The sequence below is a fragment of the Cetorhinus maximus genome, chromosome 13 (genome assembly GCF_964194155.1).
Source record: "Cetorhinus maximus chromosome 13, sCetMax3.hap1.1, whole genome shotgun sequence".
Taxonomy (NCBI): Eukaryota; Metazoa; Chordata; class Chondrichthyes; order Lamniformes; family Cetorhinidae; genus Cetorhinus; species Cetorhinus maximus.
This window is the reverse complement of record NC_135891.1, coordinates 37,665,496-37,786,048: the sequence shown is the minus strand read 5'-3', so window position 1 is coordinate 37,786,048 and position 120,553 is coordinate 37,665,496. Positions and strand designations below refer to the sequence as shown.

Below are 120,553 nucleotides of genomic sequence, written 5' to 3'. Positions count from 1 at the left end.
CTGGTCCCCAGCAGTCCTCCAACTGCTGGTGCCCTGGTCACTCTCTGCCTCCGCCTGTACCTCAAGCGAGTGTGAAGTGCCCTCACCGATGTGCACCGAAATATTAGCCATCGATGTAATGCCCACCAAGGTGCTGGTATCTGCATTGGTGCCTGCTTGGCTGAGAGGGAGTGACGCAGGTGCGTTTCCATAGTTGCTGTCCCCTGTGGTCAGTCGTGGGCCTTCAGGCTCCTCACCCCGATGGGCTGCTGGTGAGCCTGAAAAGAAGAACAAGGACATGTCATTAGTTGAAGTCATTAGACTGTTACTGTGCATGCCTGGCATCCGGATCAGGGGGCCCTCGTCTTTCCATTATCAATGGGGGTTCCATGTTCGAGGCTCACATCAATATAGAGACTACAGTGGAATGGCTGCTATTACAGACATTCTGACATCAGTGCACTGCACTCTTACCTCCCTTTGCATCCCAACCTCACCACGGCTGGTTGACTTAGGCGCATGGCGCCTCTCCAGCTCCAGGGCCTCCTGCTCATATTGAGTTAGGATGAACAGGTAGAGCGGTTCTCCGCCAGTCTGCAATCTCTCGGCATTGTTATGGGATGTCTTCTCCTGAAAGGACAAAGGAGCATTGATTAGTCCACCCTCTACCTGCATTGCCATTGAAGCCTGGCCAACCCCACCTGAGGAATACCTCACAGGGCTCAGCTGATTCCTGACCCTGGAGCCACAAGACACTCATTCCAAGCAGCCAGGACTCACCCCCTTGCCCAGATGCTGCCTCATTGTCATTTCCCACTCACAGTCTAAGACCTCTGTGATCCAAGGTTGGGTTGGGGGGTGTGGGGGGGTGGTGTTGGGGGGAGAGGGGGGATGGACAGCTCCTAACTGCTATGCTAAGTGACCCATGCCAACACGGTATTTACCCTTCCCGATTGCGGGAGATCATTGAAGCGCATACGGCACTGCACCCATATGCACCTCACCACATCATGGGAGCTCACCCTGGATGCCACCTCCTCCCAGGCATTTTTGGTGAGGTGGAGGGTTGGGGGGGGGCCTCCTCCTCCCGTCCCTGGGGACAAGGATCTCTCTCCGCCTCCAGGAGGCCAGCGAGACACTCATCAGGAAAACCCGTGGCCGACTGCCCCGCCGACCTGCCCTCCCGCCTGCCGTGTTCACCCGTAACGCGCTCCATGATGAGGTGTGTGTGCTTCACTGGCAGCCTTCCCATGACTGCCGCGGCTGCTTTTGAATCGGCCGCCGGGTCGCCATTGGACCCAGCGGACATTCAGCTCCTGCACCCGCCCGCCCCTTCTCCCTATTGCCGCTGTTGCGTCTTACACTGGGCAGGCCCTAATTGGCCTGCCCACGTAAAGTCGTGGTGCGGAGTCCATCGCGGGGGGCGGGTAGCTTCCCGACCGTCCCCGCCCGCTCCCGCCGAGCCTGGGCACCGACAGTAAAATTCTGGCCTATATGTTAGAACACTTTCTTTAAAGAGTGGGTTGTTGGGGTATAGAATGCTTTGGCACCGGGAATGATTGAGGGAGAAATCAGCAAACCTTTTAAGGAAAAAGTAGATAAACATATGAAGCAGAAGAAGATACTGGGCTGTGATAAATGAGTAGAGCAGGTGGATTAGTGTTTTTTTTAATAAAGGTATTCCTTTTTAACCAATCTTGGATTATAAAGAATCCTAAAATAAGTTGAAAAAAAGAACTTCACCATGAGTTTTACAACTAAGAACAGAAACCTCTATGGCTATTCATACCTAATGATAATGTCAGCAACAGCACTACACAACTTGCATTTAGAGCACAGCTAGACATGCCAGGAGTTAACATTCTGGTCAGAAGAGGCCATGTTTAGCATTTTTATTTAACTTTTCTGAGGATTCCTCGCATGTTGTGTGGAGGAACAGGGAATGAGATCCCTCTGGTGGAATGTTTACCTTTATCTCAGGGGTGTTTGAAAACAAAAGCAAGGAAGTGATGTTTCCTTTGCACAGAGCTTTGCCCAGATCTTATCCAGAGTACTACATTCAGCTTTGAGCACCAAACCTCAGTAAAGATATAAGCAAAATACTGCGCATGTTGGAAATCTGAAATAAAAACAGAAAATGCTGGAGAAACTCAGCAGGTCTGGTTGCATCAGTAGAGAGAGACACAGAGTTAATGTTTCGAGTTTGCATATGACTCTTCGTCAGGGCTAAAGAGAAGTAGAAATGTGATGGATTTTATACTGTTTAGGATGGGATAGAGCAGGTGGAGCAAGATACAACTTCAGACCATGAACTCTCTCCTCCATTGTTACCCCTTTTAAAAATCCAATTGTGTCTTTTTAATTTTAATTTGTTATTTATTTTGATTTATTTATTCATTTTTTAAATACTTTACCCCCAACCCCTCCCCCCCACCACACCCCACCCTCCCAACAGGGCCATCAGTCACTTGTTTCTATGTTGTGCTTTCGCAGTGCGTTGAACCTTGTTCTGCTATTAACACATTCTGCTCTTACCTTTATGCCACTATCAGCAACTTCTTTAGTCTTTACCACTACCTTTACACTCACTTTATCTTATGTCCATGACATCTTTGTCAATCTCTCCTTAGCTCCCACATATCCCTGACCTTCTTTCTTGCCCCACCTGCTCCCACCCCTCTTAAACAGTATAAAATCTATCACATTTCTACTTCTCTTTAACTCTGAAGAAGTCTTACGGCCTCGAAACGTTAACTCTGTTTCTCTCTCCACAGATGCTGTCAGGCCTGCTGAAATTTTCCTGCATTTTCTGTTTTTATCTCAGGAAAGAAGTATTGGCCTTGGAGGTGCTGCTGATTGATAATAAAAAGACTTGCATTTATATAGTGCCTTTTACAAATACATAAGGCCCCAAACACTTCACAGTCAATGAAGTACTTTTGAAGTGTGGTCACTATTGTAACATAAGAAATGCAGAAGCTAATTTGTACACAGCAAGCTCCCACAATGTAATAAAGACCAGATAACCTGTTTTAGTGATTTTAATGAGGGATAAATATTGCCCAGGATATTGGGGATTTCCAGCACTTTCTTGAAATAATGTTGTAGGATCTTTTACATCTACCCAAGAGAGAAGACAGGGCCTCCCTTTAAAGCCTCATCTGAAGGGTGGCACATCCCACTGTGCACCACTTCCTCGGCACTGCACCAGAGCATTAGCCTTGATTTTCATGGCTCAAGTCCAGCAATGGGATTTGAACTCACAGCTTCTCACTCATAAGCTGGAGTGCTACTCACTGAGTCACAGCTGACACATATAGGTGTATATTACTGTACACAGCCTTTAATTGGGTACTTTGGTGCATTACCCCAGTGGCTAAAGGTGAATTTTTATAATGAGGCATGTGCTAAAGTGGGTAACAACATAAAATGTAATAGGAGTCAAAAGTCAAGGTATACAAGGTATAGTCATCTTAAAATAGAGGTAATATTATCACACAGATCCTTACAACAAGAGTCAAGTGGCATTTTTAAAATCCAATTCCTATCCATGATGCAAGATAGCCCAAATTGAATTAATAGGCACGAGCACTGAGCTTTATTATTAATTAATAAAAGTAGGGATAAATTTTATCTAAAAAACAAAGTCTAATTAACATGATTTTGGCAGAATTAGCTCAACTGTTTTGACATTAGACAGAGCTAGTACTAAAGGTCTTGGATAGTCAGCATTACAGCTTGTGGTTAACAACACAAATCTGCTGATAAAGATGGTCTAATGATATTAATTCTCAGGCAGTGATAAAACATGTCACCTTTAGTCTGGATCAAAACATGAACTTTTAATATCTTAACAAGAATTTTTATGAACTCTGTAAAGACCGATAACTGGTAAAGAGAAACTTGAACCTCCAGTTTTTCGCTGAAAGAAGGACACACAAGTTTTCACGTTTTAAAATTTTAATACGGCAAATGCAAAAAGAACACTATTAACTAAACACTTTTTTGTTGTAGGCAACTCATACTTTAAAAAAGGAACAGAATTTGCCCATTTCTACATTTACTGGAAACCACAATTTTGTTATGTTACTCATTCTCTTAACTGGACACCCACTTCTCCTGAAACCAATACAAAGTATTTTGAGGTTGCCAAAGATTTTACTTCTATTCTTTCCCTTTTCCAATACTACCTTCCACCATAAGAATTTTCCTGTGGATTCTCCCACAAGCTCCAGCCAGGCGAATCCTCCAGCCTTGTTGTATCTCCTTGAGAGCTTGGTTTTAAAACTGAGCATGAGCTCCCACCCACATTCCATGTGGTGAATGATAGAATCAGCATTTTCTCTGCTCAAGGTGCAGGCCTGGCTAGGTTCTATCTTTTCCTTGCTCTGTACTTCCCAATTGGCTGCAGACCAACAGGGCTAAAAATGACAACTGCCTCCTCTCTGTAATATTTCTGGGTTTATATGGAAGCCTGTAACCTGATCTTAAAATGGCTTTCATCAAACCCTTCTCCATGGCAACAGGAAACATATTAGTCTCATATCCAAGTTGAAATGTTAATCAGCTATCTATCACCACTGCCTTTCATCTTAGAAAGAAAGGGACAGGTTTCAGGTTTACAGCCTGATATCAATAACAACCTTCTGGGTTTTAGGAGATTCAGGGTCTTCTTATTGTGGACTTAGAAACAGCTTTCATTGTTTCCAGGTATAAATATTTGGTACTTTCCTTTAAAAAAAAACAATCTGAGTCTTCCATTGATCTTTAACAATTAAACCACTCAGGTTTGTTGTTAGATAGACTCCAGCATAAGACATGTGACCCCTTTCATTTAATCTGCATTTAAAGATACAGTCCCAAACTAAGATAATCTTATAAACCAAAGGATATAGTTCTAAAAAACAATAATCTTACAAACCTCACACTTGTAACAGAATGATTGCTGAGAGGCAACTACATTTATATAACTGAAAGCCTGAGCCTCTGGATTACTAGTCAAGTGACATTACCACTATGCCATCAATCAACTGCTGTCTTGATGTCAAGGGCAATCACTCTCATCTCATCTCTTGAATTCTGTATTTAGAAGAGTGTTTCACTGATATATATTGTTCAAATAAACAAGTAGATGTTGTACTACTCATTGTTAAGATATCCATTTCTAATTTGTTTTGCTTATTGGTGGCTTTATCTATTATCAATGCAGTTCATAGTTGACATAATGGATGCCATAATGAATATATGACCCAAAAGCTCCAATGGTTTAGTAGGTCATAAACCTGGTGAGCTTGAGTCAGAATATAGGACTTAGGCCACTCCACTTTTAAATCCAGACCTAAATTGTGCTGGAAGTGAGGGAGAGTATAAGATAAATCCATCCTTATTTTCGAGGCTTCTAGTTGCATTTGGAATTAAGGCTTATTTACATAGGGAAACGCAAACTATTTTTCCCATTGAGATTCCCACTGCAAATTATTTATTTATCAGGCTTATAAAGAAGCACCACAGAAGATCCAAAGCCTCATAGAGATACTTTGATACCAGCATATAAGCTCCAGATCATTTTCAATTCATCTTTGGACCTATGTGTCAGGAGGCCTCTGTGTTCTGTAGAGTGCATGTAAATGTTTCAGGAGCTGCCATTTGCTTCCTTCCAGAAAACAAGTGCAACAACGGCTAATTATTAACTCCAATTGTGTAACTGATACAATGCTCCATTGTGTAAGGGAACTCTGTAATTTACAAACTCAAGCTGATATGAAACTTTGATAGTAATGGGAAAAAAGCCTGTACACATTATGCCCAATGAGCCAGTCATGAACTTGTGTGCTTCCAGTGATGAGCACTAATAAACTCCATTCGAAAGTTCATAAGATAAATGTAGTGAAGCCTTTCAGCAGGAACACTTTTCAACAATCATTGCTCAGGGTTCACCACCCACACCACCACCCCCCACCCACCCACCACCACGCCCCCCCGCCCAATGGCAGCTGGTGGAATTTAAATTCAGTTAGTAAATCTAAATATAAAGCTAGTCTCAGTAATAGTGACCATGACAACTATCATCGCTTGTTGTAAAAACCCACCTGGTTCACTAATGCCCTTGGAAGTCCTTAGCTGGTCTGCCTGACATGTGACTTTGAGCCCAGAGCAATATGGCCTAATAAGCTACTCAGCTCAAGGGCAATTGTGGATGGGCAATAAATGCTCGCTTTGCCATTGGAGTCAATAGGAATCAGGAGGAAAACCCTTCACCGTTTGGAGTCATATATAACACAAAGGAAGATGGTTGTGGTTGTTGGACGTCAATCATCTCAGCCCCAGGACATCACTGCAGGATTCTTCAAGATTGTGTCCTAGGCCCAACCATCTTCAGCTGCTTCATCAATGACCTTTCCCTCCATCATAAAGTCAGAAATGGAGTTGTTTGCTGACCATTGCATAGTGTTCAGTGCCCATTCGTGACCTCTCAGATACTGAAGCAGTCTGTGTCCATATGCAACGAGACCCAGACAGTATTCAGACTTGGGCTGATAAATGGCAAGTAAAGTATGCAAATGCAAGGCAATGACCATCTGCAACAAGGTAGAATCTAATCATCTCCCAATGACATTCAACTGTATTAATTTTGCTGAATTCCCCACCATCAACATCCTGGAGGTTACCATTGATCAGAAATTAACTGGACCAGCCATATAAAAACTGTGGCTACAAGAGCAGTTCAAAGGCTGGGAATCCTGTGGCAAGTAACTCAACTCCTGACTCTGCAAAACCTGTCCACAATTTACAAGGCTCAAGTCAGGCGTGTGATGGAATAATCTTTATTTGTCTGGATGAGTGCTCTGACAACACTCAGTAAGCTCAACACCATCCAGGACAAAGCAGCCTGCTTGATCGGCACCCCAACCACCACCTTAAAAAGTCACTGCCTCTGCCACTGACGCACTCTGGCACTGCAGCAACTTGTCACACCTCCTTCGGCTGCATCTCCCAAATATGCAACCTCAAGCGCCTAGAAGGACAAGTACAGCAGAAGCATGGGAACATCAGCAGCTGCCAGTTCCCTGCCAAGTCACACACCACCCTGACTTGGAACTATATTGCCGTTCACTATCACAGAATCACAGAATCACACAGTGCAGAAGAGGCCCTTCGGCCCATCAAGTCTGCACCGACACGTGATTATCATTGAGTTAAAATCTTGGAACTCCCTTCCTAACAGCACTGTGGGTGTACCTACACCAGATGGGCTGTTGCATTTCAAGAATGTGGCTGAACATCACCTTCTCAAAGTTTATTAAGGATGGCCACAAATGCAGGCCTTGTCAACAATGCTCACATTTCAGGAAAGATTTGAAAAAAAATTTACTTTTGTACCTATACTGTTTCCCCCTCTGCAATTTTCAACACAAGGCAGTTAAGAGTAAGCCTCTGCTCACATGACTTTCAACATAAGCAAAAAAAAATCAAAAACTGCAGATCTGGAAATCAGAAACAAAAACTGAAAATACTGGAAACAGCAAGTTGATGAAGGGTCCATCCCCACCCAAAATGTTAATTTTCCATTCTTTCCACAAATGCTGACAGGCCTGCTGAGTGCACTTCTACTTTTGTTTCTGGCCTCCATAGTTTAAGGTAAATAGGTTACCATATTAGTACAAACTGATTGAAGGAAGTTTCTGTGACTTTTGTTTATGTTAAAACTGCAATTTTTGCAACCAATTGAATTATTAAATCCATTTTTCCGAAGTTGAGTGTAAAGACCACCAATGCTATAAGTGTTAAAAGCCATCTTTTACATTTCCCACAATAATGATGAATCTCATCAGTTAACTATATTGGCCCTGACAGTGAGTGCTGAATTTTCGTTTGGGCTTGGCAAAACTTGAACTGCACACTTTCACGGCTTGCAAAATGCACACCCAGCCCATGTGTGACTTCACAAGGGATTTCCATCTTTTCGCACAGGGGCTGGGTTTGCAGTGTATTTTGCGGGCCGCGAAGGAGTACGTGAGGAGTGTAGATGTGGACGTGCGTGCCCGCCTGATCAATGTAAAATTCAGCCCTATGACTAAGCTGAGCCTATCTTAGGCTTCTCACATTCTGAAATCAGCCTATTCTTTATGAGAAGAATAAATAGCTTCATGGTAGGAAAATACAAGAAAGTATGTTAGGAAGGAGCCAAATAGCTTGTCACAAATAGCTCTAAACTTCATCCTTTTAATCTCTTGAGGGAAAGGGGGAAAATATTAGAATGAATATTTCCTAATTCACAAAGAAGGAAGGGCAGAAGGTTAAACTGTTATTCAATATTTTTCCAAAGAATTCAGGAAATGCCTACGCCTTGTATCATGGAATGCTGAAATTGTCCGAAGTCAAAATCAGTTGAAAGAAGACAATTGATGGGTATTAAGCAAAACTCCAGACCATCCATTCACTGCTCAAACTTCTTTTGAAAGCCTTTTACAAGCAACATACACCCTTTTTCTCAGAGTCCAGCAAAACAGTAACATTTTGATCATTTCTTCTTAACCTCATCCCTATATTCCAACTGCAAAACCAAATATTTATCCAGTTACTTTTCATACAAGTTAACCAACACAACATTGATTACTAATATCTGTGGTCTGTTCTTCATACAGTCCTACCACTATTTTTTTGGGGAGGAATCTTCTTATCTCCAGTCTCACTTGAGTTTTGTTGATTTTAACCCATGTCTTCCAGTCCTTTGCACACAGTATAAATCTGCTTATATAAGCACCATCTATGCACGTCAGCATTTTAAAATCCTGGATATTTTTAAATGTAATTTAATTTCTTTAATGAAAATATTTTCAACAATAAAAGCAGTAGCAAGTTACAACCACTTTCAGTGTAGAAAATGTTCCAAGGTACTTCATGGAGATATAAAGGAAAAATTGGAAAACAATGCTATTCTGTTATTGTTACAATAAGATTGATGTAAGAAAATAAGCTTTGCCATTTATTTATTTCAAACCTATTTACCTCATTAAATCCACATGAAATACAATGAACAGTGACCAAAAGCTTCATAAAGTATTTGGTTTTGGGAAAAGTCTTAAAGGAGGAGAGGAATGTTGAGAGGCATTCAAGGGCAGGCTGTCACCTAAGGTGTGGCTGAGGTTCCCGGTTGAACCAGAAGGCCAACGAATCACAGAGAATCAATTCTGAACTGGCAGACATTGATTCTGGAGGTGCAGCAGAGAAACATAGCGACCTCAGGTCTTAGCATGCACCAGCAAAACCAATGAACAAGCAGAAGCGTGAGAAAGAGTTGGAGTGAAACTCGTGGATCAGAACAGTGACTGCACCCACCGTACCCAATATTTCAAATATTTCGGCCCTTTCACATTAAAGGATATTGATGCCAAACATCATCTGTTTCTAACTTGAAAATCCCAACCATCATCCAAGAGTCTTTTAAGCTGCCACCAGAAGAGAGCTGAAATTCTCTCCAGTGTTTGAGGTAGCAGTTATGAAACAGGCCAAACCAATTAATTTCTCTTAGCTCTGAGAGTTTCTAGGAACACCTTGCCTCAGCTTAAGAAGATGTTTGAGAGGCACTGGAGTCATGGGAGGGATAACGTTTCCTTGTGCGGCCTAGAGGAGGACCCTTGCAAGCCCTTCTTTTTGGTCATGGGGTGTGGTCTTGCTGGCAAGGCCAGCATTTCTTTCCCAGGAGTAATTGCTCTGATCCATGAATTTCACTCCAACTGTTTCTCACTCCTCTGCTGGTTCATTGGTTTTGCTGGTGCACATTAAGACTTGAGGTCACTATATTCCTTTGCTGGACCTTCAGAATCAATGACTACTGGTTCAAAATTGATTCTTTGTGATCCCCATGTGTTAGTTGCCCTTGTCCTTCTAGATGGTAGAGTTCGCAGGTTTGGCAAGTGCTATTGAAAGAGCCTTGGTGAGTTGCTGCAGTGCATCTTTTAAACATTGGTACACACTGCTGCCACTGCAGATCAAGTGGGCTGCTTTGTCCTAGATGATACCAAGCTTCTTGAGTTCTGATAGAGCTGCAAGCATCCAGGCAAGTGGAGGGTATTCCATCACATTCCCGACTTGAGCCTTGTGGCCAGGTTTTGGGAAATCAGGAGGTGAGTTACTCATCACAGAATTCCCAGCCTCTGACTGCTCTTGTAGCCACAGTATTTATATGACTGCTCTATTTCAGTTTCTGGTCAATGGTAACCCCCAGGATGTTGCTAGTGAGGTATTTAGCAATGGTAACACCATTGAATGTCAAGGGAGATGGTCAGATACTGACCTTTGGAGATGGTCATTGCTTGGCAGTTATGTTACTGAATGTTACTTGCCACTTATCAACCGAAGCCTGAATGCTGTCCAGGTCTTGCTGCATGTGGGCAAGAACTGCTTCAGTATCTCTGAGGAGTTGTGAATGGCACTGGACGCTATGCAATCATCAGCGCATATCTCTACTTCTGACCTTATGGTGGAGGGAAGGTCAATGATAAAGCAGCTGATGATGGTTGGGCTTAGGGCACTATCCCGAGGAGCTGCTGAAGCCATCTCCTGGGACTGAGATAGTTAGCCTCCAACAACTACAAGCATCTTTCTTTAGGATAGGTATGACTCCAAGCTGTGAAGAGATTCCAATTGACTTCAATTTTGCGAGGGCTCCTTAATGTCACACTTGGTCAAATGCTGTCTTGATGTCAAAGGCAGTCACTCTCACCTCACTTTTAAAATGTAGCTCTTTTGTCCATATTTGGGTCAAGGTTGTATTGAGTCTGGAGCCAAGGGCCCCTGGTGAACTCAGGCTGAGCATCGGTGAGCAGGTTATTGCTGTGTAAGTGCTGATTGATAGCACTGTCAAGGACACCTTCCATCACTTTGTTGATGATGGAGAATAGACCGATTGGATCGTAATTGGCTAGATTGGATTTGTCTTGCATTTTGAAGACAGGACATAACTAGGAAAAATTCCACATTATCGTGTAGATGCCAGTGTTGTAGCCGTACTGGAACAGCTTGGCTGTAACCAGCACCTTCAGCCATTTAGAACCATAGAACTATAGAACACTACAGCACAGAAAACAGGCCATTTGGCCCTTCTAGTCTGTGCCGAAATATTATTCCGCTAGTCCCATTGACCTGCACCTAGTCCATAACCCTCCAGACCTCTCCCATCCATGTATCTAATTTATTCTTAAAACCTAAGAGTGAGCCCGCATTTACCACGTCAGATGGTAGCTCGTTCCACACTCTCACCACTCTCTGAGTGAAGAAGTTCCCCCTAATGTTCCCCCTAAACCTTTCCCCTTTCACCCTAAAGCCATGTCCTCTCGTGTTTATTTCTCCTAATCTAAGTGGAAAGAGCCTACTCGCATCTACTCTGTCTATACCCCTCACAATTTTGTAAACTTCTATCAAATCTCCCCTCATTCTTCTACGCTCCAAGGAATAAAGTCCTAACCTGTTTAATCTTTCCCTGTAACTCAACTCCTTAAGACCCGGCAACATCCTAGTAAATCTTCTCTGCACTCTCTCAATCTTACTGATATCCTTCCTATAGTTAGGTGACCAGAACTGCACACAATACTCCAAAGTTGGCCTCACCAATGTCTTATACAACCTCCTCATAACATCCCAACTCCTATACTCAATACTTTGATTTATGAAGGCCAGTATGCCAAAAGCTTTCTTTACAACCTTGTCTACCTGTGATGCCACTTTCTTGGCATCATGTGGAGTGACTCAAATTGGCTGAGGGCTGGCATCTGTGATGCTGTGGACACCAGGAGGAGGCCAAAACCGTTCAGCATTTCTGACTAAAGTGGGTGTAAAAGCTTCAGCCTTGTCTTTTGCACTGATGTATTGGGCTCCTCTAGCATTGAGGATGAGATGGTTTGTGGAGCCTCCTGCTCTTGTTAACTGTTTAACTGCCCACCAACATTCACAACTGGATGCGGATAGACTGTAAGGCTTTGATCTGATCTGTTAGTTGTGGAATCACTTAACTCTATTGCATGCTGCTCCTGCTCTTTGGCATGCATGTAGGCCTGTGTTGTAACTTCACCAGGTTGACACCACAATTTTAGGTATGCCTGGTGCTGCTGCTGATGGCTGTCAGTGCCTCGTGGGTGGATGCCAATTTAGACCTGCTAGGTCTGTTTGAATCTATCCCATTTAGCAGTGTGATGGTGTCACACAACATGATGGAGATTATCCTCAGTGTGAGGACGGGACTTTGTCTTCATTAGACTGTGCAGCGGTTACTTCTATTGATACTGCCATGGACAGATACATCTGTGACAGCTAGATTGGTGAGGGCAAGTCAAATGGGTTTTTCCCTTTTGAGGGTTCCCACACAAGGTTCAGTCTGGCACATATGTCATTCGGGACTTGGTCACCTTGGTTAGTAGAGGTGTTGCTGAGCCACTCTTGGATGTTGTACCCCAGCTAGAGTACATCCTGGTCCAAAATGAAACAAAAGAAATTAAAATTCAGCTTTTTGGGCTGTTCTATCCCCAGATCAGCTTGGCCTGATATGAAAAGTGCAATAACTTTCCCTTTTGGCCTCATGTTAAAATTGCACTCAGGCCCCAAAGAAGGCAGTAGAACCCAAACTGCATACTTAAAGAAAAACCCCATTGCTCTGCCGAAGGTGTTCTGCTAGTCTGCTTAGAAGATCAGGCTAAAACTACAGGTTGCAGAAAGGCAGCAGCCTGGAAGTGGGGAGGGGTGGGGGGAGCGGGAGGGTGGGGGGTGGTGGTGGGGGGCCCGTTGTGGTGGTCCGGTAGAGTTTAAATCACCCTTTCTGTTTCTCTCATTGCCAGGCGAGTGACTCAAGGGACAAAGGGTCGTCGGCAGATGGGGATAAGAGCAAGTAAATCCACATCTGGAATTTAGTTTCAGCTTCTAGTCCTGAATTTCTCCTGGAATTACTCAGGGGAGCTCCTGCAGCCCAAGGTGCTTAACTCTGGCAGCCAGAGATACGTTTCACAGAAATCCTTTCATTCCAACAGTAAACTAGCTTTGGTAGAACTTGTGTGAAACACTGCCGACATTTGTCAATGTCCTGTGGTCAGTGTGTCTGAAAGCAATGGAGGATTAGAACTAGAGTGACAGATGCTCCTGTTGGGTTTGCGGGCGGAGCCAAGGCGGGACTAAAGTCTACAAAAATGAACATAAGCGACAGGAAGTTGGGCTGTTGGTTGGTCAAAAAGAAAAGGGGAGCATACAACTAGATTTTGCGTCTCAGAAGCTATCAAATTCACTGGGGGAAAAAAATAGCCTCAACATGGCACACAACTCAACAAACAATGTACAGATATTCAACAAAGCCAGGGTAAGAAACGCGAGCAGGCAGTTAAGCTTTACCAGTGGCGACTGCTTTTCCATCGTAATCCCCTTTTATTGCAAAGCACTTTACCGTAACATAAAGCAAAATAATGGTTACTGAGACAAAGACGGGCTTGATTTTGTTTTGTCTGAAATGAATACTTGGTTTGGTTGTATCCTGAATTATTTTGATCTCCATGTTTGGTAAATTCAAAGCCGTTTGAAAGCGTTTTGATTATTGTCTGTCAGTTTACTGCTCGGTCACCCGCCTTTTAGCCGTTTGTTTCGTATTCAACAGGATAGGAGCAATTCCCTTTGTTTTAGGTTTATAGTCCTTTTCCAATATTTAGATATGTTAATAGAAAACGAAGACCTCGGTGTAGATGGGTGCAACAGGAAGCAATTTGGTCGTGTCCAGTCTGATTTCAGGAACTTTCACAGTGGGTGAACTTCCACATGCCAGAACACATTAGATTTCTGTTAGTTGCTGAATCGTTATTAAGGTACAATCCGTGCTGAAGGGTTGAGTAATAATGCATTAAAATTGCAAACGCTGGTCTTGAATTGGAAACCAGCATGATCAATTCTAACCATGAATCTCTTTCTACCTGCCCAGCAGAGGAGGTAACACTTGGGTGTTGTGCTCGTGGGTGGAGCTCCCCTTCCAGCAGTTAAAATTGAAATATATTATTAATAGGGATGCATTAATTCCAGGTTCACTTAGGAAGGATTGATGCGTGTAAATCCTTAAGCAATGTTCATGGGGGCGGGAACCTCCATACTTCCTTCCAGAGGTTGGGGTGACAGCTGATTCTGGAGTTTACAGTACTGAAACCGGTCTGCAAAACCACAGAATCCTGTCATTGTATTTTGTTTAATCCAGGCATATCCTGTTCCATGCGTCTATTTTAGCACAATTTTTAGACTCATTTTAGAATGATAATGTACAGGGTGAAATTTGTTTAAGCTGGATTTAGATCTGGATTTTGCGTGCAGCTGTTGCTTTTAGCAACCGAACACGTGAGCCAGAGAGAAGAGGAGCAGTGCCAATTTCATTTGGTTGCAGCAGGTAAGCACTCAGCACTATGGGCGATTGGGAGCTTGGCTAACTGGGACAGTTAATTTAAAAGCAGCCCGCATTTCATAAAGGAGGGCCATAACGGACTGGAAGCGTTAACTCTGTTTCTCTCTCCACAGATGCTGCCAGACCTGTTGAGTTTTACCAGCAATTTCTGCTTTTATTTTTGCATTTCATGTGTTCAAAGCACTTGCCAACTTTGGGGCAGTTTCATAGCATGGCCTTCAGCCTCCAGCTGCCAGGTCCAGTCACACAACCTATTACCCTTTCTTCAATAATTTTATAAAGGAAGAAAATACTTAAAAACTATTGGGACCTTTTTTTTAAATCCTGGGTTTTCCCTCCAGTATAGGATATTACTTTTATTCCTCGAGATTCTGGAACAATCTTAGAGAGTTGATTATGCTAGCTCAAATGGGAAGGTGCGGGCATCTGGAATTCACCCTCTAATTCACTTTACAACAATCAAATTGATAGAAAGATCTAGGAGTCAAAGTCAACGTTTAGGAGGGTTGAGGAAGGAACTCATAATTTTGAGCACTGGTTTTATTTATATAGGCCTGGTGAGCTGGGGGTGGGGTTGTTGGGGGGACGGATGTCATGGCAACTGGGTGTCATGATGCACCTCTCCAGGTTGAGGTCTTCCAATATTGAGCCATCCTGGACATGCTCAAGATAAGAGTGTGATTGGGGATAGGGGATTGCAGGGAATGGTGACAGCTGTCGCAGGGTAACAGATGCCTAGATTATTTTTGCAGGGCTCAGAGGAACAAATGCTCCACAAAGTAAATTGTGCCTTATCTTGATGGGCTTCGACTCCATCTTCTATAGAACTGGTCAAAGTGTACATAGTGCACACTTGGGCCAACTCTGACCTAAAAATGGCAGTGGAATCCTAGGATTTGTACATTAAACGGGGCCAATCATGTGACAATTTGGAAAACCAGCATTGGGCCCCTTTCAAGGTGTCGTCGGCCTCTTTATTGGTGTTAATTGGATTGCATGGCAACTGACTCCACCTTGAGGCTGTTGCCAACCTGTTAATGACATATGCTAGAAGTGAAAATTGACATCCTAATGTTGCAAGGTCTCTTAGATTCTCTGATGATGCATTGCAGATCAGGGGTGCATTGCAGGGTGAATCAGGTGTGAAAGGTGCTCTTTCCACTGGGGATCCATCGGGTCTCCTGACGAGTCCCTGCAACAGTGACAAGAGATTCAGAGGAGGTCAATTCTAGCAACATTGTTGTCAGGACCTAGTTGTAATATAGGAAGAAATCTAATGACCTAATGACCAGGGTTGTTAAGTTGGACTCCTAACTCTCATATCTGTTAGTTTCTGCTGAGTCCTACAGCACATATGTTCCCAGCACTCTCAAGTCTTCCTTACCCCACTTCCCTTCATTCTCCTGACCTAATGGAACCTCTTATAGCCTAGTGCCTGCTAAATTGGAGGCTTGTGTAAACGAGACACTGTGGAATTGGTAATGTAATACAATGGTCAAAATACATGTTTCTGTAAACTGTATGCATAGAAAGCAAGTTATTATTAGCCAGTTCACTGATCCAGATAATTGCAGAAAAATAGGAACAGTTAACTTTATTGTGTTAGGATTAAAGTACACTATCTTTGCACTTGTTATGCATTTGTAATTTGTTACAAATTATTTATGATCCGAAAATATTCTGAGCATCACTGTTCTCAGAAGTTATCACGCAATTTTAAAGGCCATGTGTAAACTTAACAAATGAGATTAGCAGAGAAGAACACTTTATTTTATGTATTAATGGTTTGAGATGCATAATAGTGACTGTGGTTATCCAGTTCCATATTTAGGCTAATTGTGTAGGAATCATATATGTAACAAAATTATCATTTTTTTTTGTTACAGGTGGAACTTCATCTTCATCTTGATGGGGCTATAAAACCTGAGACAATTTTATATTTTGGCAAGTAAGTTGTTTACCAGATTGTAAAATCAAAGCAACCTGTTCATATTTTTCACGTGGTGGATTTTTCTTTAATTCACTTGAGAAGGGGTTCTCAACTTTTTTGCTTTTGAGGCCTATCCCCCTCCATCTAAATAACCTTTGCACCACCTTTTGGTAATATGTCTACGTAGACACTTAAATTCTTTTGCTTTTCCGTGGATCCTAGTCTCTTTCTAAGAAAATATTCCAGTTTGCCTTGCTCGGATTCAAAGTGGAACACTTAACACTTACTCACACTGAACTCTGTTTGCCTTAGCTTTTATGACTTTGTTTATCTATCTACACCATTTTGTAACTTTCTCCTTCTATCTATGCATTTAATGTGACTCCTAACTCCTACAATCTTGGATGCACAGCATTCCATTCATCCAAGCTAGTATATATGGAGAAAAGTGAAGTCATCAATACAGATCCCTGGGGACCATCACTTGTCACAACATGCCAATCAGAATACTTTTGCTTTAACTCCAATCTCTGTGTTCTAATTCTCAACCAATTACTGGCCCACGTAATAAGGTTATCACTGGTCCTTGTTTTTCTTTTACCAATTATCTCTCTTTTACACAGCCTTATCAAATGCCTTCCAGAAAATCATGCAGACAATATCCATAGACAGTCCCCTATTCACCATGCCTCAATAAACTTTACCAAATTGGTCAAACATGACTGACCTTGCACAAATCCATGCTGATTTGCTTTGATCTGCTACTGTTTGACCGAGCGCTCAGTTGCTCTGTCTCTGATACACTCCAGTAACTTTCCCAGAATTGACAAATCTTTAGTTACATATGTCCTACCTTCCTTTCTTTTTGAATAGACATTTGCAATTTTCTAATCCAAGTATTTAGTTCCTGAATCTAGAGAGCTTCACAAAATTATGACCAATATGTCTGCAATTTCCTCACATTTCTATCAATGCCATAGAATGAAGATCATCAGGTCATAGAGATTTGCATATCAAGAGTCTCGTAATTTTCTCCATTATCATTTTTTTTACTCATTTTTTATTCATATTGAATCCACTAAGTTCCTTCCCTTAGTTTATGTCATTACTTCTGCTACACTACAATTTCCCTACCCTTTGTGCCACTCTGCCATTTCCACAGCCAACACAATGAACAGTTAATTATTATAGCTGTACTCCCACTTAAGTCAATGGTGATTTAAAAACTTTCTGAATGAACACTGCTTTAATTGTCACTGCCTCTTAGGCCATCGAAGAACTGCATTGGTGGACTTTCTAACTTAATTAACATGCTGATGTGTATAGCCAGGTTTTTTGACTTTCTGAGTTTTTAAATTGTATGCATTTGTATTACTCTAAATATGTAACTAAATGAAGGACAAACCACTACCTTGGGGAATCTGGAGATCACGTGATCCCTGCTGACAGGCAAAGTGTACAACATGCTATTATTCATTCTTTTTCATCTGTGTGTGAAATTATTGCATTCTTCCAACTTTAAACACTTATTCTTAAAAATAGTAACACCAACCTGGCTACAGGAGAAACTATGAATCTCTGTGTCAGCTAGATGTGCCTGTCATCAAGGATGGATGAAAGGTTTCGTTTTGCAGGGGAGTGGAAATCGCAGTTCTGCGTTGGCTTCCTTCTCCTTCCTCTGCCGTCGCCATTCCGCCTCGCTGCTGAGTCCCTGAGCTTCAGAGTGGCTTGCATCTTGATGGACCAGGTGATGCCATGCTGAGCAATCGGCAGCATTCTCCTCTCAGTCTGTGGTGTTAATGCCTCCATGCTTTAGAGCTACCTTGAGCGTATCCTTATACCCCTTCCTTTGGCTGCCTTTTGAGCGTTGGCCAACAGAGAGTTGTGAGAAGAGAACCTGTCAAGGGAGATGGTTTTCGGGCACTTGGACGCAATGGTCCATCCATAAGGGTTGGTTCCGCAGGAACAGGGCTTCAATGCTGGTAGATGCAATTTCAAGGAGGACGGTCACGTTAGTCCAGTGGTCCTCCCATTTCATCCCCAGGATTCGACACAAGCACCCCTGATGGAAGCTCTCAAGGATCTTAATGTGGCGTCAGTAGACAGTCCATGTTTCACTGCAGTAGAGGAGGGTGGTCAACACAACGGTCTTATAAACCAGAACCTTTGTTGACTTGTGAAGGTCCCTGTTGTCAAAGACACGTTGGCACAGCTTGAAGAAGGCAGCGTGGCACAGTTGACTTGGTGTTGGACTTCCTCATCGATGATAGTCCCTAGGGAGAGGTGGCTGTCGAGAAAAGGAAAGTGCTGCACATACTCCTGAGCCACCCCATCTACCTGGATGGCGCAGGGGATGCTCAACTGGCCTGGGGGAGGTTGGTGAAGGACTTTTGTCTTGGTGATGTTTAAGGGCAGGACGAGCCTCTTATACGAGGTGTTGAAGAGGTCAGGCATCCAATGCATGTCCTGGACAGAGTGAGCCATCTGCAGTCATCTGCAAACTGAAGGTCGTGGGTGTCCATGGTGGTGAATTTTGTTTTTGCCCAGAAGCGACCAAGGTTGAAGAACTTCCCATCCAGATGATACTGAATGCTGACACCAGGTGGTAGGTCATCTTGGATGATGATGTTCAGGTAAATGGTGAACAAGTTGGGGGTGATCACACAACCTTGCTTGACCCTGGTCCAGAAGTGAAAGGTGTCAGTTTCAGATCCTCCACTCAGGACAGTGGAGGCCATGTTGTCATGCAGGAGTTTCAGGATGGTGACAAACTTCAACGGGCAACCAAAGCGTTGGAGGACGATCCATAGAGCGTCACGATTTAAAGAAGATCCAGCTTCCTAATGACCAATTTGATGTTTGGGTAAAGATATTGTTTACACATGTAAATAGGTTGAACAATGGGGAGGCTGGTCCAAACCTGAATTAAGACATTGCAAGGGGCTGTAAGTGCCCCCAACAGTGACTGCTCCACGGCCAACTTTCCCGAAGAGATTGTACAACTTAATGAGTCGTCCGATTGTTCTGCAGTCCACTAAAACATTCATTAGTTTACAGTCTGTGCCCGAAGGGTGAAAAGCTCTGGAGCATTTGGTGGCACTTTCATGCCTCTGTGTTGCTTGAATGGGCAGAGAAGCTAGAGGCCCTACTCCAAGCATGTCAATGTGGCTGTACGTGAACTGTCTCAGCTGCGGAGGAATGGTCACTTTTTATAAAAGGTTTCCCTAATGCATGGTTGCTTCCCTCTCCCTGCACATGCTTGTGCACTACCATCAACTGCAGTGCAGCCCTTGCCTGCCCAACCTCGCCCAAACTGCAGGGCAGCCCTTGCCCCGGCACTGCACCATCAGCCAGGCAGGAAAAAGCAACTTGCCTCTGCCTCCTCCTGAATGCGTGGCTCCTCAACCTTGAAGTCCACAGGCGACCCTTGTGAGCGCTGCACAACGTTAGTGAGCACTCACCTCAGAGTTCCCCTCGAAGTGCAGCTCACCACATGCACACCTTATAAATGCCATTGTGAAACACGTTGGCATGCAATCACGCCAAAGTGCCTGGATGATCCAGCATGGGGGAATGATTCCGACGAGCAGGGCTTATAAAAATATGAAAATGTATTAAAGTGAAGTTTCCGACGTCTGGCAGCGGAAAAGGGGGCCCACCATTGATGGGTGGAGCGGTCAATTGTAAACTGGTCTCATGTTGTCGTGAAACTGATTTTTGGCCTTCCCGCCATATTGTCCGCCCACACATGCCCGATGCCAACAGGCACAGAAAATTCCACCCAATATCTAACAATTTGGTGGGAGGAGGAGGAAATAACACAGCAAAACTGGATGTGGCACTAAATGGGTGAAATGTTTTTTGATTGGTTAACTTTACGTGATTCGACTTTGTGTTGATAGTGGCTGAGGCTGATGCTATTTTAAATAGGGCGAAGGTCTGACAGGACAGGTTCTATATCAGGAAAATATCGCAACTTTGGAACTGCCAAATAGCATGTTTACCCTCCTTCAACTATCACTTTCACTTTCACTCTCTTTTCAGACAAAGGGTGTGCCACTTGAAGCAAGATTGTTAAACTCAGCTATTCTTCATGACATTTATTATATTGAAATGAATTTTTTCTTTCAGATGAAGGGAAAATGGGGGAGTGGAGGGCGGTCTTTAACAAAAAAATGGGTGGGTTTGGGTTGGACAGAGGGGTTGGGGTGAAAACCTCAAAAATGTGTTTCCTGATCAACTCAAATTGACAATTTCTGGCTTTAACTGAGGCCAGAAGATGGGCGAGTTGGAAATAATGTGGTTGTGAAGCCGTATTCAGGTTTAATTCCAAAGGCTTTCTAGATTCAGGAATTATGTGCTTGGATTAGAAAATTGCAAATGTCAATGAGGAAGGAAGGGAGAACAGAAGTAACTACAGGTTTATCAGTTGTGAGCAAGTTACTGGAATGTATCAGAGACAAGAGTGCATGAGTGCTTGGTCAAGCATTAGCTGATCAAAGTAAAAACAGAATTACCTGGAACAACTCAGCAGGTCTGGCAGCATTAGCGGAAAAGAAAAGAGTTGACGTTTCAAGTCCTCATGACCCATGATGCCGCCAGACCTGCTGAGTTTTTCCAGGTAATTCTGTTTTTGTTTTGGATTTCCAGTATCCGCATTAGTTTTTTGTTTTTATAGCTGATCAAAGTAAGTCAGCATGGATTTGTGAAAGGTCAGTCATGTTTGAGTCAGGTCGGGTCTCTTGTGCATCTGGAAACTCAGCAGCATTATACTGGCAAGGACTTGATGGACAGAGAAGCCTCCATAATCACCTCTCCCAACCCCAACCCATGGCCTCCACAGAAGTTAAATTGCACAGTATATGGGGAATGCCGAATTGTAGGTCCCTGAAAACCATCTGACAGAACTGCTCCTCATGGGCAAGATAAGTAAAAAGTCCCCCATATTTTTGTTTCAAGGCTTTAGGAAGTAATATTATCATGTTTTTAAAGATATATGTTTGAAAAGCTGTAAGTTCACTAGTCCGAACAGTCAATATGTTTACTTTGTAATCCGCATACAATTCCTGAAATTTCAGCTCAACCTCAGGTAATGTGGTCACGTTTTCAAACATGTTTCAACAGATACTAAGATAAAAAGTGCACATTTAGATCTCTGCAGTAAGTTGGGATTTGGATCAATGTTACTGACATTCACAAAGCTGCATTCATGTACCCTGCTAAGTTTGTGGACATACCTCATTTGAAAAATTAATATTTCTTAAAACATGCAAGTTGTAATGGACAGTATCATTGATTCAAGAAATGAATGATAGAGTAAAAACAAATTTGTACTTTAAGCAATACTAGTGATAGTTCTTAAAAGGAAAGTATCTCTATCAATATCCTTTTAAATATACTGACATTGGAGGCAGTTCAGAAAAGGCTCAGTGGGTTGATTCCGGGGATGAAGGGGTTGTCTTATGGGGAAGGGTTGAGCAGGTTGGGCCTGATTGGAGTTTAGAAGAATGAGAGGTGATCTTATTGAAACATTCATGTTTCTGAGGGGCTTGACAGAGGAGGTGCTGAGAGGATGTTTCCCCTTGTGGGGAAACATAGAACATGGGGACACAGTTTCATAATCTTTGGAATTCACTCCCCAGAGAGCAGTGGAGGCTGGGCCACTGAATAGATTCAAAACTGAGTTAGACAGATTTCTGATCTACAAGGGAGTTGAGGGTTTGGAGGGCAGGCAGGAAGGCGAAGCTGTGGCCAAGATCAGATTAGCCATGATCTTATTGATAGGCAGGGCAGATTCGAAAGGCTGAATGGCCTGCTTCTGTTCCTATTTCTTATGTTCTGAAAATCAAGTTGTCAGCAAGATTAACTTTTAGTATGCATACATGTTTTTCATTTTTTTAATTGAAATTATTTTTAGATCTGAAATCAGGCTAGAAAGCCCTAAAGCAAAATACTATGGATGCTGATAATCTGAAATAAAAGCAGAAATGCTGGAAACACTCAGCAGGCCAGGCAGTATCGTTGGAGAGAAAAACGGTTAACATTTCGGAGTGATGACTGGAATGGATATTAATAAGGGAGAAATGGTGTTCAATTGGAACTGAATGGGGCATTTTGCTACTAGATCTCCCAATTAGGTTCCCAGTTATACATTGTAAAATCCCAGTAAGCTCCTCTGGGGAGCTTGTATGTATGAAGATGGAATTTTGCAGCAATAATTTGACTTAAAAAAATCCACCTTTTCCCAACTGTATTGTGTTAGGAGGCAAAAAATAAGATAGACCATAAAGCTGCATAAGCAGAGCACAGGCCAGGAAAGTTAATGTACAACTTTAACTACATTAGAGTGACTAATTGCAAGGGCTGGAAAATCCAGTGGAATTGTGTCCACCGTAAACCTGCCTCTGCTGGAATTTTACCAGGGTGGGGTTGCGGGGTTGGGGGGGGAGGGGGGGGGTGAAGGGGGGGTGGTGAAGGGGGGCAGGAGGCGTGGGGGAAAGTGACGTGGAATGTTCCCTCCTGTTTGAGCACCCTGTACCTAATGGAGGCTTTTCCCTGTTCGCCCTCCCTTCCCCTTTCTTAGCTGGCAGAGGCTGGCCGCAGCAAAACTCCAAACTTCCCTTTGTGTCTGGCTCCATGGCTCCCCAGCGTAGATTGCCTGCAATCCCAGCAGTGGCCACTGTTCCCGATGGCGTTGCTGGGACTCGAGATCTGCCTGCTATCAGATTGGCTGGCAGCTCCCAGAGACGGGGCTTCCACCTCAATGGAGGCAGGTATCCTGCCCTGAGCCAATTAACCCTAGCTTGGAGAGCAGATGCCCAGACCAGGTCGACTCACTATCAAAAGCTTTAGTCAGATCTATGAACAGCATATTTAGATCCTGGTGTTGCTTTCTGCATTTTTTTAATAGTTGTCTTGCTTCAAGCATGATATTGGCTGTCCCACAGTTAGATATAAAACCACACTGTGATTCTGGGAGGACATTATCTACGAGGTTGTCTAGTAGACGGTTTAATAGGACCCTTATGAGGATTTGTTTCCTTTCAGGCATGCCTGACCAATACTCCAATGTCATCACCAGTAAACTGCATATTAAAACACAAAATGAGCCGAGTGTTTTTAAGTCAGAGTCCCATATTGGATAAATATCTGTTTGTTTTACTTTTGAGATCAATTGATCTCCAGAGATCCCAAATTGCTTCACGGCTATTTAAGTGTAGCCGTTGTTATAATGCTGGCAATGTTTATGCCCAATAGTAATGAGATAAATAACTGAATGATCTGTTTCACTTCTGATTGAAAGATAAATGTGGCATCTGAACACCTAAAGAACTCCCCTACTGTTCTTTGAATAGTCAGGCATTGGTTTAACATCTCACCTGTAAAATCTCACCTTGAACAAAGCAGCATTCTCTCAGTACTGCGTTAAAATGTGAGTCTGCATTACATGAAGTCCCTTTCAAATGACAAATCTGTCAATTTTGAAAAGTCATGTTTTGGATACCAGTTAATCCATCCGGTGCCACTTTCATTATACTAGTTGGAGTGATCTCATGGGTCGATCACAGTTAGGTTGGGATTTGTTTTCATGTGTGGTGCAGATCAGTTGGGTGGAGCAAACAGAGCTACCCAATGGCAATGGTACCTATAAAAGACAGGAACCATTTTCATGATTGGGCTTGTAGTTTCGACAGGTAACTCATTGATTTTCAGGAGGGGTTGTGGTGGGGCAGCAGATCAGTGGCTTCTTTGCATTGAGGGACGGGGATGTGGTGGGGGGGTGGGGTGGGGTGGCGGTGGAGTAACTGCTAAAATGGCCATAGACAAATGACATTCTCTGTATCTGTGACCATGGGGCACCTTCTTCCTTTTTTATCTCTTTACATCCATTGACATGATCGATCACTCCATTCTTTTTTGTGCAGCTCTGTAATTGTGACCTTATTTGTTTATATTCCTGCCTATTCTCATCTTAGCCAGAGTATCTCCAGAAGAGCTTCTCCTCCCAGCTGTGCAGCAATACCTCTGGAAACCCCCAAGGATTTGCTCTTGGCTTTCTCTTCTTTCTTATCTCAGACCCTGCCTCAGTCCATCAGCTGACACTCTTATCCATGTCTTTATCAGCTCCAGACCTGACTATTCAAATATTCTCCTGTCCTTCCATTTCTTGTAACTTCAACTTACCAAATCTCTGCTGTCTTTTTCTTATACTGCTCCAGGTCCTTACTCACCAGTCCTGCCCTTGCTGACCCACATTGGCTCCTGTACACCAAAGTCTCCTAATTTAAAATTCTTATTACCACCCCAGCACCCACCCCCAGAGCTCTGATGCTCTGACTCTGACTTCTTCTGCATCCCTCCCCCCCACTTTCAGCTCGCCTTTGACAGCTGCATCTTCAGCCTTTTGAGAACATAGGAGCAGGAGTAGGCCGTTTGGCCTGTCGAGCTTACTTCGCCATTCAATTAGATCATGGCTGATCATCTATCTCAATGCCACTTTCTCACACTATTCCCATATCCCTTGATGTCATTAGTATCCAGAAATCTAGCGATTTCTGTCTTGAACATACTCAATGACTGAGCCTCCACAGCCCCCACTGGTAGAGAATTCCAAAGATTCTACACTCTGAGTGAAGAAATTCCTCCTCATCCCAGTCTTAAATGGCCTGTCCCTTATTGTGAGGCTGTGTCTCCTGGTTCTCAACTCACCAGCTGGGAGAAACATCCTATCTACATCTACCCTGTCACACCTTGTAAGAATTTTATAAGTTTTAATGATATCATCTCTCATTCTTTGAAATTCTAGAGAATACAGGCCCAGTTTCCTCAATCTCCCCTCCTAAGACAATCCGGCCTTCCCAGAGATTAGTCTAGTGAATCTCCGTTGAACTCCCTCTATGGCATGTATATCCTTCCTTAGATAAGGAGACCAAAACTGTGCACAATACCCCAGTTGCGGTTTCAACAAGGCTCTATACCTATTGCAGCAAGACATCTTTACTTTTGTATCCCTGTACTCGAATCCACTTGTAAGAAAGGCCATCATACCATTTTCCTTCCTAATTGCTTGCTGCACCTGCATACTAGCTTTTAGCAACCCATGAACAAGGCTACCCATGTCCCTTTGGACATCAACACTTCCCAACCTCCACATTTAGGTTCTATATTCTGAGTTTCCTCACTTAACCACTTTGTCTGTCCACTTCCCCCTTCCTTCTTTGACCAAGCTTTTGCACATCCCTCCTAATATGCTATCCTTTGGCTCAGAGCCTACTTTAGTCTGATTACACTTCTGTGAAACGTTTTAGATAATTTTCTATGTTAAGCTACGCAAATTCAAATGTTTATTTTTGTATATTTTTGTAGAACGTGGTTTCAACTTTCACACTTTTTCCCAACTTTATTGATTAAATCTATGAAAATAGTACCATACAATTGTGATTGTGCCATGTTGCTGTGTGTAATGATGATAACCAGGATATTACATACGAACATATTACATACGAACATATGAACAAGGACCAGGAGTAGGCCATTCAGCCCCTCGAATTGGCTCCACCATTTAATAAGATCATGGCTGATCTGATAGTAACCCGAAATCTGCATTTTGCCTACTCCCAATAACCTATCACCCCCTTGCTTACCAAGAATCTATCCACCTCTGCCTTAAAAATATTGAAAGACTCTGCTTCCACTGCCTTTTCAGGTGGAGAGTTCCAAGGACTCCCGACCCTCTGAGAGAAAACATTTTACCTCATCTCCATTTTAAATGGGCGACGCCTTATTTTTAAAGAGTGACCCTAGTTCTTGATTCTCCCACAAGAGGAAATATCCTCTCCACATCCACCCTGTCAAGTCAAATATGTTTCAATCAAGTCGCCTCTTCCTCTTCTAAACTCCAGCGGGTACAAGACTAGCCTGTCTAACCTTTCCTCATAAGACAACCTGTCCATTCCAGATATTAGTCTGGTAAACCTTTTCTGAACTGCTTCCAATGCATTTACATCCTTCCTTCAATAAGGTGACTAATACTGTACACAGTACTCCAAATGCGGTCTCACCAGGCTCTGTATATCTGAAGCATAATCTCCCTACTTTTGTATTCAATTCCCCTTGCAATAAATGGTAATGTTCTATTAGCTTTCCTAATTACTTGCTGTACCTGCATACTAGCCTTTTGTGATTCATGCACTAAGACACCCAGGTCCCTCTGCATCTCAGAGCTCTGCAATCTCTCACCATTTTATTTTATTCTTTTATTCTTTCTGCCAAAAGAGACAATTTCACATTTTCCCACATTATACTTCATTTGTCAGATCTTTGCCCACTCACTTAACCTATCTATATCTTTTGTAGCCTCCATATGTCCTCTTCACAAAGTACTTTCCTACCTATCTTTGTATCATCAGCAAATTTGGCAACCATCCCATTCATCCCTTCATCCAAGTAATTTATATAATTGTAAACAGTTGAGGTCCCCGCACTTATCCCTGTGGCACACCACTCATTACATCTTGCCAACCTGAAAAATACCCATTTGTGCATGCTCTCTGCTTCTTGTTAGCCAGCCAATCTTCTATCCATGCCCATATGTTACCCCCTATACCATGAGTTTTTATTTTCTGCAATAACCTTTGACGTGGCACTTTATCAAATGCCTTCTGGAAATCTAAGTACAGCACATCTACTGGTTCCCCTTTATCTACAGCACGTTACTTCCTCAAAGAACTCCAATAAGTTGATTAAACATGATTTCCCTTTCACAAAGCCATGTTGACTCTGCCTGATTACCTTGAACTTATCCAAGTTCCCTGCTATAGCTTCTTTAATAATAGTTTCTAACAGATCCCCTATGACAGATGTTAAGCTAATTGGCCCATAGTTTCCCACTTTCTGTCACCTTCCCTTTTTGAATAATGGAGTTACATTTGCTATCTTCCAATCTAATGGGATCTTCCCCAAATCTAGGGAGTTTTGGAAAATTAAAACCAACGCATCAACTATCTCACTAGCCACTTCTTTTAAGACCCGGGGACAAAGTCCATCAGGACCCGGGCACTTGTCAGCCCACAGCTCTGATAATTTACTCAAGTCCACTTCTCTGGTGATTGTAATTTTCCTGACTTCCTCCCTTCCTTTTCCTGATTCATAGCTGTTTCTGGGATGTTACTTGTATCCTCTATAGTGAAGACTGATGCAAAATACCTGTGCAATTAATTTGCCATTTCTTTGTTTTCCATTATCAATTCTCCAGACTCACTTTCTATAGGACCAAAGCTCACTTTGTTAACTCGTTTCTTTTTGAAATATTTATAGAAACTTTTACTATCTTTTTATATTTCTGGCTAGCTTTCTCTCATACTTTAATTTTTCCCTCCTTATTAATCTTTTAGTCATCCTTTGCTGTCCCTTATATTCTGTCCAATCTTCTGGCCTTCCACCTGTCTTTGCACAATTATATACTTTTTCTTTAAGTTTGATGTTATCTTTAACCTTTCTAGTTAGCCACGGACGGTGTGTCCATCCCTTGGACTTTTTCTTACTCGGTGGAATGTATCTATTTTGTGTATTCTGAAATATCCCCCTTAAATGTCTGCCACTGCATCTCTATTGACCTATATCCCTTAACATAATTTGCCAATTCATTTTAGCCAGCTCTGCTTTCATGCCCTCATAATTACCCTTATTTAAGTTTAAAAACGTTGGGCGGGATTTTCCGCAACTACCTGCCGCCGGGATCTTCCGGTCCTGCTGCAAGTCAATGGGCTTCTGGCTGGGGCACTGTCCCACCCGCGGCGGGTCCCACCCGCGACGGGGCCGGAAATTCCCGGCCATAGTCTAAACATAGTTTAAAAACAGACCCGCTCCCCTCTCCCTTAAACTGAATGTAAGATTCAAGCATATTGCGGTCGCTGTTACCTAGGGGTGCCTTCAATATGAGATCATTAATTAATCCCATCTCGTTGTGCAATACCAGGTCTAGTATAATCTGCTCTCTGGTTGGCTCCAGAACACGCTGTTCTAAGAAACTATCCTGGAAACATTCTAAATAACTACTTATCTAGGCTACCTTGCCCAACTATATGTAGATTAAAATCTCCCACAATTATCATCGTGCCTTTCTGACAAGCTCCCTTTATTTCTTCCTTTATGCTCCATTCTACCATGTGGTTACTATTAGGGGGCCTGTATGCGACTCCCACAAGTGACTTCTTACCTTTACTACTTCTCACCTCTAGCCAAACAGTTTCCACATCATGGTTTCTTGAACTTAGGTGATCTCTCTATATTTTGCTAATACCATCAATAAAGAATAGAGCCAGTCTCATCTGTTGACTTATTATTAGATTTGTACCCTCTATCCCTTCCCTATAATGGTCTGTTTTTCATTTCCTGTAATAATACCTTTCTCTTTTGATTTGTCTCTACTCTTTGATTTACCTCATCTTCCCAAATTTGTACCCTTGCCCCACTACTTAGTTTAAACCCCTCTCTACTTCCCCAGTTTTGCAGCTCGCAAGAACACTGGCCTCAGCACAATTAGGTATAGACCGTCCAAATGGTACAGATCCCACTTTCCCCAGTATTGGAGCCAGTTCCCCATGAACTGGAACCTACTTCTCCCACACCTGTCTTTGAGCCACACATTGATCTCCCTAGTTTGATTTGTCCTATGCAAATTTGCACATGGCTCAGGTAATAATCCAGAGATCATGACCTTTGTCATAGAGTCATAGTTATAGAGGTCTACAGTACAGAAAAAGGCCCTTCAGCCCATCGAGTCTGCGCCGGTCAAAAAAGTACCTAACTATTCTAATCCTATTTTCCAGCACCAGGCCCATAGCCTTGTATGCCATGGCATCGCAAGTGCACATCCAAATACTTCTTAAATGTTATGAGGGTTTCTGCCTCTACCACCCTTTCAGGCAGTGAGTTCCAGATTCCCACCACCCTCTGGGTGAAAAAATTCTTCCTCACATCCCCTCTAAACCTCCTGCCCCTTACTTTAAATCTATACCCCCTGGTATTGAACCCTCCACCAAGGGGAAAAGTTCCTTCCTGTCTACCCTATCCATGCCCCTTATAATTTTATACACCTCAATCATGTCCCCCCTCAATCCCCTCTGCTCCAGGGAAAATAACCCCAGTCTGTCCAATCACTCCTCATAACTAAAACTCTCCAGCCCAGGCAACATCCTGGTAAATCTCCTCTGCACTCTCTCTAGTGCAATCACACCTTCTATAATGCAGATTTCAGAACTGCATGCAATTCTCTAGCTGTGGCCTAACCAGCGTTTTATACAGTTCCAGCATAATCTCCCTGCTCTTATATTCTATGCCTCGGCTAATAAAGGCAAGTATCCCATATGTCTTCTTAACCACCTTATCTACCTGTCCCACTACCCTAAGGGACCGGTGGACATGCACACCAAGGTCCCTCTGATCCTCGGTACTTCCCGGGGTCCTACCATTCATCGTGTGTTCCCGTGTCTTGTTTGTCCTGCCTAAGTGCATCACCTCACACTTATCCAGATTAAATTCCATTTGCCACTGATCAGCCCATCTGACCAGCCCATCTATATCCTCCTGTAATCTAAGGCTATCCTCCTCACTATTTACCACCTCACCAATTTTCATGTCAAACGCGAACTTACTGATCAACCTTCCTACATTCAAGTCTAAATCGTTTATATATACCACAAACAGCAAGGGACCCAACACCGACCCCTGTGGAACCCCACTGGACACAGGCATCCAGTCACAAAAACAACCCTTGACCATCGCCCTCTGCTCCCTGCCACTGAGCCAATTCTGGATCCAATTTGCAAAATTGCCTTAGATCCCATGGGCTCTTACCCTCGTTATCAGTCTCCCATGCAGGACCTTATCAAAAGCCTTGCTGAAGTCCAAGTAGACTACATCAAATGCATTGCCCTCCTCTACACACCTGGTCACTTCTTCGAAAAACTCAATCAAATTGGTCAGACATGACCTCCCCTTAACAAAACCATGCTGACTGTCCTTGATTAATCCCTGCCTCTCCAAGTGTAGATTAATTCTGTCCCTCAGAATTGTTTTCAATAGTTTCCCCATCACTGAGGTTAGACTGACTGGCCTGTAGTTCCCTGGTTTATCCCTTCCTCTCTTCTTGAGGCTCTGCTTCTTAGGTGCCAAGCTCCTCATACTGACTTTGCAGAACTTCCTCTTTTGTCCTGCCTATGTCATTGGTACCAACATGGACCACGACAACTGGATCCTCCCCCTCCCACTGCAAGTTCCTCTCCAACCCCGAGCAGATGTCTTGAACTCTGGCACCGGGCAGGCAACACAGCTGTCTGGACTCATGCTCTTTGCTGCAGAGAACAGTGTCAATCCCTCTGACTACATTGTCCCCTACTACCACTACATTCCTTGTAACTCCCCCGCTCGAATGGCTTCCTGGATCATGGTGCCCTGGCCAGTTAGTTCATCCACCCTGAAGCCCCCACTCATGCAAACAAGCTGAGAAAACCTCAAACCTGCTGGACAATTGCAAGGGCTGAACCTCCTGCCCTCTGGGCCCCCTTACCTGCCTCACTTGCAGTCACACCCTCCTGTCCCTGACCACTGACCAAATCAGAAGACTCCATCCTACGTGATGTGACCGTCTCCTGGAATGAAGTGTCCAGGTAACCTCCTCCCTCCCTGATATGCCGCAGTGCCTGCAGTTCAACCTCCAGCTCAATAGCTCAGAGCCGAAGTTTCTGCAGCCACAAACACTTAATGCAGATGTGTTTGCCTTGGATCACACTGGCATCCAGAAGCTCCCACATCCTGCTTTGGCAGCATATCACCTGCCCTATCATCAATATGTGTTAATTCATTGCTAATTAATTAATTATAATTGATAAAGTTTACACCTCCCAATAGGTTTTGGAACTGCCAGTAAACTGTACAATACTGACAAGAAAAATACAGTACTTACAGTACTGATAAAACCAATAATACCAGTTACTGGTTTACCTCCTCCTTCTGCGGCACCAAAGTGGAAATCAAATACTGGAGGCTGAAAAAGAATAGAAGAGAAAAAGCACCTCCTCTCCTTGCTTTACTGAACTCCCCACTCATTGCACTTTACTTCGTGCAGTAAACCTTACCTAAAGCACCTCTTTCCCTCTAAGCACCAAATTCCCACTTTGAACCAAATTCCCAAATATACTCACTTGGTCTCTGTCTCACTCTGAGTCTCCCCTCTCTGACCATACGCCTCTTACTGCTCTTCACTTTTCTTTTCTCTCCCTCCCACCCATCTATCCAAGAAAACAAACCTCTTGACGCTGAATTTTCTCTTTTTGTAAAGAGAAATTTCACTAGAGAGGAGAAGCCCCCTGGAAATTCCCATATTTAGAAATATTGTATAACTGGTTTATCAGTTGAAGCCCATATGTAATTTTTTTTCTTGATAATCTGCATCAAATAATATGCTTCACATTGATATATACCATTCTTAATGATTATGACCATAATGGAACTATCTGTGATCACTTGGGGAATTTATCTAAATTGAATATTTTTCCCAATTTTTAGAAAACGAGGTATCAGATTACCAGCTGACTCTGTGGAAGGGCTTATGAGCTACATTGGATATGAAGAACCCCGTAATCTGACTCAGTTTCTTGAACTGTTTAACTACTACATGCCAGCTATTGCGTAAGTAAAGTTGACATTTTACTGTTTCAGTTCTTCTTTTGAAACCAAGCTTTGCTTTTACTTTGACTATCCAAATCTATGAGGCAAATATTGGATTTGATCTGAGTAATGTGTTACATTATTTAGCAAAGAATACTGCAACTATAGCTTTCAGTTCCATATTACCATTAACACCGCAAAACATCACAAGTGCTTTTAACAGAGGAAACTGAAGACTAAAGCTCCGTTTTTATCTCCAGGCTGGCAAACAGTCCAGTTCTTCTCAATGAGCCTGTGATATTTTAACCTACAGGCCTCGTGTTTAGACCCTATAAGCCTCCTGTTCGAACCTGGCAGGTGGAAGTGGGGTAACAGCAGGCTGCCTTCAGTCACATAAGAACAGCTCCTTGCTCTTCACTAAGTAGTTAGGGGTCAGGAGAACATCACGGCAAGGGAAGGGTGTCGGAGGACTGGGCATGAGGAGCAAGATTTCTTTGTCACAAGAAAATTTAAAAGAAGTATGCATCTTTTCTGGGCCTCTTCATGCCCTGACCTCTCCTGCCACCAGGTTGGCCTGGTGTGAAAGCCAAGTTGGTTTCCCTGTGAAGGTCTTTGGTTAAAATTGCATTGGGACACCAATGATGGTATTGAAGCCTGATCTGCAAAATTTACTGGAAAGCCACACTGCTTTCCAGCTGGGATCCTTCTCACCTACTCAGGAGCAGATTCAAATCCCAATTCATGAGAAGGTAGTAGGTAAATTGTGTTGCAATTTTAGCTGTATGTCTGGTTGAGTAAACTGTGCTTGAATTTGAAAGGAGGGTTAAGGAGGTGATAAAATATTGGTTGTAGAGATAGGTATTTGAAAATTGGGAGAGAGGTGACAATGTGGAAGGCTTTGGAAAGAGGGTTCCAGGGCACAGATGAGATGAACAAAGGTTCATTGTTGAAAATAGAGCAAAAGATAGACATTAAGCTGGAATTGCAAGAGACACGGCTGCAGCATTTGCAACCATCTTCAGCCAGAAATCTGTGTGCATGATCCATCTCTGCCTCCTCCGGAGGCCCCCAGCATCACAGATGACACTCTTCAGCCAATTCAATTCACTCCATGTGATATTAAGAAATGGCTGAAGGCACTGGATACTGCAAAGGCTAAGGTCCCTAACAATATTATTGCAACAGTACTGAAAACTTGTGCCCCAGAACTGGCCGCACTCCTGGCCAAGCTGTTCCAGTACAGCTACAAGACTGGCATCTATCCGGTGGTATGGAAAATTGCCCAGGCATGTCCTGTCCACAAAAAGCAGAATAAATCCAACCCAGCCCCATTACTGGCCCAACAGTCTACTCTTGATTATTGGCCAAGTGATGGAAAGGTTCGTCAACAGTGCTATCAACCGGCACTTACTCAGCAATAACCTGCTCACTGATGCTCAGTTTGTGTTCTGCCAGGGCCACTCCGCTCCTGACCTCATTACAGCCTTGGTTCAAACATGAACAAAAGAGCTGAACTCTAGAGGTGGGGTGAGAGTGACTGCCCTTGACATCAACATTGCATTTGACTGAATGTGGCACCAAGCACCTAGCAAAACTGGAGTCAATGGTAACCGGGTGGTAGGGGAACACTCCATGGGTTGGGGTCATACTGAACGTAAAGGAAAATGGTTGTGATTGTTGGAGGTTGTGATTGTTGGAGGTCAATCACCTCAGTCCCAGGACATTGCTGCAGGAGTTCCTTAATGGTAGTGTCCTTGGCCCAACCATCTTCAGCTGTTAAATCAATCATAAGGTTAGAAGTGGGATGTCCACTGATGATTGCATAATGTCCAGCACCATTTCAGATGACTCAGATACGGAAGCAGTCCGTATCCATATGCAGCAAGACCTTGGGTTGATAAGTGGCAAGTCACATTTGTGCCACATAAGTGCCAGGCAATGACCACACCCAACAAGAGAGAGTCTAGCCATCTCCCCTTGACATTCAAAAGCATTACCATCGCTGAATCCCCCTCGATCAACATCCTGGGTATTACTGTCGACCAGAAACTGTACTGGGCCAGCTATACTGTGGCTACAAAAGCAGGTCAGAGGCTAGGAATACTGCAGTGAGTAACTCGCTTGCTGACTCCCCAAAGAATGTCCACCATCTGCAAGGCTCGAGTCAGGAGTGTGATGGAATACTTTCAACTTGTTTGGATGAGGGCAGTTCCAATAACACTCAAGAAGCTTGACACCAAGCAGGAGAAAGCAGCTTGCTTGATTGGCACTCCTTCCACAAACATTCACTCCCTCCGCCACCGACAAACGGTGGCAGCAGTGTGTACCATATACAAAATGCACAGCAGCAACTCACCTTCCAAACCCACAACTACTACCATCTAGAAGGACAAAGGCAGCAGATGTATGGGAATACCACCACCTGGAAGTTCCCCTCCAAGCAAAACACCACCTGACTTGAAAATATATTGCTGTTTCTTTACAGTTGCTGGGTCAAAAATCTTGGAATGGCTCCCTAACAGCACTGTGGGTGTACCTACACCACATTGACCGCAGCGGTTCAAGAAGGCAGCTTACCACCACCTTCTCAATGGCAATTATGTATGGGCAATAAATGCTGACCTAGCCAGCAATGCCCACATCCCATGAATGAATAAATAATAATACACTGCTGCCACTGTGCGTTGATGGCAGAGGGAGTGAATGCTAGTGTTTGGGGTGCCAGTCAAGCGGCTCCTTTATCCTGGATGGGGTCAAGTTTCTCAAGGGTTGTTGGAGCTGCACTCATCCAGGTAAGTGGAGAGTATTCCATCACACTCTTGACTTGTGCCTTGTAGATGATAGACAGGCTTTGGTGAGCCAGGAGGTGAGTTACTTGCTGCAAGATTCTGAGCTTCTGACCTGTTCTTGTAGCCACAGTATTTATATGGCTAGCCCAGTTCAGTTTCTGGTCAATGGTAACCCCCAGGATGTTGATAGTGGGAGATTCAGTGATGGTAATGCCATTGAGTGTCAAGGGGCAATGGTTAGATTCTCTCTTGTTGGAGATGGTCATTGCCCGGCACTTATGTGGCATGGATGTTCCTTGCCACTTGTCAGCCCTAGCCTGGATATTGTCCAGGTTTTGCTATGTTTGGACATGGACTGCTTCAGTAACTGAGGAGTCGCAAATGGTGCTGAACATTGTGCAATCATCAGCGAACATCCCCACTTCTGACCTTATAATGGAGGGTAGGTCATTGATGAAGCAGCTGAAGATATTTGGGCCTAGGACACTACCCTGAGGAACCCCTGCAGTGATGTCCTGGAACTGAGTTGATTGGCCTCCGACAACCACAACCATCTTCCTTTGTGCTAGGTATGACTCCAACCAGTGGAGGGTTTTCCCTCTATCCTCATTGAATCCAGTTTTGCTAGGACTCCTTGATTCTGCACTTGGTGAAATGCTGCCTTGATGTCAAGGGCAGTTATTCTTATCTCACCTCTGGAGTTCAGCTCTTTTGTCCATGTTTGAGCCAACTGTAATGAGGTCAGGAGCTGAATAGCCCTGGCGTAATCCAAACTGGGCATCAGTGAGCAGGTTATTGCTAAGCAAGTACTTCTGATAGCACTGTTGATGACCCCTTCCATTACTTTACTGATGATCGAGTCTAGACTGTTGGGGCAGTAATTGGCTGGGTTGGATTTGTCCTGCTTTTTGTGTACAGGACATACCTGGGCAATTTTGCACATTGCTGGATGGATGCCAGTGTTGTAGCTGTATTGGAACAGTTTGGCTAGGTTTGGCAAGCCCTGAAGCACAAGTCTTCAGTACTATTGCCAGAATATTGTCAGGGCCCATAGTCTTTGTAGTATCCAACACATTCAGCCATTTCTTGATACCACGTGGAATGAATCGAATTGGCTGAAGACTGGCATCTGTGATGCTGGGGACCTCCAGAGGAAGCCGGGATGGATCATCCAGTCAGCACTTCTGGTTGAAAATTCTTGCAAATGCTTCAGCCTTATCTTTTGCGCTGAGTGCTGGGCTCCTCCATCATTGAGGATGGGGATATTTGTAGAGCCTCCTCCTTCAGTTAGTTGTTTCATTGTCCACCACTATTCATAACTGGATGTGGCAGGACTGCAGAGCTTAGATCTGATCTGTTGGTTGTGGAATCGCTTAGCTCTGTGTTTCACTTGCTGCTCATGCTGTTTGGCACACAAGTAGTCCTGTGTTGTAGCTTCACCAAGTTGACACCTCATTTTTAGATATGTCGGATGCTGCTTCTGGCATGCTCTCCTGCACTCTTCATTGAACCAGGGTTGATCCCCTGGCTTGGTGGTAATGGTAGAGTGGGAGAAATGCCAGGCCATGAGGATACAAGTTGTGTTTGAGTACAATTTTGATGCTGCTGGTGGCCCACAGCTCAGTCTTGAGTTGCTAGATCTGTTCAATATCTATCCCATTTAGTACAGGTGGTAGTGCCACATAACATGATGGAGGGAATCCTCAATGTGAAGACAGGGCATCGCCTCCACAAGGACTGTGCAGTGGTAACTCATATTGCTACTGTCATGGGCAGATGCATCTGCGGCAGGCAGGTTGGTGAGGATGAGGTGTATCAGAAGATTGAACTTTTGCCAGTGAAGTGAATGAGGTTTTGCCCAGGTTATGAAGTGGATGATGGGGTTCTGCTTGAGATTGAGTTTATGTTGGGTAGAAGAAAGAGAAGTCAAGCCTGGACGAGATAGAGTTTCAATGGTTGGAATGCAGTCAGTATTTAGGCAGCTAATGATCCAGCAAAACAGTGCACAAGCATGGCAATACACCATGTGAGAAACGTGAAGCTTCAGTCAAGGTCTACTGGTGGTGGGTTCCCCTTGTGGCTTCGGGTACAAATTGCCTAACAAGGGTCGGAAAGGATTGCTTCTATTTTGCTGGTCTAAACAAGAAACTTATGCTTGTCAATGACTTGATATTGGGCAGCAGAGCCGAAGTCATGGAGAGAGGCGGGTGGCAGCACCTAGGTGAATAACAAGAGGGATGTTAGGATGAGATCTTGGAGCATCGCACAAGTTAATGTGTGGACTTGGGAGGAGAAGCCTGTGCAAAGATATGCTGCCTATGTTTGAATAGGTAGAACTGGAACTGTGATAGCTCCAGAGATGGGGAGGAAGAGAATGGGGTGGCTGACTATGTTTAAAGCTGCAAAAAAGGTTGAGGAGAAAAAGCTATTGAACTGGACGCAAGGCCATGGAACTTTCAATGAATGTTCACTGTTTTATCCTCTCTCTGACTTCACACTGTCTTTATGGGTATGCCTGCCATATTGGTACATAATATAACAAATAATGTTTGAGACAATAAAATTAAAGCTGGTTATGCCATGCTATGAAGGTATAATGTCCAATCTCGCTATTGGTTTTTGAATTGCTTCATTTGAGTTACTGCCTTGTAATTATCATTTAACCAGCTGTTATGCAGTCTGCAATTGAAATTTGCATCCAAGCAGATGAAGAGGCCTGTATAATTCACAGTATATGGATTCTGTTAATGTACTTGCACTTTATTAATTGGAAGCTCACTGTATTTTTTCTTTTTCATTACCTTTTTCTAACCCAACACCAGAGCGTACAAAGCTTAATCATTAGACTGTATAATGGTTCAACAGAATGCTGCCTGTTACGGTACATTTCGTTTTGCTAACAAGTTTTATGCTGCATTCATTAGTACATAAATGGTGACTAAAAAGAAAAGGTCAATGGGGAGACAGCCAGTGATAGATGTTATACAAATGCGTTGTTTTTTCATGTCTTTAGCATTTCCAAAAGCAGCCAATATGCAAATAATCAGCAGGTCTAACAGGATCTGTGGAGAGAAAAACAGAGTTAATGTTTCGAGTCCGTATGACTCTGTATGACTCCAGAGGTCTGAAGAAGAGTCATACGGACTCGATACATTAACTCTGTTTTTCTCGTCACAGATGCTGTTAGACCTGCTGAGTTTTTCCAGCATTTTCTGTTTTTGTTTCAGATTTCCAGCATCCGCAGTATTTTGCTTTTATGCAAATAGCCAGGTTTCACAAACACCAAAAGACTGAATTTTTGCTCTCAAGTCGGGAAAATGCCCGGGAGAAACCTGGGAGAAAGTGCCCTGAACAACTGGGATTTCATTCACCCACACGGGTGTCGACGTGGGCTGTTTAAAAGGCCCACGTTGGTGCTCTGGGGACTTTGGGCAGAGCTGTCTGCTCCTGCCAGTGATGGGTATCGTGACCAGCTGGGTGCTAAATTTGGCGTGATTGTAACAATCAGTTTCCTGCCCATAGAAAATGAATTTGAAATTTTGCTCCCTCAACTTTGGTGAATTAAAGGTGGGCCAAGTTTCCTGTTGATCTGTTGGGAACCACATTTGCATTCGTTTGCATCTCGTGTGCTCCTTAAAAGGCCAACTTGCTGGAATTGCATTTCCCCGCCAAATTAAGTTCCCGCCAGTGGATAATTAGAATGACTGTTTTATGACTATATATAAGTGGTGTGCAGCTGGCGAGCTTTACCTCTTCCATGACTTGGAGCTATGTAGATGTTACTTCTTCCTTCCTGGGCACCTTTCATAAATTCACTTGCATGCCATGCCAAGGCTGGACAAGGGAGGCAGGTGAAGGCTGGAAGGGGGTGTGGGGGTTAGGATGAAAGGGTGGACTAAAGGCTGGATAGGTGGAGACAGGCTTACAGGAGGAGTGGGTTGGAAATGTCCGGGGAAGTGGGAGTGGAGAGAATGGTCTGTGGGGAAGGGGGGAATTGATCCGGGCGGAAGAGCAGGGAAGGAATGTCTTAGAGGGTGGGGTCAGTGATGTTGACGTTGGGTTCCTGGGAGGAGAACTCAGGGTACTGGCGATGGGAGAGAACAGTCAGAGGGGGAGTGGAATGCGAGAGGGTGGCAGGTCCAGGGTGAGAGTCTGGTAGGTGAAGCTCTCATCGGGTGGATCGTGGAGGGGGACAAGACAGGTGGCTCAGATAACGGGAGGGGGTAGGATCAGGGTGGGTATGGGGACTGTAACGGGTGTCAGCTCTGAGGGGAGGAAAGACATTTAGAGGTGGATCGTGATATAGTCCAGAGTAATGGGTGGAGTTCAAGAGTGACAGAGAGTGACAGAAGGAGAGGAATGGTGGCATAGGGTGGGTCCAGGATCATGGCGGGGAAGTTGCTGGGTGGCAGTGGGGGGGTAAAAGGTGTTGGAATGAGTTTGAAAGATGATTCGCACCATTTTTCCAACCTGACCTTGACCATGCAGTTACAGTCACTGAGATCCATTGAGGCGAGAGGAGGGTCTTTTTGGGTGGGTGGATTTCAAGATCAGCACAAATAGCCGACTAGAGTGACACCCTTATAATTGAGGTAACTAGATGTCAAAGATGCTCAGTTGTGTTCTCCCTCTCTGTGGTGAAGGCTGCATCACAGCAGGTTTGCTCCCGATTCACGGGTCTCATTACTCTGTTCTCTCTCCCCTTGTCCAGTCTACTCCCGCCTACATCCGCGTTTCCTCTGATGTCTTACATCATATCAACAATTTCCAGTTCCCTGGTCCCAACCACCTCCTCTTCATCATGGACGTCCAATCCCTCTACACCTCCGTCCCCCACCAGGATGGTCTGAGGGCTCTCTGCTTCTCCCTTGAACAAGAGCCCAAACAATCCCCATCCACCACCACTCTCCTCTGTCTGGCTGAACTTTTGTTCTCTCACTGAACAATTTCTCCTTAAACTCGTCTCACTTCCTCCAAATAAAAGGTGTGGCTATGGGTACCTGCATGGGCCCCAGTTATGCCTGTCTCTTTATGGGGTATGTGGAACATTCCTTGTTCCAGTCCTACTCAGGCCCCCTCCCACAACTCTTTTTCTGGAACATCGATGACTGTTTCAGTGCCACTTCATGCTCTCATCTGGACCTGGAAAAATGTATTAATTTTGCTTCCAATTTCCACCCCTCCATCACTTTCACGTGGTCCATCACTGACACTTCCCTTCACTTCCTTGACTCCTCTGTCTCAATTTCTGGTGATAAACTGTCCACCAATATTCATTACAAGCCTACCAACCCCCACAGCTACCTCGACTACAATTCCTCACCCCCTGCTTCCTGTAAGGGCTCCGTCCCATTCTCTCAGTTCCTTCACCTCCGTCGCATCTGTTCCAATGATGCCACTTTACAAAACAATGCTTCTGACATGTCTTCCTTCTTCCTTAACTGAGGTTTCCCACCCACGGTGGTTGACAGGGCCCGACCCATCTCCCACGTATCCGCCCTCACACCTTCCTCTCCCTCCCAGAACCATGATAGGGTCCCCCTTGTCCTCACTTTTCACCCCACCAGCCTCCGCTTTCAAAGAATCATCCTCTGCCATTTCTGCCAACTTCAGCATGATGCCACCACCAAACACATCTTCCCTTCACCCCCCTGTCAGCATTCGTAGGGACCGTTCCCTCCGGGACACCCTGGTTCACTCCTCCATCACCCCCTACACCTCAACCCCCTCCCACCGTGCCTTCCCATGCAATTGCATAAGGCGCAACACCTGCCCCTTTACTTACCCCCTCCTCACCGTCCAAGGGCCCAAACACTCTTTTCAAGTGAAGCAGCGCTTCACTTGCACTTCCCTCAATTTGGTCTGCTGTATTCGCTGCTCCCAATGTGGTCTCCTCTACATTGGAGAGACCAAACACAGTCTGGGTGACCGTTTTGCAGAATACCTTCAGTCTGTCCACAAGCATGACCCAGACCTCCCTGTCACTTGCCATTTCAACACACCACCCTGCTCTCATGCCCACATGACTGTCCTTGGCCTGCTGCAATGTTCCAATGAAGCTCAACGCAAACTGGAGGAACAGCACCTCATCTTCCGATTAGGCACCTTACAGCCTTCCGGACTTAACATTGAGTTCAACAACTTCAGACTACGAACTCTCTCCTCCATCCTCATCCCCTTTTTAATCCCCTTTTTTCAATATTTATTTTTAAATTTTTATATATATATATATATTTTCCCACCTATTTCTGTTATTATTTTTAAAATTTATTTCCATTGATTGTTTTATCCCCACCTTTTAGCCTATTTCGATCTTTTTTCCCCACAATGTCCCCTCCCCCCACCCCACCCCATCCCCACCAGGGCCATCTGTCACTTGCTCATCCTGCTTTCTACTCTTAATGTCACCATTAGCACCTCCTTTAGCCAGTATCATCACCATCAACACTCCTTCGACCTTTTGTTTATGACATCATTTGCAATCTCTCCTTTGCCTCCACCTATCACTGGCCTTCTATCCAGCTTTACCTGTCCCATCCCCCTTAAACAGTATATATTTCACCACATTTCTACCTCTCTTTAGTTCTGAAGAAGAGTCATACTAACTCTGTCTTTCTCTCCACAGATGCTGTCAGACCTGCTGAGTTTTTCCAGCAATTTTTGATTTTGCTTCAGATATCCAGCATCCGCAGTATTTTGCTTTTTTCTGCTCCTGATAATTAGTTTGTTTGTTTGTTTAATTGCAGCTAAATGCATTCAAAACATCAGCCGAATCCACCTAGTTCATTCCCTCATTATTCAACAATTGAGCTGCAAAGTAACTGGCATTCAAGGACCTAAGGGACTTCTTAATCAGTGTTGACATGCGTGAATAACAAAGCACAGGAATATGTTTGTATGCTTTTCTAACTTTATTGAAACAACATCGTCATTTATTTGTGTTAACCATGAAGACATTCTTCTATTAATATTGTTGCTTCTGTACTTACGTTTTACATAAGTTTCTAGCTGAGACCCCCATTTATATGTTCAAAAAGTTGAATTCATACAGTAGATGCTTTTGTTCTGAGATTCATTTTACTGTTTACCTCTCTCCAGAATAAGCAGCAAAAATCCAGCTGAGAGGATGGCAAGACAATTGTTGCATTATTTAATCAGCTGCTGGGAAGGTTATTTGCTGTTCACCTCCTCCTCTTCCCATGTGACAAGGCACTTTGCTTCTGTGTATGGCCTCACATGCTCATGGTGTCATTAATTATGCTGCATGGCTGCATTTCATCAATTAATGGCCAATGTTTTAGTTATTTGCTGTATTGGTGCACCAGGCATAAAACATCCAAAACAGGCTACCTTTTTCTTAACTTTTCTTTCCCCTTCACCTGAGATTGTTAGGATATGGTTGAATGGATGCTGGCTGGCTTCCAGTATGTAGTTCAACTGGTAATTCTCCATCTCTGGGTCTAAAGTTGGCGTTGACAGAATTTTCAGCTGTAGGAGGTTCTCACTTGAGTTCAATCTTGCACATTTTCCTGTACGAATCACGGCATAGCAATCAGAGCATTAACCCTAGCTGATTTTTTTTTTGTGTGTGTGGTTGTTTTTCTCTCTTTTCTCCCACCCCCACTGCTGAAAGGGTACTAAGGTCAATTGTACAATGTCTATCACAATTCCAGCTAAGCTCAGCTGACTTACCAGAGTTTAAATCTGGGAGCCTCCTGGTATGGTTTGTTCCATCCATATTGTGTATTGCCTCATGATAATTAGCCCTGACAGGAAGATTGAGTGTTGAAGATGTTTGCACAGGAGTTGCTCTCACAGCAGTATTGAGTAAAGATCACTTCCTTCAAATTCTACTACACACTCATAAGGGATGTAAAATGTGCTCTTTGCGTTCTGCATTTGGTTTGAGATTTTTAATTCAGTTCCATTTTATTCTGACCATGATTGACTTTAGAGATTAAAGTCCGATCATAATTGTTGTTGCCAAGTAATTCCTATTCCTACTCATGTTGCAAAATGTGACCTTTCAGTGCTAAATATACTCTTTGATGCTAATAACTATCTAATAGCTCAGAGGTAAAGTCTCTGGTTGAAATTTTCCAAAATCCTGTGCCTTGTACTCAGCTGGTATGTAACTAGATACATGTGATTTTTCTGTCCATTGATTTGATTTGATTTAATTTGGGCTGAATAGGTGCAGTTTTCTGATGAGATATCTGTTGCGTGCAAAGCCCTGCTGGTGGTACATGGTCGCAATGCATCATATTCTCCGTCTTCACATTTCAGAACATGGGCCCCAGCTTTTGTACCTTGGGTTTGCTATTAGCTGATCTTGGCAAGAAAGTAGAAAAATGTTACAGGAGGAGAAAGCCGCCCAATGTCTCTGGCCCTTAATGCTATATTGCAAATGCTTTGAAAGTACTGCATATGAACATTGAGTAAGGGTGAAATTGGGCTTGGTTTTGATCACCATCATGATTGAATAGACTAAAAGCAATTGCTGTTAAAGACCAGGTAAATGTTGACCATTTGGTGAAACTAGTACATTCTTGAGGAAAATGGAAATGGAAAGGGAAAAAGTACTTCAATTGATAGTAATTCTGCCATCTTGTGTTCCCAGTGAGAGACATGGGCAGTGCTGGAATGGCAACAGTTGCCCCCTGATTCTCCAACCCATGTTCCTTGTGATCATGGTTTCCCAGTGGGAGCCCAGGATTGCAGAATTACCCCTAGCTCTAAAGAATCAAAGGCAAATTGCCAACAGGATGAAGCTACCTTACACATAACATTTTACGAATATTGGCTGCTTTTTGTAGGGCTAATAATGAGGTGCCTAAAGTGCATTTGCATGGAGGCCTGATGCCTATTCCATGTAACTGTCCACATGTCAGTTCAATCTGGAAGCACTCACTGGGTGCTTGTAAAGGACGGGAATGAATAGACTTCAAAAATATGATCTTATGGTCTGAGTGGTGTCTTTTTTCTTATTTATTCGTTAACAGGATGTGGGTATTACTGGCAAAGTTAACATTTATTATCCATCCTTAATCTCCATCCTTGAGAAGTTGCTAGTAAGCTGCCACCCTGAACTATTGCAGTCTCTATGGTGAAGGTACCGATGGCCCGTTGTAAAATGGATGCTACAAAAAAGGAGGGCGGTATTTTTAACTGGACTCTTGTTGTCAAAGGCATATTCATGTTTTTCTTGTACTTAACACTTCACTGTTACTGTATAGTTTAGTCTTGATGGACAAAGAAGTACCCTTCTGGCAGGTTTTTAAAAACTACATAACATCTCTTACCTGTAGCTATCTATGCAGTTGAAGCTACTGGTGGGCATACTTGCATTCAGCACTGAGCATTCTCTGGGCATATTTTTCTCTTTGCAGATCTAGGAAGAGGAGTATCAATGGAGCCTGGTCAAATGTGCATATCCGCTTCGTAGAACCTCCATTCAGGTTCATCGTTATATTGCCTATCTACAGGTTCAGAGCCTATCAAAAGACATCAACTAACATTAAGACTTCTTGAGCATCTTTATACGCTCCCAAATGTAACTATAAGTGCTTTGACAAGTGATGCAGTGGCTATCTGGGTTTATATGTCTGGGATGCAGGTAGTCAGGTGGCATCTCCTGTTATTCCCCTGAAAGATTTCTGGATTAGGGCCTACAGATAGCTAAATTGGCAGTTGCCTATTCTTATGTAATTTTAAGACTGTTTACTAAGAAGCAACAGTTTAGATATGATACATTAACTAATTAAACAGAGAAAGACATATGATCCATAAGAGCTTGCGATAACAGCATTCCACTCTCTAGTCAAAGTGTTAGGAAACTCTTCCCTCGATCTCTTGATCTTCCTCCTCCTCCTCTGATCCATTTTCTATCTGAAGAAGGCAGCTGCCCAATGAGCACCGCCACCTCACCAGCACCTCAGCCCCTCACCAGCATCTCAGCAGTACCTCAGCCCACTACTACAAGTGTGACACAAATCTACATGCTCTTTTTTTGGGGCTGGTAGCTTACCCAGTGTCAATCATCTGTCTAACTATTCTGACCAATGGATACAGGATAGGTACTCTAAACATCAGGGTAGTTACCACTCTGCGTTATGCGTCACCCGGCTCGAGGTCAGCTTTTTAGTTTGCATCTTGTTGAGGGTCATATCATGGTCCTTTTTAAACAATTGCATAGATAAGGGACTACAGAAGATGCCATCTTAATTTAGGAATGACAATGTGAACTAAGTGGCCTTGCCTGTTTCCACAGACTGTTTCCTGTCTAGGGAATTTTGGAAGATTACAACTAATGCATCCACTATCTCTGCAACCAGTTCTTTTAAGACTGTTGGATGCAAGCCATCAGGTCTAGTGGACTTGCCAGCCTTAAATCCCATTAGTTTTCCTAAAGTTTTTTCTCTAGTTATTGTGATTGTTTTAAGCTCCTCCCTCCCTTTTGCCTCTTGATTTTCTACTACTTTTGCAATGCTTTTTATATCTTCTAATGTGAAGACAGATAAAAATAACTTGTCCAAAGTCTCTGCCATTTCCTTGTTTCCCATTATTAATTCCCCAATCCTATCTTTTTAAGGGATTAATGCTTACTTTAGCTACTCGTATCCTTTTTATATACTTGTAGAAGCTTTTACTGTGTGTTTTAAGTTTCTTGCTAGTCTTCTCTTATATTCCAATTTCTTGCTCTTTATTTTTTTTAAGTCATCCTTTTGGTTTTTAAAAATTTTACAATCCCCTGGCCCACTATTAATCTTCGCAGCATTGGAAGTCTTTTCTTTCAATTTGATTCCATGCTTAACTTCCTTAGGAACATAGGAACATAGAACTTAGGAGCAGGAATAGACCATTTTCATAAGGTAAGCCCTTTATCCCAGGAATGAGTCGAGTGAACCTTTGAACTGCTTCTGATAGAATGATATCTTTTCTTCTAAATAACAAGATCAAAACTCTGCATACTATTCCAGATGTGGTCTCACCAAGGCCCTGTACAGCTGCAGTAAAACTTCCCTAATTTTATATTCCATTTCCTTTACAATAAATGCCAACATTCTATTTGCCTTCCTAATCACTTGCTGTACCTGCATATTAACTTTTTGTGATTCATGTACCAGGATGCCCAGATCTCTGTGTGCCACAGAGTTCTGCAATCTCTCTCCATTTATATAATATATTGCTTTTCTAATCTTCCTGCTAAAGTAGACACATTCATATTTTCCCACATTATACCTCATATGCCAAATTTTTGCCCACTCATTTAACCTATTTAAATCTCTCTTCAGACTCTCTACCTTCTGTTGACAACTTCCTTTAGTTAGCCATGGATGATATATCCTTCTCACAGACTTTTTTCTTTCTCAGTGAAATATATCCTTGAGAGTTATGAATTACCTCCTTGAATGACTGCCACTGCATCTCTACTGTCTTACCTTTTAACCTATCTTCCCAGCTTGCTTTAGCTAACTCTGTCTTCATAGCCTTGTAATTGCATTTATTTAAGTTTAAGACACTAGTTTCAGACCCACATTTCTTACCCTCAAACTGAATGTGAAATTCCATCATGTTCAGATCACTTTTCCCTAGAGGATCCTTTACTATTAGTTCCTTAATTCCGGTCTCATTACATATTACCAGGTATAATACAGCTTGCTCCCTGGTTGGTTCTTGAACGTATTGTTCTGTGAAACTATCCTGAATACACTCTATGACCTCATCCTCCTTTGCCAATTTGATTTGTCTAATCTATATGCATAAAGATGTACAAGAATGGCTCTAGGGATGAGGGATTTCTCTACAGTCAACAATTCTAAAACTGTTAATGGTTGTTCTCAAGAGGACTGCAGAGTCACAGGTTTGGTGACCTTTCTGCACCTCTCCCCTGTCTAATTATACAACATTCTCTTGAACGGTATGGAAGGGATATATGTTGTAAGAGGGAATGGAGAGATTGTGTGTCAAATAAGTGCCTAGGACACTTGTGAGTAGAAGATCAGTAATATTGTCCTTATTACTTGCCACAACTTGTGTGACAATCAGTACTTTGATTAAACCAAGTTACCTAGTGCCATGGAGAAACATGACCATGCCTGTGCATTAAGAACCATGAACATTTGGCAATGGTATATCAAGTTTACAATGAACAACACAAGATGCTTTGCAGACAACCTATTAAGACGTTTCCATAAATTGCACACTCAGCTTAACAATCTCGTGTTCACCATAAATCAGTTTATCTGCTCCTAGATTTTCAGCTTTATTGAAATTGCAGAACTTGCTTGGCAATTGGCCGTCTCCTCCTACCTTTCATCACAAGAGCTTGAATCATTGGAGCTATTATGTCCCACTTTGTTACAAATCAGAAGCTTAAAGACAGCCAGTCACTGTTGCAGAAAATCACACCTACTGACGTGCAGCAATCCCAACTCATAGAATCATAGACTGGTTACAGCACAGAAGAAGGCCACTTGGCCTGTAGAGACCATGTTGGCAAGACACACTCCCTTGCCCTTTTCCCACAACCCTGCAATTTTTTTTCCCCTTCAGGTGCTTATCCAGTTCCCTTTTGAAAGCCATGATTGAATCTGCCACCATCACCTTTTTGGGCAGTACAGGACAGAACAGGTAAGTCACTTTTTACCGGCTGGCTTTCAGTGCGGTGCCTGGGCAAGGGCTCCAGTGCGGGTGAGGCCGAGGGGTGGGGGGCAAGGCAGCACACACTGAAGGAAGTACACAATCGCATGCTGGGGCGGTGGGGGATGAGGTGGGGAGGGTGTGGGTGAAAGAAGCAGCTCTGCACTTAGAAAAGCTTGTCAAAAGTGAGCATTCTTCCGCAGCTGAGACTGTTCAGCAGCAGCTCCATTGACATGCATGGAGTCAGGCCTCTGAATCATTTCTGCCCACTCAAGCAATGCTCCAGAACTTTTCACCCCTCAGGTGCAGACTGCGAATTGTGTGTTTTAGGGGGCAGCAGAGCAATTGGCTGACTGGGCAAGTTGTACAATCCCCTTGCAAAAAGTGGCCTTGGTGCAGTCACTGGAGGAGGTGCTCACAGCCCCTTGCAATGTCTTTATCCAGGTTTGGACCAGTATTCATCATGGTCCAAGCTAACAGTGCAGCCTTGCAGTGTGGGTTAGGAGAATGCCTGCACATGAGCTGAGAGCACAGCATGTAGTCCAGTGGCTGGAGCTGCCGGCAATTGGTCAAGGGGAGTGGGACGGAGGTTGGTGGTGTTTGGGAGAACCAATGGGCGCACTATACACTGACCATCCAAGTGGTGGCCAGCACTCTCCTGCATGCGTGAAGGGGCCTTCAGTCTTAACCAAGGGAGGTTCTTAGTACACCTATGCTAACCCACACGTCTCTCACTTTGATCCTGCAGGCAGAGAACATCAGGATCATGGAGCTTGGTGATTTAACGATATGGCTTAGGGGGAGCAGAGAAGAAGAAGAAGAGAGGTGGAAGTACCTAGCTCGGAAAAGGGAGGAACCCCTCCCTCAAAATGAAGAGGCAGCAGGGCCTGTTGCGCATGCAGCTGAAGTTCCACACAAAGTTGTCACTTGTAGATGCTTTGTTGGACACAGGGTCTAGATAGACGGCACATGTCATCCCTGCAGATGACTGAGAACCAGTGTCGCTGAAGACCACGCATGTCTAGGGAACTGGTTGGTCACATATGTTACCTGCTGCAGGATTACATGGGAACATGGAGGACATCCACTGCTTGTGGCTGTGAAAGTGACTGTGGCTCTCAATTTTTACGCCAGTGGCTCCTTCCAGGACTCCACAAGAGAACTTTGTGGGATCTCGCAAGCCTCCATGCGTAAGTGTATCCAGGAGGTCATGGACGCCATCTTCACAAAGGCACACAACCTTGTGCATTTTGTCTGGGATCAGGAAAGCCAGAAAGCAAGAGCACTGGGATTTGCACAAATCTCAGCTTTCTCACAGTGCTGGGTGCCATCGCATGCACTTACATGGCACTTAGATCTCCATGGCAAGAAGCAGTCAACTATGTCAACAGCAAGGCCTTCCACTCATTGAGTGTTCAGTTGGTGTGTGACCACCACAAATGCACCCTACAGGTCTGCACATGATTCCCAGGGAGTGTCCACGACTCCTACATCCTTAGCAGGTCTCAGATCCCTGACATCTTCCAGGGTTCAGAGGGGCTGCAAGGCTGGCTGCTTGAGGACATGGCTGATGACACCCATGTGGTGGCTTCAGACTGCAACAGAGTGACAGTATAACGAGGCTTATGCCGTGATCCAGACTTTGGTGCAGCAAACTATAGGCATTTTGAGAATGAGGTTCCGGTGCCTCGACTGGTCCAGTGGAGCATTGCAATACAGTCCACCAAGGGTGTTGCGCATCATCATTGCTTGCTGCACGCTCCACAACCTGGCGCTGCAACGGGGGAAGGACCTGGCTGAGGAGGAGATGGAAGAGCTGCATGTATCCTCCCATGAGGAGGACGTCGAAGGGGCTGACAATGATGAGGTCCTTGAAGGCGAGGATGCCGGTGATGAGGCCATGGCACTGACTAGATGAGGCAGGCACACTAGGGAGGCCCTCATAGCCGCAATATTCTTGGAGGATGATGACGAGATGCTGTGGGGACAGTCCTGACATTCTCACCTTGCATCTGCAGACATTTGACTCCTGTGTGGCTGATGGCAGCGCACATGCCCTCAGTGCTCAGGGTCATGTCATGGAGACGCAGCGGAGGCCCTAACAGTTGCCGGATTCCAGGAAGATGATGATGACATGCAGTGAGGATGCTCCATAGATCTTCACATAGGCTCTGTGAATTTCTGACTCCTGTCTGGCTGAGGGTGGCTCGCTCGCACTCTGTGATCAGGGTCATATCATGGAGACGCAGCCGTGAAACTTTAAATGCACCTGATCCTTTGGCAGCCTTCAGCATCGGACCCCTTCAGGAGCACAATGACACTGGTCACAGATGCTGATGAGATGGGGGCCAGCCCCACCCTAAAGGTGCTGAGGGCACACAGAGAGAACAACGGAACTTTGTGATGCCTGCCCACTACATTCTGGCAGCAATGACCAGCACCATCAAGGTGCAGGCATCAGTAATGTTTCCAGGGAGTGTGAGGCCGGGCCATCACGTTGGTCCGAAAGCTGCACAAAGCACAAGGAAGGGACCCTGAACTGAGACACCTTCCTTTATCTTGCGCAGAAATCAAGGTTTCACATCTGAGTAACACGAACACTACAGTTCAGAACAAGGAGCCATAGGCAGCAAGATATTCTTGGGAGTTTATTTACAGTAGTGAACATTATGTACAAGTGACTAACACCCATGCCCAGGCTGTTCAACTGCATTATCTTAATCTTCCTAACCCTGCTGCTACGTCTTGATGCTCCCCCGACATCCACAGTGGAGGTGGAGGCAGTCTGCTGACTGCTACGCCCTGTCTGTGATGACCTTGGCGGGCATGTCTACAGGGCTGAGACCTGGAGGTCCCTGGCCTGCTCTCAGCTTCCTTCTGTGCGGCCGTCGCACCGTCCTCGGCCTGTGGAGCTGGAGCTGCTGGGGTCACAGGAGGAGGAGATTTGGATGGGCTGGGCATTCCTGGAGTCACCTGGGTGGATGGTCCAGGGATGTGCAGCTGCTGATCCTCCTCCCCATGGGTGCCCGAGAGCCCCTGGCAGACTCCTTTCAGGAGAAGGGTTAGCTGGAGTGAGATCGAGCTGCCCCACACTCCTCTTGCATTGACATTGTTGGAAGCCAAATATGGTGGCAGCGATGGAGTTCAACCCACGCAGCAGTGCAGGACCGATATCCTGGACCAAGGTCTCCATGGCGGCTGCCATCCTACCAGTGTTGACGTTGGTGCCTTGGCATGCCACCCTATCACCTCAGACTGAAAGTGGATGGACTTGCAATCTGAGGAGTGCAGCAGACATCTTTTCATAGTGTTCCAGAGCCTGCCTTTGCAGCTCCAGCAACTGAGATAAGACCAAGTCCAGAGGCTCCTCATCTGACTTGGACTCAGCAGATTTCTGGCCTCCAGCAGTCCTCCAAATGCCAGAAACCTGGGAAGTCCCTGCCACTGCCTGATGTGAATCAGACAGTACAATGTGTTCACCAGGTTTTAACCCTGAGGCTATTCTAGAACTAGGTCCCACCAAGGTGTGTGTCTGTGCTGTTGGAGGGTGTGGATGAGCGCTGTGACGGGTCTTCAATTAGGATGTCATCAGATTCTTCTTCTGAGGTGTTTTCAGGGCTTGAATCGAGGACCTGGCTCATGGACCCCCTCAGCTGTTTCCCGGATGCCTGTGAAAGTAAGGAGACAATCAGTGCATGGCAGGGGACTGCAGAACAGGGGAACTCACTCACAGTATGGTTGTCTGATGGAAGTTGTTCTGCTGGATCCTCAATTGGTTGAGCACTGCCAACCTCACCATCAGCACAGGAATGGTCCAGATCCTCGCCAGCCAGCTGGATGATTATATTTTCAAAGTCTGTGAGGACCTTGATGTCAGCCATTCTTTCACCAGTCTGTGACCTCTCCCTTTTGTTGTATACCAGCTTGTCCTGCATGAATAGAGATGGAGAGAGTGTAAGCAGGATGCCTGCCAGGCCAGATTAGCAGCATGCCTGGCATGTGTAGGTGCTGATTGGGGCCATGGGCGAGATGAGGGCATGATCTTCAAGGCAGATGAAGGTGTGTGAGAGAGAATGAATGATAATGTCCATTGAGCTGGCAATGAGTGAGATCCCTGTGGATGTATGATGGGTTTGTGAATGTATGGGTTGAGAGTGGCTTACCCTGGTGGAACAGAGGAGATCATTCATCCTCTTTTGGCATTGGGTGGCTGTCCTCTTTTGCAGGACATTGGCGCTGACCACTGCTGCCACTGCCTCCCATGCTGGATTGGTGACCTTGCTTGCTGGTTTTCGCCCAGAGTGGGAGCAGAGGACTTTGCAGCAGGCCCTCACAGCGTCCAATAGGCGTCTGAGGGAGACATCGCTAAATTTGAGGACAGCATGTTTTCTCCCTTGGTAGCCATGACTTTTCAGCAGCTTTTGGTTTCTTAGAGACTGCTAACTCTGTGCAGGGACAGCCTTTAAATATGGCACCCAGATTATTGAAGGCCTGAGGTGACAGCAGTGGACGAATCAGAAGCCACCCCACCAGCGATCCGGCATGTGTCCCGTGGATAAATTATTATTGATGTGGGACATGCCAGGAATGGGTCGATAGGGTGCAAAAACCCACCATTGCAGCCAGCAGGTATAACAGCTTTATTCATGCCTGCTACTGCACTTAGTGCAAATCTGGGATGGTTCCACCCTTAGTCTTTCTTGAGATCATGGTGCAAACTCCTAGCCTTTTCGTGAATAAACGTTAAACTAAGAGGCATGCATTGTTTAGTTTGAAGTTCAGTCCAACTGGTTAGCAGTCTTTCTATGTTTATCATAATTCCATTCTAATTATTTCTATGTAATCTAACAGCAGCCAAAGACATTATTAGTGCACCAAACTCTTTTATCAGTATTTTTAATAATTCTTACCTTTATTGCTGGCAAGTCAAGAGCTCAAGCAACATTCACTGCATGTTCACCTATTTCAGAGTGCTTCATAATATCTAATTTCACTTGAAGTGTAACTTGTTCTCACTGTATTTTCTCAGCAGAAAGCACTTCATAACCATTGGCTCTTTTTTTAGCTCACTATGAATGAATTTTATGGATAAAATTAATGAATAATACCACACCAATTCAAGGCAATGGGAGGTAACTGCTCTTTTGCGGAGCTTAAAATCGTGCAGCACACAATCTACCTGTCCATACTGTACAAGCCAGTGACTGTTTAACCAGTGGTCTTTAATAAGACCACTGGAGACCACTACATTGCAACCTGGGCTCAGCACAAATGAAAATCTCAGCTGTTTCCAGTAACTGATTCTTCCCAGGCCCTCCAAAATTGTCTGCTCCCGAGCTCACCCAAGACCCAGCTCTTGCAGGCTCGACACGAGAGTTACGCGGGAACATCCAGGCGTACGGCGACATTAATGTGAATTAGCGGCAATGCAATGAGAGTACTGGATGCTAACTGGAGATCGATCTTAACACGGGATGACATTAAGCGAGGATGTCCTGACTTTTTGTTTCCTGTCACTCAGACAACTTTGTATTCATGCTGCCACTATCTCTTTTCTTCAACTTAGCTAGCAAGTATACTATGTGGAACTTTATCACATGCCTTTTGGAAGTCCATATATATATCAACTGCATTATCCTCCTTGACTCTGTTACTCACTAAAAAACTCAATCAAACTGGTTAAACCCGATTTGCCTTTAACAAATTTAGAGTGGGTTTCTTTTTTAATCCACACATTTGTCCAAGTGACTGTTAATTTTGTTAAGGATTTATCACTTCAAAAGCTTTTCCACCAAAAAAGGTTGGAGCAAGGTGTAACATTTGAAATTCCCTGGTCCTCTGGAACCATCTTCTTATTTAAAGAGGATTGGAATATTATGGCAAGTATCCTTGCAATTCCCACTCTTAATTCCCTCCGCATCCTTGAATGCATCCCATCGGTTCTAGTGACTTATCAATTTTAAGTGGAGCCAGCCTTTCGAATATCCTCCCTTTATCAATTTCTAACCCATCCAGTATCTCAACCTTTTTGCTATGACCTTGACAGCATGCTCATCCTTGGTAAGGAGAGGTGAGGAGTACTCATTCAGCAGCATTTTAGAGTTATGCCCTCTACTTCCATGAGTAGGTCTCTGTTTTGATACCTAGTAGGCCCCAACCCTCCTCTCATTATCTTTTTATTATTTGTATACCTATAAATGACTTTTGGATTCATGAGTTAAACCCTGGGAAGGCCATTGATGGGTCATGTTTTTTGTCCCAAACCTGTTGCTGTGCCAGATATACATTATTTGCCCCTTTGCTAAATGTCAACTCCAAGGGAGGCAGTGCATAGTGGTATTGTCACTGAATTAGTATTCAGAGACTCAGGGTAATATTCTGGGGATGAGGGTTTGAATCCCACCATGGCAGATAGTGAAATTTGAATTCAATAACAAATCTGGAATTACAAGTCTGATGATGACCATGAAGCCATTGTCAGTGTTCAAATATTCATGATTTTGGCTTCTCTGTCTGAAAATAACCATTGATTTTTATTATTTTTCTTTTTGCATGTAGTGGAGACCGGGAAGCTTTGAAAAGAATAGCTTATGAACTTGTGCAAATGAAAGCAAGAGAAGGTGTTATATATTTTGAAGCAAGATACAGTCCTCATCTTTTTGCCAACTCCAATGTCATTCCCATTCCTTGGAACCAAAACCCGTAAGTAATCGAAATACATTACCTGAAAAGCAATACATGAGGTAATAATTTTTTTCAGTATTTTGACAACAATGCTTAATAGTTAATATAATTTTAAACATTTCTTATTCCAGTTATTATTATTGGTTAAACTGCAAAGGACGCTTTTACACTGAGTAATTTTAGAGAATTTGTTATTTGTTTTATAATTCCTATGACCTCCTTCATCAAGATATGACCAGAAAAAAGAGCCCTTAATGTTATTCCCAGTCTAGTATAAACTTAACATTCAGTACAGGTGAAAGGACACAGATGGACATAGATTGGGACCTGAATATTAAAGGGTACATGACATTTAGAAATGACAGGAAACTAGGAAGAGGTGAAGGGTGGCTCTGTTAATTAATGATGGTATTAGCACATTAGAGAGGGATGACCTAAATTCAGGAAACCAGGATGTAGAAACGGGTTGGGTAGAGATGAGAAATCATAAAGACATGAAGTCACTTGAGGGAGCAGTGTACAGGCCCTATTGTAACCTTACAGTAGGATGAGGTGTAAAGGAAGAAATAATGGGAGCTTTAGGTACGGTGATCATCATGGGGGATTTTAATCTGCATTTGGACTGGGAAAATCAGATGGCCAAAGGTAGCCTATATGATGAATTTATAGAACGTTTTCGGGATAGTTTCTTATAACAGCATGTTCAGTCATCAACCAGAGAGCAGTCCATACTAGACCTGGTATTGTGCAATGCAATTGAGGTCATTTAATGATCCTTAGTGAAGGCGCCCCTAGGTAGCAGCGATCATAATATGATTAAATTTTACACTAAGTTTGAGGGAGAGAAGAGTGGGTCCAAGACTAGTATTTTAAACTTAAATAAGGGCTATCATGAGGGCATGAAAGCACAACTAGCTGAAGCAAACTGGCAAATTAGGTTAAGGGATGGGTCAATAGAGATGCAGTTGTGGACTTTTAAGGGGATATTTCAGAATACACAGAATAGATACATTCCAATGAGAAAGAAAAATTCCAAGGGGAGGACTCACCATCTGTGGTTAAAAAAATTAAAGATATTATCAAACTTAAAGGAAAAGTATATGATTGTGCAAAGATGGGTAGCAGGTAAGATTATTGGACAGAATATAAAAAACAGCAAAGAATGACCAAAAGATTGATAAGGAAGAAAAATTAGAGTACGAGAGAAAGCTAGTTAGAAATATAAAGACAGGTAGTAAGAGTTTCCATAGGTATTTAAATAAGAACAGAATTAACAAAGTTTGTCCTATAGAAAGTGATTCTGCGGAATTAATAATGGAAATTAAGGGGATGGCAGATGATTTGAACCGATATTTTGTATCGGTCTTCACTATAGTGGATACAAGTAACATTCCAAAAATAGCTGTAAATCAGGAAATTGAAGGGAGGGAGGAGCTCGGGAAAATTACAATCATCAGTGAAGTGGTACCGAGAGAATTGTTGGAGCTGCGAGCTGACAAGTTCCCTAAAAGCGAGAGTGCGCTCTTTCGAGCATGTGCACGAAAGAGCGCACATCTCCTTGAGGCTAAATGCAGCCTCAGGGAGATCGCTTCCACTTTGAAAAATATTAAAAATAGAAAAAAAAAAATTCCCTGACATGTCCCCCTCATGTGACAATGTCTGCAGGACGGGACAATGTCACATGTGATGGGACATGTTCATAATTTACAGAATAACTTTATTAAAATTTTTAAAACCCTGCATGAAACCTCATCCCGCCGCTGGATGAGGTTTCATGTTTTCTCTAATTGCCGCCGGGCTTCTTGCCTGCCCACCAACCTTAAGGTTGGACGGGCAGGCCCTTTAATTGTTTAAATGATCCTGTCAATGGCCTCAATTGGCCATTGACAGGTCGGTGGGTCCGCAGCTGATTTTGCTGCACCCCCGCCTTCTTGAAAATTTAAATGGGGCGGGATGACATCGGGGGTTCCGCCCAACATCATCTCGCGTCATTTTACATGTTGGTAAGTGGGCCCCACCCCTTGCTCGCCGACGGCAAAATTCTGCCCAAACAGTCTACCTTATCCCTCTTAGCTTGAGCTGAGACCCTTGATTCTAGAATTGAAGGCATTCTCAAGAGTGGTGTTGCAGTTCAATCTATCTATTCTCTTAAGGATCTTGAATACATGAACAATATATTGGTGCTTTCTTTCCTTTGAAGACCCTTGGATTGATTACTCCAATGTTCCCTCATTGCTAAGATGCCCAAAACTAGGTATCTGTTCAGATGCACTACTTCCAATGCCAAGATAGTTTTGTAGTACAGCAATGTTATACAGTGCTCTAGGAGAACAATACTAGCCCATTGTACAAAATCTGTCACCTCCTAGGATTTGTGCTCTAAGCTTTGCACAGCAACAGTAAGTAATGTGCTGTGGGTTTGAATGCATTATAGGCAGACATAGATGACGAAATTTGTCATTGCCTCCAATGTGCCTGCTCATCCTTTGACCAACTGAGGAAAAGCATATTTGAGGAGCTGGATCTCAAACCTGAGACTAAAGTAAAGGTTTACCGGGCAACAGTGGCCCCCTGTACCTATGTACTTCAGAGACTTGGACAACCTACGACAGACACCTCAATGCGCTGGAGAAGCACCACCAGTGGTGTCTTCACAAGAATCTCCAAATTCAGTGCCAAGAAAAGTGGTCCAACAGCAGCATCTTCTCCCAAGCCAACTTGCTCAGCACCAAGGCGCTAATCACATAAAAGCAGCTCTGCAGGCGGGACATGTAGTTCGTATGCCTGACACCAGACTCCTGAAGCAACTGCTCTACCTGGTACTTGGTCGTGGCAGGAGACTCCTAGGAGGACAAAATGGAGAAGGGTCATCTGGAAAGGGACTAACCACATTGAGAGACTTCAGAAATGTGTAGAGGTGAAGTCGAGGCATCGGAAGGAGCACTCAAACTTCCAATCAACCCGTCTATCCAAGCACCATCTGCCCCGCATATGGCGGAGTCTGCAGATTGTGCATTGGGCTTATCAGCCACCTCAGAACTCATTGCACCAAACTGGAGTGGAAGTCATCTTCGAACCCGGGGGACTGCTTAACAGACGAGAGGCACCAGTAACTCAGATCTCCCTTCTGCCTTGACCTACAGCTCAGAGCTGGCATTTATATTCCCTCTATTTATTTATTTCCTTCCTCTTCTCTCTCTTCTTTTTGCTGTTGTTAAATTCCATGTACTGTTCATCAGCATGCATTTTTTTTGTGTATTTAGTTTGCTCTTCCCTTTTTTGTGAACCCCAAAACTAGATAAATTGCGCTCACAGAGCTTTTATTGTTCACTATTTCCTCAAAAGAATACCAGTAAATTTGCTGAGCTAAACTTCTCCAAAAGTTCATACCAACCCTCCCTCTTAAGATAACATATCAATTAGGTGTTTCATTAGTCCCTCTGCCTCATAATATTTACCCACAACTGACATTAAACTCACTTTCTAATGGTTTCTTGGGTCAATTCTGTGATAAAAGTGAAGCAGTTTTCCCTGTTCTATTAGTTACATGGTTTATCTTGCTGGATCTGGCACATAAAGGTTTCAAAAAAGGAACCTTGTAATGATTAGTTATTGTGATACATGACTGCTCTGAATCTAGAGAAACTGTCTGTGGACATGCGTGCCTTAGCATTTGTTATTTACGATTCTTTGGTTGATGGCCAAGGCCGTTGTGATCCTAAATATTGTTGATAACAGGTGACAATTTGACTGTTACAGCCAGAGTATCTATTTGAAATCTATCTAACGTAGTTACAAGCATCAACATGTGTTAATGCCTTACAAGTTCCTGAATTTCATACACTATTCGGTGCCATATAAATTGTATTAAACCAACTTGAATAGTGGTGTTAACTGAAAGCTATGTGTGGAATGGAGACATGAGTCACATGTTTGAGAAAGGACGGGTCAATGATTAGGCTGTACTGCTTTGATGGACATCTCAATCACCAGAATTATTTTGTGCTGGCTTATTGGTATTGCATCCAGTTCATCAATTAGTTTGAAGTTAGCATGGAGACTGGACTTTTCCATTCTGCGGTCATGTTTCACTACATAAGAAGTGAACATCCACCTTCAAAGATCAATTTTATGTTTCAAATAGCTTAGGAGAGGTATCTTTGTTTTTGATTTGCTAAGAGTAGCAAAGTTTGTAAACTACAATTCATATGCTGTTTCTGAAGATTCATATAGGAGTTGCAGAGAACATTTACCAGAATGGTACCAGAGACGAGGCACTGCAGTTATATGGAGAGATGAGAGAAGCTGGAATTATTCTCCTTAGAATAGAAGAGGTTAAGTTGAGATGTAATTGGAGTGTTCAAAATTGAGGGCTTTTAGAATAGATGGGGGGAAGCTTTTTCCAATGGCAAGAGAGCCACTAACCAGAGGGACCTCATTTAAGATAATTGGCAAGGTGGGGGATGGGAAAAGGTGTTTTTATGCAGTGAGTGACGGCCTGCCCTGCAGTATCTGATAGGCTGGTGGTAGCCTATTTAATAGCAAACAGTCACATGGTAGTATAAAACTTGAATATTGCTGAAAAGAGAAACATGTTACTGAAGCTTTTTGTCTTGCACTCATCAGGCCAGATGCAAGAATGCCAAATTTTAAACGATCACAACAATTTATACTATATGAGAAAAGGGTGCTGATTGTTTGGCAAGTTGACTCTAATTGGCCAAGGCAATGCCATGGAGAAAGGAACAGGGGACATTAGGCTCCCCAAGCTCCTGGGCAATTGAACAGAAAAGGTGCAAGGTTTACAATTATTCCTTTTGTTTATAGAGAATAGGTCCCTGTGTATGAAAATATGTCACTTCTAGCAAGCATAAATGAGCTGTTTTACCAGCTCAACTGATTATCTTTAATAGCTACACTAAAAATCAATTTATGTAAATGCAACTGAAGTGCCTTGGAACATTTTTCTACATTTAAGTGCTACATAAATTGAACCAAAAATCCCTATAATTTATCAGTGTACAGCACCTATTGTTAGTCAGATTTGACCTTACCTGCATGGGATTTGGGCTGCGAGTTATTGGAAGTTCGAGATGGAAATCCTCTACAGAGAACCTGGGATCTGAGTGAACAGAGCAGGCAACTGAGTATCTCCTTAACCAATCAGATTGAAGGACTGTGAAGCAAACAGCACAAGGTCTGAATAAGGAAGTGTAAGTTAGAATGGTGAAGTCAATGTCAAAAGAAGCATAGAAAGAGAAAGTGAGAGAAATTAGATTGAGAGAAAAAAGGAAGTTTTTTGGGGAAAAAAATTACCTTAAATTTAAAAAAAGATCTTCCATCAACAATAAAAATCTGAAGGAGTGAGACACCACATTGTGATGGTTAATTTTCAGTGCCAGAGGTTGACGAGCAGTAATTAACCCTTCAGGTACTTGGGCTCACAATTCCTGTGATGAGCTTACTTCGTACCTACCATACAAGAACAGGAACCTTGCACTTCACAAAGCTAAAAGTGGATTGGTGAATCTGCGAAAACAATCTCCCAATTTTTGGGTTTAATCGTGCATCTGCTCCCACCTGAAGCTGGTGTGGCATTTGCACCTAAATGAAGCTGGTGTGGCATTTGCACCTAAATGACAGTGAGCACTGTTAGCCTTATTGTCATTTTAGAAGGAAATTTTAAGCCTGTTTTTGTAATAGTAACCATAGTCTCTCTCTGAGGGGCAATCAATCTGCCTCCCTACTGAAAACAAGAATAATACTGTCATGGCATATGGTACATGCAGTGGAAAATCTGTTTTATTCAGTTCCTGAGTCTTGCTATTGTTTGCCGGGCTATTGGGCAGGTAAAGGAACATACCAGTTCATACAGGATGCAAAATCCACTTACCAGGAATTGTCAGTGGTGTTGAATGCAACAAGATAATAATAGTGATACTGAGAAGTGTAGCGTTTCCTATGTCCCTTTTTAAAGATTGGTGTTATGTTAGTTTATTTGCTGAGGTGCTGTTCATACTTCTTCATATTTGTGCTGACTTTTCAGTCATTCTTTCAGATGGGCATTTGTAAAAATAAGGACACTTCATTGGCTAGTGTTTAACCTTTGGTCTATAAAATAAACAGTGGCCAACCTACAATAAACCTAATGGATATATATAGAATTACTTACACAGGGACCTTCAGTATTTTATAAAAATATGTACCGTGTAGCACTTCTGAAATGAACTAGTATCAATGTAGAAGTTGTTAACATTTTATCCAGGCTTGACTGCATAAATATGCACAAAATATTGTCTGATTAATCTATCTGTTATTTGTTGTGACAACTAGTGATCTAGAGCCTCACTTGTTTTGTGTGTTAATTTTCGTAATCAGAGGGGACCTGACTCCAGATGAAGTAGTTCACCTTGTCAACCAGGGTCTCCATGAAGGAGAGAAGGAATTTAAAATCAAAGCAAGGTCCATTCTTTGCTGCATGCGTCACATGCCAGGTAATATAGTATTATTGCTAGTATAAATATATTTTCACCTGTCCAATTATTTATAAGTTTATTTCTAACTTGCAGCATTTTCAGCAATTGTCAGACTTGCTCCCTGAAACACCTGATACTTTTCTGTCATGTTTCTCTGTCAGTGTTCAATTTTCTACTTAGTATACTGAGTTATGATTCAGTCCTGATAGCTGAGTCCCCAAACACGATGATGCCATCCCACTGACCTCTTGATTAGGCTTATCTTGGGTTGACTGGAGTATGATAAAGCTGGAAGAAACAAGGTTGGCGTTTGTCATTCCTACAGTATTTTTTGCATTTGCTTCCCTCCAATCAATGTCATTGCTGCCTTGGTCCACCTGAAGCCCCCTTAAGCCACTTTGTGATTATCGTCTGGTCTTTGTGCCAGTTTGCCACACTGAGAATTACATTGTATTCCTGGGATGAAGAGGTTGCTTTATGAGGAGAAGTAGAGTAGGCTGGGCCTATACCCATTGGAGTTTAGAAGAATGAGAAGTGATCTTATTGAAACATATAAGCTTCTGAAGAGATTTGACAGGTTAGATGCTGAGAAGACATTTCCCCTCATGGGGGAATCTAGAACTGAGGGCATAGTTTTAGATTAAGGGGCCTTCCATTTAAGATGGAAATGAAGAGGGGATCATTAACCTTTGGAATACTCTTTCCAAGTGAGGAGTGGAGGCTGGATCATTGTATAATTCAGCCTTGAATATATTCAGATTTCTGATCTATGAGGGAGTTGAGGATTATGAGGGCAGGCAGGAAAGTGGAGTTGATCCAAGATCAGATTAGTCATTTTCTTATTGAATGGCGGAGCAGAGTCTACTCCTCCTATTTCTTGTTCTTTTGTTCTTATTTCTTCTGTACTCACATTTTTACTTGTACAAAGTATTTGACCTTAAAAGCCCATTTCTAAGCTCAGCACAAAGGAAGGGGTTAGAAGACAGGGATTCTGGAGGTGGGAGGAAGGATTGTTGCCTGATGTGATTTTAATTTCCCTTAGCAACCTGCTGCTGCTAGACCCTGGTCTGCACTCTCCAGCTGCCTCTGTCTCCTCTCTGAACTCCCACATTAATTGTCCTCTGTTTCCCATTTCCTCACTAGCTGCCTACCAGTTCAGTTGGCAACTGGCACTGCTGTGTCGTGGTATGATCATGATACAAGTGACGAGTTAGAGGAAAGATGAGTAGCTGGTGGTGAGGAAACCATGAGATAGGGGAGTACACAAGACAGCCCCTGGGGTAAAGAGAGGGAGAGAGACTGAATTTCCTGCCTAGTTACCCCATTGCTCCTGGAGGTTGGATTCCTCCCCATGCTTCCAAAACACAAATCACATTCCCAGTACTGGAAAGCCTTGGAATCACATTGTGTTTTCCATTGCCCCAAAGTTATGCCAGCCCTTGGATCCCTTATTTTCCAATGCTGCCTGACCCCATGCTGAGCTTTTTTTTACAAGAAAAAGTCAACTACATTGGTCAGGTGTGATCAACACAACATAAACCTGTGCTGATTAGCTGATATTTGTCCAAGTGCTCAAGCACTCTGTCTCTGATGGTAAGTAACAGAATTTGCTCAGATTAACAGAATTTGTTAATATGACCTGACTGTCGTAAGCGGCATCCTTCCCACCTCCTTTCTTAAAAAATAGAGTTACATTTTGCAATTTTTTAATCTAAGGGGCACAATTTGTGAATCCAGAGAACATTGGGAAAAATGTGACAAGTGCATCATCAATTTCATCACCTTGTTCTTTTAGCACCCTGGGGGTGGGATGCTATCAGACTGTGGAGATTGTTTATCTTTAGTCTTGTTAGTCTCTCCATGACTATTTTCATTACTTATATTAAATCCACCATGTTCCTCTCCTTGGACTTATTTTTAAACTCCCTTGTAGCATTGGTAATCTGTGCTCTTCTTGCATTGTGAAAATGGATATAAAGTACCCCAGTTATTTATCAAGTCTGTTGTTTCTTTATTATTCATTTATAATCTTGCCTGCATCTGAGTTTAATGTGCCCATATTCTCCATTATGATTCTCAATATATTTATAAAACATTTGCTGTTAACTTTGATATCCCTTGCTAATTTTTCATATTACCTTTCTGCACTTGTGTTGCTTGCTATTTTTAGACCCTTCAGTTTGCTGGGTTTCCACATTGCTTATGTGTAAACAATTTCATTTATCCTGATACTTGGTCTTACCTCATTTGTTGGCCGCAGTTGCTTAAATGTACAAATGGAGCTTTTGCCGTTTGTCTCATACCAAATACCCCTTTGAAGAGTTCTCACTCTTTGTCTGTACGTTTAGCTATTAAAAGTTCAATCTGGTTTACTGTGATCAATTTATTCCTCACCCCATTGACACTTGCCTGACATAAATTTATTTGTGACCGTCCATTCTCCCCTCCAAACTCAATATCAAGATATAACCATATCATTGTCACTATTTGAGAGATGCTCCTCTGCAGTCATGTTGCCAACTAATTCTGGGTTGTTACTCATTGCTGAATCCATTACAACCTGTTCTCTTTATCAATTCTAAAACATATTGCACTAAAATTTGCAGTCAAAATAACAGTTAAGCTTATTGCACTCATTGTAATTTATGTTCGAATGGTACAGCAGTTTCAGGCAAGAGGTAGATGTGTGGTCAAATATGGATTTCCAAAAGTTGGTGTCTAAATTGTGTCACTCTTTGCATTAGCTTCAAAAATGGCATTTCCCTGCCTGGCTCACCATTAAAATGCACACTATGGCATGAAGTTACTGTTTTTGTGTGGCAGACATGAACTAAATTCGCTTTGGTTTAGTCTTAAGATAGGAACAACTATTCCCAACTCCGTGGTGTTGCCTGACTCTGTCCTGAGTCAATTCATCTGCTGCTGAAATCCGCATGGATGTCTTGAAAGTTCCATTGCACTCCTGGCCAGCCTTCCATATTCTAACCTCTGTAAACTTGAGTTCACCCAAAACTCTGCCCATGTGCTAACTCACGTCATCCCATTCACTCATCAGCCTTATGCTTCCTGACCTGCATTGGCTCCCAGTAAAGGAATTCTCATTCTTGTTTTCCAATCTCTTCATCGGCCTACCCCTGTTTACCTCTGTTATCTCCTTCAACCCCACAATCTTCTGAGATATCTGTGCTCTTTAATTCTGGCCTCTTCAGTATTCTCAATTTTAATGGCTGCACCATTGGTGGTTATGCCTTCTGCTGCCTGCCAAATCTGGTCATCTCTGTAACTCTCTTTCTTCCTTTGAGATGCGGCTTCTTTCTCTCTGGCCCAGTTTTTGGTCTCTGCCATGATACCTCCCTCTCTCTGGCTCAGTGTCAAATGTTGTTTAATAATGCTCCTGTGAAGTACCTTGGGTGTTTTATTGCATTAAAGCTGCTATAAAAATACAAATAGCTGTTGATGCAAGTAAAGCTAAAGAGTGCTGCTTATTAAAACAATGAAGTAGGTTATTAAAAACAATATTGAGTTATAATAGTGCCTCCTTGAAGAATGCAATCATAAAAAGACATATTGATGGTATTGATATATTTTCAGAATGGTCTGCTGAAGTTGTGAGCCTGTGTAAGAAATATCGCAATGAAGGTGTTGTGGGCATTGACTTGGCAGGTGATGAGTCTATAAACTGTGACATCAACTCAGGCCATTGCATGGCCTATGAGGTAGGTGTTTATCCTCAACACGATGAATTAAATGGGGAATGCTGGAACTAAATTCAAAAATAAGATAGATTCCATTTTTCCCTTCTAGAAACATGAAAATTACAAAAGGTAGTGATTGTTGCGGAATGCATTCTGTGCTTCCCCTGCTGCACTTCATCAGCATTTCAGTATACACTCCTGGGATCTGTAGAGGACCTCTTCACTGTAGCATCCTTGGGTTCTCCAGATCAGCGGATCATAGGTGGAAGCCCTAGGTGCACCACATAAACAAGGGCCTGAATTTTACCTTTGGCGGGCGTGCCCAATTGGCCTGGGAGCAGTTGGGGACTACCGACCGTGATCAGCCTCTGACTGTGATTTCAGGCTGGCTGGCCGATTAACAGCCAGCGAGTATGAAACACGCATTGAAATGCTCAGCGCTGCTGGGGTGGGGGTGGGAAGAGGGCGGGCAATAACATTTCAGCAGGCACAGGTGAGCACTGCGAGAAAGCTCCCTGAAAGGCAAACAGCTGCCTTAGGCAGCTGGAGACCTGAAAAAGCTGAAATATAGGTTTTAAAAGCGGAAAAAATGTGTCCGTGCATTATAATCAATCACCTGAAAATATAGCTGATAAAAATGCTGTCCATAGAAACTTATTTCCATTTTATTTCATCATGGAAATTTCATCCCACCTTTGGATGAGGTTTGCTGAAAAATGCAAAAGCCGCCTGGCCGATTCGTCCGTCCGCCAACCGTAAAGTTGGGTGGGCAATGAAAAATCGGAATCAATTGTGCCTTTAATGGGCTTAATTACCCTCTTAATTGTCAGTGGGCCCAAAAATCGGAAGCACGCCCGCCGAGCGAAATGTTGCGCAAGTGCACAATGATGTTGGGACACTCGCCCAACTTCTTCTCGCGCGATTTTACGCCCGATTGGGTCAGGCGCATGCCCGCCTTCAGAACGTAAAATTCTGCCCAAGGTTTCTGCTGAGCATTTGGTTGGATGATTGGGAGATCTCCTGAGAGAATTCTGTGATTATAAACCACTAGGCTGGGTTTGTATTAGAGCTTCATCAATATACTAATTTAAGCTTCTTAAGATATATTTTATAGATAGCATATCCTCCCGCATCTGGTAGACTTGGTTACTTCACTGGCTGTGTTTCCCATCCCCATCTGACTTGAGCATGTTGTGCACCTGATTGACTGCTCAGAAGGTGGTGGTTATAAGTGTGTTTTAAAATGTCCTTTCGGATCCTTTTGATTATTAAATATTGCTAATATTTTACTGCCCAGGAAGTAATTTTTGCTCATTATTTACGAGAATTCTTGTCATGTCAATGAAGTATTATTTTGTACATTACAGATCACTAAACAGCACTTTCAGGCTAAGTAATATGTTATGAATAAAGAAATCAGAACATGTAATTTTTTTATATCTAAACCCCTCTACTGTTCTCCCTCATTCAGGTTTTTATTTATAAATGAGAAAATAGGCAACTATACAGCTGTACATCAATCCAATAAATAACATTGAGCTTTAATATTTAATTTCTGTCTTACATAAATGATTTTCTGTTTTTATATACCTTCAATGGTTGACTCATTGGTTTGAAGAAGAAAAAAAATACGTATTAGTTTTGAACTTAACTTTGTTGCACTGTAGTGGATAAAGGCTATGTGCCTTATTCATATACGTAGTGACATGAACAGTACATCTGTTTATACATGTCAAATTGTATATGACCATCATACTGCCAAAACAGAGAAAGAAGAGAAAGCAAGCCAATCTTTACATGCTGCTTTTTCTGAACTTCATAACCTGGCATCTCCCCAGAGGCAGAAGCCAAGGATTTTCAAGCAGCATCCAATCAGCAGTGAATTCCCTTCAGCAATCAGGCTCTAACTTTTCTTGGTATATACTCCACAGTAATACATGAGCAGTAACCTTGAAAGGATAGGGCGGGCACTACTGTATCTTGGCATCAAAGTATTACAACTGTGCTTAAAACTCCAAATTGCAATGCCATGGGTGATAGGTTTATTTACAATACTAGCCTAGCCCTGTCTGTAACAGTTTTCTGATCTGTCAAAGCAGACCAATGAGTGTCGTTCATCAACAGCATGTCATCTGTGCTAGCCGTAAGCCCATATTATAATGCAGCTGTGAATCAAATGATGGGTCATTTGTTGACCAGTCACTCCTGTATGCAAGGGAAATTGAAAATTGGGTAGGTAAAATGAAGTACAGATACAGTACCAAAATATATAATTTTGCTATTTGAGATTGTATTAAGAGGACCATTGGAATTTTTAACTTGAAAATAGATTACCGCACTTACTCATAATCTTTGATAGATGGCTTGTTTTGAATTATAAGTTTATAGCAGAGATTTCCTGCACATCCTCCATATACCTTATTGACACCTGTGCGGTAGGTGGGTCATAAAATTCCTTCACGATGCATTTGGGAAGTCCCCAACTCCTCTGCATACCTCCCCTTCCTTCATACATCAGCACAGAGTACACCCATCCATACTTGAGAAGATCTTGTCAGTCAAATCATCAAAATATGTCGTCAAGTTTATTTCCTGCGATTTGCTTAGTTTTGAGCCGAAATACAACAGACAAATGTTTATTAAAGGCATCCAACCTTGTTGTGGTGATGAAAGGCCAGAACTCTTTATTTTTTGATTGGAGCCTTTGCAAGCACTTAGTGTGAGCTTGCATAGGCGAAGAGGAAAACGCACAATTAATATTAAAAAAAAAGCTCCAGTTTAGCAAATCTCGCAGACAGTGTTTGGGGGTTCAATTCCAAAATACTAATGTTTCCAAGAAAGGGCCAAGGCCATGGGTGTAATTCCACAACAAGTCCCCAAAATTTAACAGCCACTGAGATTCCATAAGCAACAAATAGCAGTGCCATCATTTCAGTGGAAGGTAGTACAATTATTCGCTAATATAAACAGTGTGCAGAAAGAACAGCCTAAAATAATCCTGTTCATAGGCATAAAGCCATTTTAATGTACCTTATGGTACCCGGGCTAACAAATCCAAAGGTTACGAGTTCAAGTTTCAGCGTAGCAAATTGTGAAATTAAATTCAACACTTCTGGACATTTGCAAACTAACTGCATTGTCATAAAAGTCCAACTAATTCACTAACATTTTTCAGGGATAGGAAAATGCCATGTCTACCTGGTTTGCTGATATATGACTCCAGCTTGAAACTGCAAGTGCCATCTGAAGTGGTAATTACCCAGCCATTGATTATAACCAGACTTGGGCAATGCCAATCCAGTCAACCTTGCAAGGTCTTCCTCACCAACAGTTGGTACTGCTGCACAAATTGGAAGAGCTTTACTGTGCCACCTTCTCACCACCCCCGTACTACCTCCTCCTCTCCCACTGATAAATTAGTACTTCTCCATGTTGGAGGGAGCACAGCAGAAGCAAGGGCAAAGAATGTTATCTGGATAAAGTCTTCAATGCCCACAACTGCTAGGATTGGCCTACGGGAGATGACGAGAGAACGAACACAAGCAGTAGCCTACTTGTTGTCTTGCTTGCCTACTGTCACCGACTGTCACATGATTTGTAGAAGTGATTACCACACAGCCACACAGTCCTCAATAAGTTAAAATGAGGCTGCTCTTCATGTAGTGTTGGTGCTGCCATTGTGCTTAGTAGGATACAACTGAGCATCCACCAGATGTTGTGGGCTATCAACTGCAACAGAATTATATATCACCACAATCTGTAACCTCTTGATCCAGAAATTCATGTATCATCTCCTGCATCACTGTCATCCTTGGAAGATAATATTGGTTTATTGGCAAGTGGAGAATGGCATGCCAGGAGCAGCAAGCATATCTTAAAGGAGCCACCACCCTGGTGAAGCTACGTACAACACAGAGCTACCTACTTACAAAATACAGGGCCATAAATGCATACAACAGATCACAGAAAATCTCCAGCTTGACCATATTTACTCAAGTGGTGGGCAATTAGTTAATCAACAGGAGGAGGAAATTCCACAAATGAACTTTAGCAGGAGGCTACCCAAAGGGAGGAGGAGACCAAGTATAATTTGTAGGGATTCAATAATTAGGGGATGAATAGCATCCTTTGTTAGCAGGATTGAGAGTCTCATGTGGTACGTTGCTTGCCTGATGTCAGTGTGAAGGGTGGGTCATACCTGGCCAATCTGATTAAATGCTTTGAAGAGGGGACCAAACTAATGGGTAGGAGAATGTCTATGAATGTTATTTATGTGGATTCCAAAAGGCGTTTGATAAAGTCCCTCAAAAAAACTGTTAGCTAAAATAGAAGTTCATGGAACTTCAGGCAAATTATGGACCTTGTGAGATGATCGCCTGAATGGCAGGAGACAGCAGAGGTAATTGGCAAGATGTGAATTGTGCCATCCTAGAGAGATCTGTGGGGCCTCAGCCAATCACTGTTGATTATTAACTTAGATAACAGTTTGCAAGTTGCCAATGATACAAAGATAGGCAATGTTGTAAGTAAGATGGAAAATGTAAGATGGAGGCATAAAATTACAAAGAGTCAATACATTAAGGGCAGAATTCCCCCCTCCCCCCACCCCCTGTTGGGGGGGGACATTCAGGAGCAGGCGCGTGCAGGCGTGCCTCCGATCGGCACCTCTGATTGGCGCCGGGGCGCGCAGCCACTTTACGTGGGCGGGCCAATTAAGGCCTGCCCAGCGTGACATCCGCCAGGAAGCACTATGCACTCCCTGTGCAGGCGGGGGTAGGGGGGATACCCTAAGCCGAGAGTGCGCTCTTTCGTGCATGCATGGGAAAGAACTTACTCATCTCCCTGAGGCTAAGTGCTGCCTCAGGGAGATCAGCATCAAATTCAAAAATGTTAAATATAGAAAAATAAAATCTCCCTGACATGTCCCCTCATGTGACACTGTCACATGAGTTGGGACATGTCCATCATTTTTAATTAAAATGTTATTAAATCTTTAAAAACCTACATGAAACCTCATCCTGCCCGTGGATGAGGTTTCATGCCTTTTCTGAAGCCTGCCAGGGCTCCAGGTTCTTTAACGAGTTCAATTACTTTTTAAATGACCTCAATTGGCCGTTGACAGATCGGCGGGCGCACAGCTGATTCGGCTGCACCCCCGCTGACCTGAAAATTGAAATGACACGGGATGATGTCAGGAGTTCCGCCCGACGTCATCCCGCATCAGTGAGTCCCCCGCTCGCCACCCTCAATATCCTGCCCTAAGTGACTAGGCAAAACTGTGGAAAATGGATTTAAAAATATGGCAAATGTTAGGTCATCCACTTTGGACCCAAAAAAGGTAGATAATTTTGTTTTTTAATTAATTCGCGGGGTGCGGGCATTGCTGGCTAGGCCAGCATTTTTATTGCCCATCTCTAACTACCCTTGAGAAGGTGGTGGTGAGCTGCTGCCTTGAACTGCTGCAGTTCATGTGGTGTATGTACACCCAGAGTGCTGTTAGGAAGGAAGTTCCAGAATTTTCATCCAGTGACAGTGAAGGAATGGCAACATAGTTCCAAGTCAGGATGGTGTGTGGCTTGAAGATGAACTTGCTGGTGGTGGTGTTCCCATGTGTCTACTGCCCTTGTCCTTATAGGCAGTAGAGGTTGCAGGTTTGTAAGGTGCTGTCAAAGGAGCCGGGGTAAGTTATAGAAGCAGCGGAGGTTCTAAAAGACTTAGGTACATAGATCATTAAAATGTTCTGAACAGTTAGCAAAAAAACCCAAAAAAGCTAAAAGAATGTTGGTGTTTATATGTACAGGACTCGAATGCAAAGAGTTAAAAATCATGTTGCAACTATAAAAAGCCCTAGTTAGACTACACCTTGAGTACTGAATTCAATTCTAAGTGTGACACCTGAGGAGACCTTGTAGAGATTGCAGAATAGACTTACCAAAATGAGACCTGGATTTCTAAAAAATTCTTTCATGGGACGTGGGTGTTGCCGGCAAGGCCAGCATTTATTGTCTGTCCCTGATTGCCCTTGAACTGAGTTGCTTGCTAGTCCATTTCAGAGGGCAGTTAAGGGTCAAATGTGGGTCTGGAGTCACATGTAGGCCAGAGCAGGTAAGGGCGGCAGATTTCCTTCCCTAAAGAACACTAGTGAACCAGATGGATTTATACAGCAATTGACAACGGTTTCATGTTCACCATTACTGAGCCAGCTTTTAATTCCTGATTTATTAATTGAACATAAATTCCACCAGCTGTTATGCTTTGAATCCATGTTGCCAAAGCATTAGCCTGGGCCTCTGGATTACTAGTCTAGTGACATTACCCCTATACCACCCTCTCCCCCAGCGAGGGTTAATTTACAAGGAGGAATTACACAAATTATGGTTGCATTTCCTGAAACTTAGAAGATTAGGGGGTGATTTGATCAAAATCCTTAGTCTAGGACTAGGGAACCCAGTCTCAAACTTAGAACCGTGCTTTTCAGAGTGAACTTGGAAAGTGCTTCCATGCGCAATGTGTGGTAGAAGTTCAGAACTGCCTTTCACAAACAGCAGTTGGTGTTGGGTCCACTATTCATTTTAAATCTGAAATTGATAGATTTCTGTGGAACAAAGATATTAGCAGAAAGACATGGCTGTATGGAGTTAGGCTGCAAATCACCCATGATCTAATTCAATGGTGGAACAGGCTCGAGAGGCTAAATGACCTACTCCTGTTCCTATGAACACACCGATTCTTAAATGTGGCAGAACTTAGTATATGACTGCGAGACGAGGGGCTGAATCTTTTGCTAAGCGAGCGGGTGTGCGCTCGACCCGCTCAAGCGTAAAATGACATGCGATGACGTCAGGCGAGCGTCCTGAGGTCATCGTGCACTCGCGCAATATTTTGGTCGCCGGGCACGCATGGGAGTCAGCAGCATGCCCGCCGAAAATTAACAAGCCTATTAAGGCCATTAAAATATTGATTGAATACAATTTTTAACTGCCCATCTAACCTTACAGTTGGTGGGTAGGTTAATCGGCAAGGTGGTCTTTGGGTTTTTTATGAGACCTCATCCACGGGCAGAATGAGTTTTCAGGAATTAAAAATAAAGTTAAAATGTTGAAATACCATTTATAACATGTCCCTACTCATGTAACAGAGTCACATGAGAGGACATGTTTTTAACATTTGTAAGTTCTTTACTTTTGATTTAAAAAATCTTCAGCTCCTTGAGGCAGCTCTGTGCCGGCGTGAAATCGGTGTCGGGGCCCGATCACGGGAGGTGGACGGCTTCGCGATCACCCCCAGGCCTGCCCGCCGCGCCCGCCTGACGAGGTAAAAATCCTGTCCAAGGTTGAAGTATTGCAAGCAACATTCCCTCTAATTTATATTTTGGAGTGAGGGTGTGATTTATTTAAGTGCGTGGGCTGTGCCCGTGCAGTAACTTAAAGGGGCCGAGCTGTGTGTGGCCTAGAACGTTGTTTGCAAATGTCTGCAGTCAGAAATATCAAATGGATGATTCTAGTCAGTCTCTTCCTGCGATCTCCAGCATTAAAAAATGCCAATATCCAGTCAGTTCAGTCTACTCTGAAATATCAAGAGACTGAGTACATTGGACATATCATACCTTACAGAACCATTGAATGGTATAGCACAGAAGGAGGCCATTTTGTCAATCAAGTCTGTGCTGGCTCTTTCAAAAAAGCAATCCAGTTAGTCCCAACATCTTGCTCTTTCCCTATGCCCCTGATTTTTTTTCTTCCAAGTATCGTGAGCCTGTAAATAAACCACCTGTAGTTCTTAAGACCAGAGCATCATAACCAGACATTCCTTTAGCCAAACCTCTAGCAACTGAGTCAAGCTGACATGTCAGAAGAAGATGCGTTGAAATGTTGGTTGAAAAGCTGGCCTAAAATGGAGCTTACACAACCATTAGTCCATGCCACATACAGCATTACTTTTTCATATTGACTAGTCTAAAATGCAACTTTAGTGCAGCACCATGTTCTGCAGCTGGATTAGTACTGCTATTGGAGATTTGGAAAGCACATAAATCTGTGACATCATATAGCCATCGTCCAGCTCATGTGTGGACATGAATCATGCATGTTAGCTGTGTGGTAAACTTTGCGGAAGCACTTTTGAACATCAAACAACAGTTGCAGTTTGGAACAGCAGTTACAGATTGTCCTATTGCCGTATTGCAAAGTAAAGCTTTGATAGAGCTGTTTTAAGGGATTAGCATGCAGCCTCAGTCAGGGCGCAGCACGATTAAAGGGAACTTAGTAGATGCATGCATTACGTTTCACTATAGTTGGCTAGCTATCCCTTGGAAGCCTCCCTGAGGCTATTCACCTTTTTCCTCATTTACCTCCAGGTCCAATGGATGGTGAAGGCTTCAGGGGGTAGATTTTCTTCTTTTTTGCACCCAGGAAACATTTGGTTCCCAGGTACAAGAAAAAGGAAATGGGGAAGACGACTCTGTCGGGTGCTTGCCTCCAATAAGCTGTGTCAAGGTTTCTTAATGGTTGTAAAAGACCTGCAGTTGTAGTAGGTGCAAGACCAGTGCAACAATGTAGTTGAGGTGGGAGAGGATATTCCAGATCTCCCACTGCATCAGGACTCTTAACTGAATATAGGAACATAAGAAATAGGAGCATGAATAGGCCATATGGCCCCTTGAGTCTGCCCTGCCATTCAATAAAATCATTGCTCCAACTTCACTTTTCTGTCTGTTCCCGGTAATCATTGACTCCCCTATTGTTCAAGAATCCATCAGTCTTGAATATATTCAATGACTTAGCCTCCACAGCTCTGTGGGGTAGAGAATTCCAAAGAATCATGACCTTCTGAGAGAAGAAATTTCTTCTCACCTCTGTCTTAAATGGGCAACCTGTTATTCAACTATGCTCCCTATTTCTATTCCCTCATGAAGGGAAATATCTTTTCAGCATCTGCTCTGTCAAGCCCCCTCAGAAACTTGTATGTTTCAATAAAATCATCTCTGATTCTTCTAAATTTCAATGAGTATAGGCTCAACTTTTTATCGTAAGACAACCTCTTCGTCTCAGGAATCAAACTAGTGAAACTTCTCTGAATTAATTCCAATGCAAGTATACCTCCTTAAATCAGGAGACCAAAATTGTATGCAGTACTGTGTATGGTCTCACCAACACCCTGTGCAATTGTAGCACAATTTCCCTGACTATATACTCCATCTCTCTTACAATAAAGGCCAACATTCCATTTGTGTTCTGAATTACTTCCTGTACCTACGTGGTTTATTTCTATGATTCATGTATGAGGACACCCAGATTCCTCTGTACCGCAACATTCTGTGGTCTCTTTCTATTTAAATAATATTCTGCTTTTCTATTCTTCCTGTCAAAGGGGATAACCTTACATTGCACTCCATGTGCCAAATTGTTGCCCACTCACTTAACTTATCTATATTCCTTTGCAGACTGTTTGTGTCCTCCTCACAACTTGCTTTCCCACCTATCTTTGAATTATCAGCAAATTTGGTTACAATACTGTAGTAATTACAGTTTTGGAATGTTGGACTGTAGCTTTAACAATAATCCTGTGATGTAAGATCACATGATCTGTGTAAACTAATGTGTTAGCATTGTGGGGAACCTCGACAAAGGGAGAGTACTTCTTAGTTATGGAGTTTGCTGAACGCGCGTAGTTGCTACTGCTGTCTTGTAAATAAAGTCAGTTGTTGTCACCAAGAAAAGTTGCCTGAAGATTAACTCTATAACAAATACATTGGGACCTTTATCTAAGTCATTAATATTGATTGCAAATAATTGAGGCCCCAGCACTGATCCTTGTGGCATCCCACTAGATAACAGTTTCCAACCTGAAAATGATTCACTTATCCTGATTCTCTGTTTCCTGTTAGTTAGCCAATCCTCTATCCACACTAATATTATCACCCCTGATACCATGACTTTGTGCTGTACCCTTTTTTGTGGTACCTTATGCCTTTTGGAAATCCAAATACACTACATCTACTAGTTCTCCTTTATCCACCCGGCTTATTACATACTCGAAGGACTCTAATAAATTTGTTAAACGTGATTTCTCTTTAATGAAACCATGTTGACTCTGTCTGATTGACTTATGATTTTCTACTTGTCCTTTTTAAAAAATTCATGGGACGTGGGCTTCGCTGGCTGGGCCAGCCTTTATTGCCCAACCCTAGTTGCCCTTGAGAAGGTGGTGGTGAGCTGCCTTCTTGAACTGCTGCAGTCCATGTGGTGTAGGTACACCCACAATGCTATTAGGAAGGGAGTTCCAGGATTTTGACCCAGTTACCACTTACTTAATAATGGATTCTAACATTTTTCCAATGACATGCTAGACTAAGTAGCCCACAGTTTCATGCTTTCTATCTCTCTTCTTTCTTGAATAGAGGTATGACATTTTCCATTTTCCAGTCTGCTAGAACCTTTCCAGAATCTATGGAATTTTGGAAGATTGCAACCTTTGCATCCCTTATCTCTGCAGCCACTTTTAAGATCCTAGGCTGCAAGCCATCAGGTCCAGGGTACTTGTCAGTCTTTAGTCCCATTAGATTTTCTAGTACCTTTTTCTCTAAATTGTTTAAACCTCCTCCCTCCTCTTTGCCTCCTGATTTTTCTACTACTATTGGGATGCTTTTAGACAGATACAAAATATTTGTTCGAAGCCTTTTGCCATTTCCTTGTTCCACATTGTAATTCCCCAGTCTTATTCTCCATGGGACTGTCCAGGGATTGGAGGGTTTGTAGGAGCCCTGGAGATCCCAGAAGATTCTCCCCTGCCCTCAGCAAGCCTGCAGGTATGATCAAGATTGTGCCCCCTGATCACAATGCAAGACCATGTCAGGGGCCTTAAAAACTTTGCACACTCTTCCCTTCCAAGATGCAGTACACCTGTAGCACTCTAGTTCTGTCTGGCACCCTGCAAGAATGCAATGGGAAAAGCACCCCTCTACCACCAAAATAAAGTGCAGGTTGTCTGGTCATTATTAAGTTGCTGTTTGGGACATTGCTGCATGCAAATTGGATGTAGCATTTCCTACATTATCATAGCAACTACACTTTACAAGTACTTAATTGTCTGTAGATGCTTTTGGATGTCAAGGGCAGGAAAGAGGATCTATATATGAAATAAAAACAGAAAATGCTAGAGATACTCAACAGGATAATCAGCATCTGTGGAGAGGCAAACAAAGCTAATGTTTTATCATTGATCGGATGGAAGAAGCTAGAGATTTATACAGGTTTTAAGCAAGGATAGGGAAGAAGCAACAAAAAAGTTTTGTGATAGGGTTGAGGGCAGGAAAGATTAAGTGATAAAAGGGATGATGGTGCAAAGCAAAAAGGAATGATAATGGTACAAGTGAAGGGAAAACAAATGGGTCTAGAGAGGTGTAAATGACACTAAAAACCTTTAATAACAGCTGTTGCTTGAAAAATGGGAGCAGAGGTTATCTCTGAAACTGTTAACTCAGTGATGAATCCCAAAGGCTACAAAGTACTTAATCCAAAGATGAGGTTCTGTTTCTCAGGGCTCTCTTGAGCTTAATTGGAACACTGCAGGAGACCAAAGACAAAGTCAGAGTGGGAGTGAAATGGACAGGTGACCAGAAGCTCAGTGTCATGCTTGTGGACTGAATGGAGTTGCCTTACACTATCTGTGTTGTTCTCTGCAGTGTAGTGAAGGCTGCTTGAGCAGTGAATCGAGTAAAAAAATTGGATTAACTTCTCTGCTACTACTTTAGCTGTAATTGCTCTTAAAGGGATGGCCTCTGGAAATCGAGTTGTCATATCCATAATAGTAAGGGCATATTGGTTTCCTGCTTTCGTTTTGGTAACACAGTCTACTAACACCTCACTAAATAGTTCTTCAAAAACTGGTATGCGAATTAAGGGTGCCAGTTTGATTGTAGGTTCTGGCTTCCCCACTGTCTGGCACGTGTGTCACATTTTACAAAACTGCATCATGTCCTTATGAAGACCTGGCCAGTAAAACTGCCAGTTTATCCGCACTTGAGTTTTCCGTATCCCTACATGTCCTGCCACAGGAATGTCATGTGCTATCGTAATTTCTCTTTGCTATATTTGGGCAGTACCACTACCTCATGAACAACCATCCATTCTTCATTTGTAGGTTTGTGAGGAGGCCTCTACTTCCTCAGAAGTATCCCATTTTTAATATAATAACATTCTGGAACAGCTTCAGCTTCAGTTGGGCTGACTGTGCTATCTTACTTAACTCCGGATCAGCTTGCTGAGCCTCAACTAGAGAAGATTTATTAAACATCTCTTTCCGATTATCTAAGTCTTTTAAAGAAAGTTTCAGCTAGCCAGGTATCTGTCTGTGGTATCACTTTGACCTCTGATGATGGACTTTGCTTAACCTTTGCTCATGTCATTGCACATAAAGGAAAAATTCTCTGAACCTTTTCCTGTAACTGCTCTATCTCTTGAACCTTATTTGGGCTTTCTGTAATTATGGGAAAAGCTACGACCTTTAGTCCAGCTAAATCATTTTTCACGAGTAAGTCAACTCCATCTACGGGTAACTTCTGAACAACCCCTACTGTCACTGTCCCAGACAATAGGTCACATTCCAAGTGCACCCAGTACAAAGTTACAGGTGTATACTCCCCACCCATATCATTCATTAAAATATTGGCTTTTAATGTGCTCTTTGGTGGGAAAAGTTATGCCTTTCCCCAGCAAAATTGTTCGAGTGGCTCCTGTATCGCTTCATATAACTATAGGTTTAGCTGTCTCTTTTGAGGGACAAGGGGTTACTTTTTCTCTCAACAAAGGTTCCTTATAACTCTCATGTATCTCATTCACCTCTCCTGAATTCACAGCAGTGTTCACACTCGGTTTCACAGCTGTAATTAATGCTACAACTTGGCTCCTTTTCCTGAATCACCCTTACGTATCTGAATATGTCTCATGGATTTTCCACGCAACTTCCAGCAATCTGCCTGAACAATTTAACCCTGTTACAATGGAAACACTTAGGCCTTCGAATACCACTTCCTCCCTCAGCACCTTCCTTTCTGGCCTGAGGAGGAGTTTCTGGGGCATTCCTAGCTGTCCCTTCTCTTCCCTGGCTACTTGTCTTCCTTTCACCTTTCCACCTTCTATCCTTCTCGGGTTTGTGGGAGTGATGGAAGAAAGGTTTAGATTTATGGACCAGCTCATATTCGTCAGCTATCTTCGCTGCCTGTCTAGCTGTTACAACCCTCTCGTCTTCAACATGAGTTCTAACTAATGGAAGAAGTGAATTTTTAAATTCTTCCAGGAGGATTATTTCCATAAGAGCCTCATATGTTGTCTCTGCCTTTAATGCCCATATACAATGATCAAAATTACATTGCTTTACCCTCTCAAATTCAATATAGGTCTGCCCAGGCTGTTTCCTTATGTTAAGAAATTTCTGCCTGTATGCCTCAGGGACCAGCTCACACACATTAAGAATAGCCTTTTTTTTACTGCATCATAATCCATAGAAAGCTCTCCTGAAAGTGATGCATAAAATTCATGAGCTCTACCTACCAATGTACTCTGTAAGAGCAGTGTCCAGATTTCTTTTGGCCACTTCAGTTGTTTAGCTACCTGATCAAATGAAATAAAAAATGCCTCTACATCCCTTTCCTCAAACTTTGGGAGGACTTGCACAAAATTAAACACCTCCCCACTGGGCTTTGGGTTGAAGGTGATTTTTCTTCAGAACCTCTTGCTTTAATGCCAGTCTCTTAAGCTGGCATTGCCTTTCTCATTCCTTCTCTCTTGCCCTTGCTTCTTGTTCCTGCTCTCATTCCACCCTTGCTAACTTCTTCCTGTGGAGATCAAGTTTTCACATTGCCAATTCTCTTTCTCTTTCCTTTCCTAATTCAAATATTTTCATCTCTCTTTTTCTTTTACCTTCAATTCAAGTTTTTTTCATTTGTAACTGAATCTTAGCCAATTCAATTGACTCATCCCCTGGAGGACATGGTCTCTCTGGCATCCCTTCCAATTTCAAGTACAATGCTATTACATCAACTATGCCTGCTTTCCTCGCCCCTATTGTTAATTCCAATTCCAACTTGTCTGCTAATTCCAGTCAGGTTTAAGTCTTCCATCTCTAGAAAAGTCTTAGCAACTTCCAACACCATGTTGGTTTGCTAATGTATAAGAAACCTAGTATCTGTCCTTTTATCCTTTACCAATTATTATTTTTCTTCGTCCAATCACCTGTTGTCCACGTTTCAGATCCCACAAGAGCCTCCAATTTATGTTACGACCAGGAAGGGAGGGGTGCGCAGTTTCTCTAGCCCCGCTACTCCGCAGGTTGCACCATTAGTTTAAAAGTTTAATTCACTCACCAAAATGGCCAATTATTTACCTTCACTACTGTTAGACCCAGAATAAAAGAGACTTTAACCAGGTTTCTTTCAATAAACTCAGAATGATCGATTTATTATGAAGCAATTTTTTTTGAAACAAGTTGCAACAACTGGTTAACCCACGATTCTACTGTGGAAGTATAACTATCTGTTCCTTTGCACACGCACGAATACACAGATACACGCACAGACAAACAAAGGACAAACAGATAGGGTCTCTCTGCAGAGATGAGCTTTAGAGGAGCGGCATTATAAAATAAAGGATGAAGTTAGCAGGGTCTCGATGCTGTAGATCTAGAGCTCCCTCATGTGAAGATGGGCCACTGGTCCTGGTAGACATCTGGAGGATCTCACCAACAGAGCTTCAGTGCGGAGGAGAATATAGAGCTAGACCAATTCTTCCTGTCTCAGCTTTGCAGGTTCAAAATGCAGACAAATTACACTCAGAGGAAGATTCTCTGGCTACAGACCTATAACCACATACACAATTTCAGCCAAGGCAGAGAGAGAAAGAAAGTGTCAGTTAGGGTAGCCTTCTTGCTCAGCTTATTCCTCAAAAGGACTGAATTCACAAAACAACAGCTCAAAACTTAAAGCTTGTCTCTGCCCTGTGATTTCCAGTAAATCACTTGCCAGTAATTCAGCATGGTACTTGAGGAAAAGCTGTTTATTTGTTTTCCTCCTCATCAATTAAAGTGATTGCAGTTCAAAACAAATAAACAGCTCTTCCTCAAGTACACGCTGGTCAGGTAATTTCTTGAAAAAGCATGCTTATTGACAGTTCCATGGTGAACTTATGACCCTTATGACACTGGTCAGTGTCCAAATGTTCAGATAATGCAATCTTTCCATATTTTAAAAGAAAAATCCAGTTAATGAAGACATGGTTTTCCCAACACCATAACCAACTCTTTTGCCATTTGATCTCTCCTGTCTTCCACCCTATCACAGATCTTTCCTTTTTGTTCTTTATCCACCCTCCCCATTTCACTAGCTTAAATCTATTACATACTAACTTTTCCCAATTCCGATGAAAGATCAATGATCTGAAAAGTTGACTGTTCCTCTCTCCACAGATGCTGCCTGACCAGCTGAATATTTGCAACGTTTCCTGTTTTGTTTTCATTATAACCAGAGCCCATACAGGTTTCCATAGCAATACGTTTTTTGTCTGGAGGAAATGAGTTGAATCAAAGGAGAAGTTGTTCAATGTAAGAACAAGCTCGCCCTGGTACAGGACGTTGGATGGGTACTGGTTAGGCCAACATTCAAGGAAGAACTGGAGGGCCCTCAGTTATTAGTCTTAGGAAATGAACTGGGCAAGTGGATGAAGTAGCAGTGGGGGACCATTTTGGAGATAGTGACCATAATACAGTTAGATTTATGGAAAAGGACAAAGATAAAGCATGAGTGAAAGTTTTAAATTGGGGGAAGACAAATTTTATGAAGCTCAGAGGTGAGCTGGTGAGAGTGGACTGGGTACAGCAATTAGAAGGGAAAACATTATCAAATCAGTGGGAGGCATTCAAAAGAGAGATTCTATGGGCACAGTGTAGACATGTCTCCACACAAAAAATGGGTGGTACTGCCAAATCTAGAGCCCCCTGGTTATCCAGAAACATACAGGCCAAGATAAAGCAGAAAAAGAAACTTTATGACAGTCACAAAAGACTTAATACTGTAGAAAGACTAGAGGAGTATAGAAAGTACAGGGGTGAAGTAAAAATAGAAATTGGGAAAGCAAAGAGAGGTTATGAAAAAATATTGGCAGATAAAATCAAAGAAAACCCAAAGATGTTTTACCAGTACATTAAGAGCAAGAGAATTGCTAAGGAAAAGGTAGAGCCTATCAGAGATGTATATGATAACTTGTGCATTCATGCTGAAGATGTGGGCAGGGTTCTCAATGAGTACTTTGTCTCTGTCCTCACTAAGGGGAAGGATGATGCAGACATTCTAGTTAATGAGGAGGAGTGTGAAACATGAGATAGATTAAGTATAGTGAGAGAGGAAGTACTGGAGCAATTGACATCCTTGAAGGTGGATAAGTTACCAGGGCCAGATGGATTGTATCCCAAGTTATTAAAGGAAGCCGGGGAGGAAATAGCGGATGTTCTGAGGATCATTTTCCAATCCTCACTAGATACGGGTGAGTTACCAGAGGATTGGAAGTCTGCAAATGTTGTACTATTATTTAAAAATGGTGAAAGGGATAAGCTAGAATATTGTAAACTGGTCAATCTGACTTCAGTGTTGGGAAAATTATTGGAATCATTTCTGAGAGACAGGATGATCTTGTCATTTAGAAAGGCTCGGATCGGTCAGGGATAGTCAGCATGGTTTTGTTAGGGGAAAATCATGTCCTACTAAATAGAATTTTTTGAGGAAGTAACAAGGAGGATTGATGAGGGTAGTGCAGTGGATGTTGTCTACATGGATTTTAGTAAGGCATTTGACATGTCCCACATGGCAGACTGGTCAGAGAAGTGAGATCTCATGGGATACAGGGGAATGTGGCAGGTTGGATCTAAAATTGGCTCAACAACAGGAAACAAAGGATAATGGTCGATGGATGTTTTTGCGAATGGAAAACAGTTTCCAGTGTTGTTACACAGGGCTCATTGTTGGGCCCTTGCTGCTTGTTGTATATATTCATGATTTGGACATAAATGTGGGAGGTATGATTGGGAAATTTGCAGATGACACAAAGATTGGCTGTTTAGTTGTGAAGAGGATTGGTATTGTCTCTAGAATTATATCAATGGTTTGGTTGAGTGGGCAGAAAAGTGGCAAATGGAATTCAGTCTGGAAAAGTGTGAGGTAATGCATTTGGGGAGGGAAAACAAAGCAAGGGAATACTCAATAAATGGGAGGATATTGAGAGGGGGTGAGGAAGTGAGAGACCTTGGAGTGCATGTCCACAGGTCCTAGAAGGTGGCAGGACAGTTGGCCAAGATGGTAAAGAAAGCATTTGGAATGCTTTCCTTTCTTGGATGAGGTATTGAATACAAAAGCAGGGATGTAATGATAGAACTTTATAAAATGCTGGTTAGGCCACAGCTGGAATTTTGTGTACAATTCTGGTCACCACATTACAGGAATGACACAATTGCTCTGCAGAGAATACAGAGAAGATGTACACTTAGAACAAAGAAGGCTGAGAGGTGACTTGATTGAGGTGTACAAAATTATGAGGGGAATAGATAGAGTGGACAGGATAAAATTGTTTCCCTTGGTGGAGAATTCTAGAACCAGGGGACATAGATTCAAGATAAGTGGCAGAAGGTGTAGGGAGGACATGAGGAAGAACTTTTTTACGCAGAAGGGTAGTGGGTATCTGGAATTCGCTGCCCAAGTTGGTGGTAGAGGCAGAAACTTTAAACTCTTTTTAAAAAGTACCTGGATCTGCACCTAAAGTGCTGTTAGCTGCAGGGCTATGGGCCGGGTGCAGGACGGTGGGATTAGAAAGGGCACCTGGGTGTCCTCGGGCTGGCATGGACAAGATAGGCCGAATGGCCTCCTTCTGTGCTGTAACTTTTCTTTTTTCTTTTTTGATGGGGGGAGAGGGTGTGAGTAGATGCGTCGAAGGATTGCACATGCTTGGTGAAAAGAGATGGTTAGAACTAGTAAACTGGAAGTGGGGAAGGGTGTCTCAAGAGCCACTGTTGTAAGTAGGAAAAGGCTTGATAAGGGGACAAAAAATTAGAGCTGAGATAAGAAGAAATCCATTCTGTGGGGCAAGAACAGGTTGTAAAGATGTATTTACTAGGGGAGTCCTGTGGTGGATTTTACAAGGTAGAGGTTGGTTTGCTGAACAACAACAGAGCTGACTTTGTCTGCAGATTTAATGACAATGTCAGGGTTCTCCCTGAGAGAATGGAGTGCTACAGTTTCGAAGGGACAACCTTGACATTGTCATTAAACCTGCTGACAAAGTCAGCACTGTTGTTGATCAGCATCCTGGTGGGGTGGGGGTGTTGGGGGGAGGGGTGGGGTCGAGTCAGAGGAAGGTGAAGGGGAAGAAGGATCTGAGGGGGTGTTGGTCTCCAAGAGCTGCTGAACATTGTGATCCTTAACACTTGAAAGGAAGAAAAAAAGACTTTTGTTAAAGCACTACCCAAGGAGAATGATGAAATAGAGCTATGGAGCAGGACAGCTTTGAGATAGTGAGTCAGTGATGCTGAAGAGAAATCAAGAACATGCATGCGGTGGTGCATGGGGCTGGGTGTGAATCTTGGGTTGTAATGAAGGCAGTGTTTCAAGGAAGGCTGAATATCTGGGAGATATCTGTAATCATAGGTGGATGTGAAACATGAAAGGCTGAACTTATGTTGGAATACACATGGAATAAGTCAGAGATATGGACAGTTGCTTAGGAAAATGATGAGGCTGTGAAAGCGAGTTTTGATAGATAACTGATCAAACATGAGATGGGAAGCAGCAATGAAAAGTAAAAGTGACAAATCTAGATCCTGTTGGAGAGAAGAGCAGAACTTCAAGTGGGCATTTCTGGAAGGAAATCGGTAGCAAATTAATGACTATTATAAAAGCAAAATACTGTAGATACTGGAAATCTGAAATAAAATCAGGAAGTGCTGGAAATACTCAGAGGTCTGGCAGCATCTGTGAAGGGAGAACCAAGGTTAACATTTCAGGTTGATGATCTTTTATCAGAACCCCCAAAAAATTGGAGAGGTAACAAGGTTTAAACCAGTACAGAGGCAGGGAGAGGGTGAGAGAAGGGAAGAACAAAAGGGAACGTTCGTGATTGAGTGGAAGGCAGGAGAGATTAAATGACAAAAGAAGATGGTAATAGGACAAGGAAAGAAACAAAAGATGGTTCTAAAGCAGCTGTAAATGGCAATAGCAGAATTATCACCAACAGCTGCTGTCTGGGTGAGGCAGTTGTTATGATCTGAAATTGTTGAACTCAATTGTTGAGTCCAAAAAACTATAGAGTGCGGAGTTGAAAGATGAGGTGCTGTTCCTTGAGCTTGTGTTGAGTTTCTTCGGAACATTGCAGCAGGCTGAGGACAGAAAGATTAGAGTGGGAGAAAGGTGGAGAATTTAAATTACAGGCAACCAGATGCTCAGGGGGTCATGCTTGCGGACTGAATGGAGATGTTCGGCAAAGCTATCGCCCAGTTTGTGTTTGGTCTCCCGATGTAAATGGATTGTGACCAGCGACAACACTAAATTGAAAGAAGTACAAGTAAATTGCTGTTTCACCTGGTAGGAGTGTTTGAGGCCCTGGATGGTGGGAAGGGTAGAGGTGAAAGGTAAGAATTGCATCTCCTTCACTTGGACAGGAACTCTTGAGCTAGAATGATTTCCAGGACCTAGTGGTGAGTGCGGTGAAGGGAAATAGGAAATAGCTGCAGCTCTAAAAGCTGCTTCTGCTTCTCAAAAGTGAAACAAATGGCTATAGAAAGGTTCTGTACACAGTTACATATTTGGAGGTCCTCTAAGAAGTATTACATCAAAAGCAGTGTACTTTTTTGGAATTCTCAAGACACCCATGGTATAAATAGAAGTCTGTCAAGCAGCTGAATAATTTCCTTTGAGAATTGTGGTTACCATAGTAAAGTTGGAAACATGGCAGCCAATAGCCCAAAAACAGCTATGCAATAATTGGTTTTTTTTGAGTTGTTGATTGAGGGAGAAATCCTTAGATGCCTGGCATAACTTCCCTGCCACAGAAACAGAAATACCTGGAAAACCTCAGCAGGTCTGGCAGCATCGGCGGAGAAGAACACAGTTGACGTTTTGAGTCCTCATGACCCTTCAACAGAACTAAGTAAAAATAGGAAAGTGGTGAAATATAAGCTGGTTTAAGGTGTTGTGGGGGGGTGGCGTGGGGGGGGGGGGGGGTGGGATGCGGGTTTGTTGGGACAAGCAGCCAGTGATAGGTGGAGATAACCAAAAGCTGTCACAGACAAAAGAACAAAGACGTGTTGAAGGTGGTGATATTATCTAAAGGAATGTGCTAATTAAGAATAGAAGACAGGACAGATAAGGTACAGATAGCTCTAGTGGGGGTGGGGGAATACTGAAAGGTAGAAATAAACAATGGGTGGAAATACATTTAAAAATAATGGAAATAGGTGGGAAAAGAAAAATCTATATAAATTATTGGAAAAAACAAAAAGGAGGGGGAAGAAACAGGAAGGGGGTGGGGATGGAGGAGAGAGTTCAAGAGCTAAAATTGTTGAACTCAATATTTAGTCCAGAAGGCTGTAAAGTGCCTAGTCGGAAGATGAGGTGCTGTTCCTCCAGTTTGCGTTGAGCTTCACTGGAACAATGCAACAAGTCAAGGACAGACATGTGGGCAAGAGAGCAGGGTGGAGTGTTGAAATGGCAAGCGACAGGGAGGTCTGGGTCATGCTTGCGGACAGACTGAAGGTGTTCTGCAAAGCGGTCACCCAGTCTGCGTTTGGTCTCTGCAATGTAGAGGAAACCGCATTGGGAGCAACGAATGCAGTAGACTAAGTTGAGGGAAGTGCAAGTGAAATGCTGCTTCACTTGAAAGGAGTGTTTGGGCCCTTGGACGTGAGGAGAGAGGAAGTGAAGGGGCAGGTGTTGCATCTTCTGCATTTGCATGGGGAGGTGCCTCGAACAGAGGCCTGAACAATCCACATCCACCACTACTCTCCTCCGTCTGGCTGAACTTGTTCTCACACTGAACAATTTCTCCTTTAACTCCTCTCACTTCCTCCAAATAAAAGTGTGGCTATGGGTACCCGCATGGGCCCCAGCTATGCCTGTCTCTTTATGGGGTATGTGGAACATTCCTTGTTCCAGTCCTACTCCAGTCCCCTCCCACAACTCTTTCTCCGGTACATCGATGATTACTTCGGTGCTGCTTCATGCTCTCGTCGGGACCTGGAAAAAATTATTAATTTTGCTTCCAATCTCCACCCCTCCATCGTTTTCACATGGTCCATCTCTGACACTTCCCTTCCCTTCCCTGACCTCTCTGTCTCAATTTCTGGTGATAGACTGTCCACCAATATCCATTACAAGCCTACCGACTCCCACAGCTACCTCGACTACAGCTCCTTACACCCCTCTTCCTGTAAGGACTCCATCCCATTCTCTCAGTTCCTTCGCCTCTGTCGCATCTGCTCTGATGATGCTACTTTCAAAAACAGTTCCTCTGACATGTCCTCCTTCTTCCTTAACCGAGGTTTTCCACCCACGGTAGTTGACAGGGCCCTCAACCGTGTCCGGCCCATCTCCCACGCATCCGTCCTCACACCTTCTCCTCCCTCCCAGAAACATGATAGGGTCCCCCTTGTCCTCACTTATCACCCCCCAGCCTCCGCATTCAAAGGATCATCCTCCGCCATTTCCGCCAACTCCAGCATGATGCCACCACCAAACACATCTTCCCTTCACCCCCCCTGGCGGCATTCCGTAGGGATAGTTCCCTCCGTGGCACCCTGGTCCACTCCTCCATCACCCCCTACTCCTCAACCCCCTCCCACGGCACCTCCCCATGCAAACGCAGAAGATGCAACACCTGCCCCTTCACTTCCTCTCTCCTCACCGTCCAAGGGCCCAAACACTCCTTTCAAGTGAAGCAGCATTTCACTTGCACTTCCCTCAACTTAGTCTACTGCATTCGTTGCTCCCAATGCGGTTTCCTCTACATTGGAGAGACCAAACGCAGACTGGGTGACCGCTTTTCAGAACACCTTCGGTCTGTCCACAAGCATTACCCAGACCTCCCTGTCGCTTGCCATTTCAACACTCCACCCTGCTCTCATGCCCACATGTCTGTCCTTGGCTTGCTGCATTGTTCCAGTGAAGCTCAACGCAAACTGGAGAAATAGCACCTCATCTTCCGACTAGGCACTTTACAGCTTTCCGGACTGAATATTGAGTTCAACAATTTTAGCTCTTGAACTCTCTCCTCCATCCCCACCCCCTTCCCGTTTCTTCCCCCTCCTTTTTGTTTTTTCCAATAATTTATATAGATTTTTCTTTTCTCACCTATTTCCATTATTTTTAAATGTATTTCCACCCATTGTTTATTTCTACCTTTCAGTATTCCCCCACTCCCACGAGAGCTATCTGTACCTTATCTGTCCTGTCTTCTACTCTTAATTAGCACATTCCTTTAGATAATATCACCACCTTCAACACGTCTTTGTTCTTTTGTCTGTGACAGCTTTTGGTTATCTCCACCTATCACTGGCTGCTTGTCCCAACAAACCGCGCCCCCCCCCCCCCCCCCCCCCCCCCCCCTCCCCCTCACCTTAAACCAGCTTATATTTCACCCCTTTCCTACTTTTACTTAGTTCTGTTGAAGAGTCATGAGGACTCAAAACGTCAACTGTGCTCTTCTCCAGCAATGCTGCCAGACCTGCTGAGTTTTTCCAGGTATTTCTGTTTCTGTTTTTGTTTTGGATTTCCAGCATCCGCAGTTTTTTGTATTTTATAACTTCCCTGCCCTTCTTCAAAATAATTCCATGGGATCTTTTCCATCCACCTGAGAGTGCAGCACTCCCTCAGTGCTGCACTGGATTGTTAGTCTAGATTTTTGGGTTTAAAAAAAAAACTTAAATATACAGTTGTACTGAGCAACTAATATCATAATGAAAATTGGCAAGAAAGTAAGTATTATCCAAAAAGTATAATTTCTAAAGGGATGGTGATAATTGACTTTTGCTATCACTTTTAATCATAAACCCACAAGTTTACAGACTTGTAAAGGTAGTATTTTAGGACGACAACGCCAACAAAAACATATATAGCACCTTTTGAGGTAGAAAAATGTTCCATGATATTTCACAGAATCATAAACAGATTAAAATTGACACAGAGCCAAAGGAGGAAATATTATGCCCTAAATTTTCCGGTCCTGGCTGCTATGGGAATTGTCGTGGGCAGGGTGGAAAGTTTGACAGAACAGCAAAAAGCTTGTTGACTTCAGGTGGGAATTTCCACTGCAGGACCAGAAATCCTGCCCAACATGTTTTCTTATTGTTATTTATGACTTTCAGCTATTGAAGTTTAAAGTACCAAAAGTGTAGACGACTGTATGGTACAAAAGCTCACTCCTTAGCAATTTGTAGTATGACTGTACCTTTCTTCTCACACTATTCTTGTCTCCAACAGTTTTTTTCATTCTTTCATGAGATGTGGGCAATGATAACAAGGCCAGTAATTGTTGCCATCTTGAACTGAGTGGCTTGGCACAATTTCAGAGGGCAGTTAAGAGTAAACCACATTGCTGTGGGTCTGGAGTCTCATGTAGGCCAGGTAAAGATGGCAGACTTCCTTCCCTAAAGAGCTTAGTGAACCAGATGAGTTTTTATGACAATCGATGGTAGTTCCATGGCCTACATCACTGAGACTACTTTTCAATTCCAGATTTGTTAAATGAATTCAAATTCCACCTGATGCCCTGCTTGCATTTGAACCCGTGTGCTTGGAGAATTAGCCTGGGCCTCTAACTTACAACTCCAGTGACATTACCACTTTGCCACCCTCTCCCAGAGAGTCAGTGCAGCTTCAGAAAAGGTCATGGTACAGTTGACATAGTGTTTGTTGTATGCCAAGTCCAGGAAAAATGCCAAGAACAAAACTGCAATTTGTACTCAACATTTGTTTATGTGACTGAAGCCTTTAGCGCAGTTAGTCATGAGGGCCTGAAGATTTTGTCAAAATTTGGCAGTCCTAAAGATTCACTATTATGGTGTGACAATCCCACAACGGCATGCTTGATCATTTCCTGAATAGTGGAAAGTCTTTGGCTTCCTCCCCAGTCACAAATGGGGGGAAACAGGGCAGTATGTTGGCTCCTACTTTGTTCAGCATGATGTTCTCTGCCATACTTTCTGAAGCATTCTCTGTTGGCGAAAGTGGAATCCACGTTACATATCACATATACGGCAAAACCTTCATTTTGAGGGGACTACAAGCCAAAACCAAAGTGCCTGAAGCTGTGGTTCATGACTTTCTTTTTGCTGATAACTGTGTCCTAAATGTGTGTTCAGAACAAGAAATGCAACAGAACATGGACCGCTTCTTACCTGTATATGATAACTTCGGACTCACCATCAGCACCAAAAAGGCTGAGGTCAAGTACCAACTTCCCCACAAAAGCATCATGTGAAGCCAATTATTAAAGTCACTGGTAAATGGCTTGAAGCAATTGAAAAATTTACCTACTTCAGAAACATCCTCTCCAGTGTAGTTCACATCGATGACAAAGTCAGCACTAGAATAGCTAAGGGCAGCTTTGGCTTTAGCAAGCTATGAAAAGCTGTCTGGGAACAAAGTGAGATTAGTCTCAACAAAAGATGAAGGTATACAGAGTAGGTGTCCTTCATACTCCCTCTTGTATATTTGTGAGACACGGGCAGTTTACTCCAGGCACGCAAACAAGCTATATCACTTTCACATAACCTGCTTGCTCAGACTACTCGAGATTAGTTGGCAAGACAACATTTCTGATATGGAGATTCTGTTCCTGACTGATATGCCTGGCATCTACTCTTTGATGAAGAGAGCTCAGCGAGTGGCCAGGACATGTTACCAGAATGCCCGATGAGCGCTTGCCAAAATAGCTGTCCTACTAATTGACAAGGAATGTTCACAGAGGCCAGAAAAAGCACTTCAAGGACATCCTGAAGGCCTGTTGAAGAGGTTCAACGTTTTGCCGACCGTGATTTGATTCAAGAATGACTTGAGGGTTGTGTGTTTCTGTCATGGGTCATGTGACTGAACAGGCTGTTCCTCGATAGAAAAATTGTCATTACTCTGAACAATTGGTGGCAAGCTGTTCCCAGTCACCGAGGGTCCATGCTGCCATGCTTCAGGGAGAGCTTGAGTACAGTTGAAGCTTTCTCTTGGTACAGAATTGAAGATATCGAGAGTAGCTTGCAAATCTGGTGCAGAGTGGGCAAAGACACTGCAGTCACCTGCAAACAGTACATCATGTATGTCAATGGTCAGTTTAGTTTTGGCATGAAGGGGATGGAGATTAAAGAGTTTTCTATCTAAAAGGCATTTAATACTCACACCAGAAGGTGGTTTATCTTTGAAGTGAATATCCACGGTCTGGCAGATTGTGAATAGTATAGAGGCTATCTCACAGCCTTGCTTGACCCCAGGCTGGATTTTGAAGATGTCTATTTCAGATCTCCCACTTGAGAGTTGTAGTTATAGCATCATGAAACAATTGCAGAATCATAATTAAGTTTCTTGGACATCCAAATCTTTGGGGCACAATCCACAGATCCTCATGATTTACTGAGGTTCAAATGCTTTGATCTGGTCGATGAATGCAATGAAAAGTTCCTGGTGTTGTTCTTGACATTTTTCTTGGATTTGCCTGGTAACAAAACCATGTCAGATGTTCTTCTGGAATGTCTAAAGCCACACTGTCTCAGGAAGGATTTCCTCAGTTACAGGAAGGAGGCAATTCAGGAGAATACATGTCAGGATTTTCTCTGCTATGGACAAGAGGGAAATACCTCGATAGTTTCCACAGCATGATTCATCTGTTCTTGATGGTTACAATTGTCACACTTCTGAAGTTGGGGAGGAATTCTTTTTCCTCCCAAATCCATGGGATTCTTGCATGGAGACTTGAAGTGAGCAAAAGTACACCAGCATTGAAGACCTCAGCTGGAAACCATTGAGGCCTCAGGCTTTGTTGTTTTCCATCTGTTTGATTGCTTGTTGCAGCTCTCTCATTTGATGGTGGTTCACCATTGAATTCTGTTTTAAGGTACTGGGGGATAGCCTGGAGAGTATCAGTTGCCACTTTGAATTCACAGTCGAGGAGTTGATCAAAATGTTTTCTCCAGCACCGACGGATGGCCTTTCAATGACACCCAGGAGATCTTGCTACAGAGGTTCAATATTGCCCCTGAGACATGGGAGAACCTCACACAGAATCACTCTCTATATGGCGCAGTCTCATCAGAAAAAGCACCACCTCCTATGATAAAAACAGTCGCACTGGCCAACAGGAAACATGAGCTTTGCAAGTCCAGAGCAGCAAGCAGTTTTTCCAGCATGTATGTCCAGTATGCAACAGATCCTTTTGTGCTCAAATTGGACTGATCAATCATCTTCAAACACATTGCACCTGAAACTTAAATCAATGAATTATTGTTGATGTCATGATCTTCCACTTTGAAGGGCAAACACACACCAGCTAAAATAATCTGCATGAAATAAGTGAAATATGCATGTGTACCTAAAACGTTACTGAGGAATAACATTTTATGCATAACAATAATGCAAATTCTGCATTTATGCTGTGAAGCACCAGTGTTTTTGAAACTGGTTTAAATAAATTGGCACAACAGAAAAGGCAGTAGGAGCTCATTGTCCCTGTAATAGACCCTTTAATACTTCTTCTTCAGCTCTCTGCCCAAAGGCAGCTCCGACCATCAGTGCCACGACCTCTGCAAGTAGGGCAAGGGGACAGGTCCCAAATCCACCCCAGCCAGAACTAGGATTGAGGCCTGTAATATAAAAGCAAAAAAACTGCGGATGCTGGAAATCCAAAACAAAAACAAAAATACCTGGAAAAACTCAGCAGGTCTGACAGCATCTGCGGAGAGGAACACAGTTAACATTTTGAGTCCTTTTGAGAACATTTTGAGTATGACTCTTCTTTGACCCAGACCTCCATGTCGCTTGCCATTTCAACTCTCCACCCTGCTCTCATGCCCACATGTCCGTCCTTGGCCTGCTGCATTGTTCCAGTGAAGCTCAAAGCAAACTGGAGGAACAGCACCTCATCTTCCGACTAGGCACTTTACAGCCTTCCAGGCTGAATATTGAGTTCAACAGTTTTAGATCATGAACTCTCTCCTCCATCCCCACCCCCTTTCCGATCCCCCTTTTTTCCAATAATTTATATAGATTTTTCTTTTCCCACCTATTTCCATTACTTTTAAATGTATTTCCATCCATTGTTTTATCTCTACCTTTTAGCCTATTTCGATCCCTTCCCCCCACCCCACCCCCACTAGGGCTATCTGTACCTTGCTCGTCCTGCTTTCTACCCTTAATGTCACCTATTATCACATTCCTTAGATAATATCACCACCTTCAACACTTCTTTGTCCTTTTGTCTATGACATCTTTTGGTTATCTCCACCTATCACTGGCCCTCTATCCAGCTCTACTTGTCCCACCCCCCCTTAAACCAGCTTATATTTCATCTCTTTTCTATTTTTCCTTAGTTCTGTTGAAGAGTCATATGGACTCGAAACGTTAACTGTGTTCCTCTCCGCAAATGCTGTCAGACCTGCTGAGTTTTTCCAGGTATTTTTGTTTTTGTTGAGGCCTGTAATGTTGGCACCAATCTGATCCACACTGGCCATCCATCCCCGCCTCCCCTCCCACCATGCCCAAGCAGTCCAAGTTGCTGTGGCAATGTGCACTTCTGCATGCATTACATGCATGTTGTAGCCTGAAGCTATGAACAGTAATGGTAGAGGCTCGAATTTCCTCTCCACCACATGCTAACTAGGGATCTCTCCCACTCTTACCTCCTGCCATTGGCGTGTGTTGGAAGGATTTACAAGTTGATACTCAACCTGTTGGGCCGTGTTGTGAATGCACCTTCTTTGGCCATCAAGACCTGGGGCTGAATTTTGCCATCGGCGAGCAGGGGGCAGGGCCTGCTCGCCGACGCATAAAATGACGCGGGATGACGTCGGAGGGGGAACCCCCGATGTCATCCCGCCCCATTTAAATTTTCAGGAAGGCAGGGGCACAGCCAAATCAGCTGTACGCCCGCCGACCTGTCAATGGCCAATTGAGGCCATTGACAGGATCATTGAAACAATTAAAGGACCTGCCTGTCTAACCTTAAGGTTGGCGGGCAGGCCAGGAGCCCCGGCAGGCAATAGAAAAAACATGAAACATTATCCAAGGTTATTGTGAAAAATAAAAGCTCATGGTGTAGGGGGTAACATATTAGCATAGATAGAAGATTGGCTAGCTAACAGGAAACAGAGAATAGGCATAAATGGGTCTTTTTCTGTTTGGCAAGATGTAACAAGTGGTGTGCCACAGTGATCTGGGCTGGGCTTCAACTTTTGCAATTTATATAAATGGCTTGAACGAAGGGACCAAAGGTATGGCTGCTAAATTTGCTGATGCCGCTAAGATTGGTAGGATAGTAAGATGTGAAGAGGACACAAGGAGGCTACAAAGGGATTTTGATAGGTTGATTGAGTTGGCAAATATCTGGCACATGGAATATAATGGGGGAACGTGGGAAAGTTTCAATTTTTTCAGAAAAATTGAAAAGAAGCATATGAGTGAGAGATTGCAGAGCTTTGTGATGCAGAGGGATCTAGGTGTCTTAGTGCAAGAATCAAAAAAGGCTAGTATGCAGGTACAGCAAGTAATTAGGAAAGCTAATAGAATGTTATAATTTATTGCAAGGGCAATTAAATACAAAAGTAGTGAGATTATGCTTCAGTTATACAGAGCATTGATGAGACCACATCTGGAGTACTGTGTACAGTACTGGTCTCCTTATTTAAGGAAGGGTGTAAATGCATTGGAAGCAGTTCAGAGAAAGTTTACTAAACTAATACCTGAATTGGGTGGGTTGTCTAATGAGGAAAGGTTGGACAGGTTAGGCTTGTATCCACTGAAGTTTAGAAGAGTAAGAGGCAACTTCATTGAAATATATTAGATCCTGAGGGATCTTGACAGGGTGGATGTGGAAAGGATGTTTCCTGTTGTAGGAGAATCTAGTACTAGAGGCCACTGTTTAAAAATGAGAGGTCGCTTATTTAAGAGAGATGAGGAGAAATGTTTTCTCTGAGGGTTGAGTCTTTGGAACTCTGTTCCTCAAAAGGTGGGTGGAAGCAGAGTCTTTGAATATTTTTAAGGCAGAGGTAGATAGATTATTGATAAGCAAGAGCGTGAAACGTTATCAAGCGTAGGTAGGAATGTGGAGTTGAGGTTACAATCAGATCATCCATGATCTAATTGAATGGCAGAGCATTGAAGGGCCAAGTGGGAAACTCCTGCTCCTAATTTATGCGTTTGTTTGTATGAACCCAGAGCTTCTGGCTCAGACGCAGAAAAGCTACCCACTGCACCACAAGACCTCCCTTTAATACAATGGCCAGGAATTTCCTTAGTTATTCTCACCACTGTAACTTCATTGAAAGTGTGGTACAAACTGTGTTTAAGGTACAAATAGAGTTTCAGCCACATGAAGTTGTGGTTCCTACAACTCTGAGAAAACTTAAGGCTATGGAACCTGTGGCTGCACCGAGCGTATTGTTGCACGGTATATCATTTCCTATTTTTAGTTCACTGAGTCTGCATTGAGCAGTTTAAAGTCAGGTATAGATAGGACTGGTCAACTGCATGATAAAATTTCACTCCACTATCACAATTAATTTCAACTCCAATCTCATAACAACCCTGTGATTCTTGTCATCCTCCTTATCACAGTGAAATTACCGAATTAGTGCTAACTTATCAGCAGGGAAAGTACAGTCTAAATTGAGACAGCCCAAGTTCATTTTACTGGAACATTTTTAAAAGGTAGGGCAGAAAGACTTTAATCCCATCAGCCTGAGTTGGAATAAAACAGAGTTCTACAAGTGCCAAGACAAGATACTTGTTGCCAATGACATGCTAAACATGAATCAGATACCGCCTGGTACCACCCTTATTTCTGAAGTGGAAGTATCTGGCTTCATGCCACTTTCCAGAGACTTGAGAGCATGATTAGGCTCACTGCAGTTCTAAGGGAGTGTCGAATGTGTCACCTTCTGGGTGAAATATTAAATTGACAGTACATTTGCTTTCACAGGTCAAATGTACAATTGAAGAAGAGCAGAGGAGTTCTCAAGTTTCCTGAGTAATATTTGTCCCTCAGCCAGCACCACTAAAAACAGATTATCTGAGCATTTCCCTTATTACTGTTTGTGTGACCTTGTGATATGTAAATTGGTTTTTCTAATCCCCTACATCCATATGGTGATCATACTTCCAAAAAAAACGTCATTGACTGTAAAATACTTTGGGATGTCCAAGGCATTATATGAATGCAAGTTCTTAGAACTTTGACAATGACAGTTTTATCAAGTGAGTGCAAACTTCGATCAAAAGAAAGATCAGTTCTGTTCTGGCTCTTTACAGATGTCAATATTTATTTTCCTGATTTTTTTACTTTGCCAGGAGGCTTTTAAAAGTGGCATCCATCGAACTGTACATGCGGGTGAAGTTGGACCTCCTACAGTGGTCAAAGAGGTGAGGCAGGCTTTGTGGTTATTTACACCTGGTTTGTTTAATATATTACAGCAATGATGAACTTTTAAGCCCTATGCAAATCAAGCCATGGTCTTGATTGACCACCAAATCAGTTTTTCTCTGAGAAATCATAGAATGGTTACAGCACAGAAGGCCATTCGGCCCATTGGATTTGAGCTGGCTCTCTGTGAGAGAAATTCACCTAGTGCCACTCCCTTGCCTTTTCCCTGTAGCCCTGCACATTTTTCCCTTTTCAGGTAATGATCCTTTTGAATGCCATGATTGAGTCTGTATCCACCACACTTCTCAGGCTGTGCATTGCATTCCCGATCCTAACCACTTGCTGCACAAAAAAAGGTTTTCCTCATGTCGCTATTGCTTCTTTTGCCAATTACCTTAAATCTATGTCCTCTGGTTTTCAACCCTTCTACCAATGGGAACAATTTCTCGCTTTATACACTGTTCAGCCCCCTCATGATTTTGAATACCTTTATTAAATCTACACCCAGCCTTCTCTTCTTCAATGAATAAGTCCCAGCATCTCCAAACCATCTACATAACTGGTTCCAGGGATGAGGAATTTCATTCTCATGATTTTTTTCTGTATCCTCTCTTATTCCTTCTCATCCTTCCTAAAGAGTGTTATCCAGGACTGGATGCAGTAATCCAGTTGAGGATGAACCAGTGTTTTATACAGCACTATTATACCTCCTTGCTTTTGTACTCTATTGCCCTATTTATAAAGTTCAGGATGTTGTATGCTTTATTAACCGCTCGCTCAACCTATTCTGTCACCTTTATTGGTTTAGGCATATATATCCCCTGGTTGCTCTGCTCCTGCATCCCCTTTAGAATTGTAACCTTTATTTTATATTGCCTCTCTGCGTTCTTCCTACCAAAATAAATCACTTAACACTTATTAAATTTCATCTGCCACTTGTCCGTCCATTTCACCAACTTATATCCTTTTGTAGTTCTATACTATCCTCCTAACAGTTCATATTACTTCCAAGTTATGTATCATTCGCAAATTTTGAAATTGTGCCCTGTACACCAATATCTAGGTCCTTAACATATATCAGGAAGAGCAGGGGTCCTAACACAGACCCCTGGGGAATTCCACTACAAACCTTCCTCCAGTCCGAAAAACAACTGTTCACCACTGCTCTCTGTTTCCCATAAATCAGCAGATTTCCTATCCATGTTGCTACTGTCCCTTTTATTCCATGAGCTCTGACTTTATTCACAAGTCTGCAATTTATCAATTACCTTTTGAAAGTCCATGTACACCACAGCAGCAGCAGTACCTTCATCAACCCTCTCTGTTACCTCATCAAAAAAGTCAAACAAATTAGTTAAACAGGATTTTCTGGCAACAAATTCATACTTGCTTTCCTTAATTAACCTGTTATAAATCCAGGAAATGCTGGAAAAGCTCAACAGGACTGGCAGCATCTTCAGAGTACTGAAGAAGAGGCATATGGACTCGAAACATAACTCTGTTTCTCTCTCCACAGATGCTGCTAGACCTGCTGAATTTTTCCAGCATTTTCTGTTTTCATTTCAGATTTCCAGCATCCACAGTATTTTGTCTTAATTAACCTGCTTTTGCCCAAGTGACTATTAATTTATTAACTGAATTATCGTTTCTATATCCTTCCAAGGTTTTTGTTATTAATACAAGGGTTCTCAACCCTGCCATAAGAAGAGTCCTTTATGGTGGTAAAATATATTGGTTTAAAAATTCATTATGGCCCTTTTTCAGGCCCTGGGGCAGGATTTTCCCGTCGGCGAGCAGGGGGGGGACAGGGTCCGCTCGCCGACGCGTAAAATGACGTGCGGTGATGTCAGGCGGAACTCCTGACGTCACCGTGCCCCATTTAAATTTTCAGGTAGGTGGGGACGCAGCAAAATCAGCTCTGCACCCGCTGACCTGTCAATGGCCAATTGAGGCCATTGACAGTCATTTAACTATTTAATGGACCTGCCCATCCAAACTTAAGGCTGGCGGCAGACCAGGAGCCCTGGCAGGAATGATAAAAAGCATGAAATCTCATCCATGGGCGGGATGAGGTTTCATGTAGGTTTTTAAAAATTTTATTAAAGTTTTTTAAAAAATTATGGACATGTCCCAGTTATTGCGACAGTGTCACATGAGGGGACATGTCAGGATTTTTTATTTTTTTATTTTTAATATTTTTGACAGAACAGCCGATCTCCTTGAGGCAGGACTTAGCCTCAGGGAAATGAGTGCGCTCCTTCGTGCGCATACACGAAACAGCACACTCTCGGGTTTAGGGATTCCCCCCCCCACCTGCACAGGGAGCGCATAGCGCTTCCATGCGGATGTCATGCTGGGCAGGCCTTAATTGGCCCGCCCACGTAAAATGGGGCCGTGCCCCCAATTGGGGGTGCCGATTGGAGACGCACCTGTGCGCGCCCGCAATTCAACTTTTCCCCCGACGGGGGGAAAATCCTGCCCCTGGTGTTGCTGTTCACAACCTGCCCATGCCCATTGCCATTACCTACTTGATTTACCTGATTGTAGTGTTGATCTGAGCGAGGCCATGTTGCTGGCTGTTTGAGGTGGGCACGTGTGCCAATCTCATGTGGTATAGCCAGCCTGCTCCTCTTAAAGGCAGTCTGCTCCACCGCCCCATCCTCCCACTTAAAGGGGAGCTGCACTCAGTGGAAGGGGGCTGATATTGGCTGCCTGTACTGACACTGGCTAAATGTGGGAGGTGCTTAAATGGAGCACCAAGGCAGGGAGAGGGTTCTGCAGTTCACAAATGGGGAGCTAGTGGCCTTGCTTATGGAGACTGAACAGGTGGCAAGACATCAGGTTTCATTGGAGCACCAGAAGGCACACTGAGAACCTTGAGGATGCTAGTATATTACTGTCTTATGCCCCTTCTCAATGCCCTGCTTATGCTCATCCTGCTATCTGTCTTGATGTGCAAGCAGCTGATGGTGTTTTTAAAAATTAATTCACGGGATGTGGGCTTCGCTGGCTGGGCCAGCATTTATTGCTCATCCCTAGTTGCCCTTGAGAAGGTGGTGGTGAGCTGCCTTCTTGAACCACCGGAGTCCATGTGATGTAGGTACACCCATGGTGCTGTTAGGAAGGGAGTTCCAGGAATTTGACCAGCGACAATAAAGGAATAGCGATATATTTCCAAGTCAGGATGGTGAGTGACCTGGAGGGGAACTTCCAGGTGGTGGTGTTGCCATCTATCTGCTGCCCCTGTCCTTCTAGATGGTAGTGGTTGTGGGTTTGGAAGGTGCTTGGTGAATTCTTGCAGTGCATCTTGTGGATGGTACACACTGCTGCTACTGTGCGTTGATGATGAAGGGAGTGAACGTGTGTGGATTGAGTGCCAATCAAGTGGGCTGCTTTGTCCTGGGTGGTGTCAGGCTCCCTGAGTGTGATGGGAGCTATACTCATCCAAGCAAGTGGGGAGTATCCCATCACACTCTTAACTTGTCATGTAGATGGTGGACAGGCTTTGGGGAGTCAGGAGATGAGTTACTCATCGCAGGATTCCTAGCCTCTGACCTGCTCTTGCAGCAGTTCAGTTTCTGGTCAATGGTAACACCCAGGATGTTGATAGTGGGGGATTCAGTGATGGTAATGCCATTGAACGTCAAGGGGCAATGGTTAGATTCTCTCATTTTGGAGATGGTCATTGCCTGGCACTTGTGTGGCGCGAATGTTTCTTGCCACTTGTCAGCCCAAGTCTGGATGTTGTCCAGGTCTTACTGCATTTGGACATGGACTGCTTCAGTATCTGAGAAGTCGCGAATGGTGCTGAACATTGTGCAAACATTAGCAAACATCCCCACATGACCTTGTGATGGAAGGAAGGTCATTGATGAAGCAGCTGTAAATGGTTGGGCCTAGGCCATTACTCTGAGGAACTCCTGCAGTGATGTCCTGGAGCTGAGATGACTGACCTCCAACAACCACAACCATCTTCCTTTGTGCTTGGTATGATTCCAGCCAGTGGAGAGCTTTCCCTCTGTCTCCCATTATTCCCATTGACTCCAGTTTTGCCAGGGCTCCTTGATGCCACACTCAGTCAAATATGGCCTTGATGTCAAGGGCAATCACTCTCACCTCACCTCGGGAGTTCAGATCTTTTGTCCATGTTTGAACCAAGGCTATAATGAGATCAGGAGCTGAGTGGCTCTGGTGGAACCCAAACTGGGCACCAGTGACCATGAACCTCTTGTTTTCCACCTCACCCCATCCTTATCCCTTCTGATTGCCTGCTTTCAGAGACTATAAACTGCCAATTGCCCACCCAAAGGAGAACCAGGAGGAAGAGAGAGACAGAGAAAGAGCACAACACTACAGTACAGATGATGAAGAGGCCCTGTCACTTGCAACTTGCAGCTCAGATACTGGTACTCAGGAAGTTAGAGATGCTGGTCTAGAGTTTGTGATCTGCATGTGTGAACTATTAAGCATGGGTGGGTTGCAGCCAAGACTGGGGGAAAGGATCGTGCATTTGCCATAGACGAGTTCTAATACAGGCGATGCAGATTGGGGCTTCCATGGCCAGCATCCAGGAGAATGCTGATAAAGATTCTAAGTGCCTTGCCTGACCTGCCAGACAGCCAGTAGCATGGAGGTGTTCAGCTCCAACTTTGCAGAGGGCATTGCGCAGAACTTTCTCCCCCTCTCTAGCTCCTGCTTCATCTCCCTGTCGTGTGCTTGAGACACTTGTGACAGCAGCCCCCAAAGTTTGTGCAACCTTTGACAAGTCACCAAATCCTCTGCCCTCTCTGTGAGGTTGTAGCATCACACCTTGCCAAATCTTGACCAATTGCACTCAAACTGAATTGAAACTACTTTTCTGTCTCTGTGGGGCCTCCTGTTGCTAGGCAACAGCACAGTTTTTTTTCTACCTTGTGTTTGTTTTACCTTCCCTTCAAGAGTCGTAAAATCTCATTAGAATGCAGGCACACAAACAAAGCCTTAGCCCTACTGTCTCCACTCTAAAATGAAACTAGACCTGAGGATTCGCCTTTTTAACCCGCAAATACAAATATAACTAACTTAAACTATCCCTGTTTTCTAGCAATCTGAATAACTTATTTTCTGAAGGAAGGCAACATGGAGGTTAGAATTTGTAGTTGGGAGTTTAAAAACATTGAAAAAAGAAAATGTGATTTCCTTATTGAGTTTTTAGGAACATGTCAAAATACTTTGTAAAATTTAGTGCTAGAAGAAGAACACATTTTTCCTGGTTTTTAATGTTAATTGAAAAGCCGCGAATCATAGTTTTTCTGCTGGCTTCCACCAACTTTAATGATTATCTTACATTTATTTATTGTTAGGCAGTAGATGTTTTGAAGGCTGAACGGATTGGACATGGGTATCACACAGTTGAAGATCCTTGTCTCTACAAGCGCTTGTTAAAAATGAATATGCATTTTGAGGTAGGCAGATCCTGGAGATATATTTACCATTTAATTTTTCACTCTAAATATTTTGATGGCAGAATTATTTAATTATTTTCAATTCAAAAGGTCATGATATTCTGCATGATTGCCAATGGACCATACATTTCTGCCTGCTAAGTTGTGAAGGCGTTGAGTTGATGTCTTTGTATTTTTCAGGTATGCCCCTGGTCTAGCTATCTCACTGGAGCCTGTGACCCAGATTTAACTAAGCATCCAAGTATAAGGTAACTCCAAGGGGAGGGTTTTACCCTCGTTGGGCGGGCACGGCGAGTAGGCTCGGGAATGGCTGCGCAACAGTATGCCACCTGCGATCGGGCCCCGACTGCAATTTTACGCTGGCTGGCCAATTAATAGTCAGCCAGCATGAACTGCGTGCTGAAACACTCAGTGCTGCCTGGGTGGGGAGGGGAGGAGGGCGAACGCGGAAGTCAGCGCATACGCGCAGACGCACTCAGTGAGATGGTGGACAGGCTTTGGGGAGTCAGGAGGTGAGTTACTCTCTGCGGAATTTCCAACCTCTGACGTGCTGTTGTAGCCATGGTATTTACATGGATGGTTCGGTTCAGTTTCTGGTTAATGGTAACCCCCAGATGTTGATCGTGGGGTATTCAGCAATGGTAATGCCATTGAATGCCAAAAGGTTGGATTCTCTCTTCTTGGAGATGGTTTTGCCTGGTACTTGTGAAGCACAAGTTAGTTGCCACTTATCAGCTCAAGCCTGAATGTTGTCTAGACCTTGCTGCATATGGGCACGGACTGCTTCAGTATATCCTGTGTTCCTATGTTCAAACTGTTACAAACAAGTTCTTACTCTTTGTTAAATTTGTACATCGAACAGCAAGTTAATAGCACTTAGTGTTAACATAAATTTCAGTACTGTGGCACAGGGACAGATGCAGGTTTGGGTTCCACTCAAATCATATTGGAAAGATTCTGAGCGGAGATTGTCCTACCCTCAACGAGGTGGGATAACTGCGAAGAGTTTGAACTGGGTGGTTGCACGAGCCTCTGATAGCCTAAAAGTAGACAATGTGCTGACACTCTTGTTGGATTCTACAATATTTAAGAATGTGGAGATAACACTAGTTGGCAGGCAGGTGAGGGAGTTTATCTAAAAATTATTCGGTTGAACTTTTTTGCGGTGGGCAGGGGAGTGCCTATACATGTTGTTCATATAGACTCCTGCAAAGCATTTGATAAGCTTCAAGCAAATAGTGAAAAGAATGCATGCAATTGAAGGTAACCTTAGAACATAGGTTGAAAATTGATTTGGAGGTAGAAGACCAAGAGTAGCGATAAAGGGGATGTACTCTGATTGACAAAATGTGACAAATGGTGCTACGATGGATTCCTCAGCGTTTCACCATATATATCAATAACAGATGAAGGAATACAGTGTTGTGTATCCAAGGTTTCAGGTGACACCAAATTAAGTGGAACAGAAAGTTGTGTGGATTCAAGCAAGATGCCACAAAGAGACATAGATTAAGCAAATGGGCAAAACTGTGCAAATGGAGTTCAATTTGGGAATGTGTGAAGTAATCCACTTTGGATCCAAGAAAAATGCATTGAAATACTTTATAAATGGCAACACACCAGAAACAATGGAAAAGAAAAGTGAGTTAGATATCCAGGTACATAAATCACTATAAGCTAGTGCACAGGTGCCAACATCTAAAAGGATAAGGTAAAGTTAGCATTTATCTCAAGAAGGCTAAAGTTCTAAAGACAGGAAGTTATGGGCTATGGTTCAGTTGTGCAGAACCTTGGTCAAGACCCCTCTGGAAACATTGTGCTCATTTCTGGGGACTGCATCCCAAGAAAGATACATTGGGCAGAATTTTCTGGCTGACGTGCGGGTAGCGGAGCCCACACGTCAGCACTTAAAATGTCACGCACTGACGTTGCGCGAGCGTCCTGATGTCAGCGTGTAGCCTGGAAATGGGTTCTGACATCTCCACTAGAGGCAGCTCCTCTGAGGAGGAAGGGAGGGATAAAATCAGGAGGAGGCCAGGAGTGGACAATCAGCCTCCAGGGGAGCCACCTTTGGGAGGCCAGGCGCAGGCACAAGGGACGCAAGGCCAAGAGGTTGTCCAAGGTGGAAGGGGCTGCAGAAGAAACCACTATCCTGCTGCCAGGGATACAGGCAGCGAAGCAGCTACCTCAATATGACTGAGGTGCAGTGCCGAAGGAGGCTCCGTCTCTCAAAGGAAACAGTCAACTATATCTGTCAGATGATTGGCCCTGAGATCTCCCCTAACTGTGTGGTTGGACATCCCATGCCAGCAGCTCTGAAGTTCACAGTTGCCCTCCACTTCTATGCATCTGGCTCCTTCCAGGGGTCGGTGGGTGATCTTTGCGGTGTCTCCCAATCAGCTGTCCACACTTGTGTCAAGCAGGTTACAGATGCTCTGTTCAGACGGGCATTGACCTTCATCCACTTCTGTTACGACCAGGCAGGCCAGACACAGCGAGCCAGAGGCTTCGTGGCCATTGCTGTCTTCCCCCGTGTCCAGGGTGCTATAGACTGTACACATGTGGCCATCAAGGCGCCAGCAGATGAGCCCGGTGCCTTCGTCAACAGGAAGGGTTTCCACTCCATGAACGTGCAGATAGTGTGTGATCACAGGATGCAGATTTTACAAGTCTGTGCAAGGTACCCAGGCAGCTCCCACGAAGCCTACATCCTCAGATACTCCCAGGTGCTGGCGCTCTTCAGTGCTCCGGCTCAGCTAGATGGTTGGCTGCTGGGTGAAAAGGTCTATCCTCTCTGAAGGTGCTCATGACGCCTCTCTGCCATCCAAGAACAGAAGCTGAGGAGCGCTACACTAGGAGCCATGGCACCACAAGGGCTGTGGTGGAGAGAGCCATTGGTCTTCTCAAGATGCGTTTCTGTTGCCTGGACTGCTCAGGGGTCGCACTCCGGTATCCCCCAGATCGCGTCTCTCTGATAGTGGTAGCATGCTGCACTCTGCACAATCTTGCGCTGGAAAGGGGGGATGCAGTTGACGATGAAGACCTTGACGCATTGGATGAGGCTGCACACGATGAATCCAGCAGTGGCTCAGAGGATGAGGAAGAACAGGGCAATGATGAGGGGCAGCACGCCGACCCGCTATTACGCCAAGGAGGCAGGGACATCCGGGACACTTTAATCCAACGAACCTTCAGTTAGCTCCACAACATGGATCAGCAGGACCAGCATTGCCTGGCGCTTCCACACGTGGCACTTAGGTGCTACATCTTCCACCTCATCAGCTGCAACTAAGGGCTTAGTGCAGAAACATCAATGTCCACTCAAACACTCATGAGATGTCTGTGAAACAAACAAATGCAGCACAAAGGAAACACCCTCAGCCATGGTCAAAAAACTAGACTTTATTCCATCCAACATCAAAGAGAAGCGTCTCTCTAACAAACATAACTATTTTTTCCCTAATCTAAGGCCAACACAAAATCACCAGTGACATACCCGTGGAGTGCCTAACGTGCCTTATGCTTTCGTTTGTGGGTGCTACGTCTAGGTGCCGCCCCATCGCTCGGAGTGGCTTGTGAGACAGCCTGCTGACTCTGCTGTCCTGTTGGCGTCGATGACCTTGGCGGGCATCCTCTGGCCCGTGGAGGCTATGATGTCCCCGCCTGGGAGGGAGTGGCCAGTTCCAGAACTGGCACCTTCCCAGTTGTCGCCGCCTCAACGGATGCAACGGTCACTGGCAGAAGGGCGGAGGAGCTGCTGCCCTCATCCAGAGCACCCTGAGAAGAGCTCGCAGCGATGACAGGCAGCTACTGCACCGATGCGAGGTCACATTGGACCTCCTTGCTCACCACAGATGCATGGGCACCGAGCGCCGACACTTGGTGCCCAGAACATTTCCCACCTGCAGCCATTACCACTGCGAGGGCTTGCAGGAATCAGAGCTCCACCCTAGCCTTGCCAACACCTGCCTCCCTGGCCCCCTGCCTCCTCCCCAGCTGCATCGCCTGCTCCTCGTAAGTGGTGAGGCGCTGCAGCATGGCGTGCCCACCACCAGTCCGCTGGCATTCCCTGAGATTGTGCTTGGTTTTTGCCTGCAGAACAGAGAAGAGGATTTATTGGGGCTGATCGCTCATGTACTCTGCACACGCACGCCGCACCCCAACCACAGTGGCCCATCTGAGGCTTCCAGTGGCTCCTGTCCACACTACTGGTCATCAGTCCCCAGAAGAAAGTATGGCTGGTCCCAACCCCCTCCCCCAATGGACACCTTGGACACATTAGGCATCCATCACTTTGAATATCACACGGGTCTTAGCGCCCATGGCAAAGAGACGCAACTAGGTGTGGCGCTGAGGCCAGCAGATGGCTCTTGGCCACAACACCTTGAGGCTCCCCTTCCACCATCTCATCACCATCAATAAGACATGGGTTGGAGTTCTGAGTATGTGTCTAACTGCCTCCCCTGCAGGTTGCCCCCAGACTACTCAAATGCGACAAACACCAACATATGCTGCGGGAAGAACCCATCTTCTCCACAACCATTAAGGCTGATGTAAGCATCGTCACTATCTGTTTGCCCACCCAGCGTGCGCCAAATGCCCAGTGCAGTAATGACAGTAAGACGTGGGGGGGTGTGGGGCTCAAAGGCTAAGGCTACCTGCTGGGTCAAATGGCCAAGGCTGACATGGTACTCACCCTTCCAGAGTTCAACAAATCATTGAAGCGCTTGGGGCACTGCGTTCCGGTGCGCCGCACATCATCATGGGCGCTTACTGCCTACCCCACCTCCTCCCATGCCTGCCTGGCAACATGGAAGGCCCTCCTCCTCCCATCCTCCGGATACAAAATATCCCGACGCTGGGACACCTCTTCAAGGAGGACAGCAAGGCAGGCACCTGAGAAGCGAGGGGCACAGTGGCCTATCCTGCAGCCTGCTCCCATTCTCCTCCTCCTCCTGTGCCCTGAAACCAGCATGTTGCTCTCTGTCAGTGGCCATGGTGAACTGCCTCAACGAGGCTGCCTGGCCACTCTTTATACAGACTGCTGGTTCCCCATTGGAACCAGCGGTCTGAACATGTCCATCACTGAAACGATTTTCCTGTTGTACATGGGAGTCGCTAACCCGCTGGGTGGGCCTTAATTGGCCCGCCCGCGCAAAATGTTGGGGCGGCCCATTTCGGCGGCAGCAATCGGCTGCCCGCCCGCCACCGAGTTGGTTGGGCCCACCCGTCCGTCAAGGGCAAAATTCTGCCCACTGACTTTAGATAGGAAACAACAAAAATTTACTGAAATTATACCAGGGCTGAAAGGGTTAAATTATGATGATAATTTGCCTGTATTCCCTTGCATTTAGAAGGTTGAGGGGTAATTTAGTGGAGGTATTTAAAATTGATAAAAGGATTGGATAGAACGTAAATCAAGGAATTATTTCCTCTAGTGGGGGATTCCAGAACAAGAGAACTAGGCCATTCAAGACTGTAGGCCATTCAAGAATGAAATCAGGAAGCACATTTTCACACAGAAGGGTAGTGGAAATGTGGAGCACTCTCTCCTAAAAAGGCAGTAGTTGCTAGATCAATTGACATTTTCAAGGCTGAGTTTTATTTGGAAAAGGTACAAAGGAATATGGATCAAAGGCAGGTAAATGGAGTTGAGCTGCAGGTCAGCCATGATCTAGTAAAATGGTGGACATACTTGAGTTGTTGAATAGTCTACTCCAGTTACTATGGCTGGAATTTTATGCTGGCAGGAATTTTCCAGTCCTGCTGAAGTCAATGGATTTTTGAAAGGCTCACCGCATTTTCTGGTCCCGCCCCTGCTACAACAGGGCCATAAAATTCCACCCCATGTTTCTAGGACTTCAAGAAACCTTTTTGCTTTGGAAGTCAAAGGAGAGAATCCTATGTATAATGCTGGAGTTGGTGAATACATGTGTTTTATTGAGTACACATACTGTACTGAAAAGTTTTGTCACTAATATAGAGAATGAGGCTGGATTCTGCGCAATGGTGGTAATGTGTAATGAGGCAAGATTAATTAATGACTTCTAAGTAAGAGTGATCATAACACGATAGAATTTCACATTCAGTTTGAGGGTGAGAAATTTGAGGCTGAAACTGGTGCCTTAAACTTAAATAAAGTCAATCAAGAAGGTCAGAAGATAGAGTTGGTTAAAGTGCAATGGGAAAATAGGTTAAAAGGTAAGGCAATAGAGAAGCAGTTGCACAAAGTTGTACAATGCTGCAAAAATTAATGGTAGCCTAGAAGATTGGGGAAATTTTAGAAACCAACAAATGTTGACTAAAAACATAGTAAATAGGGAGGAGTTGGAATGTGAGAGAAAACTTGCAAGAAATATAAAAACAGACAGTAAAAGCTTCTACAAGTATATAAAAAGGAAGAGAATAGCTAAAGTAAATGTTGGGCCCTTAGAGGATGAAACTGGGAAATTAATAATGAGAAACAAGGAAATGGCAGAGACTTTGAACAACTATTTTGCACCTATCTTCATTGTAAAAGACAAAAAGCATCCCGTGAGTGGCAGGAAATCAAGATGCAACAGGGAGTGAGGAACTTAAAACAATCACGATCACTAAAGAAAAAAGTACTAGGAAAACTAATGGGACTAAAGGCTGACAAATCCCTTGGACATGATGGCCTGCATGCTAGGCTCTGAAAAGGAGTGGCTGCAGAGATAGTGAATACGTTGGTTGTAATCTAACAAAATTCCCAAGAGTCTAGAAAGGCCAGAATGAATTGGAAAACTGCAAATGTGACACCCCTGTTCAAGAAAGGAGGGAGGCAGAAAGCAGGAAATTAACTGTAGTTTCTAACACCTGTCATTGGGAAAATGTTAGAACCCATTAATAAGCAGGTAGTAGCAGAACATTTAGGAAATCATAATGCGATCTGGTGAGTCAACATGGTTTTGTGAAAGGGCAATCATGTTTGACAAATTTATTGGAGTTCTTTGATGATGTAATGAGCAGGGTGAATAAAGGGAAACCAGTAGATGTATTGTATTCAGATTTCCAAAAGGCATTTGATAAGGTGCCACATAAAAGGTTACTGCACAAGATTAGAGCTCATGATAATGGGGGTGATATAGTAGCATGGATAGAAAATTAGCTAACTAATAGGAAACAGAGTTGGGAAAAATGGGTCATTTTCAAGTTGGCAAATTGTAACTAGTGGAGTGCCACATGGATCAGTGCTGGGGCCTCAACCATTACGATCTATATTAATGACTTAGATGAAGGGACAGTCTGCATTGTAGCCAAATTTGGTAATGATACAAAGATTGGTAGAAAAGCATGCTGTGAGGAGATACAAAGGCCAGAATTTTCCATGCCTGCCAGCGTCGGGCATGTTCGGTGACATGAGCAGACAATATGGTGCAATTGGTTTCACAACGGCTTGCAACCAGTCTGTGATCATCCGCTCAGCCCGCCGATGGCAGGCCATGTTTCCTGCCATCGGACATGAGGAACCTCATTATAATACATCTGCGTATCATTACTAGGCCAGGCTGCCGGAATCGTCCCCACACCCCACCAGTTGGATCGTCGTGTTTCGCAACAACACGTAAGCGACGTGTACCTGGTGAGCTGCACTTCGCTCGGGACTTCAAAGTTTGTTTGCTGACCTTGCTTCGGTCAACACTCACAGTCATCAGCACCAGACAGCACCACATCACTTTTAGCGGGGCTCACGGCTGGTCTCTACCTACCAGTTTAGCCATATGTGGGTGGCTTTTCAATGGCTGCAGGGCTAGGGCTTGCTTAGCAAATGGGGAGAAGTGGCCTTAGGAAAGTGAAGAAGGCTGCAGGACGAGGGCTGTACTGAGGAAGGAGGGTAGCCCAGGGTGTGTGTGGGGGCACATGTTCATCTGTGCAAGTGGCCTCAAGATGGTGAGGGCTGAGGAGGCAGTCTCCAGAGGAGATGAGGCCACATCGACATGTGAGGGTATGTGTGTGAGAATGGGTGGTGATGTCCCTTGAGCTGGCAGTAAGTGAGATGCCAGTGAATGTGTGATGGGCTTGAGTGTGTGAGTTTAGAGTGATGAGATGGTCGCCATACCCTGGCTTCACAGATGAGATCATTCATCCTCTATCTGCACTGGATGGCCAACCTCTTCTGTGCAGCATTGGCACTGCCACTGCCTCCCAAGCCTGGTTGGTCATGCCGTTGCCCGTCCTGCAGCCAGAGAGGGGGTACAGGATATCGCGGCAAGCCTCCACGGTGTCCAAAAGGCGTTCCAGTGATGCACCACTAAACCTGGGGGCTGCAGCCTTTTTGCCTTTTGTGGACATCTTCCCTGCAGTAGTCGTGGGCTGGAAGCACTGAGATGTGTGTGCGCGGCTGGACTTTAAATATGGCGGCGTGATGAAGCACGAGATGATGGTGTGGCCGTCGAATGAGAACCTGCCCATCATCGAAACAGCGTGTTCATCAGGAACGCATAACTAATGCGGCAGGTTTGGGACGATACAGCGTGAAAACCCACCATTGCAGCCGACGGGTAAAACATTAGGCAGAATTTTGCCCTCGGATGGTGGGCAGGCCCCACCGGCTCAGCGGCAGGCGGGCAGCCGAACTCCACCACCGAAACGGGGTCCGCCACCATTTTGAGTGGGCGGGCCAATTAAGGCCCACCCAGCGGCCTGCCCGACAGGAAGCGCATAGCGCTTCCTGTGCGGGGGGGTGGAGGGATTCCCCATCTGTCAAAGTGCGCTATTTCGTGCATGCATGCGTAAGAGCGTGCTGCTCCCTGAAGCAAAGTGCTGTCTCAGGGAGTTTACTGACAGGTAAGAAAAGGCAAAAAATAGAGAAATATTAAAATTATTAACATGTCCCCCTCATGTGACGATGTGACACGAGATGGGACATGTTAATAAGAAACACGTAAAGTTTATTAAATTTTTAAAAAACGGACATGAAACTTCATCCCGCCAGTATATGAAGTTTCATGAATAATCAGGAGCCCGCTGCGGCTCCTGGCCTGCCCACCTTAAGGTTGGACAGGCAGGGTCTTTAACAAGGTTAATTAGCCTGTCAATGGCCTTAATTGGCCATTGACAGGTTGGCGGGCGGACAGCTGATTTCACTGTCCGCCCGCCTTCCTGAAGATTTAAATGGACCGGGATGACATCGGGGATTCTTCCCGACGTCATCCCGCGTCATTTTCCTGTCGGCGAGCGGGCCCTGCCCCCAAATCGCCAAGGGGAAAATCCTGGCCATAGAGTCTGCAAAGGGGCATAGATGAATTAAGTGAGTGGGCAGAAAATTGGCAGATGGAATATAATGTGGGGAAAATGTGAGGTTGTCCATTTTGGAAGGAAGAGTAGAAAAGCAGAATATTTAAATAAAGAGAGGCTGCAGAACGTTGGAGTACAGAAGGATTTTTTATGTGTCCTTTTTTAAATTCTTTCACAGGTTGTGGGCATCGCTGGCTAAGTCAGCATTTATTGCCCATCCCTAATTGCCCTTGAAAAGGTGGTGGTGTACACGAATCACGAAAAGTTAGCATACACATACTGCAAGTAATTAGGAGCATTGTCAGCGAAAGGAGCGCTTGGCAACTGCTGTCTGCCCTACCTGTGACCGAGACTGTAGGTCGCGCATTGGACTCTTCAGTCACCTGAGAACTCATTTTAGTGTGGAAGCACTAAATCCCGAGGGATTGGCTAAAGAGAAGAATTAGGAAGACAAATGGAATGTTGACCTTCATTGCAAGAGAGATGGAATATAAAAGTAGGAAAGTCTTGCTACACCTGTACAGGTATTGGCAAGACCACACCTGGAGCACTGTACACACAAACACACACACACATACACACACACACCTACTTTACAATAAACCAGAAAAATATGAAAATTATTACACTCTCATGACACATGAGATTCTGAAAGAGCTTAACAGGGTAGTTGGTGAGAGGATGCTTCCCCTCTTGGGGGAATCTAGAACTAGGGGGCACAGTTTTTTTTTTGAAAAAAAGGGTCTCCCATTTAAGATGGAGATGAGGAGGAATTTCTTCTCTGAGGAGGAATTTCTTCTCTGAGGGTCTTGCACAGAGAGCAGTGGAAGCTGGATCATTGAATATATACAAGGCTGAGTTAGGCAGATGATTGATCTACAAGAGACTTGTGGAGAACAGGCAGGAAAATGGAGTTAAGGCCTCAATCAGAACACCCATGATCTTTTCAAATGGTGGAGCAGTCTCTCTGGGCTGAAAGCCCTGTTCCTGCTCCTACTACTTATGATCTTATGACTAAAGAAATGTGACAAAATAAATTATGATTCATTTTAAAGCTGGTTGCGGTTACAGAAAAGCCAAAAGGAGTGATAGGACTGATGACATCTAGAGGACAAAGTCACAGTGTTGGAGAAGGTTCTGTTGTCTTTACAGTACAAAGGTAAAGCACATGGCTTCCCATGAGTGTTAAGTCTCTGACCTTCCTAACATTTATATATTCACAGGTTTAGAGAAGATGAAGCAAACTATTCTCTGAATAGTGATGATCCACTGATATTCAAATCCACACTAGATAAAGATTATCACATTGCATCAAAATACATGGGTTTCACAGAAGACGATTTCATGAAAGTGGTAAGTTGATACTGAAATTCTAGCCCAAAAATTAAATTGAAAATTAAATATCTCATTTGGGGTTTTCTGGAAAGTAATGATTACCTTTATAAATAGGATTAATGTTGTTGTAGGTTTAAGCATTATATTAACTGGTTATTTAACGCTGACCTTGATATCCTGTACCTATTGCAGTTATGAAACAATGTGGAGAAGACACAAGAAATCTACTAACAGTGTAGTATTTAGATCAGGGGTGTCAAACTCAATTTACACGGTGATTCTGATCTAACATTCTGGCACTTGGTATCGGACAAATGCAGCAAAAGTTATTCCGGCAAACCAGGTAGAAATTGGTACGTGTTCACCCATATATTGGGCACAATGTATATGAATTTCTGAAAACCTGGTCCTGTATCTGATTTACACTGGCATCCTAGCTGGCACCCTAAATTGGTTCTCGTTGTTTTCAGGCATAATTGACAGCTGCCTGATGTCAACGTCGAATCAATTCAAATTTGGACCTATTTTAGGATCATTTTGCAAAATGTGTGAATAACCTGGTGGATCATGTGCTAGACATGTTCTGAATAGTTTCTCCAAATCAATAGCAACCTAAACAGTGGCCCATAGAGGAACTGCTGGAAGCCACTGTAAGAAATGGTAGGGAAAGTTTTAAAAAAAATTCTTCCCCTTTTGTGGACCATGGTGAAATAGGAATGCCACCCCCTCCTCCCCACCCAGCATCATAGCACAACTATTGGTCACAGCAGGCTCTTAAGTGACCAACCTGCATCTCACTCCTCCATGTATTGAAGTTTGTGATGTAAAGTTGGGGCTTGCAACTTGGGTGCAGTGAGTGCCTTTTGCAATGTCCCTTCTAAGCTGCACAGCATGCAATCTGAAGGTTCCCACACAAGTTGACTTCTATTTGCCTGTTCTTCATTTTCACATGATAACCTCCTTCTCCCCAACTCCAGGCCCAATCTCCTGACTGCTCACCCCATCCCATTTCTAATCTCAGTCTACTCCACCAGTCCCAAATCTCAGTACAATCTAACCAGTTCCTCCCACCCTCTTCCAGCGCACCCTGCTGTGTCACAATCTCTCCTCCACCTGTTGGTTCAGTCTCCAGTTGCCCCTAAGCAAGTGCTGCCCCAGACCGAGGGCTGTTGCTACTTGGAATTCAAAAGACACAATTCTACTGGGTTTTTAGAAGCAGTGCCTGGGAGGTTCATATCTGGGGCCAGGTGAAACTCTATACCTAACATTTCAATACCTGCTGATCACAGGTTTGGCTCATTTGTAAGGACTGGGCTGGCCTTTTAAAATGTTGACATGCAGCAAAATGCTTGCATGTGCTAAATTTGTTGCAGCAAAGATTAGCCTCCATCCCCTACAAACACAAATCACAGTAAACATATTCCAGGCCAGAGTGTTTTAATCTGTCTGCCGATTAACTGACTATCGCATTTACAAGCCGTAGGATACTTAATTAAATTAATTAAACACAAAAGGGGAGTTGTCACTGAGATTTTTTGATGTTGGAATCCTTTTAAGTGTGAACCATTTTAGCTTATTCTTCCTGTTGTTTGCTTAATAAGTGGAAGAATCAAAGAAAAGTCAAAAATGGGGAAAAGGTCTTTTGGCCCATTGAAGATCAATTACTGAGTTAATCAATTTCTTGACAAATCTGAGCATCTGAAAAACCTTTAATAACAAATTATATGTTCTTGGGTGGATCAGTAGGAGGTAGGCTTGTCCCTCTATTTTCTTTAGCAGTGAACTCCTGATCTTAGCTAAGGCACTGAGAAGTACCAACATGAGTCAACAGGATTCCTGAAGACTTCCTAGCAATTTTAATTACAAAATTTATGTTGGAGTGAAGGAGAAATCAAAGTTTAAGTTGCTTTCTAAGGAATGTCATGTTTTCTATAAAAAATATTTGAATACAAATAACTGGTTCATAACTGACGTTTTGTATGCTAACTTACAGAATATTAATGCAGCTAGATCCTGCTTTCTCCCTGATAAGGAAAAAGAAGAACTTCTATCCATATTATACGAGGCTTATGGGATGGTACAAAGCACTGTGTGTTAAATAACTACTGGCAAATCACCAATACAAATAGGAAATTACTTTTCCAAGTGATGTATCCAATTGCAGACTGAAAATTGAAATTATCCGATAATATTCCTTTAACTGTCCAAATTGTGACTATTGTGGAATACAACATTCTTTGCAAAGTGAAGTGTGATCTAAATTGTCTTTTAACTTTCAATGATTTTCAAGTTCTTTGCAATCAAGAATGTAAACAAAATTAAATCACAATGTCCTAAGTTATTTGGATAATGATTTTAAAGAATCATTTAAAATGCACAGAACATTGTTTCATAATTTATATGTTCTACATTAAGGGATTTTATAGCCTGGTACTTCAATTACACGTATTCCAAATGATTACTAAACTATGACCAATAAAAGATTTTTAATGCAGCTGATTCATTCAATTATATTGGTTAGTTCCAGTTGCACACCCAGAATTATGGAAAAATTCCCGCATACGGGATACCAACTTGCGCACTATGGATTTCATATCAATAAGCACAACATAAGAACACTGCATCATCATGCTAATCTAATGTATGTGAACAGAAATTGTTTGCTCAGTCAATGCCTTGTAGAATACGATGGGAAAGAGAGAATGCGGGAAGCCTGACCTGTTTTGACAAAGGGCCCATTTGGTCTTTCAGGAATTAATTCGTATCAGCGATGATTGGAAATGGGTTGATGCTCCATTAATTAGTAATGGTTGAGCATAGTTTCATTTACAATCTAGGGCTTCAGAATAATTAGTTTATTGTTATTGAGAAGTGAAGCATTCCAATTTTTAGAAATGGAAGACCAAAAGCAGACCCTCCACATATTTCAGTGGTTTTGTTATATCCCTGATCTGGATCTTTCATGGTTTAAATAATTGGGGACTTATAGCGTATTGTGCTAGTGTGTTCAGTATATTTATGTTTAGTTATAAAAACTAAATTTAAAGTTTTTTTCCTATTGCTGCAATTAGTATACATAACTATACAGGTAATCTACTAGAGCATTCACAAAATATCATTGTGTGTCTCATATACATTACTGCATATCCTTTATACTATACTACCAGCTACTTTCAGCTTGCACCTCTTCCACCAGGAACCAGTTACATTCTCAACATTTCAGTAAACATTCAGGTGTAATTTTTTGACTGCAAAGTCATAAGGTTCAACTGTGAACATTACAGCTGTGTTATCCTTGCTGTAGTGATATCATGACACTGAGATATGTTTCATTTGATATGGAAACAAAGGTAGTTATCATTGTCTCAGCATTGCACTTTCTTGGAAGGCTTATTAATGAAGCATTTTGTGCAGCTGTTTTTTCAAATTGTTGTGCAAAACACTTCCACAGTTTACTCAGATCACACTGCCACTGTATACCACTGAAAGTTGAGTATTGGAAAAATATTTAAATACCTTTCCAAAACTTTACAATGAGAACAATTCAAAATTGATGTCCTCCTTTAAATGTATGAAAGGAAGTGCTGGCACACGCCTTTTATATGTCACTCCTATAAGAAGTGCAGCTATTGTACATATACAGAATTCACGTCTACTGAAGCATTTTTTACATATGGATAATTTGTAAAATGTACAAAAAATAATTTCAAATTTGAGGCTTTTTCAAAACTGTTTCAAACTAATCTTGAATTCCAATTGTATTTGTCTAAATCTCCATCTCTATACTGTTAGTTAGAACTTATCAATGTCTAACAGAGCATAGCTAACAATTCCATAAATGACACTCCTTTACAGAAGATTCATTAAAAAAGACTTGATTAGAATTTTGACTGCAAATGGTCTGATTTTAGACACTGAATTGATGTGTAAAAATGATTTATAAAGTGGAATTAAGCAAACAACTTATAATATTAAAATAAATCCTTTTAAAAAAAAACTAATGCTATGTTGTTTATATATTTATTGCTACTGGAGTCCTCAAAAGGTGAAAGAGAAAACTTTCAACAAGGCTGAGTTATTAACATTTAGCATATAAAATAATTCTATAAATGTGTCTAAAAGGAGGCTAGGAACAACTCATTTAAAGATGAAGTGTCGTTTGGGAACAGCTTACATGGTTCTTCTTTTGCATACATGTATTATTTCTATTTGTGAGGTGATTGAAATGAAGGAGAAGTGAAAATTAAGATTATTTGAATCCTAATTTTTATTCATTCATGGGGTGTGACTTCTCTAGCGAGGCAGAGCATTTTATTGCCCATGTACAGCATAACTTTCTCACATTTTCATTGGAAATAAATTAGTACAAAGTAATTAGAATCTAAAATCTAACATTACTTTAGTTAAAGGGGAAATTAAATATTGAAAGAGGCAAGAATGTCAGATAAAATAAATTTCCACCATGGGATGTCCCAAAGCACTTTATGGTCAATGAAATAGTTTTGAAGTGTAACCACCTTTGTAATGTGGAAAATGCAGCAGACAATTTGTGCACAGCAAGGTTCCAAAAATAACAATCAAATAATGACCACATAATCTGTGTTTACTGATTTTGGTTGAGGGATAAGCATGGGAGAGCTTTCCTACTTTCGGTCCAGTTGCGCCGGTCACAGCGGCAGGGGATCTGACTGAAATTTTGCAACTTAAAAGAAAGGAATTGATCTAAGTTTCAAGAGCTGTTTGTGCTGAGGAGAGAGAGAGAAAGGGGGTACCCCTAGGGCAGTTAGTGAGTAGTGACAGGCAGTAGCAGAGAAAACGTGAGCTTCAGTCAGTTTGACTGTCCCTATAGGCGGAGCCTCCAAGACCCCTTTATTCCCCCCGCTGCTACTTGAAGCTTCGTTTAGAGTTAAGTTCAATATTATAGGAATATAAATACATACCATTATATGTGTGTTTGTTTGTGTGCAAGGAAGCATTTGTATGTGAGCTTTAATGTGTTTTCGTCCCTAAATTGTCATTTGTGTGTGTATTTCAGCACTTTAGAGTCAAAAGCCCCATATTAGATTAAAGGAAAAGTATACTCAGACATTCCAAAGTTTTGAGTATAAGGTTTGAGTTGAGATTTCTGGCAAAAATCACAATTTGAAGGTATTGTAAAGATAAAACATGGCTTGCCTTGAGATGAACCAACCCTTGTACCATCCCCTTGCAGACTAGTAGGGAATAACCCTCATCACCAGCTTCCAAGCTGATTGGGATTGATACATATGAGTTGGTATTCTAAAATTCTGAGGGAAAAAAAGATTACCTGAAATTCAAAAGGATTCTAGGAAAACCAAAAGACATAAACACACAGCCTAGGTGGTTCCAATGGATAAAAAGGGGTTTCTTTTGAAGAGATTAATTAAATATTAAAGGAAATCTGCATTCCAAAAGCACTGTAATTTGAATTTGGGACAATCTTGAAATGTAAAGTGCAGTGTAATTTAACAGGTTACTTTTGAATAACGAGGATGCTATCCAAAGATAAAGAATGTGTCGGTAAACTTTTGGGACTTCTAATCTGGATATAAATCATTACACATGAAAAAGAGGTTGTTTTGATTTTGCCAGTGTAAATTACAGTTCTTACAAAGTTTAAAATTTTGAGGTTTGGTTCTTGATAAAGTTCTCAAAAGGGAATTTTCATTTTAAAAGGCTTTTGACAACAATTGGCACTAATTCAAATGCTGCAAGCTTTTGTATTTGTAAGTCTGTTCCCAAAATATGAAGTTAAGCTCAAGACCTTGACAAAGTTTGGCAGAAATCCACTTTTTGGCCGAGTTAATGAATCTGGGATAATGCTAAAACAAACAGTCAGACATAATTTAGTGGGTTACTTTTGAGACAATAAGATGTTGTTTGAGAAGAAGATAAGGAAGCAAAACATGTCAATGCTTGATTTCTGTTTCAAAACTGTTATGAGAATACTTTATTAGACTGTAAAGTCTCTCCAGGCAACCTGAACAAGATAGGATGGTAGCTATTGCATGTGTAAAATGGTATGAGGAAAGAATTAAGGGTAGAAGAAAGAGATGGCGAAAGAGGACACCATAATGTACAAACTGTTTTAAGGGAACTGAATTTGATAATCTGGCCATCAACTGAGACATTGGAACTGCACAGGGGGAGATAAGCAAAGATCTAGAGATAGAGATCCCCGTTGACATGGAATAATTAATATGGCCTAAAGAGTAAGGAAACATTTTAAATGATCAAGACAATAGAGAAACTGACCTCAAGAGAATCTTAGGATGATCGTGGTCAGGAAAAAAAAACCTTAGAGGTAAAATTATTCAGTATCTGTAGTTGAGGCAATTGAAGGGTAAAGAGAAATAATACTTAACAATTTACCACAAGATGGATACAGGTAAAGAGAAAGCTGTGAAAAGGCTAAATAGATGTCTAACTGACTATTTTAATATGCACGCGAGCTACAAAGAGTAAGACCACAGGATTAACCCCCTGATGACAGGCAGAGTTAAGCAGCTCCCAGAGAGAACTGCCATTGGAAGTGAAGATAGTGAGCCATTGAAAGACAGGATAAGAAGGTGCATTGTAGAGTTGTGTAGACAGCTTAAGGAATTGAGGTCTGACATGAGACAGCAGCAGGAGATAGTAAACTGGAAGGAGTGGGGTGCCTACACAGATGGATTCAGATCAGGGAACTCATTTCACAGGGAGAGTCATTAAAGAAATGTGTCATCTTATGGAGATTAAACAGAAATTCCATATTCCTTACCATCCCCAGAGTTCAGGGACGGTGGAAAAAATGAATTGAACTTTAAAAACATCTGTAGCCAAAGCAATTCAGGAGACAGGGAGCAGCTGGGCCACAGTATTGCCCAGCATTCTGATGCACCTTAGGGCTACACCAAATAGGTCCACTGGGTTCACCCCATTGAATTGATAACAGGGAGGGCCATGCAGATACCTGAAGGCATTATAGTAGAAGGAGGAGGTGTAGGGCCACTGAAAGGAAGAATACAGGACAATGTAAGGGAATTAAGTGAGCAATCACATGAGTTGAGAGAGGAAGTTAGGGACTGACAGATGATCAAGGATATGGAAACAGGCAAATCCAAAGAGCAACAACGGACCCCCCCCACCAAGTGGGGAATAAGGTGATGGTCAGCGTGAGCCCTGAGCGAACTGGGTTTGCCCCAGGTGGCATGGACCATACGAGGTAAATATGACAGGTGATGCGTGTGCACTTGTAGATATGAAAATGGGAAATAAGTGGAGGCATTACACACAGTTAAAGATATATGATGAATCACCAAGCGGTAATTAGACAACAGGAGCCAATGTTAATGTTTCCACAGGTCCGTGATCCTGGCTATGGGCATGTCAGCTCTGGCATGGGAAATACCAACCATCAAAGTCAATAATGACACCTGCCTTCACCCTGGGCAGTAGGTACTACTTCCTCAAGGAGGAAGTGGGGAATGGATAAGAAAGCCCAACACCTGGATTATGGATCAAGTCACTACACGGACACATCAAACGAACAATTGGGAACAGGACACCCACATGTGATCACACAAAGAGTTGTAAGAGTACTTTACATTTAACAGCACCAGGGCAGCCAGTTTGATTGACACCACTCGAGTGTAACAACGGGAATTTCATGGGATGGTGGTACTTACCCAAGGGTAAGGACAATGGTGAACATACACCCCCCATACAATAGAACTGGACTGGGTTGGTGGAATGGGGGATGTACCAGTTTTTCATCAACAAGCATTTGGATGTATCAAGAGATTAATGTGACTACCGGATGGACAGACCTACCTCCCTTTGTTTGGGAACTGGGTCTTGAGGGACAATATTGTCAAGAAACATGTAAATATGTGATTGTTATGATACACAATGTTGTACTTTGACTACTAGTGGCTATCAAAGACCCAGTCAATGTCCAGAAGTAGTAAGTTCCCCCCTGGATGGTATAGTCAGGATAGGAAAGTGAAAATCACTATTACATGATGTAACTATGGTCTCTCTGGAAGTGACATACAATGTATTACATACCACTTGTCACAGCCACCAGAATTCCATAAAATGGGCTAGAAGCCAACTGAAGAGGATAGTCAATGACTATAAATTTCGAATCATTCTGGGAATTAGAGCAAAAGCACAAGTTAGGTTAAAAAGAAGTATATTAGGAGACATCGGAGGGCTATTTGGGAGTGCCAATTCCATACTTAATTCAGGTCAGATTTATGACTTAAATGATTATGCCTCCTGGGTGGCTGCTGAGACGACCCGAGGACTGCACTACAGTGCGCACGGAACAGAGCATGCCCTGACATCCGTGGAGCTACAAGGAGAAGGTCTGCTACAGATTCTTAGGCAGACTGCAGATGGGATAATAGTCACAGCCGAATCACAAGCCACAGGGAAGGCATGCGATATGCTAGCACGAAATCTAATTGATGGAGTAAAATCCGACATAGAGGATATCAGGTTCGGAACAATTCCCGAACACATGTTCGAGTCAGTTTACCAATTAAACCTCATCAATTTATGCAAGGAGCGGCAGGAATTGGTAATTATGCAACCTCAAGTTGGAGGAGAGGATGGAGTTATAAAATTTATCATGGCCATTCCCCAAGAACATCATCCAAATGGGTCTTCCCTGAACAGCTGTAGGTTCGAGTCCCTAGGAGTAGATAAAGTGGGAATGGTATTCCACGTAGGTCTACGTGGATATATATCCTATGTAAAAGACATGGTACTGATGAGTACTAGAGATTGTTGTTCAGAATCAAGAAATTACATTGTGTGCTCATGCCAAACGCTGGAGGTATTTACAAACACAAGCAAAGTTACATTCACCGCTTTACCAATTCAGGAAGCATTTAAGGCAATGGTGCTTCCTCAACTCAATGGCTGAGTTCCTTTATGGGGATTTACTTTGTGCTACCAACATAAAACCTGGAAAGGGACTCTCCAGCCACAGACAGTAACAAACCAAAGGTACGCATCAATTCCCCGACCTATGCATACTCCAAGGAAGAAGACAGGCGAAGGGAAAGTTAGGCTATACAACCAGGTGGTTTAGAATTCCTCTGGCAGTCTGGACGACTGGCCACCCGAAGGACCAGAAGAGGAATTCTCAACTTAAGGTGTGGCCAGCTTGGGCTTTGCCAAGGGCCAAAAGGGGAGACTGTTAGGGGAAAATTAAAAATGCTAAAAGAGAACACTGTAAGAATTTGCTGAAGAACACTTAAAATCTTCAGGCAGACATGGCTGCTAAGCATATTAAGAGTTGACGATTACCAGATGAACATTGCACAGCCTTGAGAGTCAGACTAAAGACACAAGAAAGGACATAAATTAGATTAAGTGCGCTCCTCTCTCACATAGGAAAGGGGCAAATGGTTTTAGCTTAGATATGGGAAGATGAACAATGGACAAAGAGGGGGCTTTGATGAAACACAAACAGTCTTGAGCTGTGAGAACCAAGGTCTTTACGTACATGTTTTAATTTTGATTGGATAATATAATTATGTATACATCCTTTAGAATAATTGATTAGCAAAATCAC

The 120,553-nt window shown here is 43.3% G+C and overlaps 1 protein-coding gene across 1 annotated transcript; it reads left to right on the top strand.

The window, feature by feature from the left end:
- Nucleotides 1–13,129: 13,129 nt before the first annotated feature.
- Nucleotides 13,130–113,456, top strand: LOC144688555 (adenosine deaminase-like). Its single transcript, XM_078555282.1, has 11 exons — nucleotides 13,130–13,321; nucleotides 16,285–16,346; nucleotides 31,896–32,018; nucleotides 53,987–54,130; nucleotides 60,491–60,606; nucleotides 64,180–64,304; nucleotides 94,855–94,926; nucleotides 100,270–100,371; nucleotides 100,552–100,619; nucleotides 110,853–110,982; nucleotides 112,958–113,456. The coding sequence occupies exons 1-11, from the start codon at nucleotides 13,274–13,276 to the stop codon at nucleotides 113,060–113,062; spliced, it is 1,095 nt and encodes a 364-aa protein (XP_078411408.1). The 5' UTR covers nucleotides 13,130–13,273; the 3' UTR covers nucleotides 113,063–113,456.
- Nucleotides 113,457–120,553: the final 7,097 nt, after the last annotated feature.

Excerpts from the sequence above, each read along its gene's own strand:
- LOC144688555 (XM_078555282.1), top strand. The coding sequence starts at position 13,274 with ATGGCACACAACTCAACAAACAATGTACAGATATTCAACAAAGCCAGG. Across the intron at positions 54,131-60,490 it reads ATTCCTTGGAACCAAAACCC|AGGGGACCTGACTCCAGATG; the intron begins GTAAGTAATCGA and ends TTTCGTAATCAG. Across the intron at positions 100,372-100,551 it reads AAATGAATATGCATTTTGAG|GTATGCCCCTGGTCTAGCTA; the intron begins GTAGGCAGATCC and ends TGTATTTTTCAG.